Below are 144,179 nucleotides of genomic sequence, written 5' to 3' on the forward strand. Positions count from 1 at the left end.
AAGAAAATATGCCCTTTACCTTAAAGCCAGTGACATTGGCATGATCAAAATGTAGGAAATGTTGTGCTTAGTGACTATCCGGTTCTTTCTTCTTGATATTCCTTAAGTGCTCACCAATATGAATACGTAATTGACGCTAAGTTTTACCTATGTAAAATATATTGCATGGGCATTGAATATTGTAGATAACTTGAGTGGTAGGGCAACTGATCAGGCTTTTAATGGAGTAAACATGCAAAGTACTCGCATCAGTAAATACCCCAGTTCATTCAACAAATGTGCATATTTGGCAATGGCCACAGGGGACCATTCCCAAAGTCCTTGGAAATGAAGCTAACCATGTATCCGGAGTGTGCGTGTACTCTGACTGGATGAGCGTGTCTGATAAGTTTAGGGCCCGTCGTGCCACCATATAAGGAAATGCCCCTACTATTTTTGACAACGAGGGACATTGATGTAAATTGTGTCAATGTTGGGTTAAAACCTCTCTTGCTACTGTGCTCCGTACTGTGTAAAAGATCTTGTAGGTCCATGGATTTTTTCTTTTTGGAGGGCATGTAACGGGGCCTCTCCTAGTAAGGTGGACCTCTCTCTACCCGAGGTTTTACCTTTGGCTTTCTTTAAAACTTTATGAGTATAGCCTCCCTCCCTAAATCTATTGTACATTGACTGTGCTTCTTTGTCAGAATCAGTCTTTTGAGTACAGTTTCTTTGAATTCGAAGAAATTGACCAGTAGGGATGCCTTGAATCAGGGCTTTAGGGTGGAAGCTATCTGCCCTTAATAGGGTGTTTGCAATAGTGGGCTTCTGCTACGTTGACGTCACCAATTTATTGTCATCCTTGGTGATCAGGAGGACCAAGAAAGGAATTGCAACGAGATCAAAATTGTATGTAAGTTTAACCACTTTTGGACCGGAAGGATTTGCCCCCTTAATGACCAGGCCATTTTTTGCAAAATCTTACTTTTAAAAACGCTGTCTGGGCGCGGCCATCTTGGATGTGGGCATCTGAAGCCGCAGTGTAATCTGTTGTGTCCTTCTTCCTGATTCCAGGGAGTGTTCTGGGAGTTCTTCCTGATTCCAGCCTCCTGGGAGTGTTAACAAACAGCTCCCAGGATGCAATGCAAAGGCAGAAGTGATGTCGGTGGCCACAGAGGCGAGAGAAGGAGGAAGTACATCAAAAATGCCCTGAAAATAAGGTAAGGGACCCCCTTAAAAATTTAAAATGCCCAATTGTTGATCAGCATAGCGAGCACTCCAGGAATCACTAAAGTTGCAAAATAGGCCGGAACTCCGCTTTAATTTTAACATAAACCTCTTGACTGCTAAGTTGTCTTTTGACTTCCTTAACATAGTTTTCCTCTTGCATGATAACCACATTACCTCCCTTGTCACTCTTTTTTTTATAATGCCTCTAGCTTGTTTTATTTCATGCAGGCCTAATCTCTCAGCTCTAGAGAAGTTATCAGGCTTTTACCTTCCCAGTTGATTTTCCTGAGGTCGTATTGGACTTGCTCAAAGAACTAAAATATCCATATATTTTTTGAAAGTGGGATCATTTTTTTAGATTTAATGTTTAAGTCAACCTGTCTCAAGGCAAGAATGTCATCTTCGTCAGTAAATTCCTCATTTAGAGTCCCTTCATCTAATAGGGCCAAGAGGTCATTGAGTGCCCTCTGATCCTCCTCCAATAAAGGTTTTATCCATATTTCTCTGTTCATGTAAATGGCGAAAAAACACCTTACGTAGGAACAGGCTGACATCTTTAAATACTTCAAATTCTTCCATTTTGTTCTTAGGTGAAAAAGATAGGCCCTTATTGAGAATACAAATATGTCTTTCCTTCAAAGGGAACGAGGATAAATTTAAAACTTTATTGTCACCAGGGGCTGACTGGAAACTTTCGGCCCAGGGGGCAGGTACAAACTAGAGGCCCATGGTGCAGAGACTTGGCCCCCCTTCCACTCTCCCTCTTCCTGGCCTCCTCCTGACCCCCATTCCATGCTGAAGCTCCGCTTCAGGTACTCTCTACTCCCGACCTGGCCAGGTCCCCCAGGTTGGGGGGAGCTGGGAAAGCTTGGTTGGGGCTGACCGGGGAAGGAGAGTCTCCAGTGGGGCATGGAACCGGCCTCTGCTCAGACATAGTTTACACCATCCATGCTGGGGGGGGGGGGTTGGAGGCCTGCACTCTGTCCTTGTCTTCATCCCACACTCAGTAGGTCAGCGGCGGGGACTTTTTATTTCCCTTCACCAGGAATCCTTTAGACATGCCTGTGGCCTTTTTATGGGGCGTCAAAGCAGCCCCGGAGGGCAATTTCCCCCCTGCCCCCTGGCCCAGTCCTTCCCTGACTGTCACCTTGTAAGGGTAATGCAGTAGCAGTTAGGTCGTTTTCTTTTGATTCCTGGTCCTGTTTATGCGATCTGCCCCTGTTTTTTCTTCTAGATCTTTTGGAATTCCTCTTCCTGTTTTGAGTAACCCCCACTTTTCTTGAGATCTTCTCCAAGGGGAAGAAAGACTCTCCCTGTCTTGATCTAAAAAACCTACAGTGCGTGTAGTTCCACCATTATCTGTGTCACTGTGATTAATCTCAGATTGGGAAGTGGATCTAAATCTATGACCTCTAGAGCGAGTTCTCCCTCTTTGCGAAGAGAGATCAAAAATGTTTCCCTTTTCCCAGTCTAAAAGGTCCCTTTTAAATTTAGCTTGTTTTGTGAGTTTTAAATTCAGTGGCGGCCTGTCCATTGGGGGCGCTGGGGTGCCGCCCCCCCCCCCCCATCCATGCATCCGGCCCCCTAATCTACATGCAGGGCGCTGGATGCATAGATTCCAATAGGGATTTTTTTTTTGAAGCACCTGATTAGAGCCAGAGGCTCTAATAGGCTTCAAAAAAGGGTGGTCTAAGAATGTTGGCTTTCCGGCCGCCCCGCTGGAAATTATTCCCAAAAATGATCATGCACCACCAGCCACCACTATTTAAATTCCTTTGAACCTTCTCTATCTCCCGTTTTACAATGTCATTTTGTCTTGTGTCACATTGGTCTTCCTTGATTTGGATACAATAAGACTAAGCTATGTGTGGACTCCAGTCAAGCGCTTATGTCAGTGCCCGCTACATTTTGCTACAGTGGAATCAACTTACTTTTAGATCTTGCAACTATGCTTGCTACAGCCTTGTCAGCCCACCCATGTTAGGCTCATACAATTATTGGCCATTATCTATTTGGGATGTTCAAATCTACACATTGGACTGAGGCCCGTTTTGATTTTTATGTTAAGGTGACTGGTGTCCTACCAACCCTTCATCTTAAAGTGGAGTTCCACCCATTTTAGTGACTTTAAATGTATGTAATCCCCTCTAAAACGACTTTTACCAATGGAAAGTTTTTTTTTTTTTGCTAGTAAATACCTTATTTTCTGCTTTATTTATCCTCTTCTCACTTCCGGGTCCGGTCGGCGATTACGTCTTTCGGCGTTTCACAGTGTGTGCTGGGATGTATCTCAGGCCATGAAATCTCGCATTATTACACAAGAGATGAGCTGTACTGCGTGCTCTGCTCCGCCTCCGCCCGCCTTCTCTCAGTGAGCTGTACTGAATGTATTGTATTGAGGCCGTGCTCCTCCCCGCCTCCGCCCCACCTCCTCTCAGTGAGCGAGGACTGAAAGCATTATATCCTCACTGAGCTCACTGAGAGGAGGCGGGGCGGAGGCGGGCAAAGCACGCAGTACAGCTCATCTCCTGTGTAATAATGGGAGATTTCATGGCCTGAGATACATCCCAGCACACACTGCGAATCGCCGAATGACGTAATCGCCGACCGGACCCGGAAGTGAGAAGAGGATAAATAAAGCAGAAAATAAGGTATTTACTAGCATAAAAAAAACAAAAAACTTTAATTTGGTAAAAGTCGTTTTAAAGGGGATTACATACATCTATGTAATCCAATTTATTAAAAATGGGTGGAACTCCACTTTAAGTTTCATATTTGATGTTTTTTCTGTGGAGTCACCTCCCAATTAGCCTTGTTTATGCAATTTATGGGATGACTGTGTAGTGTGATTGATGTGTGTATGGCGCCTGGCGCACCGATTTCCACCGTTGGACAACGTTGTCTTTTTTATTGGTGATGGTGGATAGTTTTTGCTTTTTGTATTTATATTTTCTCTACTATTTGAATTTTTGTATCAATAAATTTGTATGTTTCATACATTTTTGTTTTTCTGTTACCATTCCCCGGTGGTTCATATAATGGTCCTTAGGGCCCTTTCACACACGGAGTCCGTCAGGCGTTTTTCTCAGAGGGGGATCGATCCGCCAATCCCCCGCTGAGCAAGAGGATGACAGCTGTGTCTCCGCACTGTGTGCGTCTCTATGGGGGAATCGGATGGGAACGGACCGTCTGTCCGTTCTCATCCGATCCGACCTGCTGGACGGATCGGATGTCAGCCGGACATGCCTCCGCTGACATCCGATGCCCCATAGAGATGCATGGGGGGATCGTTCAGAACCGCCAAAAAAACTGACAGGTGGATCTGAATGGTCCGCCTGTGTGAAAGGGGTCTTAGGGCTGTGCTTTCTCTGCCTACCTTTTTGTAATTATGCTTCACTGGCCATTGTGCCCCACCTAATTATTGAGTGTGTGGGAGGGTATACAGAAGTTCCCACCTTTTTGGTGAGGATACCTAATTAGATCATCAGTTCACCTACCCAATATTGTTTTCTGCTTCGTGCAAAACCAACAGAGGCTTTCAAAAGACTCTTAGACGTGCATCTCAAGGATCAGAACATTCAGGGGTATGTGAGATGATTACGGCCACACACACCTACACAGGTTGAACTGGATGGACTGTTGTCTTTGTTCAGCCTCACCTACTATGTAACTATGTAACTATGTAATATCACAAAGGAGGTAAGTATAAAATGTCTGGTATTTACCAATTCTGGACCGGAAGATTTTCCCCCTTAATGACCAGGCCATTTTTGCGATTCAGCACTGCGTTACTTTAATGGACAATTGCGTGGTCGTGCGATGTTGTACCCAAATAAAATCAATGTATTTTTTTCCCCACAAATAGAGCTTTCTTTTGGTGGTATTTGATCACCTGTGTGATTTTTATTTGTTGCGCTATAAACAAAAAAAATCAACATTTCTAAAAAAAATATATATATTTTTCACTTTCTGCTATATAACATTCCCAATAAAAAAAAATTAAAAATCTAATTTTTTCAACATTTTAGGCCAATTTTTTTTGCTACATATTTTTGGTTAAAAAAAAAAAACAAAAAGAAAAACAATAAGCGTATTTTGATTAGTTTGCGCAAAAGTTGTCGTGTCTAAAAACTTGGGAAAAGATTTATGTCATTTTTATTTATTTATTTATTTTTTGCTAGTAATGGCGACGATCAGCGATTTTTTGTGGGACTGCGACATTGGGGCGGACAGATCTTACCCCTAACTGACACTTTTGGGGGGACCAGTGACATTACTACAGTAATCAGTGCTAAAAATATGCACTGTTACTGTAATAATGACATTGGCGGGAAAGGGGTCAATCCAGGGGTGATCAAAGGGTTAAATATATGCCTAGGGGGTGTTTTCTAACCATGTGAGGGATGGGTTTGTGGAATCAGCACAGAGACCTGTGATCCTAAATAGGAGGAACACAGGAGCTCTGTATTGATTCCTGAGAGAACAGCGATCCGTAAATCAGCCTCCTTGCTGGTGGCCCCCAAGATCGCTTTATTGGATCGCCATACAGTAGGAGGGGGAATGTTCTGGTGTTCATGGTCAGTAAGGGGAGAAATGTTCTGGTGTTGGGGGTCAGTGAAAGGGGGGATGTTCTGGTGTTGGGGGTCATAGGGGGGAATGTTCTGGTGTTTGGGGCCAGGAAGAGGGGGGAATGTTCTGGTGTTGAGGGTCAGTAGGAGGGGGAATGTTCTGGTGTTGGGGTCAGATAGAGGGGGAATGTTGTAGTGTGGGGGGTCAGTGGGGGAGAGAATATTCTGGTGTTGGGGATCAGTTGGAGGTGGAATGTTCTGGCGTTGGGGGTCAGTAAGAGGGGGAATGTTCTGGTGATGGGGGTCAGTGGGAGGGGGAATGATGGTGTTGGGGGTCAGTAGTAGGGGGAATGTTCTGGTGTTCAGGGTCAGTAGGAGGGGGAATGTTCTGGTGATGGGGGTCAGTAGTAGGGGGAATGTTCTGGAGTTGGAGGTTAGTGGGAGGGGTAATGTTCTGGTGTCAAGAGTCAGTAAGGGGAGGAATGTTCTGGTGTTGGTAATCAGTGGGGCAGTGGGAATGCTCTGGTGTAGGGAATTAGTAGGAGGGGGAAATGTTATGGTGTTGGAGGTCAGTGGGGGGATGTTCTAGTGTTGGGGGACAGTGGGAGGGGGAATGTTCTGATTTTGGGGGTCAGTGGGAGAGGGACTGTTCTAGTGTTGGGGGTCAGGGGGAGGGGGGAGTGTTCTGGCGTGGGGGCAGTGAGAGGAGGGATGTTCTAGTGTTGGGGGTCATGGGGGGAATGTTCTGGTGTTGGCGGTCATAGGGGGGGAATGTTATGCTGTTGGGGGTCAGTTGGAAGGGGGTATGTTTTGGTGTCGGAGATCAGTAGGAGAGGGTATGTTCTGCTTTTGGGGGTCAGTGGTAGGGAGAATGTTCTGGTATTGGGGGTTAGTAGCGGGAGGAATGTTCTAGTGTTGGGGGTCAGTGGGGGGGGGAGTTCTGGTGTCGGGACCAGTAGGAGGGGGAATGTTCTGGGCTCATGGTGAGTGGGGGGGAGGAATGTTCTGGTGTTCAGGGTCAGTAGGAGGAGGAATGTTCTGGTGCTCAAGGTTAGTAAAGGGAGAAATGTTCTGGTATTGGGGGTCAGTAGGGGAAGAAAGGTTCTGGTGTTGGGGGTCAGTGAGAGGGGGGATGTTCTGGTGTTGGGGGTCATAGGGGGAATGTTCTGGTGTTTGGGGCCAGTAAGAGGGGGGAATGTTCTGCTGTTGGGGGTGAGTGGGAGGGGGAATGTTCTGGTGTTGGGGGTCAGTGGTAGGGGGAATGTTCTGGTGTTGGGGTGAGATAGAGGGGGAATGTTCTGGTGTGGGGGGTCAGTGGGAGGGGAAATTTTCTGGTGTTGGGGTCACTTGGAGGGGGAATGTTCTGGTGATGGGGGTCAGTTGGAGGGGGTGTTCTGGTGTTGGGGGTCAGTTGGAGGGGGAATGTTCTGGTGTTGGGGGTCAGTGGTGGGAATATTCTGGTGTTGGGGGTCAGTTGGAGGGGGAATGTTTGGGTTTTGGGGGTCAATAAGAAGGGGAATGTTCTGGTTTTGAGGGTCAGCTGGAGGGGAATTTTTCTGGTGTTGGGGGTCAGTTGGAGGGGGGTGTTCTTGTGTTGGGGAACAGTTGGAGGGGAATGTTCTGGTGTTTTAAGTTAGTGGGAGGGGAAATGTTCTGGTGTTCGGGGTCAGATGGAGGGGAAATGTTCTGGCCTCGGACACTTCACCCAGGGGAAGGGGTACCTGGAAACTAAATTCGGCTCTCCTGGAAGATGTAGAGGTAAGACAATTCTTTGAGGATTTTTTCAGGCACAGGTTTCTATTCTGGACTTTTGCAGCAGTAAGTCAGAGTGGTGGGAGCTTGTGAAACAAAGGGCGATTGGACTTTTCAAGGCCATAAGTAAGAAGAAGCAGCTTGGTATGTATATTGCCTACCAGCATTTGCGGAGGAAGCTTAATCGTCTTGTCTCATATGGAGGAGATCCAGGGGAGATCTCTGAGGTGAAGCTTCTTCTTAGGAAGTGTCAATACGACCAGCATGCCTCTTTGGTTCTGGAGAGAGATTACGGGCAATATCACTCGCCTGATCCTTACCGGAACTGTAAGCAAGCCATAGCAGTTAAGACGGTCATAGGTCTGAGGGATTGTATGGGTTCCCTGGTGAGGTCCAGATCAGGGATCCTGGAGATCTTCAGGTCATATTACGCAGACCTTCTGGGAAGAGAGGACCTTAGTCGGGACAGGATGGAAAGCTTTCTGTATTCTACTCCAGGATTGGGAAATGGTACATTGCCTTTAATAGATTTGACAGAACCAATTAAGGTAGTTTGTGCTATAGAGAAGCTGGCTACCAAAAAAATGTCTGGGCCAGATGGGTTGACAGTTGAATTTTACAAGTGTTTTAAGTCCATTCTGGCTCCCTTTTTAGCGGAGGTTTATAACAGCTGTTTAGAAGACGGTTCTCTCCCTCCCTCCATGACGCAATCCGCTGTGATTCTTCTGTCAAAAGGTAAAGACACCTCAATAATTGAGAACTGGCGCCCCATCAGTCTTCTCAATGTTGATAGAAAGATCTTGGCAAAGATTATATTTTGGCGCTTGTCGTCAGTAGCAGGCGATTTGTTGTCCAATCATCAGCACTGCTCGGCCCAAGGCAGAAGTACCTTTTCAGCAGTTTTAGCTGTCCGGGAGGCTTTGCAGCGATGCAGGGTTGCTGGATGGAGAAAGTACTTGCTGGCATTGGATCAGGCGATCATCATGAGTACCTGTATTTGCTACTTGGTAGATACGGGAGGGAGGTTTATAGATTGGCTGAAAACATTATATAAAGGGGCTGAGAGCTTCCCACTTGTTAATGGTTGGGTTGGATGGCCTTTTGAGGTTGGCTCTGGTGTGCTCAGGAGTGTCCTTTGAGCCCCCTGCTATATGTATTCGCAATCGACCCCTTCATAAGGAGGTTAGAGGGTGGATCGTTGTGTGGCGTGCCTTTGGGCATTGCTGGTGTGCCACCTTTGAAGGTCGTGGCCTATGCCGATGATGTGTCTGTTATTATCTCTGGGATGGAGGAGGCGCAGGAGGTGGTCTCTGTGATAGAGCAGTACATGGAGGATTCTAGGTCTAAAATCAATCATGAAAAGAGTGAAGTTTTCTGGATGGGTGAGGAGGGTAAAAGCTTCGAACTTCCAGGAGTCTTTCCAGAGCCCCAGCAGGAAATTAAAGTGTTGGGCATCAAATTTGGTCCTGGTAACTATGGTCATCGAAATTGGGAAAACAGGTTGTTGAATGCCAATACCAAAGTAGCAAGATGGAAGAAATGGAAACTTTCCTTGAGGAAGAGCGTTGACTTGATTAAAACTTACCTAATCCCAATCTTTTTATATGTCAGCTTTGTCTTTATCTTGCCGGAATCTCTCTATGCAAGGGTGTACAGCTGCTTTTTCCAACTGTTATGGGGAAATAGGCTGAACCTGATCAAACGCAATGTAACTTACCTGTCCAGGCGGGAGGGTGGTCTAGGAATGGTCAACCCTATAGTTTTCTTTTCTCTGCTCTTTTTAAAATACAATCTTGGTAATATGTTAGTGGAGACCCCGTCGGGATGGGTGGGTATTTTTCAACCTTGGTTTAGGTCTTTTCTGCGATGCTGGGAAGATGGCGGGCCAGTGAATGTTCTGGTGTTTGGGATCAGAAGGAGAGTAATGTTCTAATGTTGGGGTCAGTGAGAGGGGAAATGTTCTGCTATTGGGGTTTAGTTAGAGGGGGAATGTGGGAGGGGGAATGTTCTGGTGTTGGGGGTCAGATAGAGGGGGAATGTTCTGGTGTTTGGGTCAGATAGAGGGGGAATGTTCTGGTGTTGGGGATCAGCGGGAGGGGGAATGTATTGGTGTTGGGGGTCAGTAGGAGGGGAAATGTTCTGGTGTTAGGGTTCAGTTGGAGGGGGAATGTTCTGGTGTTGGGGGTCAGTTGGAGGGGGAATGTTCTGGTGTTGGGGGTTAGTTGGAGGGGGAATGTTCTGGTGTTGGGGGTCAGTGGGAGGAAGGATGTTCTGGTGTTGGGGTTCAGTTGGAGGGGGGATGTTCTGGTGTCGGGGGTCAGTTGGAGGGGGATGTTCTGGTGTTGGGGGTTAGTTGGAGGGGGAATGTTCTGGTGTCAGTGGGGGAATGTTCTGGTGTTGGGGGTCATTAGGGGGAGAAAGGTTCTGGTGTTGGTGGTCAGTGAGAGGGGGGATGTTCTGGTGTTGGGGGTCATAGGGGGAATGTTCTGGTGTTTGGGGCCAGTAAGAGGGGGGAATGTTCTGCTGTTGGGGGTGAGTGGGAGGGGGAATGTTCTGGTGTTGGGGGTCAGTGGTAGGGGGGATGTTCTGGTGTTGGGGTGAGATAGAGGGGGAATGTTCTGGTGTGGGGGGTCAGTGGGAGGGGAAATTTTCTGGTGTTGGGGTCACTTGGAGGGCGAATGTTCTGGTGATGGGGGTCAGTTGGAGGGGGTGTTCTGGTGTTGGGGGTCAGTTGGAGGGGGAATGTTCTGGTGTTGGGGGTCAGTGGTGGGAATATTCTGGTGTTGGGGGTCAGTTGGAGGGGGAATGTTTGAGTTTTGGGGGTCAATAAGAAGGGGAATGTTCTGGTTTTGAGGGTCAGCTGGAGGGGAATTTTTCTGGTGTTGGGGGTCAGTTGGAGGGGGGTGTTCTGGTGTTGGGGAACAGTTGGGGGGGAATGTTCTGGTGTTTTGGGTTAGTGGGAGGGGAAATGTTCTGGTGTTCGGGGTCAGATGGAGGGGAAATGTTCTGGCCTCGGACACTTCACCCAGGGGAAGGGGTACCTGGAAACTAAATTCGGCTCTCCTGGAAGATGTAGAGGTAAGACAATTCTTTGAGGATTTTTTCAGGCACAGGTTTCTATTCTGGACATTTGCAGCAGTAAGTCAGAGTGGTAGGAGCTTGTGAAACAAAGGGCGATTGGACTTTTCAAGGCCATAAGTAAGAAGAGGCAGCTTGGTATGTATATTGCCTACCAGCATTTGCGGAGGAAGCTTAATCGTCTTGTCTCATATGGAGGAGATCCAGGGGAGATCTCTGAGGTGAAGCTTCTTCTTAGGAAGTGTCAATACGACCAGCATGCCTCTTTGGTTCTGGAGAGAGATTACGGGCAATATCACTCGCCTGATCCTTACCGGAACTGTAAGCAAGCCATAGCAGTTAAGACGGTCATAGGTCTGAGGGATAGTACGGGTTCCCTGGTGAGGTCCAGATCAGGGATCCTGGAGATCTTCAGGTCATATTACGCAGACCTTCTGGGAAGAGAGGACCTTAGTCGGGACAGGATGGAAAGCTTTCTGTATTCTACTCCAGGATTGGGAAATGGTACATTGCCTTTAATAGATTTGACAGAACCAATTAAGGTAGTTTGTGCTATAGAGAAGCTGGCTACCAAAAAAACGTCTGAGCCAGATGGGTTGACAGTTGAATTTTACAAGTGTTTTAAGTCCATTCTGGCTCCCTTTTTAGCGGAGGTTTATAACAGCTGTTTAGAAGACGGTTCTCTCCCTCCCTCCATGACGCAATCCGCTGTGATTCTTCTGTCAAAAGGTAAAGACACCTCAATAATTGAGAACTGGCGCCCCATCAGTCTTCTCAATGTTGATAGAAAGATCTTGGCAAAGATTATATTTTGGCGCTTGTCGTCAGTAGCAGGCGATTTGTTGTCCAATCATCAGCACTGCTCGGCCCAAGGCAGAAGTACCTTTTCAGCAGTTTTAGCTGTCCGGGAGGCTTTGAAGCGATGCAGGGTTGCTGGATGGAGAAAGTACTTGCTGGCATTGGATCAGGCGATCATCATGAGTACCTGTATTTGCTACTTGGTAGATACGGGAGGGAGGTTTATAGATTGGCTGAAAACATTATATAAAGGGGCTGAGAGCTTCCCACTTGTTAATGGTTGGGTTGGATGGCCTTTTGAGGTTGGCTCTGGTGTGCTCAGGAGTGTCCTTTGAGCCCCCTGCTATATGTATTCGCAATCGACCCCTTCATAAGGAGGTTAGAGGGTGGATCGTTGTGTGGCGTGCCTTTGGGCATTGCTGGTGTGCCGCCTTTGAAGGTCGTGGCCTATGCCGATGATGTGTCTGTTATTATCTCTGGGATGGAGGAGGCGCAGGAGGTGGTGTCTGTGATAGAGCAGTGCACAGAGGCTTCTGGCTCTAAAATCAATCATGAAAAGAGTGAAGTTTTCTGGATGGGTGAGGAGGGTAAAAGCTTCGAACTTCCAGGAGTCTTTCCAGAGCCCCAGCAGGAAATTAAAGTGTTGGGCATCAAATTTGGTCCTGGTGACTATGGTCATTGAAATTGGGAAAGCAGGTTGTTGAATGCCAATACCAAAGTAGCAAGCTGGAAGAAATGGAAACTTTCCTTGAGGGAGAGGGTTGACTTGATTAAAACTTACCTGATCCCAATCTTTTTATATGTCAGCTTTGTCTTTATCTTGCCGGAATCTCTCTATGCAAGGGTGTACAGCTGCTTTTTCCAACTGTTATGGGGAAATAGGCTGAACCTGATCAAACGCAATGTAACTTACCTGTCCAGGCGGGAGGGTGGTCTAGGAATGATCAACCCTATAGTTTTCTTTTCTCTGCTCTTTTTAAAATACAATCTTGGTAATATGTTAGCGGAGACCCCGTCGGGATGGGTGGGTATTTTTCAACCTTGGTTTAGGTCTTTTCTGCGATGCTGGGAAGATGGCGGGCCAGTGAATGTTCTGGTGTTTGGGAACAGATGGAGGGTAATGTTCTAATGTTGGGGTCAGTGAGAGGGGAAATGTTCTGCTATTGGGGTTTAGTTAGAGGGGGAATGTGGGAGGGGGAATTTTCTGGTGTTGGGGGTCAGATAGAGGGGGAATGTTCTGGTGTTTGGGTCAGATAGAGGGGGAATGTTCTGGTATTGGGGGTCAGTTGGAGGGGGAATGTGGTGTTGGGGGGTCAGTTAGAGGGGGGTGTTCTGGTGTTGGGGGTTAGTTGGAGGGGGAATGTTCTGGTGTTGGGGGGTCAGTGGGAGAGGGAATGTTCTGGTGTTGTGGGTCAGTGGGAGAGGGAATGTTCTGGTGTTGTGGGTCAGTGGGAGGGGGGAATGTTCTGGTGTTGGGGGTGAGTGTGAGGGGGAATGTTCTGGTGTTCGGGATCAGTGGGAGGGGGAGTGTTTTGGTGTTGTGGGTCAGATAGAGGGGGAATGTTCTGGTGTTTGGGGTTAGTGGAAGAGGGAATGTTTTAGTGTTTGGGGTTAGTGGAAGAGGGAATGTTTTAGTGTTTGGGGTTAGTGGAAGAGGGAATGTTTTAGTGTTGGGGGTCAGTGGGAAGGGGAATGTTTTAGTGTTGGGGGTCAGTGGGAGGGGGAATGTTCTGGTGTTGGGGGTCAGTTGGAGGGGGAATGTTATGGTGTTGGGGGTCAGTGGTGGGAATATTCTGGTGTTGGGGGTCAGTTGGAGGGGGAATGTTTGAGTTTTGGGGGTCAATAAGAAGGGGAATGTTCTGGTTTTGAGGGTCAGCTGGAGGGGAATTTTTCTGGTGTTGGGGGTCAGTTGGAGGGGGGTGTTCTGGTGTTGGGGAACAGTTGGGGGGGAATGTTCTGGTGTTTTGGGTTAGTGGGAGGGGAAATGTTCTGGTGTTCGGGGTCAGATGGAGGGGAAATGTTCTGGCCTCGGACACTTCACCCAGGGGAAGGGGTACCTGGAAACTAAATTCGGCTCTCCTGGAAGATGTAGAGGTAAGACAATTCTTTGAGGATTTTTTCAGGCACAGGTTTCTATTCTGGACATTTGCAGCAGTAAGTCAGAGTGGTAGGAGCTTGTGAAACAAAGGGCGATTGGACTTTTCAAGGCCATAAGTAAGAAGAGGCAGCTTGGTATGTATATTGCCTACCAGCATTTGCGGAGGAAGCTTAATCGTCTTGTCTCATATGGAGGAGATCCAGGGGAGATCTCTGAGGTGAAGCTTCTTCTTAGGAAGTGTCAATACGACCAGCATGCCTCTTTGGTTCTGGAGAGAGATTACGGGCAATATCACTCGCCTGATCCTTACCGGAACTGTAAGCAAGCCATAGCAGTTAAGACGGTCATAGGTCTGAGGGATAGTACGGGTTCCCTGGTGAGGTCCAGATCAGGGATCCTGGAGATCTTCAGGTCATATTACGCAGACCTTCTGGGAAGAGAGGACCTTAGTCGGGACAGGATGGAAAGCTTTCTGTATTCTACTCCAGGATTGGGAAATGGTACATTGCCTTTAATAGATTTGACAGAACCAATTAAGGTAGTTTGTGCTATAGAGAAGCTGGCTACCAAAAAAACGTCTGAGCCAGATGGGTTGACAGTTGAATTTTACAAGTGTTTTAAGTCCATTCTGGCTCCCTTTTTAGCGGAGGTTTATAACAGCTGTTTAGAAGACGGTTCTCTCCCTCCCTCCATGACGCAATCCGCTGTGATTCTTCTGTCAAAAGGTAAAGACACCTCAATAATTGAGAACTGGCGCCCCATCAGTCTTCTCAATGTTGATAGAAAGATCTTGGCAAAGATTATATTTTGGCGCTTGTCGTCAGTAGCAGGCGATTTGTTGTCCAATCATCAGCACTGCTCGGCCCAAGGCAGAAGTACCTTTTCAGCAGTTTTAGCTGTCCGGGAGGCTTTGAAGCGATGCAGGGTTGCTGGATGGAGAAAGTACTTGCTGGCATTGGATCAGGCGATCATCATGAGTACCTGTATTTGCTACTTGGTAGATACGGGAGGGAGGTTTATAGATTGGCTGAAAACATTATATAAAGGGGCTGAGAGCTTCCCACTTGTTAATGGTTGGGTTGGATGGCCTTTTGAGGTTGGCTCTGGTGTGCTCAGGAGTGTCCTTTGAGCCCCCTGCTATATGTATTCGCAATCGACCCCTTCATAAGGAGGTTAGAGGGTGGATCGTTGTGTGGCGTGCCTTTGGGCATTGCTGGTGTGCCGCCTTTGAAGGTCGTGGCCTATGCCGATGATGTGTCTGTTATTATCTCTGGGATGGAGGAGGCGCAGGAGGTGGTGTCTGTGATAGAGCAGTGCACAGAGGCTTCTGGCTCTAAAATCAATCATGAAAAGAGTGAAGTTTTCTGGATGGGTGAGGAGGGTAAAAGCTTCGAACTTCCAGGAGTCTTTCCAGAGCCCCAGCAGGAAATTAAAGTGTTGGGCATCAAATTTGGTCCTGGTGACTATGGTCATTGAAATTGGGAAAGCAGGTTGTTGAATGCCAATACCAAAGTAGCAAGCTGGAAGAAATGGAAACTTTCCTTGAGGGAGAGGGTTGACTTGATTAAAACTTACCTGATCCCAATCTTTTTATATGTCAGCTTTGTCTTTATCTTGCCGGAATCTCTCTATGCAAGGGTGTACAGCTGCTTTTTCCAACTGTTATGGGGAAATAGGCTGAACCTGATCAAACGCAATGTAACTTACCTGTCCAGGCGGGAGGGTGGTCTAGGAATGATCAACCCTATAGTTTTCTTTTCTCTGCTCTTTTTAAAATACAATCTTGGTAATATGTTAGCGGAGACCCCGTCGGGATGGGTGGGTATTTTTCAACCTTGGTTTAGGTCTTTTCTGCGATGCTGGGAAGATGGCGGGCCAGTGAATGTTCTGGTGTTTGGGAACAGATGGAGGGTAATGTTCTAATGTTGGGGTCAGTGAGAGGGGAAATGTTCTGCTATTGGGGTTTAGTTAGAGGGGGAATGTGGGAGGGGGAATTTTCTGGTGTTGGGGGTCAGATAGAGGGGGAATGTTCTGGTGTTTGGGTCAGATAGAGGGGGAATGTTCTGGTATTGGGGGTCAGTTGGAGGGGGAATGTGGTGTTGGGGGGTCAGTTAGAGGGGGGTGTTCTGGTGTTGGGGGTTAGTTGGAGGGGGAATGTTCTGGTGTTGGGGGGTCAGTGGGAGAGGGAATGTTCTGGTGTTGTGGGTCAGTGGGAGAGGGAATGTTCTGGTGTTGTGGGTCAGTGGGAGGGGGGAATGTTCTGGTGTTGGGGGTGAGTGTGAGGGGGAATGTTCTGGTGTTCGGGATCAGTGGGAGGGGGAGTGTTTTGGTGTTGTGGGTCAGATAGAGGGGGAATGTTCTGGTGTTTGGGGTTAGTGGAAGAGGGAATGTTTTAGTGTTTGGGGTTAGTGGAAGAGGGAATGTTTTAGTGTTTGGGGTTAGTGGAAGAGGGAATGTTTTAGTGTTGGGGGTCAGTGGGAAGGGGAATGTTTTAGTGTTGGGGGTCAGTGGGAGGGGGAATGTTCTGGTGTTTGGGGTTAGTGGAAGAGGGAATGTTTCAGTGTTTGGGGTTAGTGGAAGAGGGAATGTTGTGGTGTTGGGGGTCAGTTGGAGAGGGATGTTCTGGTGTTGGGGGTCAGTGAGAGGGGGGAATGTTTTGGGGTCAGTGGGATTGGGAGTGTTCTGGCGTTGGAGGTAAGTAAGGGGGTTGATATTCTGGTGCTGGGGGTCAGTGAGAGAGTGAATGTTCTGGTTTTGGGGGTCAGTTGGAGGCGGAATGTTCTGGTGTGTTTTGGGTGGAATCTGGTGGTACTTTGGGTGGATTCAGGTGGTGGTATTTTGGGTGGACTCTGGTGGTGGCATTTTCGGTGGATTATGGATGGACTCTGGTTGGTGGTATTTTGGGTGGATTTTAGTGGTGGTATTTGGGGTGGAATGTGGTGGTGGTGGTACTTTGGGTGTATTCTGGTGGTGGTATTTTGGGTGGACTCTGGTGGTGGCATTTTTGGTGGATTATGGATGGACTCTGGTTGGTGGTATTTTGGGTGGATTTTAGTGGTGGTATTTTGGGTGGACTTTGGTTGTGGCATTTTCGGTGGATTATGGATGGACTCTGGTTGGTGGTATTTTGGCTGGGCCCTAGTTGGTGGTATTTTGGGTGGAATGTGGTGGTGGTGTTATTCTGGATGGACTCTGGTTGGTGTTATTCTGGATGGACTCTGATTGGTGGTATTCTGGCTGAACTCTGGTTGGCGGCGCCCCCTAGAGAGAGTTATCCTTCCTACAGATCTCTTGTAGGCACACTCCTCCCATTTCCGGAATATTACATAAAAGTGGATTGTCTGACTCCTCCTTCATATCCCCGCCCATTCCTCGGCCCTCGGAGGTAGTTGCCATGGTTACAGCGCTGTCAGGTGCCCAACCATCCTCTCATGTTTGGTTTACACGCAGCGCTGTCTCCGCTTTCACAGACTAGATGACCACGCCCCAGACGTAGACACCTCCTCTCAGTCTCAGCCCTCCTGGTCCCCTGTTTTCCCGCCCTCTCCAATGGACGCAATGTAGCTCCGCCCACACGCCCCGACGTTACGCTGAGCTGTCAGGAGTGAAGGCCGGTGGGCGTGTCGCGTCTATCACGTGGTCGGAGTAACCCGGAAGTGCAGAAAGCGAGTAACGGAGTTTACTGCAAGATCGGCTCTGCGACACCGTGTGAGAGAAGGGGGAACTAAGGGGGGTGGGGCCTTGGATAATCTGAGGGGTGTATGATGAGGGGGTGTGGGGTGAGATGAGGGGCGAACTTTAGTGGGGGAAGGGGTATTAGGGAGTGTATCGTGAGAGGATGTATATGGGGGGTGGAGGGAGGGTATGCCTAAAGAGGGGGGTGTATGAAAAAGGAGGGGTAGTGGAAATGGGGGTGTATGGGGGGGGGGTGTACGTGAAGGTAGGGGGCATGGGGGGTATACTAATAGGAGGGGCATGAAAGGGGGGAGTATGAGAAGAGAGGAGGCATAGGGGGGGGGGTGTGAATGCAAAGAGGGAGGCGGTGAGAGGGGGCCGTATACAAAGCAAGTGAGTGTGTTTCTCTGTAAGTGGGGGACATGAGGGGTTGTATGTGGAGGGAAAGGGCGGGGACATCCATGAGGGGGTGTTAGTAGAGGGGCAGAAAATGTGGGGGTGTATTTGGAAGGGGGGGTCTATGTGGGGGGAGGGGGAAACATGGGGGAGGGGGGTCTATGTGGGGGGACGTAAAGGGATGTATCTGGTAGGGGGAACTTGGGGTGTACGTGGAGGGAAAGGACAGGAGGTGGGGTTAGTAGAGGGGCGGAAAATGTGGGGGTGTATTTGGAAGGGGGGCATGGGGGGGTCTATGTGGGGGGGAGGAGGGACATGGAGGGGTCTATGTGGAGGAAAGTGGGGGGACAGAAGGGGATGTATCTGGTAGGGGCAACATAAGGGAGTGTATATGGGGGGAAAGGACATGAGGCGGTGTTAGAAGAGGGGCGGAAAATGTGGGGGTGTATTTGGAAGGGGGGCATGGGGGAGGTCTATGTGGAGGGACATGAGGGGGGGTTCTATGTGGAGGAAAGTGGGGGGACATGAGGGGTGGGGGGACATGAGGGGTGGAGGAAAGTGGGGGAACATGGGGGGTCTATGTGGAGGAAAATGGGGGGACATGAGGGGTGGAGGAAAGTGGGGGAACATGGGGGGTCTATGTGGAGGAAAGTGGGGGGGTCTATGTGGAGGAAAGTGGGGGGACAGGGGGGGTCTATGTGGCGGAAAGTGGGGGGCAGGGGGGTCTATGTGGGGGGGAGGGGAAACATGGGGGATCTATGTGGAGGAATGTGGGGGGACATGAGGGAGTGTATGTGGAGGGAAAGGACACGAGGCGGTGTTAGTAGAGGGGTGGAAAATGTGGGGGTGTATTTGGAAGGGGGGCATGGGGGGGTCTATGTGGGGGGAGGGGGGACATGGAGGGGTCTATGTGGAGGAAAGTGGGGGGACAGAAGTGGATGTATCTGGTAGGGGCAACATAAGGGAGTGTATGTGGGGGGAAAGGACATGAGGCGGTGTTAGAAGAGGGGCGGAAAATGTGGGGGTGTATTTGGAAGGGGGGGCATGGGGGAGGTCTATGTGGAGGGACATGAGGGGGGGTTCTATGTGGAGGAAAGTGGGGGGACATGAGGGGTGGGGGGACATGAGGGGTGGAGGAAAGTGGGGGAACATGGGGGGTCTATGTGGAGGAAAATGGGGGGACATGAGGGGTGGAGGAAAGTGGGGGAACATGGGGGGTCTATGTGGAGGAAAGTGGGGGGACATGGGGTGGTCTATGTGGAGGATAGTGGGGGGACAGGGGGGTCTATGTGGCGGAAAGTGGGGGGCAGGGGGGTCTATGTGGGGGGGGGAGGGGAAACATGGGGGATCTATGTGGAGGAATGTGGGGGGACATGAGGGAGTGTATGTGGAGGGAAAGGACACGAGGCGGTGTTAGTAGAGGGGTGGAAAATGGGGGGGTGTATTTGGAAGGGGGGGCATGGGGGAGGTCTATGTTGGGGGACATGAGGGGGGGTTCTATGTGGAGGAAAGTGGGGGGACATGGGGGGGTCTTTGTGGAGGAAAGTGGGGGGACATGGGGGGGTCTTTGTGGAGGAAAGTGGGGGGACATGGGGGGGGTCTATGTGGAGGAAAGTGGGGGGACATGGGGGGGTTTTGTGGGGGGACATGAAGGGGGGGTCTTTGTGGAGGAAAGTGGGGGGACACGGGGGTCTTTGTGGAGGAAAGTGGGGGGACATGGGGGGTCTTTGTCGAGGAAAGTGGGGGAAATGAGGGGATGTATATGGAGGTGGGGGGACATGAAGGGGGGGTCTTTGTGGAGCAAAGTGGGGGGACATGGGGGTCTATGTGGAGGAAAGTGGGGGGACATGAGGGGATGTATATGGAGGTGGGGGGACATGATTGGGTGTATGTGGAGGGAGGATATGAGGGGGTGTATTTTGAAGGGAGGGGGCTTGAGGGGTGTATATGGAGGTAGGGTTGATCGGGGTGCTGGGGAAGGAAGAGTGGGGGAGTAGTGGGAAGTGTTGGGGTGGCCGAGGATATATGAGATAATTATAGGGTTAGTTCACCTTTTTTATAAACACCTGTACAGGTAAGGGGCGTCTGTACTTTAAAAAGAACTGTGCAGCTGTGACCAGAGTTGAATAATATCCTTCCTATAGGTGTAGGCCTTTTATGTACAGTACTTCACGAAGCCTGCCTGAAAAACTCCCGGAGATGGCTTCATCCGGTCCTGCCTTGTTAACAGGACGTTGCTAAGTGACTCCCAGCTGTTACTGCTCCCGCCCACCATCACAGGAGTGAGCGCTTTCTCTGTTTCATACCCCCTCACATGTGATTCTCTCTCCAGTAGCTCGACATTTGAGAACTTGCTTCTGTAATGGGGGGGGGGGGGGTCAGTAACAGCCGGGGGGAGTGTCTTAGCAACATCCTAGCAACAAGGCAAGATGGGGATATGCAATCTTTGGGAGGTACATAAATGGCCTACGCCTATAATAAGGGCATTGTGTAACTTGGTATGAGAAGAAAGAATAAGGATAACAGTGGGAAGGGTAACCATAACAGTGGGAAGGGTAACCATAGAGTGGTGAGAAGGGGAAGTAGTGGCAACGAATGGAACCTAGATTGTGGTGGGAAGGGTAGAAAAAAGGGCTTTCACTGTGCTGGTAATGCTTACCAACCTCTGAAATCTATTCATAGTGGATCATTTTTCAGAGGGCAGAATAGCTGCAGCTGGCAGACATTTAAGAGGCACCTCTGCCACCTTCTGCCATCTGTTTATTTATTTATTTTTTCTTGTTTTCATGGCGAATGATGATTTTATATTGTGGGAACTTATTGCAACTACAAGCCATGCATTTGCCTTGTGGCTGCAGTGCTGCTCCATTGATCTCAGTGGGCGAGTTTGAGGTTCACCTGTGAAATTCTGCAGCCCGGGTTTAAATTGCTGTAGCTATGAAGCACGTCATGTGTACAGCCCTGTCAGGGTCTAGTGTTAGAATTCTGCTGGGTGGCCGGGGGAGGGTGGTAGAATTGCCGCTCAACCACCATGGCTGCCATTGTAAAAGAGCCCAAAGAAAAGATTGTGGTTGGAGAATCGGTAGGGAGTGGTGGTGTTAGGGAGGGTATGGAGTTGTGTTTGAAGACAGTTTAGGAATGACAGGTGGAAGAAGGGTAAAATGTAATAGAAAAGAATAGGGAGTGGCAGTTGCAGGAAGGGTTGTGTGTGTGGTAGAAAGAGTGAGTGGCCATTGGAAAAACAATAGAGCAGTGATGGAGAACCTTGGCACCCCAGATGTTTTGAAACTACATTTCCCATGATGCCCAACTACACTGCAGAGTGCATGAGCATCATGGGAAACATAGTTCCAAAACATCTGGGGTGCCAAGGTTCGCCACCACTGCACTAGAGTGTCATGGGAAGGGTAAGGATGGGGTGAAAAATTGAGGATGGGTAAGGAGTGGTGGTTGGAGGAAGAGCAGAGTGTGTTGGGAAGGGTATAAAGTTGTGTTTAAAGGCAGGTTAGGAATGGCAGTTGGAAGAAGGGTAGAATGTGATGGGAAGAATGAGGAGTGGTCATTGTAGGAAGGATGGCATGTGGTAAAACTGGTAAAGAGTGGTGGTTGTAGGAAGAGCAATGTTTATTGGGAAGGGTATGGATTTGTGTTGGAAGGAAGTTTAAAAATGACAGTTGGAAGAAGGGTAACGTAATAGAAAAGAATAGGGAGTGGCAGTTGCAGGAAGGGTGGTGTGGTAGAAAGGCTAGGGAGTGGCCATTGGAAGAACACTAGAGTGTCATGGGATGGGTAGGGAGTGGTGGTTGGAGGAAGAGCAATGTGTATTGTGAAGGGTAAGGTTTTGTGTTTGATGGAAGTTTAGGAATGACAATAGGAGGAAGAATAGAATGTGATGGGAAGGGTAGGGATTGGCAGTTGCAGGAAGGGTGGCCTTTGGTGAAAAGGGTTGTGAGTGGCCGTTGGAAGAATGCTAGAGTGTCATGAGAAGGCTGAGAAATGGAGGTTAGAGAATGGGTAAGGTGTGGTTGTAGGAGGTGCAGAGTGTGTTGGGAAGGGTATGGAGTTGTGTTCGAACGAAGTTTAGAAATTAAAGTTGAAAGAAGGGTAAAATGTAATACGAAAGATAAGGATGTGGTAGAAAGGGTAGGGAGTGGCAGTTGGAGGAACACTAGGGTGTCCTGGGTAAGGGAGTGGTTGTTGGAGGAAGAACAGAGTGTGTTGGGAAGGGTATGGAGTTGTGTTTTGAAAGAAGTTTAGGAATGAAAGTGGGAAGAAGGGTAAAATGTAATAGGAAGGATAGGGTGTGGAATGTGGTGGAAAGGGTAGGGAGTGGCAGTTGGAGGAACACTAGGGTGTCATGGGTAGGAAATGATGGTTGGAGGAAGAACAGTGTGTTGGAAAGGGTATGGAGTTGTGTTTGAAGGAAGGTTCGAAATGGTGGTTGGGGGAAGGGTAAAATGTGATGATAAAGATAGGTAGAGGCAGTTACAGGAAGCTTGGCGTGTGATGCAAAGGATAGGGAGTGGCCATTGGAAAAACACTAGAGTGCTATGGGAAGGGCAAAAAAAATGGAGAAGGGGTAGGGAGTGGTGGTTGGAGGAAGCGCAGAGTGTGTTGGGAAGGGTATGGAGTTGTTTGAAGGAAGTTTAGGAATGGCAGTTGGAAGAAGGGTAAAATGTAATAGGAAAGATGGGGAGTGGCAGTTGCATGAAGTGTGGTATAAAGGGTAAGGAGTGGCAGTTGGAAGGAATACTAGGGTGTTATAGGAAGGGTATGGAATAGAGGATGGGGTAGGATATGGCCGTTGTAGGAAGAGTACGAGTGTGTTGGATGGGAAAGGAGTTGTGTTTGAAGGAAGTATAGGAATGACAGTTGGAAGAAGGGCAAAATGTAATAGAAAGGATAAGGAGTGGCAGTTGCAGTAAAGGTAGCATCTTGTAGAAAGGTTAGGGAGTGGCAGTTGGAGGAACGCTAGAGTGTCATGGGAAGGGTAAGAAGTGGAGGTTAAGTAGAGTGTGGTGCGAAGGGAGTGTAAATTGGTGAACTAGCTGGGAGTGGCAGTTGCAGGAAGGGGGGTGGCATGTGGTAGAAAGGGTAGGTAGAGTCCGTTGGCGAAACACTATAGTGTCATGGGAAGGGTGGTTGGTTGGGGTATGGGTAGAGTGTGATGGAAAGGAAGTGGAAGGAGGAGGAAGGGTAAAATTTGGTGTGAGGGGAGTGAAGATGGGAGGAATGGTAGGGAGTGGCATGGGTAGGATGGAAAGGGTATGGCGTTTAAAAAAGGGTAAAGCGTTCTGGTAACGGTCGGGCGCTCGGAGGTATGGTAGAGTGTCATGGGTGCAGGCAGAAGGGAGGGGTTATAAAGTGAAGGACAGATGGACTGTAATGGTGGGGTGCACAAAAGTTTCTAATATGTACTACAATGTTCTTCTCTCAGGTTTCCGCCATGTTGGTGGGGGAGAGGAGGAATGGCAACCTCTTGGTACAGCTGGATCCGAAGCTTCAGGCCCAGCCGGTGGAGTTATTGCGGCAGAGGTTGAGCCCAGATGGACACACAGAGTATCTGATCCGATGGGCATTGCAAAATGTGGAGGAGGCTGCAGGAGGTGGTGGAACCACCTCACAGACAGAAAGCAAGTCCCCAAATATCCTGATGTGGTTGTCAGCAGAGGAAGTTTACACCAACTGCCCCACTCTGCTGGGGAAGCGCAAATCTGAAGGTCCGGGCATTGCAGAAGAAAAGACCTCTGGTTCCCCTGATGAGGGCGCTCTGCAGGAGATGACCGACGATGTCCGGATGCTGGTTCAGAGAGCCGCCAGACAGATGTCCCAGAGCTCTGGTCCTGATTCCTCCATCCTCAACACCATTCATGTGCTAAGTGCCTACGCCAGCATCGGCTCTTTGGCCGGAGTCTTTAAGGAGACCGGAGCTCTGGACCTGCTCATGAAGATGCTTTGTAATTCAGAGAAGCAGATACGCAAGAACGCTGGCAAGATGTTACGTGCCCTGGCGTCGCATGATGCAGGTGGGACTTGTTTATCTTATCCTTCTATTTCAATGTAAAAAAAAAAGAGAAAAGCATTTTCTATTTTCTGTCAGAAAAAGTGGAGGCTCCCTCTGCCCATAATGCTTTACACATCTGTGAGCGCCATCGCCCTCTGTGCCCTCCTCCATACCCGCTACCCCTCCTAGCTCTTTGTAGAAGGGCTGATCCTGCATTGTGTCAGCAGTACTGGAGGCTTCCTGTACTCATTCAATTTTACAACTTTATTGCTCATCATACATCACCTCCCTCCTTCTGCACTCCACTCCCAGCCACCCCTCCCTAGTGCCTTCTCCTCCCGTGTGTCTGCTGCTCTACTCCTTTGTCATCCTGTACTCTCACTGGAGTACACAGACTTTGGAGTGACTGTACACAGGTAGTAAAGGCTGAGGGTCCCCTCCACTTACATCACTCAGCTAATGGTGTACACACACAGTCAGAATGGACACGGACTACATGCACAGGTACAACACACAGTCAGAATGGACACGGACTACATGCACAGGTACAACACACAGTCAGAATGGACACGGACTACATGCACAGGTACACACACAGTCAGAATGGACACGGACTACATGCACAGGTACACACACAGTCAGAATGGACACGGACTACATGCACAGGTACAACACACAGTCAGAATGGACACGGACTACATGCACAGGTACAACACACAGTGAGAATGGACACGGACTACATGCACAGGTACAACACACAGTGAGAATGGACACGGACTACATGCACAGGTACACACACAGTCAGAATGGACACGGACTACATGCACAGGTACAACACACAGTCAGAGTGGACATCCACAAAGCACAGTGGCAGAGCACACTCACAGGAGCACATACAAATACTGCACACAGTTGGAGTAGATATACACGTAGCACCAGGGCTGCTGGTAGAAATCACGGGGCCCCATACAACCTACCTGACAGGGCCCCCCCCCAATATATCAAGACAATATTTTCACAAAAAATTCACTAAAATCATTATTAGAGGACACATTCGTAACAGAGAACCTGTGCAAATTAGCCCTTTTTATTTGTTTTTTACATTTAAAAAAAATATATATATTTTTTTAAATGTTTACAACTATTTTATTTTACAATTTTTAAAAATGATTTATAACCATGTTTAACCACTTGCCGACCGCCGCAAGTAAATATACTGCGGCGGTCAGCCCCTCACAGGCAAAGTGACGTTTATAAACGTCACTAGCCTGCGAGGCTCTGGGTAGCGAGCGCGCGCCGCCGGAGGCGCGCTCCTGCGCGGTCACGGACCCCCCCCGCACGTGTGACCGTCGGACCCGATGTCCGCCGGTCACTCGGCGATCGTTGGGGGAGAGGGAGAAAGTCAGGCGGCTAGTGAGTGTAAACAAGCCGCCTGTCATTCTCCCCTGTGTAGAAACACTGATCATACGGTTCTACTATGTAGGACCGTTGATCACTGTTTCTACAGCTCAAACCACAGCCAATCACAGTTAGAATCACGCCCCTAGGGACACACACAGCCCCTCCCTCTCAAAGTTAACCCCTTCACTGCCAGTGTAATTTTACAGTAACAGTGCATATGTATAGCACTGATTACTGCAGTATTGTCACTGGTAACCCCAAAAGTGTCAAAAATGTCAGTCAAGGGTCCGATCTGTCCGCCGCAATGTCGCAGTACCACAAAAAAAATCGCAGATTGCCGCCATTACACGTTAAAAAAAAAAAAGACAAAAATCTTTCCCTTTGTTAGTAAACGCGATAACTTTTGCGCAAACCAATCAAAATGCGCTTTTTGCAATTTTTTTTTTTTTTTTTTTTTTTACCAAACCTATGTAGCATAAAACAAATTGGCTGAAAATTTTAAAAAATTTAGATTTTTACATTTTTTTGGGGGGGAATTTCATATAAAAAAATGTGAAAAATATTGTTATTTTTGCAAAATTGACGCGCTTTTTTTGTTTATAGCGCATGATCAAAAAATCACACAGGTGATCAAATACCACCAAAAGAAAGCTCTGTTTGTGGGAAAAAAGGACGTCAAATTAATTTAGGTACAGCGTCGCACAACCGCACAATTGTCCGTTAAAGTCACGCAGTGCCGAATCGCAAAATACCCCCTGGTCGGGAAGGGGGTAAAATCTTCTGTAGCTTAAGTGGTTAATTATCATTTTTTTTTTTTTTTTACAATTTTTTTTTTTTTATACGAAATAGAGAAGCCTGCAGCGCTGCAGGAGGGGAAAGGGGTGTGTGCCCAGTGAAAGGGGGGCACACGGGGGAGGGATCAGAAGCAGGCAGAACAGAGAGGGGGATCGGTGTTGGAGAAGCAGTTACAGGAATGATGGATGCTCTGTGTCTGTGTCTCTCCCGGCAGCAGCTGAAAGCTGACAGGAGTGGGAGAAACTGGCTTTCAGCTGGTGAAGAGAGCCACACAGGGCTTCCTTCTGTAATTCCCCCTCTGCCCAACCACACCGATTCCCCATACTTTTCGGACCCCCTACAGGAAGACTGGTGGTCCCCCCCTATCAGTGGCCCTGTGTAGCACAGTCACAATAGAGAGTACATACAAGAACAGCACACAGTCAGAGCAGATGCTCACAGAACACACACAAGTCGCATACAAGCACAGCACACAGTCAGTGGACACACACAGCACATTCAGTTGCAGAACACAGAGCAGACTCGCACAGTCGCAGAATGCAGACAGTCGCAGAGCACACTTGCAGTCACAAACACAGCACACAGTCAGAACAGACTCTCTCAGCGCACATTAACAGTCGCAGAATTCAGACACAACTCTGTCCCAGAGCACATACAAGCACAGCACACAGAGCAGACGCTTAAGCCCTGTACACACGTAGCGAATGTCGGCCGAACGATCGGCCGTCTTTTGTCCAGTGCGGTCCTGTCGGCTGAAGACTGCACATGAATTTTGTCGGCCAACAACAGCCGACTGCAGAAGGGATGTCATGTGATGGCTTACTTTCCGTGTGTTTTTTCTTTTCTGAGCATGCCCAGTCTTGCTAATCTGCTGTTTGTCGGCCGAATTCTGTACTGACCCTCGATCCCTCCATAAAGTGTACCTGTCACTACATATTGGTGTCACAAGGGATGTTTACATTGCTTGTGACAGCAATAAAAGTGATCAGATTTTTTTTTTTTTTAAACTTTAATAAAGTTAAAAAAATAAATAAAGTAAATGGGAAAAAAATAAATAAAAATTTAGCGGCCCCCGTCACCGTAGGCTCGCGCACAAAAAAAAAACAATTACCGAAGTCGAGCCGCAAATGAAATCGCTGTTCAAACCACACATGTGAGGTATCGCCGCGATCGCCAGAGCGTGGGCAATAATTTAAAAAAAAGAGCTACACTCTAACTCAAAACTGGTAACCGTTAAATAAATTGAAAGCGTCGCAGATTGAGATCTCTATTGACCGTAGTTTGTCGCCATCCCACGGGGGGGGGGGGGGGTGCAATTTTAAACCGTAACATGTTGGGTATCTATTTACTCGGCGTGACATCATCTTTCACAATATACAAAAAAAAAATGGGCTAACTTTACTGTTAAGTATTTTTTAAATGCAGTGAAATGGGAGCTTTCAAAATTTTTCCCAAAAAAATGGCGCTTTAAAGACCGCTGCGCAAATACCGCGTGACAAAAAATGTTGCAATGACCGACATTTTATTCTCCAGAGTCTTTGCTAAAAAAATATATATAATGTTTGGGGGTTCTGAGTAGTTTTCTAGGAAAAAATACTGGTTTTAACGCGTGAACAAAAAGTGTCCGAAATAGGGCTGGGGCTTAAGTGGTTAATGTGATCCTTTTGCAATAAAAAGTTTCTTCGGATTGCTATGCTGACGAATATGTATGTATCAGATATGCAGCGCAGTCACAAATACTTTATACTACCACTTTCCCAATGTTGTGGTAGCGGTTGCTAAGCGTGTGCTGGCCGCATGGTGGAATTTCTTTCTGCTCCTATGACATTCTTCCTATTGTAATGCATTGACTTCCACATGTTACGGATTTCCCTGCTGTAGTATTTGATTGAGTAAATAATGGTGTCTTGTTTGTGCACTCAGTTTGACACAGTTTTCACAGTGCACAGAATGATATGGAGGTGTACAACCCTCTGACAAAACTGCAGCATTAATCCTTCAAATATATGGGCCTTAAAACCTCAGGTTTCTGTACCTTTAAATAATTCCCTTCCTGGAACAAAACCAAGTCTGGTTTAGTATTGCTCACCATTCACAGGAAACCTATTTCCTCAATGAATACAGGGCTTTCTGTGATTGGCTGAGGTGTAGAAGCAGGTGGATGGCGTCACAATCTCCACATCAGATAACTATAGAGGTAGTCTTATCTTCGTTGATGAAATACAATTCTTGCCTGACCCGGTTTTGTTCCGGGGGTGGACAGAATGTCGCTGTCCCACTGTCAGAGCACAGCACTGTATGAGGCTGAAGTTACACACCGATAACCACTTAAGCACCAGAGGATTTGGCTGCTCAAAGACCAGGCCCTTTTTTTCGATTCGGCACTGCGTGACTTTAACGGACAATTGCGCGGTCGTGCGACGCTGTACCCAAATGAAATTGACGTCCTTTTTTTCCCACACACAGAGCTTTCTTTTGGTGGTACTTGATCACCTGTTCGATTTTTAATTTTTTTTTTTTTTTTATAAACAAAAAAAGAGCGACAATTTTGAAAAAATAACATATTTTTCAAATTTTTTTATATGAAATTCTCAAAAAAAAAAAAAAGTAAAAATAAAAATGTTCTAACATTTTAGACCAATTTGTTTTCGGCTACATATTTTTGGTAAAAAGAAAATCGCAAAAAGCGGATTTGGATTGGTTTGCGCAAAAGTTATTGCGTTTACTATGAGAAAGATTTGTCATTTTTATTTTTTTATTTTTAACTAATAATGGCAGCGATCTGCAATTTTTATTTATTTTTTTTTCTATTGCGGCGGACAGATCGGACCCTTGACTGACATTTTTGACACTTTTGGGGGTACCAGTGACATTACTACAGTAATCAGTGCTATATATATATGCACTGTTACTGTAAAAATGACACTGGCAGGGAAGGGGTCAACTTTATTTGAGAGGGAGGGGTTAAGTGTGTCCCTAGGGGCGTGCTTCTAACTGTGATTGGATGTGGCTTGAGGTGTAAGAACAGTGATCAACGGTCCTACATAGCAGAACCGTCTGATCACCATTCTTACACAGAGAAGAATGACAGGCGGCTTTGTTTACATTAGTGGCCTGCTTTTCTCCCGCTGTAACGGACAATCGCGAGTGACCGACGGACATCGGGTCCGCCGGGCACACACACACACACACGCGCGCGGGGGGGGGATCTGTGAGCGAGCCTCCAGTGGCGGGCGCTCGCTCCTTAGGGCCTCACAGGTTAGCGACGTAGTCCTACGTCGCTTTGCCTGTGAGGGGCTGACCGCCGCCGTAAATAGTCGTGCGGCGGTCGGCAAGTGGTTAATGTGTACCGTTTTCGTACATGAAAAATCAAAAACAAGAGATCAGAAACCATAAACGACAAAAAAAAGTTATTTGTGGTACGAGAATTTACATACGAATTTAAATTTTCTTTCATCGGTTCCGATTTGCTGTGAAACAACGAGGAAATTAGGAGGCTCCTTCGCTTGATTTTTCTATAGTGTGTACCCTACTTTAGAGTGACATGGAGGCAGCCATTGCAATTTCTCATTGAGCAAATGCTAGTTTCTTGGCTCTCATGTTTACTCACTTTGTTACATTGTGTCCCTTACATCCTAGAACAGGAATCCATATAGGCGTTTTTTCCTCTCCTGAACGTGCCTTTGGTCTTGTGTTCTTCTTTTTTTTTTTTTTTTTTTCTTTCTCCAGACTGTAAACTCCTCTGTGTGTATGGAAACATACTGTAGGCTTAGGTCCCATTCACATACTGGTGTATCGGATCGCGGGTAGAATCGCTGCATTTCTGATACGCCAATATGTGAACAGAGCCTTACATAGAGGTGCTTTTACAGGGGAAAAAAAACCCAGCCAAACTTAAAAGGTGCTGTCACGGACGCTGGCTGCAGGGACCTTTTCTGCCCACATTCACTCTGTTATTTGTTATTGCTATATTTCTTTTTTTTTGTATTACATATTTGAGGGACTGTTTTCTTGTATTTTTGTAACCTTTTGGCTCCGTTCACATGTAGGTGTTTTTGGGGAGTTTTCCTGCTCTAGGATCAGCTCTCAAAACGCCCAACAAGACAAATCCTATTCATTTCAATGGCCCCTGTTCACATCTGAGCGTTTTGACGCTGTAAGCAAAACGCCCAACGCTCAACAAAGTACATGAGCTTCTTTTTGGGCAGATTACAGGCGTTTTCCATTGGTTTCTACTCAATATAAAAACGCCTGCACAAAAAACGCCTGTAAATCGCGGTAAAATCGCGGTAGAAAAACGCTCAGGTGTGAATGTAGCGTCCGGCTTCTCTGGGCCACATTGAGTGTAGAGAAATTTTCTCGGGCCGCATATAAAATATATACTATAGTAAAGGTATATAAGTAAAAAAAATGCCGCTGCGCCGCCACGCCCCCCCACACTAATTTAACACAACTAGAGGATGATGAAATGAAATGGAATCAGTATACAGAGGTTTACTTCTTCTGAGCGATAATAAAGGAACACTCTAACCACCATGACCACTTCCGTGATTTAAAGTGGTCATGATGGTAGGAGTCAGAAACACTGCACATGCTCCCCTCCCTCCCTCCCCCCCCCCTCCCCTCCGAGGCAGCCTCTGCATACCATTAGTTGGCAGCTGCTGTGGCCGCACCCCCGACCTGACTTCCTTCCTCCCCAGCAAAAAAAAAATTGTCGGGGCAGTGGGCCGCATTGCCTGAGGTTCCGGGCCGCAGGTTGGACATGCCTGCTCTAAAGACTGTTCCTGGCCTGTTTGATTCTGAATATGTTCATTGAAAGAGCTAATCACATTGACCTCTGTTTCATGTCCTTCAATGTAAGAGATGGACAGTCTGTTACTGGTGGTCTTTTGCTATTGTCTGTGTATTAAGGTGTGATGTGTTTTCTGTTAAGCTTGTCTGTCCCATTTTTAATTGGTAATGAACTCGCCTATTGTTTCTGTCCAGATGGCTAGATAATTAGTTCAGGTTAATTCTATTTCTGTACAGTTTCTTCTGCATATGATAATGTAATCAGGCACCTGACCTGGTAGGTTAATCTGATCACTAGGGGGATGTTGTCCTGTGTGGTGAATATTGTGTGTGTCTGTTAAATAAATGTTCCAGATATATACAAGCTAAAAAAAAAAAAAAAAAAAAAAAAAAAAGTGGTGAATGTGGGCAGAAAAGGTCCCTGCAGCCAGTGTCTGTGACGTGTGTGTTTTTTTTTTTTCATGCCCAGTGTGCATGAGGCCAAAATGTTTCCACTAATTTCAACCTCTAATGTTGAAATTTTGATCTTCCTTTCATTACTGCGCATAGACACCGGCTGCGAACTGTATCCAAATATAGAATGTATATGGAGTATAACCAAGAACTTGTACTCAGGAAGTATATTAATATTGAAGGAGTGTCCAAAAGAGTGGCCTAGTCATGTATAAGGCTTGGTTCACATCTATGCGTGTCGGGAATGTGTGCAAAACGGCGCTCTTTTCCAACACGCACAGAACCGCACTGCAGATAGGCAGAGGTTTAGCAGCGTAGAGGTTGAGGCTTTGGATAGCGCTTGCATGTGTGTAGGGCACCCCATTAGGAAAATACATTTACTGACCGTTTTCCAAAATCGTGCGGTGGCACCTTTGGGGTTTGGCATGCGTTTTTTTTTTTTTTTTTTTTTTTTAGCAGATGCTTGGGATGCCGGTGATGGGACCACCGTGCATCTATTTAAAAGGAGCTTCACTCTCTCAATCAACATTGACAATTTTGAATCCTTATGCTGCTAGCACTGGTAAATAGATAGGAAAGTAGATCATATTTACTTGCCTTCCTTTTTTTTTTTTTTTTTTACATTTCTTCAGTTACTTCCTAAATTTATGGTCTAGGCCAATGATGTCATACATACCAGGAGTCTTCAGGAGGGGGGGGAGGAGTTTTATCAGCTAAGCATATATTATAAAAAGATATATTTTTATATATAATTGTATTATATTTGACTTCTTAAATATATCATGAATTTAAATTTTCTGTATTTTCTGGCGTATAAGACTACTTTTGAACCTCAAAAAAAATCCCCCAAAAATGGGGGCTGTCTTATACGCCGAGTATAATATCTCCAAGGTAACCTAAGTATAAGTATTACCGGTAGATGTAATCTCTCAAGACGCTGGCTGTGTGGGAATCCTGTACCGGTATGCCGTAGGTACCGTAGCTTCGGCTACATACAGTGTACCACGCTGAGCCAATCGCAGTGAGCGATGTATTCTATTATTGAATGCAAAGCCTGCTCGGATTGGCGGAGTAACATCAGCCCGCCTCTCTGACTCTGCCAATCCGAGCAGGCTTTGCATTCAATAATAGAATACATCGCTCACTGTGATTGGCTCAGCGTGGTATACTGTATGTAGCCGAAGCTACGGTATACCGGTACAGGATTCCCGCACAGCCAGCGTCTTGAGATTACATCTACTGGTAATACTTAGGGTACCTTGTAGATATTATGAGAGATTACATGTATTACAGTACTAGGGTACCTTGGAGATCTATGAGAAATCTGACGTTTTTCAATGGTGTTGCTTTGCTTCAGAAGGGGGGGTAGTCTTATACGGTGAGTATAGCCCAAAACCTATGTTTTAACTTGAAAATTAGGGGGGTCGTCTTATACGCCGGAAAATACGGTAATATGAATTGATTGTTGACCATTATTGGTATTTTTTGAAGCATGTTAAAAAAACCCTGCTTGCTGCATTTTTGGTGCATATTTGGTCACTTAAACTCCCCCCCCCCCCCCCTTATTGAAAACACAGCAAGAACACATCAAAAATGCACCTGTGTTGTGATTTAATTTTTAAGCCACATGACCTGTGAAAAACATACCATAAGCAAGGTAAAATTCCAGGTTTTCTGCAGCTATTAATATTTTTTCAGCACAAAGCTGAAAACCCTATTTTCAGCCAATGATTTTCGGTGGCTGAGTTTTACTGCGGCAGGCAGCCCCTCCTGCACAAACCAACATAGGTATACGTCGGTCACCCGCCTGCAGCTAGAGGGCGAGCGCGTGCCGCTGGTAGCGCGCTCCTGCCCCCACTCGGCAGCAGGGACTCCGATGCACGGGGCAGTCGGCTCTAATTGCCTCCTGACACCCACGAACGTTCCCCACTGAGAGAGAAGAATGGTCAGCTGTTGTAAACACATCTGACCGTTGTTCTCCCTGGAATGAACACAGAGCACCTGTGATCCTTCTATATAGGATCACAGGTCTCTATGATCATTTCAAAAGTCCCGCCCCTATTCAGTTAGAAACACGCCCCTAGGCTTACATTTAACCCCTTGATCTCCCACTGTTACCCCTTCCCTGCCAGTGTCATTATTACAGTAACAGTGCATATTTTTTGCACTGATTACTGTAGTAATGTCACTGTTACCCCTAAAAGTGTTAATGTCAGTTAAGGGTCTGATCTGTCCGTCGCAATGTCGCAGTCTAAAAATCGCAGATCACCACCATTACTAGTAAAAAAAAACAAAAACGTCAAATCTTTCCCGTACTTAGTAGACGCAATTAACTTTTGCACAAACCCAAACAAAATACGCTTATTGCAAATTTTTTTCTTTTTTAACAAAAATATGTAGCAGAAAACAAATTGGCCCAAAATGTTAAATTTAGATTTTTACATTTTTTTTTTTTTTTTTTTGGGAATGTTGTATAGCAGAATGTGAAAAGTATTTTTTTTTTTTTTCAGAATTGTTTGTTTATAGTGCAAAAAATAAAAGTCGCACAGGTGATCAAATACCACCACAAGAAAGCTCTGTTTGTGGGAAAAAAAGGACATCAATTTTATTTAGATACAGTGTTGCACAACTGCGCAATTTCCCGGTAAAATAACGCAGTGCCGAATCGCAAAAAAAATGGCCTGGTCATTAAGGGGGCAAATCCTTCCAGTCCAGAACTGGTTAAAAAAATGTTTTTTTTTTCTTTCCCGCAGAAAATAATAATCCCAGTGGTTATCAAATACCACGTGTGGGGGAAAAAAAGAATTATTTAATTTGGGTACAGTGTTGCATTACCGCACAATTGTCAGGTAAAGTAACGCAGTGGTAAAATTAAGACCCCAAAAAGATTTAGCGCTTGCTTGGAATAAAACTATTGGGTTTCAAATAATGCTGGGTGCTATTAACCACTCGCCGACCGCCGCAAGTACATATACTGCGGCGGTCAGCCCCTCACAGGCAGAGTGACGTAGGGGTACGTCACTAGCCTGTGAGGCTCTGGGGAGCGAGCAAGCGTGCGCCCCTGCGTGGTCATGGACCCCCCCCCCCCCGTGCGTGTGACCGGCGGACCCGATGTCCGCCGGTCACTCGGCGATCGTCGGGGGAGAGGGAGAAAGTCAGGCGGCTAATGTAAACAAGCCGCCTGTCATTCTCCCCTGTGTAGAAACAGTGATCATATGGTTCTACTATGTAGGACCGTTGATCACTGTTTCTACAGCTCAAGCCACAGCCAATCACAGTTAGAAGCACGCCCCTAGGGACACACACAACCCCTCCCTCTCAAATATTATCAAAGTACATAAAATATACAACAAATTACATCAATGGGTGCCTCAAGTGCCAATGTGCAGATAAAAAAGTCCACATAAAAGTTTATAAGTGACTCAAGTGAAGATGCAGGTTTATCTTCAGTGCCAATAAAGAAAAAAAGAAAAAGTGCAGGTGCTCAGTGTTGAATCCTCCAATGATCCAAATGCTGGTTCTTGTGGTGTCACCGTGGGGGATAATAGGAGAATACACTCACCAGATGTTGCGGGTCCTATTTACCATACGGTATTAAGACCTATACTCGCTTTATGGCCACCAGGGCCAGAGAGGACACTGCTGGGCTTTGTATTTCCGCAATGATCCGGAATCCACTTCCTGGATAGCCTTGATCCGCAGGAATCCGGTCAGGGTATGCAGGGTAAAAAAGCTCCAGATAGTGTATTACCATTTAAAAATAGTCTTTAACCACTTTACCACCGGAGGATTTTGCTGTCTTATTTCCAGGCCACTTTTTGCGATTCGGCACTGTGCGACTTTAACTGACAATTGCGCGGTCGTGTGACACCGTACCCAAACAAAATTTGTGTCCTTTTTTTCCCACAAACAGAGCTTTCTTTTGGTGGTATTTGATCACCTGTGCTATTTTTACTTTTTGCGCTATAAACAAAAAAAGAGCGTTTATTTTGAAAAAATAACAATATTTTTAACATTTTTTTATATGAAATTCCCCACAGAAAAAATGTAAAAATCAAAATTTTTTTAAATTTTTGGCCAATTTGTTTTCTGCTACCTATGTTTAGTAAAAAAAAATCACAATAAGCGTATTTTGATTGGTTTGTGCAAAAGTTATTTCGTTTACTAACTAAGGGAAAGATTTATGTCATTTTTGGTGTTTTTTTTTTTTTTTTTTTTACGAGTAATGGCGGCGATCTGCGATTTTTTTTTTTTTTTTGCGGGACTGCGACATTGCGGCGGACAGATCGGACCCTTGACTGACATTCTTGACACTTTTGGGGGTACCAGTGACATTACTACAGTAATCAGTGTTATAAATATGCACTGTTACTGTAAAAATGACACTGGCAGGGAAGGGGTTAATTTTATTGGAGAGGGAGGGGTTAATGTATGCCTGGTGTTTACTGACGTGTGTGGGGGGAGGTGACTGAGTGACACAGGGACAGATCGCATGTTCAGCTATGCTGAACCCTGCAATCTGTCACTGTTTGTCACTTAGGACATCCGCCCGCTTTGTTTACACAAGCAGGCAGATCTCCAAACTCGATTCCCCGACGATCGGGGAAGAGCAGCAGCGATCGCCGCCGCTCCTCCCCTGGCCCGACTCCCGCTGTGACTGAAAACAGTGGGAGCGCTGCCTACAGTGGGAGGAGTCCAGCGACGTAAGTCTACGTCGCTGGACGGAATTGAGCCAGTTTGCCGCAGTACAGTCAACGTGACTGGTCGGCAAGTGGTTAATAGGGTAAGTTGGTATACAGTACATAAAAAAACTGAATTTCGCCAGCCAAAATGGTGGAGTGGAGAGCGGTGAATACCGCCTTGCGTTCCACTCAGGCACCCGTGATGTAAGCAGCGTGCGTTCCACCTTACGCGCGTTTCGTCAGTACGTATGACGTCTTCAGAGGTCAAAAAGAAAAAAATGGCCTGGTCGGGAATGGGGGTAAATCTTCTTAGAGGTCAAGTGGTTAGAAAGAGCTGTGTCTTGTAGGGCACACGCAGTTGTGGCAGCTTGGGTGCCATGAGTTTCATAGAGCCAGGCCTTGACTTGTATGACAAGGCCTTGGTTTTATTGGTGCCATGTTTTATAGGGAGTCAAGCCTTTGCTTGCAGTACATGATGAGTATTGATGGTGTTTTTCAGGAAGTCGGGCCCATGTTCTGCTCTCGCTCAGTCAGCAGGATGGGATAGAACAACACATGGATTTTGAGTCACGGTACACCTTGTTGCAGCTCTTTGCTGAGACCACCAGTTCAGAAGAACATTGTATTTCCTTTGAAGGGATACACCTCCCACAGGTAAGTGCTAAAAAGAAATCCAACTACTTTGGAGGAGCTCTCATTTGATGTTGTGTTTGTGTATTCATTTTTTTTTTTTTTTTTTTTTGGTGGCAGATTCCAGGGAAGCAACTATTCTCACTTGTGAAACGTTACTTGTGTGTCACATCCCTACTGGACCAGCTGAGCAGCGACCGGCCAGACCGCAGCGAGATGTCCCGGCTACAGCGCCAGTTTGATTTCAGCATGGCCATGGGCAGCCTGATCTGTGAGCTGGTGCGAGTTATGGGTTGGGTGAATGAAGACTCTTCAGAAAAAGGAAGCATCTCAGACAACGAACAACTTTCCAGAGTCATCCGTTCCATTTTCCAGCCCAAAGTTCCGGCCTGCACCAACTTCCAGGTGGTCTCTGGCTCTCCCATACATGTCACCGCTTCCAAGAGGAAAGCGGCAAAGATGTTCTTGGAGCCGTCAGACTTTGCAGCGCGAAACGCTTATGTTGATTATGTCCAGGAAGCCTTAAAACCAGGCATGTCTGTGCGGATGTTGGAAGACTATGATGAGATCAGTACTGGAGATGAGGGTGTCTTCCGCCAGAGCAATAATGGAATGCCGCCTGTTCAGGTGAGATGCAGCATGGGAGGGTGGTCACACTGTGTAACGGATAGGTGGGACTTCTGGCGGAGGTCTTAGAGGACCTCATTCGGGTGGTTACGCTATGTAACTAATGGGTGGGACTTCCAGTGGAGGTGAAACGTGACCTCACATTGTGTAATGGACGGGTTGGACTCTCTGATGGAAGAGGAAAAAGACCTCCCTTGGGTGCTCACACTGTTCAATGGATGGGGGGGACTTCTGGTGGAGGAGGAAAAAGACCTCACTTGGGTGGTCACACTGTGTAATGGACGGGTTGGACGTCTGATGGATTAGGAAAAATACCTCACTTGGGTGGTCACACTGTGTAATGAGATGGATAAGACTGCTGGTGGAGGATGAAAAAGATCTCACTAGTGTGGTCACACTGTGTAATAGATTGGGGGGGGGGGGGGGGGGTGTGGACTTCTGGTGAATGATGAAGACCTTTAGGGCCGAAATAACCGATTATAAAAATAGTTGCAAACTGAAATCAATTCGTTGGCCAGCCGATTAGTTGGCCTGTATACAAAATGCATTATTTCCATATCTGGAAATACAGTGAAGCACACATTAAAGAAGATGCAGTGCAGCGAACATACAGCTCAGTACACAGCCCATACATGTCAGAAGACAGTGCAGCACACATACAGCTCAGTACACAGCCCATACATGTCAGAAGACAGTGCAGCACACATACAGCTCAGTACACCGCCCATACATGTCAGAAGACAGTGCAGCACACATACAGCTCAGTACACCGTCCATACATGTCAGAAGACACAGTGCAGCACACATACAGCTCAGTACACCGCCCATACATGTCAGAAGACAGTGCAGCACACATACAGCTCAGTACACCGTCCATACATGTCAGAAGACACAGTGCAGCACACATACAGCTCAGTACACCGTCCATACATGTCAGAAGACACAGTGCAGCACACATACAGCTCAGTACACCATCCATACATGTCAGAAGATGGTGCAGCACACATACAGCTCAGTACACCATCCATACATGTCAGAAGATAGTGCAGCACACATACAGCTCAGTACACCATCCATACATGTCAGAAGATAGTGCAGCACACATACAGCTCCATACACCATCCATACATGTCAGAAGATAGTGCAGCACACATACAGCTCCATACACCATCCATACATGTCAGAAGATAGTGCAGCACACATACAGCTCAGTACACCATCCATACATGTCAGAAGATAGTGCAGCACACATACAGCTCCGTACACCATCCATACATGTCAGAAGACACAGTGCAGCACACATACAGCTCAGTACACCATCCATACATGTCAGAAGACAGTGCAGCACACATACAGCTCAGTACACCATCCATACATGTCAGAAGATAGTGCAGCACACATACAGCTCAGTACACCATCCATACATGTCAGAAGATAGTGCAGCACACATACAGCTCAGTACACCGCCCATACATGTCAGAAGACAGTGCAGCACACATACAGCTCAGTACACCATCCATACATGTCAGTAAGTACCTGAGAACTTGTGAATGTGAGTAGCAATGCCTCATGGGACATGTAGTCCTGGGCAGAAAGTGAATAATTCTAAAGGCAGAAGTTTTTTTTACCTTGCTATAGGGGCACTCTATACTATACTTTGCAGCTTGCTATAGGGGCACTCTAAAAGCAGAAGGAGCCAGAAGTGTATAAGGGGGACCCCAGAAGAGGAGGATCGGGGCTGCTCTGTGCAAAACCATTACACAGAGCAGGTAAGTTTTTAACATGTTTGTTTTAAAAAAAAAAAAAAAAAAAATAGACTGGAGGTAATATAACGCTTTACAATTACATTTAAAGTAAACTTTTACCAGTATTGCTGCACACAGAAGGCTTTTTATCTTAATGCAAAGAATGCATTAAGATAAAAAAAACCTTCCTGACTTTACAACTCCTTTTTACTCAGGGGGCAGAATGACAGCTGAGTTGGGGATCCATTATTCTGACTAGGCGTCGTATGATGTCCAGCAGGATAAGCCGCTCGTGCGGTGATCGGTAGTGCACGGTGTTACTCTGACATAGGTATACAGTAAACCCCCCTCCATCGCGGGGGTTACGTTCCAGACCCACTTACGATTACTGAAAATCCGTGAAATAGAAATACCCTATTTAAATGCGGTGTGGTGGTCCACCGCAGCCTCTCACTGATTCACAGCTCCTGATTGGGCCCCCCCCCCATTGGTGTCATCTCTCTGCTGCTGGACAGTCGGAAGACGGGACGAGCCGCGAGACCAGGAAGAGAGTCCCCGAGCCGTGAGGACACGTCATCTTCAGTGTAAGTCTGCTTATTGTGTGTGAATAAAGTGTTATCTGCTGCACTCAGAAAACAACGTGATATACCGGGACCGCAAACACTGAACCGCGATATAAAGGGGGTTTGCTGTATATCATATAGGCTCTTTACCATGTGATCAGATGTGCCCAATCATCAAATAACCAGGAAATGCCGGTAATTGGCTTTCCTCTATTCGCTCTGATAAGGCATGAGTAGAGGAGAGCCGACCTGCAGCTCTCCTGATGGGGGTCTGGGTTGATAATCAGCACATTATCAGCGGTGCCCATCAATGCTGCCCATCATTACGCATTAGGTTCACTCATTACTCATCAGTGCCCATCAGCGAAGGAGAAAACTTAACTTATTTATAAAATTTTATAACCAAAACCAAAGACATTTTTTTTTTTCTTTAGGAAAAAATAAAAAACCCAGTCCAAAAAATAAAAAACCCAGATCAAATACCACCAAATGAAAGCTCCATTTGTGGGGGGAAAAAATAAAAATCTACCACTTGACAACTGCCCGCTGCAGATTTACTCTGGCAGGCAGTCTCTCCTGGGCAAACCAACGTAGCACTACGTCTCTCGCTCTCAGGAGGCCAGGGGGCGAGCGCGCGCCAGCGCCCACCTGCCCCCACTGGGGAACAGGGAAGCCAATGCACAGGGCAGGTGGTTTCGATTGACACCCGCAATCGTTCCCCCGCTTAGAGAGAAGAACGATCAGCTGTTGTAAACACAGCTGACGGTTCTTCTCCCTGGAATTATTACAGAACCCCTGTGATCCTTCTATATAGAATCACAGGTCTCTATGATCATTTCACAAGCCCCGCCCTCCCAGTTAGAATCACTCCCCTAGGCTCACATTTAACCCCTTAATCACCCCCATTATTAAACCCTTCCCTCCCAGTGTCATTTTTACAGTAACAGAGTAACAGTGCATATTTATAGCACTGATTATTGTAGTAATTTCACTGGTCCCCCAAAAGTGTCAAATGTTCATTAGGGGTCCGATCTGTCCGCCGCAATGTCACAGTCCCACAAAATATCGCAGATCGCCGCCATTACTAGTAAAAAAAAAAAAAAACAATAAAAATGACATAAATGTTTCCCGTAGTTGGTAGACGCAATACACCGCTTATTGCGATTATTTTTTTATTTTACCAAAAATATGTAGCAGAAACCAAATTGGCCTAAAATGTTAAAAAAATTTTGATTTTTAAATTTATTTATTTATTTATTTTTTTGAGAATGTTATATAGCAGAATGTGAAAATTTTTTTTTTTTTTTTCAAAATTTTTGCTCTTTCTTTGTTTATAGCACAAAAAATAAAAATGGCACAGGTGATCAAATACCACCAAAAGAAAGCTCCAATTGTGGGGAAAAAAAGGACGTCAATTTTATTTGGGTACAGCGTCCACAACCGCGCAATGGTCAGTTAAAATAACGCAGTGCCGAATCGCAAAATAGGGCCTGGTCATTAACCACTTTACGTCTGCTCACAGTAATATTACTGCGGCAGAGTGGCTCGTTATCGTCTGACGACGTAGTACTACGTCGTCAGACACTCCCCCTTCTGGGCGGCGCTTGCGCGCCACCGGAGGCTCGCTCCCGCTGTTTTCATTCACAGCGGGAGTCGGGCCAGGGGAGGAGCAGCGGCGATCGCCGCTGCTCTTACCCGATCGTCGGGGATCTCCATAGTGACAGGGAGTGACAGATCAGACTGTTCAGCATAGCTGGACATCCGATCTGTCCATGACTCACTCAGTCACCTCCCCCCCTACACGTCAGTAAGCACCAGGCATACATTAACCCCTCCCTCTCCAATAAAATTAACCCCTTCCCTGCCAGTGTCATTTTTACAGTAACAGTGCATATATATATAGCACTGATTACTGCAGTAATGTCACTGGTACCCCCAAAAGTGTCAAAAATGTCAGTCAAGGGTCCGATCTGTCCGCCGCAATGTCGCAGTCCCGCAAAAAAAAATCGCAGATCGCCGCCATTACGCGTTAAAAAAAAAAACACCAAAAATGACAAATCTTTCCCTTTGTTAGTAAACGCAATAACTTTTGCGCAAACCAATCAAAATACGCTTATTGCGATTTTTTTTTTTTACCAAACATATGTAGCATAAAACAAATTGGCCAAAAATTTTTAAAAAAATTGGTTTTTACATTTTTTTTGGGGGGGAATTTCATATAAAAAAATTTTAAAAATATTGTTATTTTTTCAAAATAAACACTATTTTTTTGTTTATAGCGCAAAAAGTAAAAATCGCACAGGTGATCAAATACCACCAAAAGAAAGCTCTGTTTGTGGGGAAAAAAAGGACGTAAATTTAGTTTGGGTACGGCGTCGCACGACCGCGCAATTGTCAGCACAGCGCCGAATCGCAAAAAGTGGCCTGGACGGAAGACAGCAAAATCCTCCGGTGGTAAAGTGGTTAAGCAGCAAAATCTACCGGTCTTAAAGCGGGATAGCGCTGAAAGCTGAAAATTGGCCTGGGCAGGAAAGGGGGGGGGGGGGAGAGTGCCCTATTGAAGTGGTTAAAGATTAATCAATACAGTGATAAAATAGAAAAAACAGTCTAATTTAGTGATTGATTTTCATATAATAGTGTCTGTTACAGAATAGAATCAGCGTGTCCGGTGATATCCGTTGTGTGTGCTAGCAGCTCACCTCATTCCCTAGTCTAGTAAAGCATTTAGGCCCCTTTCACAGGATCCTACCGATCAGGTCCGCCTGTCCCTTCTTCAGGTACACCTGATCAGGACAACCTTTCTAAACTATGGTGAGGCGGATATCCGCAGACTTGGTGACACCCATCTGTCATCCGATCCGACCAGATCTGCTGAAAACAGACAGATGGTGAGACGTGAGTCTGTCAGTTTTCATCCGATCTCCCCTTAGAGGAGAGCAGGGCTTTGATGGGTCCGTCTCTGCACAGTGAGCGGAGACAAACCTGTCATCTGCCTGCTCAGCGGGGATCAATGGAGTGATCCCCGCTGAGCTAGCGGAGTCTGTGAAATCGGATTGGCCCCTGTAAAAGGGGCCTAAGGGTGTAAGCAATTCCTCTCCATGGGTGGCTGTATCATATCCTTTCTTCCAATCAGCAATGGTGATGCTTTATGGGTCTGTGCACCCTCTCTCCCACAATCCACTCTCCTCTCCTCCAGTGGATGATGTGGGTATACAAGAAAGCAAATCCTTAGGGCTCTTTCACACGGGCGGTCCGATCAGATCCGCCTGTCAGTTTTTTAGGCGGATCTGATCGGATCCTCCATGCAGCTCTATGGGGCAGCGGATGTCAGCGGAGACACCTCCGCTGACACCCGCTGCCATCCGTATCTGATCCTGTCCGTGAAATCTGGACGGATGGAAACCCTATTTCTCTAGCGCTCATCGACAGACGTAGTCCTCGGTGATACACCACCTTCGGGTTATGTTACCTCCGCAGGAGCAGGACTAGACAGGAAATTAAAAAGCTCTGGCCACACCCTAGGGGCAGTCCCAGAGGGTATATCCTCTCTCTCTCTGCCTCAGCAAATCAGTTATTTTCTGTCTAGTTAGGAGTAAGGACCTAGATACCTTGCTGGGATCTTAGGTCCTGGCAAGAAATTTTTTTTTTCTAAAAGGATTTTTGGACAGCTTTTTTTCTCCAGTGTTCCTGTGAGATCTTCAAGCAAGAAAGCTGAACTGGGCGACGGGCTGGATGTTGAGATCCGGTGGTCACCCCAGTTCAGCCTACGAGCGCGTGCAGGCCATAGCTCCGCGCTGAGTCGGCCGCGACAAAGTCCCATTAAAGGACTGAACCCGCGAGTTAAACGTCTCGCTGAAACGCCAAAGACCATGAGTCACGGCGTCTGTATCGGTCGACAGCCCTCCCGCCCCGGTGGAGAGGGGTACTGTCAGGAGTTGGTGCCCGCCTGGTTCCGGTATGGTGAGTAGTATGTTCCCCCTGTTTTCCCTGACGGGTTTTGTGGTGAACGCGGGCCCCTCTCTGTATGGTAAGAAAGAGTTTCTTTCTATCCTATAACATGTCACAAATCCTCCTACTTTGAGTGTGATTTTATGTGTGCAAAAGCCAGGAGGCTTGGTTTGGGAGCTAACAATCTATTGTATACATGTTTTAAAGATGTAATCTGTGGCATTCTGGGAATCTTACGGTGATAAGAATAAGCTACCTACCAGTCAGAAGCCATGGACATGTAGACTGCCTTCCAAGTCAGATCTCCAGCTAATAGCAGGCCTCCCGAACGGCCATGCGGTCCGCCAGGGCCGGTACCGCCAAACACGCCATATCCCCATGCAGAGAGAGTGTTGTGTGCCTGCAGCACACCGCTAGTCAGCACAGGCCGCCGCCAATTTTTTTTGCTGGATCGCACGAGCCGCCATTTTGGCGTAGCCTCGTGTCTCCAGCATGGGGGCGGCCATGTTTTAGGTGATTCTACACCTCGTGGAGCTTGGGGGAGGCGCCGGAAGGCGTACAGAGGGGCGGAGCCGCCTCCTTTCTTCCTGGGCAGCCAGCCAAAAGACTTCCTGTTTGTCTAAGACAGCGCTGTAAGCTGTTGCAGTTCAACTCTGAACATCAAGTGGTGAGCCTGGGGGTCTATCTCTCTCTCTCTCGATCGATAGGGATCCCTAGCAGGTAACACTAAGGGGTTTTTTGTGGCGCTGAGGGTCAAAAAAAAAAAAAAAAAAAAGTTTTTTCTTTACTTTGAATTATATCATCCAGGAAGTAACTGGAGTTATTATGGACCTACCCCTATACTATCTGACACCTCTAACTCTGATTCAGAGATGGTCACTGCAGTTGCAGGTTCCTCTGCAAGGGCTGCTATCCCAGGTAAAGCCCCCTCAGACAGTGAGGAGGACGCTTCTTCTCCTGCTATTATTCAGGAAGAAGCATTGGTGGACGCACTAGTTGTGGCAGTGCAAGAAACCTTAAAACTTGAGGCTTTACCGGCAGAGGCAACTGAAACAGAGAGGCCTTTTGGGACTAATAAGCCCATCAAGACGGCGAAGGCTTTTCCTGTACCTAAATGTTTTGGAAATCAGATTAAAGGAGAATGGGAACATTCTAAACGTACCTTTACTATTTCCAAGCGTATTGCTAGACGCTATCCGTTTGAGGAATCCATCATTAAGAAATGGACGGTACCACCAGTCGTGGATCCGCCTATTTCCAGGCTGAATAAAGCCACGGTTATTCCAGTGGAGGACACTTCGTCCTTTAAGGATCCGGTGGATCGAAAGATAGAAGCGGAGTCCCGCACTATCTTTTCTCTGATAGGGTCAGCATTTAGACCAGTAATTGTTATTGGTCTAGTTTCCCAGACACTTACAGAATGGGCGAAGATGGTACGCCAAGATCTTAGGGGAAAAGATATTCCCCAGGAGACATCTGATTTGATGGAACAGATCATACAAGGGCTACGGTTTATCTGTGACGCAGCCTTGGACACTACTCCCTTGTTAGGGCATGCATCTAAGTTAGCAGTGATCCTCAGACGTGTGCTGTGGTTAAAATGCTGGTCAGCTGACCTAGGTTCCAAAAAGACTTTGACCAATCTCCCTTTCCAGGGGAATCGTCTATTTGGAGCCAACCTAGATGAAATCATTAAGGATGCCACCGGGGGCAAGAGTACTTTTTTGCCACAGGCTGCAAAAGCTAAGGAACCTCGCAACAAGCGAGGACCTTTCTTTACCGCCCATAAAGGACGCCCGGCTGGTACTTCCGGGAAAGGCAAGACTCCTCCAGGAGGGTTCAAGAAGGGCTGGTCGGACAAGCAGAGGACCAACCCAGCCAAACCCGAAGTAAAGGAGTACACAGCCTGAAGGTGCGCCCCCACCCAATTTCAGGGTGGGGGGACGTTTTCACCGGTATTCAGGACATTAGATCGAGCATCAACCACTACTACCGGTGCGATTCTTCCCTTCCAACATTTAAGTACAGGAAGCGGTAGTTACCGTTCCCTGTATAGATCTTTTCCTTTACCTTTTCCTAAGATTAGTCCCGATACCTCACAGGAATCGGATCTGATTGACCAGATAGGCCAAGTAGCCTCTAGTCGGGTGACTTCGGTCCCTGAGGTTCAACCAGAAAAGATCACCTTGCCTGATAACTATCAGGTATCTGATAAATGTGTGGGAACAGAAAACGACCAGACTTTCTCGGATGGTCGGGGCCAGATACCTCTAGGGACGCCTGGTTCAGATCCAATCAGCGCCAGTGGTCCTAGAAATTCTAGGCTGGCCTCTTCAAGCCGGCCTGGCCGACTTGGACAGGTTAGTCGCAGACGTTCCGTGGGAACTTCGTCTCAGGGAGTGTCTGTAGTCTCAAGGACCTATTTACCTTCGTGCTTTACAGTCGCTGGTTTTAATGGCCTGGCCATTGAGACCCAAGTACTGAAGGACAGAGGTTTGTCTACTTCTGTCATTCCTACCCTTATTAAAGCAAGGAAAGCGACTTCCAGCAAAGTCTATTATCACACATGGAAGACTTATATTGCGTGGTGCGAATCTTTAGGATTTCCTCCACGTACCTATTCGGTGTCTCGAATATTGGCCTTTTTGCAACAAGGGGTTGAGCAGAAGCTAGCCTTGAGCACCATCAAGGGTCAAGTTTCAGCATTAGCAATCTTCTTTCAGAAACCTTTAGCTACCAAATCCTTGGTGCGGAATTTCATCCAGGGGGTGCGGCACCTGGCTCCTCCAGTCCGCGCGCCCTTACCGCCCTGGGATCTTAATTTGGTTTTGTCGGTTCTACAGAAACCTCCCTTTGAAAACATCAGGGAGATTCCCTTGCTTACTTTATCCCAGAAGGTGGTCTTCTTGGTGGCTATTACTTCTGCTCGCAGGGTGTCAGAACTGGCTGCATTATCATGCCAGTCCCCATACCTAGTGATTCATAGGGATAAGGTAGTACTTCATCCTAAGCCATCTTTTCTTCCTAAGGTGGTTTCAGATTTTCATCTGAATGAAGATATTGTACTACCTTCCTTGTGTCCTCAGCCCAAGCATCATCGGGAACATGCGTTGCATTCCTTGGATGTGGTTCGGGCAATCAGGGTATACCTGAAAGCTACGGAATCATTCCGTAAGACGGATTCACTTTTTGTGATCACGGATGGCCCCAGAAAGGGTTTGCCTGCATCTGCCGCGACCATTGCCAAATGGATTAGACAAACGGTGGTACAGGCTTATTCTATTAAGGGTCAGAGTCCTCCGTTCCCTGTTAGGGCGCACTCCACTCGAGCGCTCAGTACTTCCTGGGCCTTTCGCCATCAGGCGTCAGTGGTCCAGGTATGTAAGGCGGCCACTTGGTCGTCGGTACATACCTTTACAAAATTCTATAAAATTGATGTGACGGCATCGGCGGATGCCTCATTTGGCCGCAAGGTTTTGCAGGCCGCAATTTGAGGAGACCGGTGGTCTACCTCGAGGGTTTTTTTCTGTTTGAAAATTTTTTTGTTGAGTCTCATCATTAAGGATGAGCATTGTAAACTTCTAGTTGGCACCGGTTGGGCCTTCTAGATTGGGATTTGATTTCCATTTTCCCACCCCTCAGTTGTGATACTGCTCTGGGACGTCCCGAAGGTGGTGTATCACCGAGGACTACGTCTGTCGATGAGCGCTAGAGAAAAATGGATTTTTGTAAAATCTTACCGTAAAATCCTTTTCTCTTAGCTCATCGACAGACGTAGTCCCCGCCCCTCTGTTTTGGAGTTGGGTTGGGTTAAATTCTCTAAGCACTGCTTTTTCACATAACTGATTTGCTGAGGCAGAGAGAGAGAGGATATACCCTCTGGGACTGCCCCTAGGGTGTGGCCAGAGCTTTTTAATTTCCTGTCTAGTCCTGCTCCTGCGGAGGTAACATAACCCGAAGGTGGTGTATCACCGAGGACTACGTCTGTCGATGAGCTAAGAGAAAAGGATTTTACGGTAAGATTTTACAAAAATCCATTTTTTTCCATCCGTTCAGTGATCGGATCGGATGAGAGCGGACAGGCGATCCGCTCTCATCCGATCCCCCATAGAGGGCAGCGGGGGCTGAGACACCTCCCTCTCCGCTCTGCAAGCGGAGACGGAGCTGTCATCCGCCGGCTCAGCGGGGATCGGCGGATCGATCCCCGCTGAGCAACACAGATCCGCCTACGGAGGCGGAGCGTGTGAAAGAGGCCTTATTGTGTAGTATTCAAATTAAAATGTATTCTATAAAAATGGAGTAACTCGCATTTAAAATAGATTTAAACAGCATCAGAAACCATGAATTGAACCATGATTGTCCGAAAACCGGAAGGGACTCCTTCCAGACTAGTTGCGTCATAGCAGGTGGGTACACTCTCTCCCACTATTCAGGAGAGTGGATATGGACAGACCCATAAACCATCATGCTGATTGGAAGAAAGGAAATCATACAGCCACCCATGGAGAGGAATTGCATACACCCTAAATGCTTTTGGACCTCCTAGTCTAGGGAATGAGGTGAGCTGCTGGCACACACAGTGTGGATTGAGGTGCAAGGAAGAGTGATCCCATCACTGAGGAATTTCATGACCTTTGCACAACGAATATCACCAGACACACTGATTTTGTTCTGTAATGGACACTATTATATGAAAAGTCACTAAATTGGATTGTTTTTCCACTTTATCACTGTATTGATTATTGTTTAATCTATTTTTGCTTATTTTCATATTTTTGCTCAATTTTGCATTATTTGCAGCGCTGGTGTTTTTGGCTACAATACCCAGTAGGGATATCAATTTAATGTTGGATTTTGAAAACATCCAAGAATATTATTTTTAGTTGAGTGTTATTTTGCACACCTTGATGAGAAGTTTGTTGCAGCACTGGCACTTTGAGTACACACTCAGTAGATAATCTATTTATGATTCACATTATTCAATATCTACCTTGAGAGATCAGACACATGTATTATTACTGTTTGCAATTCTTTATGTAGTTTTTATTATTCTTTTATTTTGAAGCATAGCGTCACTTCAAATTTGTAAACTATTGAATTTTAGATGTGGGGACACATTGTTGTGAGCAGTTGCTTTCTATTTCTTATATTAACCACTTAAGGACCTCGCGGCAGGCAGCCTCTCCTGTGCGAACCGACGTAGCTCTACGGCGGTCACGCGCTTTTAGCTAGGTGGCAAGTGTGTGCCGCCATCGGCACGCTCCCGCCCCCACTTGGCATCAGGGACTCTGATGCATGGGGCCGGCGGCTCCGATTGCCTCCAGGCACCCGCAATCGTTCCCTGCTGAGAGAGGACGACGATCTGCTGTTGTAAACACAGCCCACCGTTCTTCTCTCTGGAATGATCACAGAGCGCCTGTGATCCTTCTATATAGGATCACGGGTCCCTGTGATTATTTCGGGCGGCACAGTGGTGTAGTGGTTAGCACTTTCACCTAGAAGCAAGAGGGTCACTGGTTCTAATCCCAACCACGACACTACACTACCTGCCTGGAGTTTGCATGTTCTCCCTGTGCCTGCGTGGGTTTCCTCCGGGTACTCCGGTTTCCTCCCACACTCCAAAGACATGCTGGTAGGTTAATTGGATCCTGTATAAAATTGGCCCTGCTATGTGTATGTATGGATGTGAGTTGGAGACCTTAGATTGTAAGCTCCTTGAGGGCAGGGACTGATGTGAATATACAATGTATATGTAAAGAGCTGCGTAAATTGACAGCGCTATGTAAGTACCTGAAATAAAATAAAATTTCAAAAGCCCAACCCCCATACAGTTAGAAACACTCTCTCTTAGGCTTACATTTACCCATTGATCACCCACTGGTAGTGTCATTATTACAGTAACAGTGCATATTTTTAGCACTGATTACTGTAGTAATGTCACTGGTCCCCCCAAAAGTGTGTCAGTCCCCGTTCACACTAAGGCGACCTGTGAGGCGACCTGGTCGCCTCACAGGTCCCCGTAGGTCGCCTTCCATAGGGAAGCTGCGGACCCGTTCTAATAGGAGCGACACAAGTCGCTCCGACTTAGAAAAAGGGTCCGGAGCTTCTTTGGGGCGACCCGGAGGCGACCGCCATAGACTTCAATGTTATGAAGTCCGTGGCGGCCGCTCCGAGGTCGCGGCGCGCTGCTCGCACCGCGACCTCGGAGGTCGCCTGGGGAAGTTGAATCGCGGCAATGTGAACGGGGCCTGAAGGGTCCGATCTGTCCGCTGCAATGTTGCAGTCCGCTAAAATTCGCAGATCGCCGCCATTACTAGTAAAAAAAGAAAAGACAGTAAAAATCACAAATCTTTTCCGTAGTTAGTAGACGCGATAACTTTTGCGCAAACCAACCAAATTCCCCCTATTGCGATATTTTTGGTTAAAAAAAAAAATGTAGCAGAAAACAAATTGGCCTAAAATGTTAAATTTTGATTTTTACATTTTTTTTTTTTTTTGGGAATGTTATGTAGCAGAATGAGAAAAATGTTTTTTTTTTTTTTTTTTCACGGTTTGTCGCTCTTTTTTTTGTTTATAGCGGAAAAAAAAAATTGCAGAGGTGATCAAATACCACCAATAGAAAGCTCTATTTGTGAGAAAAAAAGGACATCAATTTTATTGGGGTACAGCGTCGCATGACCGCGCAATTGTCCATTAAAGTAACGTAGTGCCGAATCGCAAAAAAATGGCCTGGTCATTAAGGGGGGCAAATCCTTCTAGTCCAGAAGTGGTTAAGTGGGAGCGCATAGGATTCCTTACTTACAATGTCAGAGTGATAATTCAGTGTACAGGTTTTTTTTTGGGTCTCAGGCTAAACTAGGGTTGGATGTAGACCTTAGCGGATGGACAGGTGTTCATGCATAATCCAACTGTTAAGAGATGTTCTTGTCTGTGTACATGACTGTATGTCAGGCTGGGCTATGGTTGGACATAGACCTGTAGAGGATGGATGCTAGTTCAGGCATAATCCAACTGTCGAGGGATGTTCCTGCCTGTATACAGGACTGTTTCAGGTGTTTGCTAGTTGTGACTTAGGCAGAAGTGTGGTTGGACTTAGACCTTAGACCAGGGGTGCCCAACCATTTGAAGAGCGAGGGCCACTTAAACGACTTGGTAACCAGGCCACAATGAGTGGAGCAGGCAGATGACAGGTCCGTGTCCACTTTGCATATGCACAGCCTTCTCTACTCTATGGGCCATCCAATCCACCCAGACGGAAGAGGACGGATTGCCTTCTGTTTATTTTTTAGCAGGTCGGATTGGAGGTAGGCGGGTGTAAACGAACACAAGTCCACCCTAAAGGTGAATGGACAGTCCAATTGGGTCCGCCTGAAAAATGGCCAGGTGGACCCTATCGGGACTGATCATTTGAAAGGAGCCTAAGGCTGCTTTCACACTGTGCTGGGGTTTACCTACACCACAGGTGCAGCACAGTACACCTCTGGCTTTCCTGCGGGTTAGCTGCACTTTGACATAGAATTCTATTGTATCCTGCATTCATGAGTTTTTTTGGTGACCTTCCAGAATGCGGACCAAATCCGCAAGTAATAACAGAAGTCTATGGTTCAGTGCAAGTAACCTGCAGGTGCACTGTGCTGCACCTGCGGATCAGTTTGAAAGCAGCCCAGAGTAACCAGTGCAGAATTAGAACAGGTATTCCCAATGCTATGTGATTTTAATTGAAAAAAATAATAAAACTGAACTTTTTAAACCATTTTTACTTCAGGAATCACCCTGAAGGTATCGCCGGCTTTTGCTGTTCCAGGCATGTGCATGTAGTATGTGTCAGAAGCCGACGCTAATAACCGCCGGCTCCATTCTCAACACTAATGCTCTGAGATGGGGGGATTGGGAACCCACGATCTGTGCTGGCTGACCTGCCATCCCAGAGCAGGAGGTTGCGGCCACATCAGGGGGTTCCCCTGCCTTAGATGGAGGTTCAGGCATAATCCAACTGTTGAAGGGTATTCCTGGATGTGTACACGACTGTATGTCTGGTAGTTTTTGGCTGGGTCTCAGGCTGAAGTATAGTTGGACATGGACCTTGGATTATGACTGAATCTCCATCCATCCTCTAAAGGCCATGTCCAGCCATACCTGAAACACAGCCAACAATCACATGATATACAGTCCTGTACACATGCAGGTACATCCTTCAACATTTTGATTATGCCTGAACCCCTGTCTATCTCCAGCCTGAGTCCCAACCATACCTCAGCCTGAGTCCCAACCATACCTCAGCCTGAGTCCCAACCATACCTCAGCCTGAGTCCCAACCATACCTCAGCCTGAGTCCCAACCATACCTCAGCCTGAGTCCCAACCATACCTCAGCCTGAGTCCCAACCATACCTCAGCCTGAGTCCCAACCATACCTCAGCCTGAGTCCCAACCATACCTCAGCCTGAGTCCCAACCATACCTCAGCCTGAGTCCCAACCATACCTCAGCCTGAGTCCCAACCATACCTCAGCCTGAGTCCCAACCATACCTCAGCCTGAGTCCCAACCATACCTCAGCCTGAGTCCCAACCATACCTCAGCCTGAGTCCCAACCATACCTCAGCCTGAGTCCCAACCATACCTCAGCCTGAGTCCCAACCATACCTCAGCCTGAGTCCCAACCATACCTCAGCCTGAGTCCCAACCATACCTCAGCCTGAGTCCCAACCATACCTCAGCCTGAGTCCCAACCATACCTCAGCCTGAGTCCCAACCATACCTCAGCCTGAGTCCCAACCATACCTCAGCCTGAGTCCCAACCATACCTCAGCCTGAGTCCCAACCATACCTCAGCCTGAGTCCCAACCATACCTCAGCCTGAGTCCCAACCATACCTCAGCCTGAGTCCCAACCATACCTCAGCCTGAGTCCCAACCATACCTCAGCCTGAGTCCCAACCATACCTCAGCCTGAGTCCCAACCATACCTCAGCCTGAGTCCCAACCATACCTCAGCCTGAGTCCCAACCATACCTCAGCCTGAGTCCCAACCATACCTCAGCCTGAGTCCCAACCATACCTCAGCCTGAGTCCCAACCATACCTCAGCCTGAGTCCCAACCATACCTCAGCCTGAGTCCCAACCATACCTCAGCCTGAGTCCCAACCATACCTCAGCCTGAGTCCCAACCATACCTCAGCCTGAGTCCCAACCATACCTCAGCCTGAGTCCCAACCATACCTCAGCCTGAGTCCCAACCATACCTCAGCCTGAGTCCCAACCATACCTCAGCCTGAGTCCCAACCATACCTCAGCCTGAGTCCCAACCATACCTCAGCCTGAGTCCCAACCATACCTCAGCCTGAGTCCCAACCATACCTCAGCCTGAGTCCCAACCATACCTCAGCCTGAGTCCCAACCATACCTCAGCCTGAGTCCCAACCATACCTCAGCCTGAGTCCCAACCATACCTCAGCCTGAGTCCCAACCATACCTCAGCCTGAGTCCCAACCATACCTCAGCCTGAGTCCCAACCATACCTCAGCCTGAGTCCCAACCATACCTCAGCCTGAGTCCCAACCATACCTCAGCCTGAGTCCCAACCATACCTCAGCCTGAGTCCCAACCATACCTCAGCCTGAGTCCCAACCATACCTCAGCCTGAGTCCCAACCATACCTCAGCCTGAGTCCCAACCATACCTCAGCCTGAGTCCCAACCATACCTCAGCCTGAGTCCCAACCATACCTCAGCCTGAGTCCCAACCATACCTCAGCCTGAGTCCCAACCATACCTCAGCCTGAGTCCCAACCATACCTCAGCCTGAGTCCCAACCATACCTCAGCCTGAGTCCCAACCATACCTCAGCCTGAGTCCCAACCATACCTCAGCCTGAGTCCCAACCATACCTCAGCCTGAGTCCCAACCATACCTCAGCCTGAGTCCCAACCATACCTCAGCCTGAGTCCCAACCATACCTCAGCCTGAGTCCCAACCATACCTCAGCCTGAGTCCCAACCATACCTCAGCCTGAGTCCCAACCATACCTCAGCCTGAGTCCCAACCATACCTCAGCCTGAGTCCCAACCATACCTCAGCCTGAGTCCCAACCATACCTCAGCCTGAGTCCCAACCATACCTCAGCCTGAGTCCCAACCATACCTCAGCCTGAGTCCCAACCATACCTCAGCCTGAGTCCCAACCATACCTCAGCCTGAGTCCCAACCATACCTCAGCCTGAGTCCCAACCATACCTCAGCCTGAGTCCCAACCATACCTCAGCCTGAGTCCCAACCATACCTCAGCCTGAGTCCCAACCATACCTCAGCCTGAGTCCCAACCATACCTCAGCCTGAGTCCCAACCATACCTCAGCCTGAGTCCCAACCATACCTCAGCCTGAGTCCCAACCATACCTCAGCCTGAGTCCCAACCATACCTCAGCCTGAGTCCCAACCATACCTCAGCCTGAGTCCCAACCATACCTCAGCCTGAGTCCCAACCATACCTCAGCCTGAGTCCCAACCATACCTCAGCCTGAGTCCCAACCATACCTCAGCCTGAGTCCCAACCATACCTCAGCCTGAGTCCCAACCATACCTCAGCCTGAGTCCCAACCATACCTCAGCCTGAGATACACAGGCAAGAACATCCTTCAACAGTTAGAGGATAGATGAAGGTTCAGTCATAATCTAACTGATGAAGGGTGTTCTTGCCATTTGTTAAAGAGGTTGTAAACCGAGAATTTTTTTTTTTTCTTTACATCCTGAAAGAGAGACATAATGAGCTAGTATGCGACGCATACTAGCTCATTATGAAATACTTACCTTAGAACGAGCCCCCGCCGCGCCGCCCGCTTACCTCTATGATGGGCGACATGTCCAGTCGCCCGTCTTCCGGGATCGCGGCATCCGGCCATCTGATTGGCCGGAGCCGCGGTGACGTCACTCCCGCGCACGTGCGCGGGAGCCGACAGTCACGGCACGGGGCTCTGAAGGAACGGCACGATCAGCCGTTCCTCCAGAGCGCATGCGCCAGTGAGGTCACTGGCTGCATGTAAGGTAAATATCTCCTAAACTGTACATGTTTAGGAGATATTTACAGTACCTATAGGTAAGCCTTATCATAGGCTTACCTATAGGTAAAAGTGTCAGAGGAGGGTTTACTTCCTCTTTAAGGACTGTATGTCAGGTGGTGGTTGACTGTGTTTTAGGTTGAGGTATGGCTGAATGTGGACCTTTGAACTTCAATGCATCTTCTTAGTCCAACTGTTGAAGGATGTTCTTGCCTGTTTACAGGATTTTATGTCAGGTGGTTGCTCGTAGTCTCCCAAAACTGAGGTATAGCTGAACTTTAGAGCAGCCTTTCTCAATATTTTCAACACCGAGGAACCTATTAAAAATAACTTTCCAGGCTCAGGGAACCAATGCAAATAATTACTATATCAAAAGTTTACAGAAGATTAGTGTATGGGTCACTTAAAAGAATGCGGCTTTTTACATTTGTGGTCATAGTGACCACTCATTTGAGAGGCAGAAGTTGCTCACTGCTCAAACCCCTAGCAACTGAAGGAACCCTAGGATTCCATGGAACCCTGGTTAAGAGAGGCTGCTTTAAAGGATTAATTAAATTTCAGGCATAATGTGACTGTTGAGGGATGTTTCTGCCAGTCCACAGGACTTTTTCTGGTATTTGTTGGTTGCGTCTCAGGCATGGTTGGGCATAGGCCTTAGATGGATGGAGGTTTAGGCATAATCCATGTCCAACCATGCCTCAGCCTGAAAAACAACCAACAACCACCTGACATAAGGTCCTGTACACAGGAGGGAACATCCCTCAACAGTTGAATTATGCATGAACCTCTCCCCATCAAAGGTCTAACAGTTGAGGGCTGTTCTTGCCTGTGTACAGGACCTTATGCCAGGTGTTGGGTTGTGACTCAGGCTGAGGTGTGTGTTGGACATAGACCAGTGTTTCTCAACTCCAGTCCTCAGGGCACACTAACAGGCCAGATTTTAGCTATTACCTTGGGGAGATGCAGACTAGAATACTGCAATCACTGAGCAGCAAATTATATCACCTGTGATGTATTTCAGTTTTCTTGCAAACCTGGCCTGTTAGTGTGCCCTGAGGACCTGAGTTGAGAAACACTGACATAGACCTTAGGCTTAGATGGACAAAGGTTCAGGCATAATGTAACTGTTGAAGAGTGTTTTTTGGTAAACTTGTGCTTTTAAGTTGACTGAGCTCATGTCTTTGTATAAGGAGCAAGAAGAAACCAGGGCAAGCGTACAATTGTATCCGCTCATCCAACAGGAAAGAAAGGTCTCCAATAATTGAATCTTCCCCCTGGCCATCCGGCAGGGTCTACCCACAGATCTGAAATGTGCAGCCATAAGTGGATGAAATTGGTTGCCTTTTACCAGCTTTAGAAATGTCGACCGATACGTCCAGGGCAGAGTTTGTATTAACATGTGAATAAACACTTACAGGTGCTCTGGAGGTCCACTGGTCGTACTTACTGGGTCCACTGGCACATGGTTCAGATTATTGGAGAGCAGGCTGAAGACGACGGTACAGAGAAAGCTTCAACTGTGGCTGAAAGTGTGAAGGTGTCACCAGGTGAGCGGGGAGGATGCATTGGATCTGGTGGAATGGAGCAGCAGGCAGGAAGTGGGTATCCAGTATTGATTGTTATCTTTGCTGTGTCTTTGAAGTTGTATGAGTCATTTAACACCAAGCAGGGAGCGGTTCCTCTACTGAATGGTGCACTGTTCTGTCATGTCCATCAATTCATTTTGCATCTTGCTGTTTCTTTACAGTGCCCCAGTCTTTGCCATGTAAGCCATGTGGCACCGTGTACACCCTTCCATATCTCGGTGCAGCAGCCATCGAGGAAAGAGGAATCCTGAGGCAGGATGAGTGGTGGGAGGTCCTCTTCTTTATTCGGAGGCTGGAGATTCAGGAGCAGAATGAGGTCTACACAATGATAAAACACAACTTGGAGGAGGTGAGTGAGGAGCATTGTGCAGGAAATATTCTAAGTATACTAACCAACGTAATGAGGGATGGCACAGAGTGAAAAAATCAGCCTCTTTGTAAGAAGGTTTTATACATTATATATATATATATATATATATATATATATATATATATATATATATATATATATATATATATATATATATATATATATGGCTCGACAAACCCCAGGCGCCAGGTCGCATTTGCGACTAGAATTAGCAACCTGGCGCCTGGGGTGCCCTGCAGGAGGTGTCCTGTCCCTTTTGCGCCCCCACTTTCTCCCCGAGTGCACAGACTTCCGCGACCTCCGATAATTGAGGCCCTGGCTTTTCGGGCCTTCTGTGAGATGAGAGGCTGTGGGAACTGGCGCCCTCTTGTGGTGGCCGGGAGTAATGCCTGTTCTCAATGCCTTCCCATCTCCTTCCAAAGAGGAGATGAGAGGGAAGTTTTTGCAGGCTTCATCTCTCTGTCCAGTTACCTTTGCTTAGTGCCGGTTCACACTTCTGCGTGTGCGGGGTTCGCATGTAATGTCGGAGCGCATTGCTCCGACATTACATGCGATCGGCTGTGCGGTGCGAGTTTAGCCATACATTTTGTATGGCTAAATTCGCATCGCACCCGCAGCAAACACGCACAGGAGGCATTTTTGCAGCCGCATCAGGATCGGATCGCACAGCGGTTCACACTTGTGCGATCCGATCCTGTGCGAACTGCAAGATCGCACTGCGATATGCGATCAAACTGGGGGTGTCGTTAAAATTACATTGACACCCCCAGCGTATCGCATATGGCAGTGTGAACTGCCTGGGGTGCGTGTGCGATGCGGGAACAGGCTGAGAATTCGCAGCCTTCCCGCATCGCATAAGTGTGAACCGGCACTTAAAGGTAAGTGGACAGGGAGTGTGGTTATTATTATTATTATTATTATTATTATTATTATTATTATTATTATTATTAATTATTTTTTAAATTAAAAAAAAAAAATAATAATAATTTTTTCTTTTTTTTAATTACTAAAAAAAAGTTTTCTTTTTTTTTTTTTTTTTTTTAAATCTTATTATTAAAAGAAAAAATTATATATCTCTATATCTTTTTTTTTTTTTTTTTCTTTTTCCTCATCGCTGTGCCACAGCCGAAGGCCCCTTTCACACGGGCTGTCTGATCAGGTCCTCCTGTCAGTTTTTCACGCAGACCTGATCGGACCCTTCATTCTCCTCTATGGAGCGGTAATCTGCCGCCATCTGATCCTGTCCGCCAAAAACAGACGGATGGTGGTTCTATTTTCTATCCATCCCGTGGATCGGATCAGATGGCATCGGATGGAAAGAGACAGACAGTCAGACAGTCTGTTTCCATCCAATTGTGCTATAGAGGAGAGTGGGGTTCTAGTCGTATTTATGTGTAAATTTAGTATCCGTTTTATTAAATAAAGCTTGGTTGTTAGTTTAAAAAAAAAAAATGGCTCCTAACTTTTTTTAGCTGGCTCCTAGAATTTAGGCAAATTTTTCAAGCCCGGTGTATGTATGTATGTGTGTGTGTGTATATGTGTGTGTGTGTATATATGTATGTGTATATATATATATATATATATATATATATATATATATATATATATATATATATATATTTACACACGCACACCCTGCTTGGTCCTGTATGATGTATACATTTTGGCTGTATCCAATAAAACATACGTAGAATAAAGCACTAATGGATACAGAAACTTGTTTGTACTCTGCTGATGAAAACCATCTCATGGAAAACACAGCCTCACATCTTACTAAATTCACTTATTTTTGTAGTCCTATTCGGGTTTAGTTACTAAAGCTGGAGAGTGCAAACGCAGGTTTACTTCCACAGAGAAACCAATCCGCTTCTAACCTCAGCTTGTTCAATTAGGCTTTTACAATAAAACCTGGAAGCTGATTGGTTTCTATGCAGAAGTGAGGCTGATTTTTCACTCTCCACCTTTAGTAAATAAACCCCCTTGTGTTTGTATTATGTAGGGTTCCCTACAAAAAGCCATATTGAGTGGGGTACACACTAGTAGAAAATCTGCCGAAAATTCCCGTCCGACGTAAAATCGTACGATTTTTGGCTAGTGTGTACACAACTTTAAGCAGCCGATGCCGACAATTTCAATGAAAAAAAACGGAGGGACAAACACCAAAATTTTTATCGTCCATCCCCAGACAACCAATTTTCGTTTAATGTGTATGCAGTACATCTGTGAAAAATCAGATATGAAAGACCGCGCATGATCTGAAGTTGCTGACAACCCGGAAGTCTAGGAACAAATGTCCCAAAAAAAAAAAAAAATCGGACAAGAAATTTAGTGAACATTTATGCACTGTCAACTAAAAACGGTAATGACCACTGAGCAAGAGAGAGAAAAATCGGAGGATATTTCGTCCGATTTCCGTCAAGTGTGTACAGGCCTTAAGACAGTTGATACCTCCCAGAGCTTTTGCAGCATGAGGGAACACACCTGAACTTAGCCACTTCAACCCCGGAAGATTTTCCCCCTTAATGACCAGGTAATTTTTTGTGATGCGGTACTGCGTTAGTTAAAGTAACAATTGCGCGGTTGTGTAATGCTGGACCCAAATAAAATTGTCCGTTTTTTTTCCCCCACAAATAGCTTTCTTTTGGTGGTATTTGATCACCTTTGCGGTGTTTATTTTTTTTGCTATAAACAAAAAAAGAGCAACAATTTTGAAAAAAAAAAAAATATAAAAAATGTATTTACTTTCAGCTATAAAACATATCCAAAAAAAAAAAAATGTAAAAAATCGAATTTCGTCATTAATTTTGGTCAATATGTATTCTGCTACATTATTTTTGGTAAAAAAAATCCCAATAACCGTATATTGATTGGCTTGCACAAAATGTATCGCTTCTACAAATGATGGGATATTTGTATTGCATTTTTATTTATTTTTTACTAGTAATGGCGGCGATGAGCTATTTTTAGCGGGACCAGCGACTTTATTACAGTGATCAGTGCTAAAAATATGTACTGTTACTGTACTAATGACACTGGCTGGGAAGGGGTTAACATCGGGGGCGATCAAAGGGTTCAATGTGTCCCTAGGGGTTACTTGCTAACCGTGTGTGGGGTTGCTTTGACAGGGTTAAGACAGGGATCCGTGTTCCCTGGGGGGGGTTCCAGTGTATATTCTTTTTATTGATTTTTTTCTATAAATGTCAACTTACTCTTTAACCACTTGCCGACCGCCGCAAGTACATATACTGCGGCGGTCAGCCCCTCACAGGCAGAGTGACGTATCGGTACGTCACTAGCCTGTGAGGCTCTGGGGAGCGAGCACGTGGTCACGGACCCCCCCCCCCCCCCCCGCGCGTGTGCCTGGCGGACCCGATGTCCGCCGGTCACTCAGCGATCGTCGGGGGAGAGGGAGCAAAGCAGACGGCTAATGTAAACAAGCTGCCTGTCATTCTCCCCTGTGTAGAAACAATGATCATACGGTTCTACTATGTAGGACCGTTTATCACTGTTCCTACAGCTCAAGCCACATCCAATCACATTTAGAATCACGCCCCTAGGGACACACACAACCCCTCCCTCTCAAATAAAGTTAACCCCTTCACTGCCAGTGTAATTTTACAGTAACAGTGCATATGTATAGCACTGATTACTGTAGAAATGTCACTGGTACCCCCAAAAGTGTCAAATGTCAGTCAGGGGTCCGATCTGTCCGCCGCAATGTCGCAGTCCCGCAAAAAAAATTGCATATCGCCGCCATTACTCGTTAAAAAAAAAAAAAAAATTACAATCTTTCTCTTAGTAAACGCAATAACTTTTGCGCAAACCAATCAAAATACGCTTATTGTGATTTTTTTTTTTTTACCAAACATATGTAGCAGAAAACAAATTGGCCAAAAATTTAAAAAAAATTTTGATTTTTACTTTTTTTTTTTTGGGAATTTCATATAAAAAAAATGTGAAAAATATTGTTATTTTTGCAAAATTGTCGCTCTTTTTTTGTTTATAGCGCATGATCAAAAAATCGCACAGGTGATCAAATACCACCAAAAGAAAGCTCTGTTTGTGGGAAAAAAAGGACGTCAAATTCGTTTAGGTACAGCGTCGCATGACCGCGCAAATTGTCCGTTAAAGTCACGCAGTGCCGAAACGCAAAATAGGAACTGGTCAGAAAGGGGGTAAAATCTTCCGGGGCTTAAGTGGTTAATAAACTTCAACAGAGAAGCATGTAGTGTGTTTTTTTTACCGTGATTTGTTTTATTAAATCTGCCCAACAACAAATCCCCCTCCCCCCCCCCCAAAAAAATAAGCATAAAAACTACAAATCGCGGTAAAAAAAAACTTGGAAAGCACAACATAAACGCTGAAAAGCAACATGCATAGGTGTGACTCGAGCCTAAGGCATGGTCTCTTCAGTGGAGGTTTACTAAAACTGCCACACAGATTAGTAACCAGTCAGCTTCAATGTTTTATTAACGCTTAAGGCCCCTTTCACACTTGTGCGACTTATCGTGCGATTTTGGACTGCAAAATCGCATTACAAGTTGTTCTCCATTATTTCCAATGAGCCCCATTCATATCTGTGCGACTTGAAGTCGCACCAACTTCAAAGTAGTCCCTGCACTACTTTGGCATGATTTTAATGCAATTTGAGGAAAAGACATTTATAAGCCCAGTCAAAATCGTGGCAAAAAGTCACGTCACAATTGCGGTAAAAATGTGCGACTTTGAAGTCACACAAGTGTGAAAGGGGCCTAATTGAATACACTGATGTTAGGAGCTGTTGGTTACTATGCAGTGATGCACCAAATTCTGTGTGCTCCAGTTTTAGTAAAGCTCTCTCTTCTTCTTCTCCTTCTTCTCCTTCTTCTTCTTCTTTTATTGGGAACTACAAAGTTCCATTTTACAAGGAAAGATAAACCATTGCAATCTATTCCAATCACAAAACCTTTCCGAGTGAAATAAACGACATTCCAGTACAATAGTCTATCAACAGTTATTGTATTGTAGATGAATCATAAAGTACAGAGATTGCAAAATACAGACAACCATGACCAGATGTTTGCCTAATGGCCTATATTACAAGTACATAGAAAACCTCAAAGTATAACTAAAAGGCAACATTTTTTAAATTTAGTTTTGGATAGAGTGTAGAGGGATTAGAACGCTTGACAGTTTTTATTGCTGTCTGTGCCCCCGTTATTTCCTATCTCTCTGTGTCCGTTTTACCATTAATATTGAAAGTAAAAGAAAATCCCAAATTTTGTGTTATCCTCAGAAAAGTATTAAAGGTGAAATCTTCCAATGGGGACACTAGATCTGGTGACCTGGGGTCCCAAAGGAAGCTGACAGGGGTTATAACCCTCCCTTACTCTATCCAAAATGGGGGAAAAATAACGTTTTGCCTATAGTTCCACTTGAAACACTAGTGGGATAAATGAGACAAAGGGTAGTGCAGTCCTTAAGCCTCGTACACACAATGAGAATATTGGGCGGATGATCGTCCATTTTTTTTTTTCTTTGCATGCTAGTGTCATATTAAAAACCATTAGGTTACTAAATTTAAAAGCCAGCAGCTACAAATACTGTAGCTGCTGATTTTTAATATTAGTGGACTTGCCTGTCCAGGCATCCAGTGGTGTCCTTATTCGAACCGATTTTTTTAATCGGCTATCAGGTGCAGACGCAGCCATCTTGATTAAGGGACAGCCGGTTTCCTACTGTTAATGTGTGAAGCCCACTGTGCCTTGTGAATAGGCTGGCTGCGGGGGGCGGAGGAGGCGGGGCTGCAGTGAAGTGAACCCCCCCCCCCCCCAAAAAAAAAGAAAAAAAGGTGCCAAATATGGCAGTGGAAGGGGGGGGGGTACAAGATGATATACGACCCTTCAGTTGCTAACCCTCCCGGATAGTGAATTTTCCCTCTTCCATGCAAGGACACAGCGCATCGAAGCAAGGTGTAGACACATCTAATTTTATTTCAAGTTTAGCTCATATTTAAGGCAAGTTTGAGCGGGAAAAAACTGCTTTAAACTGGTTTACAATTTACCGGTTCAATTTGACAATCGAACATGTCTCACAGAAACAGTACATGAAAGGCTTTTGTTTCCTATACACCTGTGTATGTGTGGGGTGTCGTGTGTTGGAGATTGTGTTTGTGGGGCAGCCGCTCTGTCTGTGTTCAGCTGTCATGTGTTAGGCTCGGTTTCCACTAGTGCGGCTACGAAGTCGTGCTACTTCTAGCACGACTTCGTAGCTAAAGTTGTTTGCGGCTTTCAGTGAGACTTGTCCCTCATTATAGAGGGAAGTCGCACTGAAGACGGCTCAAAGTAGTGCACAAACTACTTTTGAAGTCGCCGCAACTCAAGTCGCGGCAGTGGAAACGGGCCAGATAGAAATCAATGGCTTTTGACTTGCTGTGCGACTTGACATGTGTCAAGTTGCACAGCAAGTCGCACTAGTGGAAACCGAGCCTTAATGTAAGTAAGTGTCAATGAGTTCAGGTGTTGTCTGTCATCTATATGCAAAATATCCAACTGTCAAGTGTTTGAATGAATGAATGGAAAGGTGTTTAACATGTCGTCTAAATGCAAAATACAGCTGTCTGATGTCCAGGGTTGTATGAATGAGTGTTAGTCTGACTCGTTACTATGTAATTGCAAGGGACCACATTCCATTGATAAGTGGGCATAAGCTGAAATATATGTGAAATATAATAAGGCATGTTAATACAATCTTTCAATCGGCTCTCGAAAAATGCGTACGAACGATCAGATTATCGGAAGATCTCTTTGAAAGCGGTATTTTTTTGTCTGATTGTGTGGACTAGGCATAAGTTTGGAAATAAGGCAGGGGTGCAGTCTGCAGTATAATGACACAGGTGGGTAGATTTACTAAAAATTGTGCACTCAGAATCTGGTGCAGCTGTGCATGGCAGCCAATCAGCTTCTAACTTCAGCTTGTTCAATTAAAGAGGAAGTAAACCCTCCTCTGTAACTTGTACCTATAGGTAAGCCTATGATAAGGCCTATAGGTACTGTAAATATCTCCTAAACATGTACCGTTTAGGAGATATTTACCTTACATGCAGCCAGTGACGTCACTGGCGCATGCGCTCTGAAGGAACGGCCGCTCGTGCCGTGACTGTCGGCTCCCGCGCGCGGGAGTGACGTCACCGCGGCTCCGGCCAATCAGATGGCCGGAATGCCGCAATCCCGGAAGACGGGCGACTGGACATGTCGCCCGTCATACAGGTAAGCGGACGGCACGGAGGTGGCTCGTTCTAAGGTATTTCATAATGAGCTAGTATGCGATGCATACTAGCTCATTATGTGTTTCTCTTGCAGGTTTCAAAAAGAAAAAAAATTTTTTTGGGGGGTTTACAACCTCTTTAAGCTTTGACAATAAAACCTGGAAGCTGATTGGTTCCTATGCAGAGTTCCACCAGATTTTGCACTCTCCAGTTTCGGTAAATAACCCTATGGCCTCTTTTGTGTCTTCCTCTTGGTCAGTCCCAGGTATTCTAGTCCATAGGTTAGTAATAACGCATATCTTCTTTGTGTCCTCACGCTGTCTTTGGTAGCGCAGTCTGTAGATTGGTAATAAAGCAGGGCCTCTTTATGGTCCCCTTCCTTTCCTTTCTGACCATCTTGGGTGGAGCAGTCTGTAGATTGGTAATGCAGGGCCTCTTTGTGTTCCTTTCTTTTTGTCCTCCTTGGGTGGAGCAGTCTGTAGAGTGGTATTAAAGCAGGGCCTCCTCTCCGTCAGTTTCTGGTTTTGCTCTCTGTAGATTGGGGTCTAGCATAAGACTCTCTGACTCCTCGCTCTTCTCTTCCCCCAGCTGCGTGGCGCAGATGAAGCATCCTTTATAAAGGTCTCAATTTCGGTGGATGTTGCACAGAAGATTCTGGAATTTCTCCGTGAACATTGCCGTGGCTCTATCCTAAATGACTTGCAGAGTTCACACGTCTATGTAAAATATGTATTCCGTGCCAGCACAGCAACCAAGATGACGTCCAATGCCAGTTCCTCCGTACAGGATAACTCCCTGCCTGGTTTCACCGCTTCCAAAAAAACAAAGAGCGAAGAAACTAGAAAAGCTGACAAGGGTGGAGCTGGTCCTTCGGAGCCCTCAGACCTTCAGGTCCTCCGCAGACTTCTCACTCAGGAAGGAGTTCAGGTCACCGCACCAACTGAGGAAAAGAGCAAAGGTGAGGAGAAAGGTACGAGAGGTCATTCTAACCGAGTGGGGGCGGGGGGGGGGGGGGGGGGTTGGGTGGTAAGGAAATCCAGGACAGGAAGAGGTGGGTAATGTGACTGTTTAGTGTGCATATGATTTCTGCCAAAACTGCTTGAGTCTTTACTATCAATAATCCTCTATAAGGAGGAAGGGATGCTGTTTAACAAAGTTCATGTGTCTGCTTTAAGATCAATAATGTTTTTGTTTGACCTACTGTGCATATCTGCCCTTGTTAAAGTGAAATTTTGTGATAAGCTCAAAACCCAGTAACTTAAAAAAATGTTAATCAGCCCCCCCTCCGCACTGCCCACAGCTTATAAATGATATTTTTACATTTAAAATACTACAGCTATATACCTTGTTAGCTGATCTGTATACCACGGGCACGTGATACACTGCAGGGTCTGCCCGAGTCCAGAGTGTTCATGTAGGAGGAGATTTTACTGCCTCTTGAAATCCACTATAGCCTGTGTCCTCATGCTTTTGTGGGAGGCGGATCATCCATCAATCAAGATGTGACATCCCACCCACTGAGTTACTGGGCATGGAGGAAGAGGGAGGGACTGGGCTGTCATTTAGGATCTGTATACACGCCCAATTGTGTGATGTTAATACAATGTGACCTGAATAGTTCAGCTAAAACCAGGAAGCATTCTATCCAGCAATGGAAACCAAACTGAGCATGTGCAGCTGAACTACACTTACTGTGGCTTATATGGACTTTCCTAGAGTTAAAGAGGTTGTAAACCTGAAAAAAAAAAATTTCTTCTTTTTGCAACCTGTAAGAGAAACGCATAATGAGCTAGTATGCACCTCATACTAGCTCATTACGAAATACTTACCTTAGAACGAGCCCCCGCCGTGCCATCCGCTTACCTGTATGACGGGCGACATGTCCAGTCGCCCGTCTTCCGGGATCGCGGCATCCGGCCATCTGATTGGCCGGAGCCGCGGTGACGTCACTCCCGCGCACGCGCTTGGGAGCCGACGGTCACGGCACGGGTCTCTGAAGGAACGGCACCAACGGCCGTTCCTTCAGAGCGCATGCGCCAGTGACGTCACTGGCTGCATGTCAGGTAAATATCTCCTAAACGGTACAAGTTTAGGAGATATTTACAGTACCTATAGGTAAGCCTTATCATAGGCTTATCTATAGGTAAAAGTGTCAGAGGAGGGTTTACTTCCTCTTTAAATCTGCAGGAGGGGGAGAATCTGTGCATGCAGGATCACATAGCCTTTTTTTACACAATGCAGAAGATTAATCATTTAAGTTACAAAGTGAGTATAACAAGCATGCTATTCTGCATCTATAGACAGATTTTACCGTTGTGGTTTTAGTAACACTTTAAAGCGGGTCTTCACTGCATCTGAGCACCACAAACCGAAAAATGCTATTTCTCTATCGTTCAAAGACAGACGCAGCTCTGCTTAATCATAGACTATAGGGTTATGCTCCTCCCACTAGGGATAGGCACTAGGCGGAGAAAAGGCTTGTCAACGCCTATAGGGGCTGTCCCAGCCGGCATAACCCCTCAGGCTCTGCTATACTCAGTTTGTTGTGCCTACTGACGGGGACAAAGCACTGAACCGCTTTGTGCGGGTACAGAGGTTTTGGACGGATTCCATCCGTACGGTAGTGGACCTCTCTATCTACGCTGGACACTAGTGGTTTCTTCTTTTTGCCGTAGTGGAGCAGCATTATCAATTTATGGCATAACCCTTTGGTCTCGCCTCCGCTCCCACGGTGTTTACCAAGGTTCTACGATGTTAGCATTGCTGCGCCAGAGGGGGATTGCGGTACTGGGATACCTGGATGATCTCTTGTTGAGAGCGGTCTCTCATTCGGTATCCCCGTTAAAGCAATGGGAATCTCAATTTGGTGCTGTCTGTTCTTCATAAGACTCCTTTTTTTGAGGAAATTCTTGAGATTTTGCTGCTTGCTTTGTCTTGGGTTACCTTCTTGGTGGCGATCACTTCTGCCCGCAGAGTATCTGAATTGGCGCCGTCGTCTTGCCGCTCACTTTATTTGGTGGTTTGCAGAGCTAAGGTGGTATTTCGACCTAATCAGTCGTTCCTTCCTAAGGTGGTTTCTGATTTTCATTTAAATGAAGAGATTGTACTGCCTTCCCTTTGCCCTAAACCTCAGCATTTTAAGGAGTATGCTTTACATTCTTTGGATGTGGCCCGGGCTATCAGGGTTTACTTAAGAGACCACTCCGTCCTTCAGAAAATCGGACACTCTTTTTGTCCTTATGGATGGACCTCGTAAGGGACTGACTGCGTCTGCTGCAGCCATTTCCAGATGTATCAGACAGACGGTGGTACAAGCCTATTCACTGAAGTGTCGGATTCCTCCCTTCCCGGTGAAGGCGCATTCTACTAGAGCGCTGAGCGCCTCCTGGGCTTTTCGCCATCAGGCGTCGGTGCTTCAAGTTTGCAAGGCAGCAACTTGGTAGTTTGTGCATACCTTTACAAAATTCTACAAGGTAGATGTGCTGGCATCTGCGGATGCTTCTTTTGGCCGCAAGGTTTTGCAGACTGCAGTTTGAGAGAGAAACCCCCTTTTTTGGTTTCTCTTTGAGGGTTTGTTCCGGGGGAGCTCCTGTTTCTGGTTGAGCTCTGTTTTACCTGGTTGGCTATGTTGGCCATTGAGGCATTAAGGTTTTTTGTTCCTGTCTTGTTTCCACCCCTCATGTTTTTACTGCTTTGGGACATCACTATAGTCTATGATTAAGCAGAGCTGCGTCTGTCGAACGATAGAGAAAACTGGATTTTTGTAAGAACTTACCGTAAAATCCTTTTCTCTGAAGTTCATCGACAGACGCAGCACCTGCCCCTCTACTTTTGAGTTATGGGGTCTTTTTTCTGTCACTGCTTGCAACACAACTGTTTTGAGTATAGCAGAGCCTGAGGGGTTATGCCGGCTGGGACAGCCCCTATAGGCGTGGACAAGCCTTTTCTCCGCCTAGTGCCTATCCCTAGTGGGAGGAGCATAACCCTATAGTCTGATTAAGCAGAGCTGCGCCTGTCAATGAACTTCAGAGAAAGGATTTTACTGTTTAATATTACAAAAATCCAGTTTTTATTCAATTTTTATATATAAAATCCATCCATGTCTCTATGCTTTAGTTTGTTGAAAAATCACTTTGAAAAACAACCCCCTAGCATTTCTGGCCGTGGCCATCTTGAGTAAGGGCAAATGATTCATGTAACATTTACTTGCAGGAATTAGCTCAAGCATGCATGCAGGAGAGCATGCTTAGATGAGAAAGCCCCTCCTCCCCTTCCTAAGACTCCTGGGATGTGTGACATCCTTTGCCTAGCCAAGAAACCAGTAGTAACTGAAGAAATGTAAAAAAAAAAATAACAAGATTAAAACCTATAAATATGATATGCTTTCCTATCTATTTACTAATGCTAGCAGTATGAGGATTAAAATAAATCAATGTTGATTGGGAGAGTGAAGTTCCACTTTAACTTCTCTTAAAACTGTCTCCTCCGCCCTCCTAATACCTATGCTTACTAACCTGTGTAAGAAAGCTGTATGCTCACCGGCCACTTTATTAGGTACACTTTGCTAGTAACCGGTTGGACCCACTTTAACCTCCAGAACTGCCTTCATTCTTCGTGGCATAGATTCAACAAGGTGTTGGAAACATTCCTCAGAAATTTTGATCTGTATTGACATGATAAAATCACGCAGTTGCTGCAGATTTGTCGGCTGCACATCCATGATGCGAATCTCCCATTCCACCACATACCAAAGGTGCTCTGTTGGATGAGATGTGGTGAGTGTGGAGGGCAGTGACCTCATTGTCATGGTGAAGAAACCAGTGGTGAGATGATTGGAGCTTTGTGACATGGTGCATTATCCTGCTGGAAGGAGCCATCAGAAGATGGGTACACTGTAGTCATAAAGGGATGGACATGGTCAGCAACAATACTCAGGTAGACTGTGGCATTTAAACCATGCTCCAATTGGTACTAAGGGGCCCAAGAAAATATCCCCCACACCATTACACCACCACCACCATCCTGAACCGGTGATACAAGGCAGGATGGATCCATGCTTTCATGTTTACACCAAATTCTGACCCTACCATCTGAATGTCGCAGCTGAAATCGAGATTCATCAGACCAGGCAACGTTTTTTTCCAATCTTCTATTGTCCAATTTTGGTGAGCCTGTGAGAATTGTAGCCTCAGTTTCCTGTTTTAGCTGACGGGAGAGGCACCCGGTGTGGTCTTCTGCTGCTGTAGATTCAAGGTTCTATGTGTTGTGCATTCAGAGATGCATACCTTGATTGTAACGAGTGGTTATTTGAGTTAACTGTTGCCTTTCTATCATCTGGAACCGGTCTGCTCATTCTTCTCTGACCTCTGACACAAACAAGGCTTGCTCACCCCCACAGCTGCCGCTCACTGGATATTTTCTCATTTTCGAACCATTCTCTGTAAACCCGAGAGATGGTTGTGTGTGAAAATACCAGTAGATCAGCAGTTTTTGAAATACTCAGACCAGCCCGTCTGGCCCCAACAACCATGCTAAATTCACTTAAATCCCATTTCTTCCCCATTCTGATGCTCGTTTTGAACTTCAGCAAGTTTTCTTCACCACGTCTATATGCCTAAATGCATTGAGTTGCTGCCATGTGATGTGGTTACATGCTACCAAGCAATTGAACAGGTGTACCTAATAAAATGGCCGGTGAGTGCATATACTTAGCAATTCTCAGACCACTTAATTCTGGTCATGTGATCCCCTCTGTTTCAGCCAGTGGTGGCTGCTGGGGAGAGGAGCGAGCGAGCGCCCGGCAACGGCTGGTAGCCTGGGGCAGCAACATCACCCATAGGCTTCACTGGCCTATCCGTCGTCAGTTCTCCCTTCTCCCCTACAGCAGTGCTGGCTGACACTGAGGAGCCAAATCTCGTGACTGGACCAGAGCAGCCTGAAAATAGGTAAGCATCCCTCAAATTTCCAACTGGCCTGCTTGCATTTTGCGAGTGGAAAATGATTTCGGCTGAGTGTGGGGCTGCGTTGGGAGCCTTTCTCCCAGCCATCACCCAGGAGAAGAGAGAGGAGAGGAAAGCCAGGCGGATCATCGCAGAGCGGGGTTCACCCAGCTGCAACAGCTTTCATTTGAATTGCCAGGAATCGCTTTCGTGGGCTGTGTAAGAACAGAGCCTTCTCTCCATTGGTCCCTGTAGTTGCGATTTGGCACCCATTTTATTTTATTTTTTTTTTGCGCTTCTTGTAGCTTGGAATCCAGTTCTTCTTGTTGGTGCTCTTATCGCCTTCTGAGGAAAAAATGTATTCATGTTCTGCTTTAAAGGAATGTCAAGCAATTAGGTCTTGCCTTGTAGGTGAGATCAGGACTGTCTTCTATGGCTACCTGCCACTCCTTTCCTTGGGAACTGAACCCTCTTCTGTTTCTTCACAGGATGGGACCCCTACGATTACTTCCTCCTCCATTACTTGGCTGGCTTTTTCTAGTGCTTAAGCCCTTTAAAGAACGGGTCCTTCCTTCCCTACCTGAATCCGTTCTCGCAGAGATGTCAGGGCTCTTAAGCCTCGTACACAGGCACCGATTGTTGGCCGTGAATTTTCAGCCAACGTCCGATCGGCCGATTGTAGGCTTGTTAGTATGATGCTTCCAACAACTGACTGCGACTTTTCGGGCCGAACAAAATCTGGTGTGCAGGCTATAAAATTTTTGTTGGCCGTCAACAGAACGGCCGATTGTTCGTCCGTCAGTACAGATTTCGGCAGACAAAAATCAGATGAGCAAGACTGGGCATGCTCAGAGAAGAAAAAACACACGGAAAGTAAACCATCACATGACATCACTTCTGAAGTTGGTTGTTGTTGGCCGTCAAAATTAGTGTGCAGTCTAGAGCACATTTCAACCAAAATAACACTGGACAAAAGACGGCCGATCGGTCGGCCAACAATCGGTGCGTGTGTACGAGGCTTTAGGTTTTTTACAGCATCTAGCATCTGTTTTTCCCAGAAGTTTCAGGGCCACCACCTAATCCTCTGTTCATGTTTTCAAAAACGTTTTTTCCGCTGTTTTTGTTGTTTTCTGCTGATCTATGCTCCAGCTGCAAGATGCCATGTCCATTGACCCTTCTTGTTTTTTCTTTGGGCCTGTTTTATTGCCAACCCCTTAAATTATTACTTGAGGACATCCTATGGTCTAAGAATTAATTGCTGTGACCTGTACTGTATGATTAAGATAATGGAAGTTTTCATGTATCCCTAAATTCCTTATTGAGTACGGTAGAGGACACGGGCCCATTCTTTTCTTTCTCCCTTTTCCCCTTAAATGCTTGCTAAGAAACTGGAGCCTCCACGGCTCTGGAGTCCTGTTGGCCTCTAATCTTGGAGCCTTTTCTGTCACCAGAGTCTTCTTTGATGACCCAAACTAACCAGCTGAGGCCACATGCACACGTCTGTGCCCTACTCCTGCAGATTCTATATTTGATTTGCCAGCTGGGGTCTTGGTAGCTTGCATGTGATTTGGCTGCAGGAGTCTGGACTATAGTCTTCTTTCTAAGAAACTTTCCTTCATGTTTTTCTGCCCCTTTCCATCTCCTTGTCAAGACCCTCCAAGCTTGACTCCCCATCCACCTAAAAGACCCGGCACTCAGTCTACCAAATGCTGAGACAATCCTTCCTCTGCAAGAAGGTGCGCCTCCATTTTCCCTAGTGGGGGGGACGTTTGTTAACTCTTGCTGATGCTTTAACAGCTTGCAGATGTTGGTAGCTTCAGGGCTACAAACTGGAGTGTTGCTCACCTCCAACCTTGTGTCACTGCAAAGGTTAGCAGATCTTTACCAAACCTTCTCCGGTCTTCTGGATCAAGCTGGCATTGCCCAAAATCCTGGGGCTCAGCAGTTCCTGGGGTTTGACTACAATCTTATCACTGCAATTTTCCTTTTTTTTTTTTTTTCTTGCTTTTTTGTACTCGTAATCTCGTAATTTCTTCTTCTTTTTTTTTTTTTTTTATTTATTTATTCTTTTTTTTATACTGGCATTTTTTTCTCTTAATTAAATTTTTAATGGGAAAGCCCGCTGAAAGCTGATGAGTCATCGGTTGTTAAGGACGCGGCGACCGGCTACCTGGCCCACTCCTTAATAACCAGCATAGAATTTGAATCAGTTGATCAATTTTTGACTGCTTCGAATTAGGATTGTTCTCAAAATTTGGAGTTCCTTAGAAAATCAGAAAACCGAATGAAACTAAATTTCTTTCTGTTCCACACACAATCACATTGGTCAAAGACCTATCAAAGTCCTACTCATGTAAAGTTGCATCAAGTCGCAGTGGAAATTGCATGCTTTTTAAGTGGCACAAATGTGAATTGACTCTTATTGCTTTGCTACAAATCAGAGCCATGCTGGTAACAGGGGCTAGCTTGTTTTTTTTTTTTTTTTTCCTTTGCCAGGGCCCAGTTCTTCTTCTTTAGTTGACGGTATAACCCAAAGGTTAAAGAATTCCTGTGTCCCTCAATGGACTCAAAAAAAAAAAAATTAAATAATGCTTTAGGGCAGGCATGTCCAACCTGCGGCCCAGGGGCCTCATGCGGCCCGGAACTGCAGGCAATGCGGCCCACTGCTTCCTGACAAATTTTTATTTTTTTTTTGCTGGGGAAGAAGGAAGTCGGGTCGGGGGCACGGCCACAGCGGCTTCCAACTAAAGGTAGGCAGAGAAAAGAATCATCCTCTAGTCGTGTTAAATTAGTGCTGGGGGAGGGGGGTTGCGGCAACACGGGAAGGGCGTGGCGGCGTTTTATTACTTATATACCTTAACTATAGTATATATTTTATTTGCGGCCCGAGAAAATTTCTCTACACTCAATGTGGCCCAGAGAAGCCAAAAGGTTGGACACCCATGCTTTAGGCAGTACAAAAATGCTGTTTTTTCTGGGGTAAGCCGATGAGGGCGCAAAAGCCATAGCAGATAAACTGCCAATTATTGTGGTTCATTCTATCTATGCTGCTGCTGCAGAGTGATGTTTGCAGACCTTGCTCACATATTCTTCATCCTCTTCTAGGAATTGGGACTTTCTGGGGCTCTTCACCCAGAGTTTGTTTGGAGTTGTTGGCAGAGATGCTGGACAAGGTAAAACGGAATGTTTGTGGGGCTGGGGCCCTGGGCTTCATTGTTCAGATCATGGAGCAACAGCTTGGTGAAGAAGCTCATGGTATCAAGGCGGAGGGACGTACATCATGCAGGTACTTATTACAATACCTCAGTGTCTGACATGTCAAACTTATTTCAGTTTTTCCCTAATGCACAAGAATGAAAGGCAAAAGCTAATAACACTTTTTATGCAGTTATCGAGTAATACATATTGTGATATTTAGGGATAAGATTGTAAAGCTTCTGGTGGAACTTCTGACATCGCAGTCGAAGGACAAGCTGTTGGTGGTGATGTGCTTGCAGTTGACGTACCTGGTCATGTTGAAGTATGACTGGCGTGTACTCTTTGCCACAGAGGGAGGGGTGAGAGCTGTGCTGGGGTGTATGCAGGAACATAATTCCTCTGCTGCCATCCAGCATATAGGACTTGCGGTAAGCGGAGCTCTAATAGTCCAACCTACACGCATCCTAAGTGTCTGTCTCCCTCATCTGATAACAATGTTACTCTTGGCAGGTCCTGAAGGTGCTGACTGGGGTGGATGGTTCTGATCCTCAGGGATCTTCCAGACGTAACATCCTGAATCCAGGGGATGCTCAGGTTATAAAAGAGATCTTCTCCAGTATTGGATCTGCAGCCAGTGGCAGCTCCAGCAGTCTCCTGAGGGCCATCCCTGGTGCCATTGCCAAGATGACTAGTGTGGAGGGGTGAGAATTATTAATCTTGTTTTGTTATTTGTGTGTAATAAGATCGGTGTGACGAACTAGGAGCACAGAGAGTACATGAGGGCAGATCACACAAAACCCAACATGTGGGCATTTATTGGAACCTCGGGGTACAGACAGTAGGAGAACTAGTCCCCAGAACAACAGAAGGCACAGCAATGACAACTGATTCTCAGGATGGCAATATGGGACAGCAAAGGGGAGGTAGTCCACGGGGCAAACGGGACAGAGCAGATTTGGCACAGCAGGGCGGTAAGTCTTCAGCACAGGCATGAAAGGGGGAATAAGTCTTTGGTACACAGAGTGGGGTTGGTACAGTAGGGTAGTAAATCTTAAGAACAGGCAGGGCATAGGGGGTAAGTCCTTGGCAGACAGAGTGGGGTTGGCAGAGTTGGGCGATAGGTTCCCATCACAGGCAGGTGCACAGCAAAGGTTAAGGACTTGCCAGACAGCCCCTTCAGGCAGGGGAATCCCAGAACTGCTAGGTTAGACTAGCCAGGCAGGGTTCTTCTGTTGTGTGGGGGGGGTCTGTGGGGACCACACACAGCCTATCAGCAGGGGGGAGAGAGCCGGTAACCGAGGCAGGCCAGGCAGGAGTCTTCCACGGGGTCCTAGATAAGGGGGGCTGTGGGGTCTGGCCGCAGCACAGATCTCGCACAGCAGCAGGCAGGGGAAGATTAATCTTAAAGAAGAGTGGTGCCTGGGCCCCTCTCTGGATTGGGGCACTTTCTCTTTGTCCAGGTAATTTGAGACTTGGCGTCGGGTTACCCTGGCAACAGGCCCCGCCTGCACAGCAAGCGGGATCAAGCTGTACCCGCCGAGACAGGGGAGAGGGGGGCGCGTGGCGACAGGAGTGCTGCCTGCATGTGGTGAATCCACATGCAGGCACAGTGGGCAGGCTGACTGCCTGGCGCTCAGCCGGAGGGAAAGGAGACGCAGCCTCAGCAGAGGGGCAGCAGTCGGGGGAAGTTGGGGGTCATGGCAAGCAGGGAGGGGGGACTGTGTGACAACCTGTATATGTGGGCTGATTGCCTTCATACAGTACAACTCTTCCTTTGTCCTGTGTATAGCATCTGTGTCAGTAGGACCCTTTCTCTGTTCTGTGTACTGAACCTTTTGTCAGTCTTGTGTACTTCACCTGTGGCAGTAACACCCTTTCCTTGTTGTTTGTACAACTCCTGTTTCAGAATGACCCTTTAATACAGATCATAATGACCTCCCCTCTGTCTATTGTCTGGCAGGTGTTTCTCCTCTGTGCTCAATGGTATCCTGGTCATTCGGATGCTTATGGAGAACCATAAGGGTTTGTCTGAACAGTTGTCCAGTTTGGAGTTGTCCACATTCCTCCAGATCTTCTCTGAGGACTCCAGCAATTCCATGTATGCGAGGCTGGATGACTTAATGCAGAAACAGCTGAGTGATCTCCTAAAGAACAGTAAAGAGAAAGTTAGTGCTGATAGCAAAGGTGAGAACTTTGTGTGATCTCATTTGTTGATGTACAATGCTTTGTAGAGAGAGATGGAAGTTTGCAATGATAGAAATTTCTCAGCTGTGAAATCTTTTCTCAGCTGTGTCCCGTCTCTAGGGGATATTGCTCATCTGTGCCTCTTTTCTAGCAGTAGGCGCTCAGTGGTGTCTCCTCTCTAGCTGAGGGCGCTCAGCAGCGTCCCAGTCTCTAGTCAAAGGTGCTCAGCGGTTTGTACATTTTTTCTCTTTCAGAGTCTGCTCCAGGGCTGGCTGTCCAGGAAATGGATCTCTCATCTTTGCTGAGTGGTCTGAAAGACATTCGGATGTGTCGGGAAATTCTCCCCTCTCTGGAACGATGTGTTTGTGAAGATGTTTCCTCCCTACGTTGTGATGTTCCACAACTTCTAACCGACCACAATTTCTTCCTGCAGCTCCTCTCCTGTCTGGAGCAGCTGAGGGGTGAGAAACGGCTGCAGCTCTGTGTGTACAGGTAAGAGCAATGCACATACACGTAAGAGCTTTGTGTTTATCCAATTCAGCTCCGGATGATTGCTGCTGGAGGGGTTGTGGGCATCGGGGCACGTTCCTCCACATATGGTGGTCTTACTCTAAGATCAAACCATTTTGGGAGGAGATCACCCCATGGATTAAACGAATGACACTGAGACCCATAGAATTCTCACCAATGCATTTTCTTTTTCATGGGGGTCCCCTGCTCCATCAAACTATAAAAAAAAAAAAAAAAAAAGCGTAATTCCTCATCTACTGAATGCGGCCAAATCCCTAATACCCAGATTTTTTAAACAATCCAAGTGTCCTACCCTGCTGGATTGGAAACAGGAGGTTGCTTATGGCGGCTGAACAATGGGTTCACATGGTCAAAGGTTAACAAGACAAGTTTTTATGGACATATGGTCCGGTTTGCATGTATTATTCACCAGAAATCTCTACAGATTAAACACCTTCACCGTACAGTGCCCAGGTATTGTTCGAATAATTGTACAATCGAGTATGATCGATTTGATCAATATGTAAAACAAAGTACTGTACATAGTGTGTATTGTACTAAAAGAATGCTTTAATGTATCACACATATGTTAAAATTATCAGATATGGCACTGTGCCCAGTGCGCGGTATACAGCTCAACAGTAGAATCGTACTCCGAGGTGGATAGCGGGTGGCGTCCTCGATGACTCCTTCCTCCGTACACGTCCCGGGGGACGTAACCAGTGTTCCCTTTAAGTTGCGCGCGTGCGCGGACGCGCAGTGGAAATTACGTCCCGCGCAAGCACCTAGTTAGACGGCGCAGCCGCAGACGGAGCGGCCAGGGAGCAGAGCGTGCACCCCGAGAGCACGCCCATCGTGTGACAATAGCGAATGAAAATTCGCTATTGTCATACGGATCCTCCTCCTGGCCAATCAGGGAGCGGGTCCTCCCGCTTCCTGATTGGCCGAAAGGCCAACTTCATGCCATTGGCCGAGGAGGAGGCGCCGGGACTCGGGAGGATGGAGACGCGGGAAGCTGGAAGCCGGGGACTGAAGACAGAGTGCCGTGACCGTCCGTGAGGTAAGTGCATGGGGTCGCGGGGGGGCATTGCTGTGGCACTCTGCAATTTATTGGGGGCATTGCTGTGGCACTCTGCAGTTTATTGGGGGCATTGCTGTGGCACTCTGCATTTTATTGGGGGCATTGCTGTGGCACTCTGCATTTTATTGGGGGCATTGCTGTGGCACTCTGCATTTTATTGGGGGCATTGCTGTGGCACTCTGCATTTTATTGGGGGCAATGCTGTGGCACTCTGCAGTTTATTGGGGGCATTGCTGTGGCACTCTGCATTTTATTGGGGGCATTGCTGTGGCACTCTGCATTTTATTGGGGGCATTGCTGTGGCACTCTGCATTTTATTGGGGGCAATGCTGTGGCACTCTGCAGTTTATTGGGGGCATTGCTGTGGCACTCTGCATTTTATTGGGGGCATTGCTGTGGCACTCTGCATTTTATTGGGGGCAATGCTGTGGCACTCTGCAGTTTATTGGGGGCAATGCTGTGGCACTCTGCAGTTTATTGGGGGCAATGCTGTGGCACTCTGCAATTTATTGGGGGCATTGCTGTGGCACTCTGCAGTTTATTGGGGGCAATGCTGTGGCACTCTGCAGTTTATTGGGGGCATTGCTGTGGCACTCTGCAATTTATTGGGGGCAATGCTGTGGCACTCTGCATTTTATTGGGGGCAATGCTGTGGCACTCTGCATTTTATTGGGGGCATTGCTGTGGCACTCTGCATTTTATTGGGGGCAATGCTGTGGCACTCTGCAGTTTATTGGGGGCAATGCTGTGGCACTCTGCATTTTATTGGGGGCATTGCTGTGGCACTCTGCATTTTATTGGGGGCATTGCTGTGGCACTCTGCATTTTATTGGGGGCAATGCTGTGGCACTCTGCAGTTTATTGGGGGCAATGCTGTGGCACTCTGCATTTTATTGGGGGCATTGCTGTGGCACTCTGCATTTTATTGGGGGCATTGCTGTGGCACTCTGCATTTTATTGGGGGCATTGCTGTGGCACTCTGCAATGTATTGGGGGCATTGCTGTGGCACTCTGCAGTTTATTGGGGGCATTGCTGTGGCACTCTGCAGTTTATTGGGGGCATTGCTGTGGCACTCTGCAATGTATTGGGGGCATTGCTGTGGCACTCTGCAGTTTATTGGGGGCAATGCTGTGGCACTCTGCAGTTTATTGGGGGCAATGCTGTGGCACTCTGCAGTTTATTGGGGGCATTGCTGTGGCACTCTGCAGTTTATTGGGGGCATTGCTGTGGCACTCTGCAATTTATTGGGGGCAATGCTGTGGCACTCTGCAGTTTATTGGGGGCAATGCTGTGGCACTCTGCATTTTATTGGGGGCAATGCTGTGGCACTCTGCATTTTATTGGGGGCATTGCTGTGGCACTCTGCAATTTATTGGGGGCAATGCTGTGGCACTCTGCAGTTTATTGGGGGCAATGCTGTGGCACTCTGCAGTTTATTGGGGGCAATGCTGTGGCACTCTGCATTTTATTGGGGGCATTGCTGTGGCACTCTGCATTTTATTGGGGGCAATGCTGTGCCACTCTGCATTTTATTGGGGGCATTGCTGTGGCACTCTGCAATTTATTGGGGGCAATGCTGTGGCACTCTGCATTTTATTGGGGGCAATGCTGTGCCACTCTGCATTTTATTGGGGGCATTGCTGTGGCACTCTGCAATTTATTGGGGGCAATGCTGTGGCACTCTGCAGTTTATTGGGGGCATTGCTGTGGCACTCTGCAGTTTATTGGGGGCAATGCTGTGGCACTCTGCATTTTATTGGGGGCAATGCTGTGGCACTCTGCAGTTTATTGGGGGCAATGCTGTGGCACTCTGCATTTTATTGGGGGCATTGCTGTGGCACTCTGCAGTTTATTGGGGGCAATGCTGTGGCACTCTGCAATGTATTGGGGGCATTGCTGTGGCACTCTGCAGTTTATTGGGGGCATTGCTGTGGCACTCTGCAATGTATTGGGGGCATTGCTGTGGCACTCTGCAATGTATTGGGGGCATTGCTGTGGCACTCTGCAGTTTATTGGGGGCATTGCTGTGACACTCTGCAATTTATTGGGGGCATTGCTGTGGCACTCTGCAGTTTATTGGGGGCATTGCTGTGGCACTCTGCAGTTTATTGGGGGCATTGCTGTGGCACTCTGCAGTTGATTGGGGCAAGCTGGTCACTCTGCATTGACGTCCCCCCCCCCCCCCCCCATTGCTCAATCTAAAGGTTTGCGCTCAGAAATTTTTTTATTTGCTCAGCACAGTAAAAAATTAGAGGGAACATTGGACGTAACACGTGCGGAGGGAGGAGTCGTCGAACAAAAGATTGACCATTTTATTTATATATATATATATATATATATATATATATATATATATATAATGTGTGTGTGTGTGTTTTTTTTATTTTTTTATGCTAGTAATGGCGGCGATCAGCGACTTGTAGCGAGACTGCGATATTGCAGCAAACTGACACTTTTGACACTTTATGGGAACCAGTGACACTACAGTAATCAGTGCTAATATAAAAATATGCACGGTCACTGTACTAATGACACTGGCTGGGAAGGGGTTAAACATCAAGGGTGATCAGATGTGTGCCTAACCAGTGTTTTTGTATGTGCTGCTTTTACTAATGATGTGATAGAACTCTGTCCAGCCTGTCTACTCGCCAATCAATGGGTGCTTGTAGACATCCATTGGCCAGCACCCGCTGATCAGCTTCCAGGGGGGTTGTGAAGTGGTTAAAGTCCCGTTTCCTATTTGGCGATCCCCCTGTCTTGGGCAGGGTGTGGAGCCCCCAAAAGCTTTGTGTTGAGAAGCCATTTGGCTTGCAGGATTTTCATAGAATTGTCTCTTTCAGAATTCTAAACAAGTCCCTGGATTTCTATCAGGAGGATACACTTCCTTGGCACAAGAGTATTGAGCCTTGTCTGACCTCCCTGGGGAGTACCAGCAGTGATCAGGAGGTAAGGATTGGAACGGGCACAGGCCGTATTCTCAGTGACCGGGTGACAGGCTGGTCTTGCTTTATTGGAGAGTCGTTCTACTGTTAATCCATCATACCATACATCTTTCTTTATTTGTTTGGTTTAGGTTCTTCAGGAAGTGGTCAGCTTTCTGCACCGTCTGGCCTCTACTAACAAGGACTGTGCAGTTGTTATGTGCCGGCTGGGTGCCAAAGACACGCTGAGCAAAGTGCTGGAGAAGCACAGCACAGGCATTATTCAGGCACCGGAGCTGAGAGACCTCCTAAGTGACTGTGAGAAATACTCCAGCCTTTACCAGAAGATGGCCACCAGCATTCTGGCCGGCTGCATCCAGGTGAGCCTACGATCTGCTTACTGTGCTGCTCTTTGCTTCACTATATGGTGATGGATTGTGTAATGGAACCGCAACCCACACTGTGTTTGTGGGCTTCTGTCAGTATACGGCTTCCTTCAGTCTTGAACATGGATATCAGTTTTTCCAGCCACCCCCATACAAAGCTAGCCGACAACTTAGCTTGTATATGTTTTGGAACCGTCTCCTTTATTGAACAACGTACACAGTTTATATACAGCATGGACATCCACCTCCTGATCAGATTACCACATACAGGTCAGGGGTGGCCTGATTACATTATCATATGCAAATGAAATTTTATAGAGAAAAATAATTAACCTGAACTAATTAACTAGCCATCTGGACAGAAACTATGTGCGTTCATTAACAATGTGACAGACAGGCTTCACAGCATACAAATCACACCTCAATACACGGACAATAGGGAGAGCCTGTCTCTGACATTGAGGTTCAATACACATTATCATAAGTTTAAGCACAGAACCCATTTGAAGCAATCCAAACCATTAAGTATCTGTCTTTCACTCCCAGTGACGGTGAGTACCGTCAGATTGCTTTTTCCGGCCAGTGCATGGTGTGTTGTATAAAGGAGGGTGTGTGCACCAAGAATTTTGAATCTGTGCTGCCACCTATCTAATGGCTGTATCTCTGCTAAGTGATTAAGAAAGTGTCTTTCCATTGTTTATAGTGTAAACTCTTTTATCTTGTCCCCCTCAGATGGTTCTGACACAGATCGAAGAGCACAGACGCAGCCAGCAACAGGTCAACATCCCATTCTTTGATGTTTTTCTGAGAAACCTTTGTCAAGGTGAGTGTGTTTAGTATCTTAAGTCTTCCATGTTCAACCCAAACTCTAATAACATGCAAGGCCATGCATCTGTCCTTTTGGAATTTAAAGTGGGTGTTTAACCTTTCATATACCCATTGAAGCGACTGGCTTCAGGTGATAAACAGAGAAGAAACAAATCCTCCTACATACGTTGTACCTGTTTATCTGCAGTCTTCTATTCTGATCAAAGTGCAGAATTTCTAAAGCTTGTCTGAGCGTTCAGATAAAAGGAGGTGGAGTGCTGAAGTAACACGGCAGAGCTCAATGATGAGTATGCTTGGAGCTGATTGGAGGGAAGAGAGACACACCTCCACTCACACAGCTCACAGGAGCTTCACAGAGCTGAGGCTGTGAACCAGCTGGAGCTCCCTCCACTGTCAGCTTTTTTTTCTCTTTGTTTCAGGAAAGCTTCCCAGAAGTGACTCTTGCTGGTAGTTATGAAGCAGCAGACAGAAATGACACTTCTGCTCTTAAATTAGACAAGTAATTATTTTTTTTTTTTTCTTCAACCCAGCAGGGCTGAATGAAAAAAGTGAACAGCTCAGGAGGAGCTGCTGTACACACAAACTGACGTTAGTACAGCAATCTCCCCCACTGTTCTATTGCGTTCTGACAGGCGGATTGTCCACTCCCCGTTGGCTGAGAGTGCTGATGGAGAGCCAATCGGCAGACCTTGTTTGGTCATGCCCCTTCTACAGAAGCCGGCCAAACGGGCCAACTCCAGAGCGCACGGGCCAAATGTGGGGGCAGAGAAATTTGAAGTGGGGCAGAAGACATTACTGTGACACACTATGTGGTCACGCATTGCCTACCCCTGCTGTAGACCATCTGAGTATCTGGAATGTTCCAGTACTTATTGTGGTGCATTGATGGTTTATATTCTTTGAGGTCTATATTGCATTATGTAAGTGTACTGATTGTGAATACACTGTTCAAGCAGGCATGTACATGCCACAATAAAATGGCTTATGATAAATTGTTTGGTATCATTCATTGAAAATTCCACCCCATCCCATCATGGGTTGCGTTTTACTAAAGGTGGCAAGTACAAGCAGAGTAGAGGATGCTATTACTGCTAAATCCGTTTAATGGCTCATAGTGACTTGTCCTGTCTGTGTGTAGGATCTAGTGTGGAAGTCAAGGAGGACAAGTGTTGGGAGAAGATGGAAGTCTCTTCCAATCCTCATCGGGCCAACAAACTGACAGATGGAAACCCAAAATCTTACTGGGAGTCGAGCGGAAGCACTGGATCCCATTATATCAACATTTACATGCACCGCGGGGTGGTTATCCGGTGAGTGTGAATGGGGAAGGTATTTTCTGTGTGTAGGACATTTTTTCATCCCAGAATGCTGAATGTTTTTGTGCCCTCTGCAGGCAGCTAACGATTGTTGTAGCCAGTGAGGACTCTAGTTATATGCCAGCCCGAGTGGTGGTTATGGGAGGAGAGAACCCAGCGAACATTAACACAGAGCTGAATGCGGTAAGTGACACATTCTATGCCATCTTAAGGGCAAGGAACAAAACCCTTAGGCTGGGTTCACATCTAGGACCTGCACAAATTCTCCCAGCTGCACCCACCCGCACATTGAAATGCGGGGCTATTAATCCTAATGACAAGCTACCCGCACTGGGAACCGTACTGTGCTCGCAGTTCCCATGCATGCTGCGATTTCCAAAGTAGTGCAGGAACTTCTTTTCTGCATTTCACGGGGCACAGCAGCCCATTCAAATGTATAAGCTGTCGTGCCCAAGCAAACACGGCTGCAAGGCCCACACAAGTGCGAACCTGGCCTTAGAAAAGTTTCCAGATGTAGTCGAGGCTCAGAGGATCTCTCTGGCAAGAGAGCAGAAGGTTCCCTGTGTACAGGTCTACACAAGGGACCAGCAATAATTGGATATTTTAGGGTGTTGGAAAATTTGTATGGGAGTGGCGTCTGTCGGAGTATATCTTCTTATTTTAGCCACCTCTTTCCTCCATCCATAATTCAGATATACTGCTGGTAATACTGAAGTCCCTCCAACTTAGAAACCAAACATCTGATCTCATAGGTTTGGTTTTAACTTTAGATGGTGGAGTAGGCGGTAATGTGGTAATTCTGGCTGTGTTATATTTGTAACCAGGTGAACATCGCTAGCACGGCCGGACGTGTACTTCTCCTGGAAAATGTCACTCGTTTCTGGCCCATCATTCAGGTCAAGATAAAGCGATGTCAGCAGGTAAAGCATGTGCAGAATGTGATCTGTGGCAATGAGGGGAGTGTGCCACTGAGAGTACAAGTTCTAATGTCTTGCTTTTCTTTACATGAGCAGGGTGGTATTGACACGCGTGTGCGTGGCCTTGAAATACTAGGGCCCAAGCCAACTTTCTGGCCAGTGTTTAAGGAGCAACTTTGTAGAAGAACCTTCTTATTCTACACCAGCAGAGCACATAGCTGGGGTCAGGAGATCCGTGACAAGAAAGAGAACCTGCTGCAGCTCTTCAGCCGGTAAGCCATGCCCCCTTTTATCCTACATAACCACCAACCGGAAATAAACTTTCAAATCTGCAACCATGAGTTCCAGGAAAGTAATTTGCAAGATTCCCCTATTAACACCGATAATACACAGAGAATCCCTTCTGCCAAGCAATTGTCTTCTGCTGACGGAGAAGACCGTGATTATTACTAGGGGCTATAGCAGTTTCTAGCGATAATTGGAAGCAAATCCGGCAGGCTGTTTGCACCCAAGTTGATCGAACGATCAACTTGGTACATTCAGCCTGCCCATTAATGGCTCGAATCTTGGCCGGCTCCTAATGAACCGGCCGAGATTCGAACCAGGAATGGCTGGCCTTGTACTAAAGGCCCCAACCCCCAGATCTATGGTTAGTAATACTAGCGACCCCCCACCTTGTATGATAGGATTTTTAAACTCCTCCATGAAATCCTTTTCTTGGAGTCTATTGTGGGCTGCAAGGGAGTCTCTTGTTGGGTTATAGTGCAGTTTACAGGAGAATTGGACATTGGTAAAGAAAAAAAATAAATATATACACACACACTGCGCTAACTATAACTTAAAAGCTTCCCGCACTACAATTGACATAAAATTGTCCACAAATCACATATAAAAAAGTGCAGCGCTAAATAAAAAATGAATGCATAAAACTGTGATTGTGAAAATCCAAAAAAGTGCAACTAGATCACAAAAAGTGAGTCCATAGTTCATATGACATAGTGAAAAAATGCTGTTAACTGCAAACTGAATCTGAAGTGTTCTGATATCCAAACTCCTCAGTGAAAAAAGAACACAGCACCAACGTGAATGGCAGAAGCTCTCACCAGAAGATATGGACCCAGGTACCTTACAGTGAATGGGTCAAACAGGCCAGATAATCCCCACAAGGGAAAGTGGCTCGATCGTGGATGGTGGTCAATCAAATAAATCCATATACTCCTGGGTTGGTGTCTTGGTCTCCCGGTAGCACACTGATATAGAAAGTAAGCCAAGAGTACACATACATAGTGTAAAACCGCTTAAATAACATTTATTTCAATGGTAAAAAAAGCACTTGCAAACATCTGCAGATAACCAGCGCATAAAAGCCGGAGCGATTAATGACTGGAATTAAGGGCCGTTATTTCCTGTCATCGCTCTGGCTTTTATGCGCTGGTTATCTGCAGATGTTTGTAAGTGCTTTTTTACCATTGAAATACATTTTATTTAAGCGGTTTTACACTATGTATGTGTACTCTTGGGTTACTTTCTATATCAGTGTGCTACCGGGAGACCAAGACACCATAAACCAGGAGTATTTGGATTTATTTGATTGACCACCATCCACGATCAAGCCACTTTCCCTTGTGAGGATTATCTGGCCTGTTTAACCCATTTACTGTAAGGTACCTGGGTCCATATCTTCTGGTGAGAGCATCTGCCTTTCACGTGGATCCTGTTTTTTTTTTTTTCACAATGAGTTTGGATATCAGAACACTTCAGCTTCACTTTGTGGTCTCCAGCATCTTTTCACTAAGTCATATGAACTATGGACTCACTTTTTGTGATCTAGTTGCACTTTTTTTGATTTTCAATATCAGTTATATATGTATTCATTTTTTATTTAGCGCTGCACTTTTTTGAAAGAAAAAAATATATAGGCCAGCCCAGGATAGCGCCACCTTTTCATTGCAAGCTTCAGTTTTGTAGCAAGCAATACCAAGTGCAAGGCCATAAACAGAGGACTGGGACCCTGCTCCCCTAAATGGACTTTAAGAAAAGGATTTTATGGTAAGTAAAACTTTTTTTTTTTTCTTCCAGGACTTGCCTACCCTAGGGTTAACCTAGTTCAGTAGACAGCAATGTTCCCTCTAATTTTTTACTGTGCTGAGCAAATAAAAAAAATTTCTGAGCGCAAACCTTTAGATTGAGCAATGGGGGGGGGGGGGGGGGACGTCAATGCAGAGTGACCAGCTTGCCCCAATCAACTGCAGAGTGCCACAGCAATGCCCCCAATAAACTGCAGAGTGCCACAGCAATGCCCCCAATAAATTGCAGAGTGTCACAGCAATGCCCCCAATAAACTGCAGAGTGCCACAGCAATGCCCCCAATACATTGCAGAGTGCCACAGCAATGCCCCCAATACATTGCAGAGTGCCACAGCAATGCCCCCAATACATTGCAGAGTGCCACAGCATTGCCCCCAATAAACTGCAGAGTGCCACAGCAATGCCCCCAATAAATTGCAGAGTGTCACAGCAATGCCCCCAATAAACTGCAGAGTGCCACAGCATTGCCCCCAATAAACTGCAGAGTGCCACAGCATTGCCCCCAATAAATTGCAGAGTGCCACAGCAATGCCCCCAATAAAATGCAGAGTGCCACAGCATTGCCCCCAATAAAATGCAGAGTGCCACAGCAATGCCCCCAATAAAATGCAGAGTGCCACAGCATTGCCCCCAATAAAATGCAGAGTGCCACAGCATTGCCCCCAATAAAATGCAGAGTGCCACAGCATTGCCCCCAATAAACTGCAGAGTGCCACAGCATTGCCCCCAATAAACTGCAGAGTGCCACAGCATTGCCCCCAATAAATTGCAGAGTGCCACAGCAATGCCCCCAATAAACTGCAGAGTGCCACAGCAATGCCCCCAATAAACTGCAGAGTGCCACAGCAATGCCCCCAATACATTGCAGAGTGCCACAGCAATGCCCCCAATACATTGCAGAGTGCCACAGCAATGCCCCCAATACATTGCAGAGTGCCACAGCAATGCCCCCAATACATTGCAGAGTGCCACAGCAATGCCCCCAATAAACTGCAGAGTGCCACAGCAATGCCACCAATAAAATGCAGAGTGCCACAGCAATGCCCCCAATAAAATGCAGAGTGCCACAGCAATGCCCCCAATAAAATGCAGAGTGCCACAGCAATGCCCCCAATAAACTGCAGAGTGCCACAGCAATGCCACCAATAAACTGCAGAGTGCCACAGCAATGCCACCAATAAACTGCAGAGTGCCACAGCAATGCCCCCAATAAATTGCAGAGTGCCACAGCAATGCCCCCCCGCGACCCCGTGCACTTACCTCACGGACGGTCACGGCACTCTGTCTTCAGTCCCCGGCTTCCAGCTTCCCGCGTCTCCATCCTCCCGAGTCCCGGCGCCTCCTCCTCGGCCAATGGCATGAAGTTGGCCTTTCGGCCAATCAGGAAGCGGGAGGACCCGCTCCCTGATTGGCCAGGAGGAGGATCCGTATGACAATAGCGAATTTTCATTCGCTATTGTCACACGATGGGCGTGCTCTCGGGGGGTGCACGCTCTGCTCCCTGGCCGCTCTGTCTGCGGCTGCGCCGTCTAACTAGGTGCTTGCGCGGGACGTAATTTCCACTGCGCGTCCGCGCACGCGCGCACCTTAAAGGGAACACTGGTAGACAGGCTGTAGGAAAGAACCAGAGACTGGAGTTTCACGTAGTTTTTGTAAACCAGGCACAGAAGTGGTGAGATGCTTCCTGGTCTCTGAATGGAAAAGAGCACGTGGAGTGTGACACTCCATTCAGGTGATGACCTCAGCGTTCCCTCCCTTAGTGTTTACCATTTCCACGGTAAACTGGTGGAAAATACAAAGGAGTCGAGCCTTCTCACAGAGCGAGTCTTCAGAGACCGGGCAAACGCAGAGGAAAAGCCAACCGTTTTATACCTGAAAAGTGTTACCAGACCAAGCTGGAAAGCACCTAATGCCTGGAACCCAGCGCCCCAACTTCACTTCCAGACATGCCCTGTAACATCCTGTCCAGCTGGGTTTGGGTGCGACACTTGAAAGCTAAGCTGAGGAAAGGTTAATCTGGATAGTTGCCTTGTAGCAGGGGTCTTCAAACTATGGCCCTCCAGTTGTTCAGGAACTACAATTCCCATCATGCCTAGTCATGTCTGGGCATGTCAGAGTTTTACAATGCCTTATGGGATGTGTAGTCCAGCAACAGCTGGAGGGCCGTAGTTTGAGGATGCCTGCCTTGTAGAGACCAGCTCAACAGCACTGAAGGAAGGAATCTTGATTTGATGAAAAAACCTTAAAGGAGAAATTCACCTGTTGACAAAAAATAAGAAATGCACATTTTTTTGCAGGTAAAAAAATGTGCATTTATTTTTTGTTGCAGGCCCTGTAAAGCATCGCACCATGCCATGCAGGTCTCCTGCAGACCTGTCAGTGTATGCTCCTACCTCGTGCAGACAAGTTGATACACTGACAGGATGAATCAATGTACTACCACAGAGCTCACAGCACCGTGGTAGTTCCTTGAGAACTACAAGCCTGCAGCCACTAAGGCTGTCGGGACTTGTAGTTTTCCATTAACAGAACACTGTAAATGAGTGACATGGGCAGGAGGGAAGATCCACCCCCGCTAGCTGTCAAAGTGGGGGAGGATCCTTTCATTGGATTTTACATGTTACACCCTAAATATGGGTGTAGCATGGTATGAAAGGTGAACTTATCCTTTAAGAATCTAAGACAAATGCTAGGGAAAATAATGGCTACAGTTTTCCCAAAAGAGCTAAAGAAAATACTTCCATACCCCGAGGACACTAGCAAAAAAAAAAGGCATGCTGGGAAAAGAAAGGGTTAACCTTGGCTGACCTACAGACTTTTTTTTTTTTTTTTTTTTTTTTTTTTGCCTGTGTCCAGCCCACCTGTGGTTAACAGTATACCCGACAGCATATGTCCCTCTTTTACATTAAGGCTCAGTTCACATTATGAACAGCATGTGAATAGCACAGGAACCGCACTAATTTCCTTTGCATTTCAAGTGCATGCACCTTTTTTGGAGCCGCCCTGAACCGGATCACTTGATTGTTTTGTACCATGTGATCCGGTACAAGCAAACGCACGGCGTTTGGGACCTGCCTTTGGGATGTTAACTTTGTATTGACACCATTAGCAGATCACAAGGGCTGTGCGATTGCCGTGCGGTAAGCATGGATTGCTGCGTTTCCTGCACCGCATAAGTGTGATCCTAGCCTAAAGGATGAGAAAGAAATGCGGTCTGTAATACTAGAGACCCCAAACCCCTGCAAATGCTTTTCGTAATACCAGAGACCTCTAACCACCTGATAGTTACAATTTGTAATACTAGAGATCCCCCACTCCTGGATATACTGCCTTCAGTACTAGAGACACCTTACCCCCATATACACAGTATATTGTCACTAATACCAGGGACCCTTCACCCCCATATATTACATCAGTGATACCAGAGACCGCCCAGGAAAAATCTGTCTGTATTACTAGAAACCCTTCACATCCCCCCTGAAAGTATGCAGTTTTAATACCAAAGATTCCCCCACCCCCGAATATACGATCTTTAATACTAGAGACCCCATCACAGCTCAAATATATTGTATGTAATACTGGGAACCCCCCACCCCTGGATTTGTCAGCTGTGTGTTGTATGGATATATGTGACTGGAGTTTGGTTCCCCCTGTACTCTTCCAATGTATCTGTACAGTCTGGCCTTCTCCATACATAATCCTCACATAAGATATACTGGACCCTGGTGTGGGTGGAGTGGACTTTTTTCCAGCTTATAGTTTGTTGTCATTGTATTGTTGCAGTGATGACTTATTTCATATAGTGTGTTTTGACTGCTGTGTTGTGATATTACAATATGGTCTCTGTGTTAGGATTGTTGTGGTTTTGTACTCATGTTGGTATTTGTGTTGTAGGCTGAACCGGGCATTGTCACATGAGCAGGAGTTTGCAGACCGTTTTCTTCCAGATGACGAGGCAGCTCAGGCCCTGGGCCGAACGTGCTGGGAGGCGCTGATCTCTCCCCTGGTGCAGAGCATTACTACCCCAGGTACAGGGAATACTGGGAAGAATCATCCTGTTTGAGGTCTCCTTGACTGGTAATGACATGGCATATTTTTCTCTTTTCCAGATTCTGGAGGGGTGAGTCCCCTTGGGTGGCTCCTCACACGTTACCTGGAGTTCAGTCGGGGATCTCGGCAACCCAAGTCACGATTGTCGGTCTTCAATTCTCGAGTGCGGAGATTAACCCATCTCCTGGTCCATGTTGACACCAGCCCACCTGACAACTCTGCACTGAAGCCAGCCAGTAAAACTAGTGAGTTTACTGCACATAGTGTACTCCCTGATGTATACTCTTGAGACCCAGCCAGACTCCATGTCTTCCTGACAGCTGCCATCTGTAGGATTCTGGGCATTTGGTTCCCATGTCAGTACTGATATGATTTAATATGGAGTCTGGTGGGGTGGACAGGTTCTCCATGGTAAAGAAGAGAAGTTGACACAGCAGACTTGTACCTGCTAACCTTGTCATCTCCTACAGATGGGAAGAACCGCAGCTCCACCAGTGCGCCAGTTAGCGCCTCCAGCTGTGGGATGGAAAGTATGGCCGAGATGGCTCAGTGCTGGCAGGGGGTGGTTCAGCAGCAGGTAAGTGACTCTCAGTAGGTGCAGTGCTTTTGGGAAAGGGTGGGGGGCAGGGATCTGTGGGGGTCCAGGTGTAACTTTGCTTGTGTACTAGGTGCAACGGTTTCTGGAGATGTCGTGGAATGATGCGGATCTGGTTCCTCGCTTCTGTTCCATATACATGGCTCTGAGACGAGCCATGGAGGAGATGTTTGGTCAGCAGACACGATTTTTACTCGCTTTACAGCAAGGATTCTGCCAAGGCCTCTTACAGCTTTCATTCTTGACTGCATTACATGTGAGTATCCCACAGTCCCCCCCCCCCCCCTCCTGTGTTTGTATACAGCTCCCCCCAGTGGTTGTATTTTAGAACCGTTCCCTCTCTGTCTGCATATGGTACAGCTTCCCCCCCCCTCTGTCTGCATGTGGTACAGCTCCCCCCCCCCCTCTGTCTACATGTGGTACAGCTCCCCCCCCCCTCCTCTGTCTACATGTGGTACAGCTTCCCCCCCTCTGTCTGCATGTGGTACAGCTTCTCCCCCCCCCCCCCCGTCTGCGTGTGGTACAGCTTCCCCCCCCCCCCCCCCTGTCTGCGTGTGGTACAGCTTCCCCCCCCCCCCCCCTGTCTGCGTGTGGTACAGCTTCCCCCCCCCCCCCCCTGTCTGCGTGTGGTACAGCTTGCCCCCTCTGTCTGCGTGTGGTACAGCTTGCCCCCTCTGTCTGCGTGTGGTACAGCTTGCCCCCTCTGTCTGCGTGTGGTACAGCTTGCCCCCCTCTGTCTGCGTGTGGTACAGCTTGCCCCCCCTCTGTCTGCGTGTGGTACAGCTTGCACCCCCTCTGTCTGCGTGTGGTACAGCTTGCACCCCCTCTGTCTGCGTGTGGTACAACTTGCACCCCCTCTGTCTGCGTGTGGTACAACTTGCACCCCCTCTGTCTGCGTGTGGTACAGCTTGCACCCCCTCTGTCTGCGTGTGGTACAGCTTGCACCCCCTCTGTCTGCGTGTGGTACAGCTTGCACCCCCTCTGTCTGCGTGTAAATGGAACTCCTTCTCCCATGTCTGTAAATAGTATGTGTCTACATATGGTACGCTCCTCCCTGTGTCTGTATAAAGTACAGCTACACCTCTATGGGATTGATTTACTAAAGGCAAATAGTCTGTGCACTTCAAGTGCAGTCGCTCTAGATATGAGGGGAAAATAAGAAAATGCATTTGTGCTTGAACATGATTTGCATGATAAAAAGCAGCAGAGCTTCCTCTCATTTCAGAGCTCAGATCTACAGCAACTGCAGTGCACTTCCAAGGGCACAGTATATTTGCCTTTAGTAAATTAACCTCACATTGTTTATATTGTACATCTACTCCCCGTGCCTGTATAAGGTACAGCTCCCTTTCTGTATGTATATATGATAGCACTCCCTCTCTGCATATGGAACAGCTAGCTGTGTGTGTGTGTGTGTATCTGGCGCAGCTCCCCCTCTGTGTATCTGGCGCAGCTCCCCCTCTGTGTATCTGGCGCAGCTCCCCCTCTGTGTATCTGGCGCAGCTCCCCCTCTGTGTATCTGGCGCAGCTCCCCCTCTGTGTATCTGGCGCAGCTCCCCCTCTGTGTATCTGGCGCAGCTCCCCCTCTGTGTATCTGGCGCAGCTCCCCCTCTGTGTATCTGGCGCAGCTCCCCCTCTGTGTGTGAATATGATAGCGCTTCAAATTTCAAAGTGTAGATGTGGTAGAGTTACTCCTCCATATCTTAGTATGCATGGATGGTGTATGTGTGTGTGTGTATATGGTGCATTTCTCCCTGTGTGTGTATATGGTGCATTCCTTCCTGTGTGTGTATATGGTGCATTCTTTCCTGTGTGTGTCTATGGTACAGCACCGCTTGCCTCTGTATACAGTTAGTTACACTTTGATGTATTTGTCATCAGGTGACAGAACAGTTCGCTCGGTACATTGATCAGCGGATAATTGCTATCCGTTCGGATTCCTCAGATTTGCAGTCAATGGAGCAGCTGCAACAGTTCTTGGAATTTGTTCTTTTCCTGTCAGATCTTGAACTGTCAAATTCCTTTGAGCATTTTTACAGGTCAGTCAAATCATGACGTACCTCAAATATTATAGCGAGAATGTATAATCGATATGTACAGAGAAGGTTCGATCGGTATGTATAGAGGAGGTATGATCAGAATGTATGGCAGAAGTTTGATGAAAAGGTTTAGAGAAGGCAAGATTGGGGTGTACAGAGGGGGGGGCCTAGGTTGGGGTGTACAGAGGGGGGGGCCTAGGTTGGGGTGTACAGAGGGGGGGGCCTAGGTTGGGGTGTACAGAGGGGGGGGCCTAGGTTGGGGTGTACAGAGGGGGGGGCCTAGGTTGGGGTGTACAGAGGGGGGGGCCTAGGTTGGGGTGTACAGAGGGGGGCCTAGGTTGGGGTGTACAGAGGGGGGGGCCTAGGTTGGGGTGTACAGAGGGGGGGGCCTAGGTTGGGGTGTACAGAGGGGGGGGCCTAGGTTGGGGGTTTGTATAGGGAGTTGGTTTAAGTTAGAGGCTATACAGATGAAAATTTGCTGGCTTTATAGCTTTGGACTTCTGTTTCCCATTGTGCATTGCAGGCATTATCTGGCTGACCGTCTGCTCACACTTGGACCATGTTGGTTTGAGAATTCTGTGGTGGATCACATTGGCATTTGTTTCCCAAACCGGTATCCTCAACAAATGTTGAAAAACCTGCAGGAGGCAAAAGATCTTCAGAGAGAAGAACATCTATACCGGCTGCAGCAGCTGGACAGTGGAGTCCTATCGGAGGAGGAGGGGGAAGATGGGATGGTAAGAGGGGAATGGGGGGAAGTGGGAGTGTTTTCTGGTGGATAGTGAGATGGGAATGAATGGGGGAGAAGTGTATTCTGGAGGAGGAGAGATACCTTTCTGGAGACAATGGGGTTTATTTACTAAAGCTGGATAGGGCAAAATGAAGCTCACTTCTGCATAGAAACCAATCAGCTTCCAGGTTTTATTGCCAAAGCTAAATTGAACAAGCTGAGGTTATAAGCTGATCGGTTTCTATGCAGAAGTGAGCCTGCTTTTGCACTCTCCAGCTCCAGTAAATTTACCCCAATGAGTCTAATTTATGAGGAAAATATTGCAAAGAAAGGAGTATTTTGGGAGGGGAGGGGAGGTCAGCGCTGGCAGCATTCATAATTTCTTTCAGATGTTTAACCACTTGCCCGACCAACCCATACTAAAAATACGCCATTACTTTGCCAATAAATTCTGGTGTTATGGCAGTAGCTAGCTACCATAGCCCCGGTCTTGTTTTTCACTATGGCCGATTCTCTGTCAGATTAAAGCGGTAAAGCCCTGGAGCGATCCGATTCGGCCGTTAGCTTGGCATTGAGGCCAAGATGGCTGCCACTCGTCGAGGACCGGAGCAAAGTCTGACATCCCTTCTCGGGCCATAGTAAATTTTAACATTAAAAAAAAATTGAAATGCCCCATCCCTCCGTGCTCGCGCACAGTAGCAAACGCATACATAAGTCACACAAGCATATGTAAAGAGTGTTCAAACCACACATGTGAGGTATCGCCGTGATCGTTAGAGCAAGAATTCTCACGTTAGACCTCCTCTGTAGCTAGAAACAGATAATCTGTAAAAAATGTTTAAAATGTCACCTATGGAGATTTTTAAGTACTGTAGTTTGCTGCCATTCCACGAGCGGCTCAGTTTTAAAGCATGACATTTTGGGTATCTATTATCTTTCACATTATTTAAAAAAATTGGGATAGATGTTTTTTGTGTTTTTTTTTTTTTTTTTTAACTCATTAAAGTGTTTTGTTCCCAAAAAAAAAAAACTGCATTTAAAAGACCGCTGCATGAATACAGTGTGACATAAAATATTGCAACGGTCGCCATTTTTTTCTGTAGTATCTCTGTTAAAAAAAAAAAAAAAAAATATATATATATATATATATATATATATATATATATATATATATATATATATATATATATATAATGTGTAAGTAGTTTTCTAGCAAAAAATACAGAAAAGGCCTGGACTTCAAGTGGTTAATATTATAAAGGTGGTAGATTGTCTTGTTGGTAGAGGTAAGTTGTGCAGTACTCTGATGTCTATCGTACCTTCCTATGGAGCACTTTCCGCACCTCGCACTAATGATCTGGTTTGTGTTCTCAGGAGATGGAAGAAATCTTGGAGCCACAGGGTCATGCTGGAGAAAGCGAAGAGGTGCAGATCTCGGTCCTCTCTCCTCGTTGTTGGCCTATATCTTCTCTCTGTTACATGATGGATCCCTCCAGAAATTTCCCGCAATCCCTCAGCAATCCTCTGCTTCAGTTTACTGACTTCTACATAAAGAGTAAGACTCCAGATATCACTCTCAGCTTCTATCATTGTTCATGATGGACCCTGATTTCCCAACTTTATTTTTTAGCAATGCTGGAACCTCTCTTCTTTCACATGACCTGCCTCTCCCTTATTTGTTCAGTATTGTTATGTGTCCATAGAATTCACCACCAGGACATAACTAACGTCATCTGATAATAGGATTATCACCTTCTAGCTTTTTGTGACATCAGTTGTGGTTTCCTGTATGTTACCATAGAGTAGAATACATTATTGCAAGGGTAGGTCTGGCTGTTTCCAGCCTCTTTGCAATGTTTAACCATTTTCCACCCACGCTATAGCCGAAAGACAGCTACAGCGCCGGCTTACTTTGCCTGGAGGCCATCATATGACGTCCTCCGATGATCACGCTGCCCACTTGCCCCCTGCGGCCACGCCTTGTAATCGAGTCCTTCGGACTCAGCTGATCACAGATCGTGGTAAAGGGCCAATCACAGTGGCCCTTTACCACGTGATCAGCTGTGTCCAATGACAGCTGATCATGGATGTGAACACAAGCTGGTTATCTGCTCTTCTTTCCTCATGCCAACAGCATGAGGAGAGGAAGAAGATAGCCAATAACTGGCTTGTGTGAAAGCGACTGATTGTTTAGGGTACTGATTATCAGTGTCCTGATTAACAGTGCAGTCCCGACACTGACCACCAGTGCCGCCAATCAGTGCCGCCCATCAATGAAGCAGAAAAATTACCTGTTTGCAAAATTTTCTACCAAACTATGAAAACGTTTCGGTCTTTTATTGGTTTAGTAAAAAACTAAAAAAATCCCAGTGATGATTAAATACCACAAACAGCTCTATTTAAAAAAATAAAATAAAATAATTAAACTTTCATATGGATACAGTGTTGCATGACCGCGCATATGTCATTCAAAGTGTGACCGTGCTGAACGCTGAAAATTAGCCTGTTGCAGGAAGGTGATGAAAGTGCCCAGTAGGCAATGGTTAAGGAGGGCTAAATGTAATTACACGTGATTCTTTAATATTCAGACTGAATTTTTCTGTATCTTAGTAGAAGGTTGAACACTTGTTACAGACAGTGGCAGCTTGTGTCTCCAACTCGTAATACTCCTCGTCTATGCCTCTTTCCCACCATACGCACATCGTTAAAGCTTCACTTCAGGATCAAAAAAATAAAACACCCTTGCAGTCGGGTCACCTCCCACATTGCAAGGGTTTAATGCTTATTTCTAGGGGTATTGGAAGAGGCTGTATCACTTAAGCTGGCCATACATTGATCGAAAGTTGGCCTGTCCAACTAGGACTGGCCAAGATTCGATTAATCTATGGGCAGTCTGATTGTTCCCAAGTTGATTCATTGATCGACTTGGGTACAGCCAGTTTGTGGGATTCTTTACATGAGATTACATACGCCAGCAGTAATCCTGGTGCTCTGCCAGCCAGAAAGGCTCCCCTGCAGGCAGAACACAATAGAGCTGTGGATGGCATTCCCCCATCAATGCTGACTGCTGTGCTGATAGGGAAATTGAGTGATTTTTCTTTCCTTCCACCCGTGTTTACCACTGTCTTGCTCTCCCCAGCGCTCTAAGCTGTGAGCAGTCTCAGAGTTATCATACTCTGCAGGGTTAATGTGTACAGTCAGGGGAAAAAAGTATTTGATCCCCTGCTGATTTTGTACATTTGCCCACTGACAAAGAAATCATCAGTCTATCATTTTAATGGTAGGTTTATTTTACCAGTGAGAGACAGAATAACCATTCAAAAAAAAAAAAAAAAAAAAAAATCATATAGCAAAAAATGCATTTTAAAACAGATGTAAATTTAATTGCATTTTAATGATTAAAAAAAGTATTTGATTGCTTATCGATCAGCAAGATTTCTGACTCCCAGGTGTCTTCTATGCAGGTAATGAGCTGAGATTAGGAGCACTCTCAAAGGGAGTGCTCCTAATCTCAGCTTGTTACCTGTATAAAAGACATCTGTCCATGAGAAATCAGATTCCAATCTCTCCACCATGGCCAATACCAAAGAGCTGTCCAAGGATGTCAAGGACAAGATTGTAGACCTACACAAGGCTGGAATGGGCTATAAGACCATTGCCAAGCTGCTTGGTGAGAGGGTGACAACAGTTGGTGCGATTATTTTCAAATGGAATAAGCCCAAAATACTTTCTCCTTCTGTCTGGGGCTCCATCCAAAATCTCACCTCATGGAGTTTTAATGATCATGAGAACGGTGAGGAATCAGCCCAGAACTACATGGGAGAATCTTGTAAATCCTCTCAAAGCAGCTGGGACCATAGTCACCAAGAAAACAATTGGTAACACACTACACTGTGTAGGTCTGAAATCCCGCAGTGCCAGCAAGGTCCCCCCGCTCAAGAAAGCACATGTACAGGCCCGTCTGAAATTACCTAATGAACATCTGAATGATTCAGAGGAGAACTTGGTGAAAGTGTTGTGGTCAGATGAGGCCAAAATCAAGTGCTTTAAAGTGGAACTTTAGTTAGAAATGGAAGAGCTGCTAGATGACTTCAGGCTGGTCCCTTTTGCAGGCATAGCATAAATGTTCTTTCCGAAGGACAGCATCCATTCAAGCCAGATCACATCCTCCAAAGATGCCATCCCTCCCCACACTTCTGCAACCCTCCCAGCTAGATCAAAGGCACCTCCCGGAATAATCCCCAAATTTTCAATTTCATTCTGCACCCAACTGCTACCTCCATGCACTCAACTAAGTTCCCATTCACACATACGGACCATTCATCCGTTTTTCCTCTATCTGTTGACGGATGAAAAACAGACCTCAATACATTCCAATGAAAAAATGGATGTAAGTGGATGATCATCCAGTTACATCTTTTCTTTTTTTTTTCATCCGCTTCCGTCAACATTCGTTTTTTTGAACGGATGAAAGCCCTATGTTTCATCCATTAAAAAAACGAATCGGATGAAAAACGGATGACAACAGATGACAAACTGAGATGAACGGAAATGAAAATGAATGCATGTGTAACGGATGTTGATGACAAAAAAATTTGACTGAACTGATAAAAATGAACGGTCAGTATGTGTGAAAGGGGCGGTCCATATGTGTGGCCCCCCTCCCCGGCTACCTTACAACACTCACTGACAGATATCCCCCTTTCATCTGAAACCTCTTCCTCTAGGCCACCACACACTTCTTCCAGCTGTCAGACATCCAGATTTATTCACCCCCCTCCCCTCCCCATTGACAGACTTGCCCCCCTGCTGATAGACATTTCCCCCAGGCTGCCTCATCCTCACATATATCTCCTCCCAGCTGCCACACACCCCATTTACCCTAGAAGACTAACCCCTTCTCACCCCACTAATATCTCTCACTGGCCCCCCCTGTCGACACCTTTTTCACTGCCCACTGTTATACACTCCGCACTCCTCCTGCACTTGCCATTGTCATACCCAGCACATTCCTCCACACTCTCCTTAACATATTGCATGCCGTAGTACCCTCTGCACTCCTCTACAGATATTGCCCCCCCCCCCCCCCCTCTGTCATACCCACTGCTCTCCTCTCATGCATGTAATACCCACTATGATATCCTCTGCACTCCTCTTCCTGCACATAATGACCATTGTCATATGGAGTACCATAATAACCTCTGCATACACTGGCTTCTATGATATTCTCCACACTCCTCTCCTGCACCCTACTGCCCTCTATCATACCCTCCGCACTCATCTCTTGCACATACTCTCATACACCCTGCTCCTCTTCTACACGTTTTACCCACTAAAACAGTTCTTTATCATTTTTAATATCAACTTCCCGTTCTGGAATTGGCACATTTTTTTGTTAGTATAAATTATATTTATTTTTAACAGATTGTTCTGATCTTTTCCAGGTCAGTATGTCCCAGGCTTCTCTCAAATTGTTCAGTCACGGCGGCTGCAGTGGACGTGGTTGGGAAATGCTGAGGTGCAATATGGAAATCTGATCCTCCGGGTCTCCACCCTGCAGATGTTCATATTGTTGCAGTTTAACCAGCAGGAGGTGAGATGCACTGAAGGGCTATACCATGTTTCCCCGAAAATAAGCCTGGGTCTTATATTAATTTTGGCACCAAAAGACACAGTAGGGCTTATTTTCGGGGTAGGTCTTATAATGTTCTGTCCTGTCCCTTTCTGCCCTCCCTGTGTGCCAATCCAGTGTGAACCTAGTTTAGTGTATATAAAATCCTAGGATGCATTTTATTAGTGTTTTTATATATGTCCAGTGTGTGTTTTTGTAATACAATAGTGTAAAATACCTTCATTACATCACTGCTGTGTCTCCCACTGTCTCCTGTCTCTCATACTGTCTCTCATCCTCTCCTCTCATACCTTGGCTGTCAGAGGGGGATATCAGCCTCTCCCCTCTGCAGTTTACACAGAAGCGCAGGTTAGATTAGATTACAATAGTGTGAAATACCTTCTTCATCGCCGCTCCGGGCTCAGCTGATCTGCCGCTTTCTTCTCCCCCGCTGACAGCTGGGGGTCACGGAAGGGCCGATGTATCGAAGGTGTTTCCCACAATTCTAATCGAATACCGGAGCTTCTGTGTTACACTGCAGAGGGGAGGGGCTGAGATCCCCCTCTGACAGCTACCAGTATGGGAGGAGAAAGACAGAGCAGGAAATCAGCTGAGAGCAGAGCGGCGATGTAAGGAATGTATTTCACAGTATTATGTTACAAAAACACACATTGGACATTATTTAAAACACTAATAAAGTGCATCCTAGGATTTTTCATACACTAAATTAGGGCTTATTTTCAGGGTAGGGCTTATATTGCAGCCCTCCCCAAAAATAACACAAGGTCTTACTTTCAGGGTAGGTCTTATTTTCGGGGAAACACGGTGTTTGGGTGGAAAGTAATATACTGTGCTTTTGTATTAGAAGCTGGTGAATTGTGGTGTTTGGGGGGGGGGGGGGGGGGTTAGTGTGTTGCAGACTAATGTATGATGAAGACCGAGATGGAGCGTGTTAACATTTTATAGTGTTCATTGGCGGCGGGGGGATAGAAATTAGCTGTATTCTTGTGTGTGGGAAGTTAGGATTAGGCGTGTAACTGTTTTTCGTTTCTAGGAAGTTTTGGAGGAGTCCATTATTAAGACAACAGGGCTGCCGGAGGCCTTAGTGAGCCACGCTCTGGCCCCACTCACTGCTAAAGGTAGCATCTTGGTGCACAAGGAAAAGGGTGAGTACAGTCCAAGGCATTCACTATATGTTAATCTTTCTCCTTTCTATCTGCTATCTCCTACCTGCGCTCACCTCTGTGTCTTCTGCCTGCACTCACCTCTACATCTTTCTCCCTTCCTGCACCCACCTCTGCCTCTGGCTCCCTTCTGCCCATGCTCGCCTCTGGCTCCCTTCTGCCCATGCTCGCCTCTGGCTCCCTTCTGCCCATGCTCGCCTCTGGCTCCCTTCTGCCCACGCTCGCCTCTGGCTCCCTTCTGCCCACGCTAACCTCTGGCTCCCTTCTGCCCCTACACTGACCCCTGCCTCTCTTCTGTCCCTACACTGATCCCTGCCTCTCTTCTGTCCCTACACTGACCCCTGCCTCTCTTCTGTCCCTACACTGACCCCTGCCTCTCTTCTGTCCCTACACTGACCTCTGCCTCTCTTCTGTCCCTACACTGACCTCTGCCTCTCTTCTGTCCCTACACTGACCTCTGCCTCTCTTCTGTCCCTACACTGACCTCTGCCTCTCTTCTGTCCCTACACTGACCTCTGCCTCTCTTCTGTCCCTACACTGACCTCTGCCTCTCTTCTGTCCCTACACTGACCTCTGCCTCTCTTCTGTCCCTACACTGACCTCTGCCTCTCTTCTGTCCCTACACTGACCTCTGCCTCTCTTTGTCCCTACACTGACCTCTGCCTCTCTTTGTCCCTACACTGACCCCTGCCTCTCTTTGTCCCTACACTGACCCCTGCCTCTCTTTGTCCCTACACTGACCCCTGCCTCTCTTTGTCCCTACACTGACCCCTGCCTCTCTTTGTCCCTACACTGACCCCTGCCTCCTATTCCCCACTGTTTTTTTCCTCTCCTTTCCCTGGGCTTTTCTTTGCCTCTGCTCCCCCTGCTTTCTTCTTTGCCTTTCCTGCTTTGTGTTTCCATTCCCTGTGATCTTCTCTGCATGCTTTCCCCATACTCCCCTCTTCTCTGTCGTCCTTGCAATAACTTTACATTGTTTTTAGGGCTTTTGTGTCTGAATGAAGAGAAGTTGATTGAGCCAGTTTCTGGTAAGATTCTACAACTTCTCCCAAGGCAGACATACTTGAATGTAGAAGAAGATGAAGGACGCACACTGGAGAAGAAAAGGAACATTATCCTCTGTCTGATCACACAGATCATGAAGGAAGAGAAGGAGCTTCATATTGACAATCTAGTGTTCCGGGTAAGATTGGGGTCTTCTGATTTTGGCCTTCAGGGAGTCTTCCTTTGTAGCTGTTGCCTTTTTTGGAGGTAACATTGAGGATAGTTAAAGACATGGATTATTAAAAAATGGTATGATTCAAATTGCTGTGTGGAGTACACCACATTAATGTGATGAGATTTTACAGTTGCAAATTAAAGTGCCCTTGTATAAAGCAATACAGTCTCTCCTCTTCATATACCACTGGAAACCCTGTGCAGCGTGGAGTGTCTGATGTCCTGCTGTGTGCCCTCTGCATAAAAGAAAAAAATGCAGACAGAAGAATATTGCTGTCGTATGGTGTTTTCTCCCACTCCTGGCACACTTTTTTCCTTTCGTTCGAATCCTGCGGCAAGTAAACCCAAACCTACATTTTATAGCACACCGAGCACTTCCCTCCCCAATTGCTTACACTGCTGAGTTTCTCTCCACTGAAGGGACATCCTCCTTTTGAAATCTGCTGGCAAACGGACATTTCCAGGAGTGTTGATTCCCCCCCCCCCCCCGACTCTTGCATCAGTACTGTGTTCAGTACTAATACAGAGATTGGAGAATGAAGGAGTTGAACTCCCAAAAATATACATTTCTCAGCGTGCACAGGGCAGCATTAGTGACATGGGCAGGTCAAGAGGCAAGTGCCGTCTCCTTCTGCAGGGAAAACTGTGTGGCCAATTTACCTGACAGGGTCACTTCAGGATGGAATACGTCTCCGAAACAATTTTCTGAATAACTGATCAGTGTTTGTATCTAACTTTAGAATATAATTGGCATTCATACGCATATTAATGAGTTTACTTAACAGTACTTTGGCATGTGCCTTGCTTCTCAGGTCATTGACTCCTGCCAGAAATTGGAGGTAGGGAAGAGCCTCAAGTTCCTGAGCTTCAGCTGCAGCCACACGGACGTCCTTTCCTGTATTATGTACCTCGTCAACCAGGGCTATGCGCGGCGCAGTGAGGATAGCCCTCATATAGTTGAGTACCTTTCAAAAGACCCATCCACACCACACAAGAGCAAAGCCCACATCAGCTTCCAAACTGCCAGCAAGAAACAAGATCTTGGCGGCAAGGCTCTCGGGTACGACAGTTTTATCTGAATGTCTGTGAACTTGTGTTTATGTTTTCCGTTGGCGTTCCCACTTCCCAAGGATTCATTGCCTGTCCTGGGGAACATTTTCAGTTTTCAGAAAAAACGGCACATAGGATGTACGATGTGTGTGTATTGTGCGTGACAACTGTGCGCCTCAGACTGTGGGTTGTGGACAGAACTTAGATGTGTTCTATTGTGTGAGTGGATTCTCCTATGTTGTAAAAAATGTTTTCATCCAACCATTGTCCGTGACCATTATACTTGTTTTGTTTCAGCACCGGAGGGGCGGTGGAGCAGACGGTCCTGGAATCTGTTCTCCTGCCCATGGGTCGCACTCTGGGCCAGGAGGAAGTATGGTCATTGATGGGTCATATGGTTAATCAGGTATCAGACACACTGAGTGTGACCCAGGACATCGCCCAACACCTTCTCATCCACTGCAAGTGGAACATGGATTTACTGCTGCAGAAGTACACTGACGACTCTGAGGTTCTTCTCATTGCCTCAGGGTTGCAAGTTCCCGAGCCTCGCCACTCTGAGACCCCGCAGCCCATATGCCCTGTTTGTATGACCCCCTTAAGCCCAGCAGACAACCCTCCATCACTGTGCTGTGGACACAGCTGCTGCAAGGTGAGTTTTATGTTCTGTTTTCATATCTGGCAATTTTTCTGCCCAGGTCTGGATTTAAGTGGAAGCAATGAGAATGTCTCTTTATGAAATCTACAGAACTGCTGGAATGAATATCTCACCACGAGAATAGAGCAGAATCTGGTACTGAACTGCACCTGTCCTACCACAGACTGCCTGGCACAGCCCACCTCAGATTTCATCCACAAGATCATCTCCTCCAAAGAGGTGGTGCAAAAGGTACACTGAAACCCAAGAAAAGAGAGCGTATTTTATTCTTTTGTTGTACTAGCAGTTTCTCCCACAATGATAAAGGAAGAAGTCATGTATGAGTGTAAAACTGCATGATCCGGCATTTGACTTTAGAGACGCACTGCTCATATAGTTTGTATCTTTCCTGTATGGAGCAAAGCTCTCCACTAATTTTTACTTTTCTTTCCCATAGTATGAAAAGGCTTTGCTTCGTGGATTTGTGGAAAGCTGCTCCAATCTGACTTGGTGCACAAACCCTCAAGGCTGTGACCGCATTCTTTGTAAGGAAGGACTGGGGACCGGAGCAACCTGCACTAAGTGCTCCTGGGTTTCCTGCTTTAACTGCAGCTTTCCTGAGGTAGGCTTCTATTCAGGATAGGGCTGAACGATATTCGATGTAATATCGTGCTGCGGGCGTGGGCGATAGTCACATCGCCGGATCAGCCGATATTGGGGACTCACAGTGAAGGAAGGTAGAAGAATAAAGCCCGACCGTCCCGCATGTTGAGTCCGTCCTGCAGCTCTCCTGACTGAGCGGTGAGCAGCGGCACAGGGAACCAATCAGGAGTGCCTGCACACCTGATTGGTTCGCTGTGCCGCTACTCACGACGTGATTGGTTCGCTGTGCCGCGCTCACCGCTCGGTCAGGAGAGCTGCAGGACGGACTTAACATGCGGGACGGTCGGGCTGTAGTCTTCTACCTTCTAATTTAGGACTAGGCTGGTTTAGAATTACCTAGTGCATGCTCATTCTGTCCTTCTGTTCTGGACACCTATTGTACCTCAAAAGTCACTCTCTGCCCTGCCTCTGTTAAAGTGTTATCATTTGTGCTAACAATGTACATGTAGGACCTCAAGAATCGCTCTGTCCATATCTGTGACCGAGTTCTATTCTGTACTCACATTTACATCTAGGACCTCCATGAGTCACTCTGTATCCATCTCTGTGATCGAGTTATATTCTAAACACACATTGGGGTTTATTTACTAAAACAAAGGGGTGCAAAATCAGGTGCAGTGTGCATGGCAGCCAATCGGCTTCTATTTTCTTCATTTTGTTAACCACTTCCTGCCTGCCGTATAGTAAAAATGACGGCAGGCGGGATGCACTCTCGTTCTGGGAGGACGTCCTATAACAGCACCTCAGTCAAAACCTCTGCTTTTGCGCCCCCCTGGGGGCACGCAACGCGGCAATCGCAGCTGCGCCATTTCTAGGACATGGCGCTACCCCAATCTCGGTAAAGAGCCGATGAGGCCGCTCATTTCCCATGTGATTGGCTGTGTCCAATCACAGCTAGTCAGATGTAAACAAGGAAGTGCCGTTTATCGGCTCTCCTCGCTTACGCTGACAGAATATGTGACGAGGAGAGCCGATCAGCGGAATCTCTTCGCAGGGGAGACCTGTACAGGTAATCGGGGCACTGATTATCAGTGCCCTGATTGCAGTACAGCCCCATCATTGCCCATTAGTGCTGCCTTTCCATGCCTTCTATCAGTGCCGCCTATCATTGCCTACCAATGCCGCCTCATCAGCCCACATCAGTGAAGGAGAAAAATTGCTTATTTACAAAATTTACTGACAAATTAAAACTTTTTTTTTTTTTCAAATTTTCTTTTCAAAATTTTCTATATCCCCCCCCCCCCCCCCCAAAAAAAAAACAAAACAAAACAGTGATTAAATACCACCAAAAGAAAGCTCTATTTGTATGAACAAAAAATTATAAAAATGTCATATGGGTACAGTGTTGCATGACCACGCAATTGTCTTTCAAAGTATGACAGCGCTAAAAGCTGAAAATTGGCCTGGGCAGGAGGGGGGGGGGGGTAAAAGGGCCCAGTAGGCAAGTGGTTAAATTAAGCTAAAAAAAAACAAACTGAAAGCTGATTGGTTTCTATGCAGAGCTGCAACAGATTTTGCACACTCCAGTTTTAGTAAATCAACCCTTTTGTGTCTGTAGGACCTTGCGAGTCACTCTTTGACCATCTCTGTGACAATGTTATATTCTGTATACATATTCTACATGTAGGACCTCACAAGTCACTCCCTTCCCCTTTCTCTGATATTTATATGAAATGTGCCCCTTCCATTCTTTGCAAAGGCTCATTACCCGGCCAGTTGCAGTCACATGTCTCAGTGGATGGACGATGGAGGGTTTTACGAGGGGATGACTGTGGAAGCCCAAAGCAAGCACTTGACCAAGCTCATCTCCAAACATTGTCCCAGCTGTCAGGCTCCGATTGAGAAAAATGAGGGTTGTCTGCAGTAAGTAGTGATGTGTACTATGAGAACCATCACCAAACCATCATATCGACATGATCTGTGACCAAATTTCTTTCCTCCTACAGCATGACGTGTGCCAAATGTAACCACGGCTTCTGCTGGCGCTGCCTCAAACCATGGAAGCCGACTCATAAAGACTACTACAACTGCACGGCTATGGTAAGTGTGATCGGCTCCTCCCAGAACTGTAAATGATAAACTTCTGCTATTAGGCTACCATTGGTGCACCCCATCCGTGCCTCATAGCCAATTAGGCTACCATTGGTGCACCCCATCCGTGCCTCATAGCCAATTAGGCTACCATTGGTGCACCCCATCCATGCCTCATAGCCAATTAGGCTACCATTGGTGCACCCCATCTGTGCCTCATAGCCAATTAGGCTACTGTTGGTGCACCCCATCCGTGCCTCATAGCCAATTAGGCTACCATTGGTGCACCCCATCCGTGCCTCATAGCCAATTAGGCTACCATAGGTGCACCCCATCCGTGCCTCATAGCCAATTAGGCTACTATTGGTGCACCCGCTATGGCCAGGAGGCCATGTGAATGCATGTGCTGCCAGGTTGGCGTGTTCCATGTAAAATTAGCTGTGTGGATGGTGTACTGCCTGTCTATCTCATGTGTAATTTGCTGTTTGGACAGAGGACAGTGTGCCACATGTATAATGGGTGCCCAATTTATAATGTGCTGTATGCCTTGCACTGTTCAGGCGGTGTGCCCCATGTATAATGCGCTGTATGCCGTGCACTACTTGGACGGTGTCCCTGAAGTATAATGTGCTGTGTGGACGGTGTGCCCCATGTATATTGTGCTGTGTGGACGGTGTGCCCCATGTATATTGTGCTGTGTGGACGGTGTGCCCCATGTATATTGTGCTGTGTGGACGGTGTGCCCCATGTATATTGTGCTGTGTGGACGGTGTGCCCCATGTATATTGTGCTGTGTGGACGGTGTGCCCCATGTATATTGTGCTGTGTGGACGGTGTGCCCCATGTATATTGTGCTGTGTGGACGGTGTGCCCCATGTATATTGTGCTGTGTGGACGGTGTGCCCCATGTATATTGTGCTGTGTGGACGGTGTGCCCCATGTATATTGTGCTGTGTGGACGGTGTGCCCCATGTATATTGTGCTGTGTGGACGGTGTGCCCCATGTATATTGTGCTGTGTGGACGGTGTGCCCCATTGATATTGTGCTGTGTGGACCGTGTGCCCCATGTATAATGTGCTTTGTTTTTGCCACTCAGGTCAGTAAAGCTGCTCGTCAGGAGAAACGGTTTCAAGATTACAACGAAAGATGCACCTTCCAGCACCAGGCCAAGGTGAGGCTCTTTCTTTGTGAGTAGTGGGGGGTGGGGAGAGCAGTTGGGTGGCTAGTTCTGGGAAATGTCTGTAGGATGTGATGACAAGGTTCCTTATACACCTGATTCTCTCTCTGTAGGAATTTGCCATTTCTCTGAAGAATCGGCTATGTGTTCTTAGTGAAGAACCACCACTACGTACTCTGACCTTCCTGATTTCCACATGTAAGGTTTTAGAGATGAGCCGTAAGGTGAGAATTTTCTATCTGCTGTGTCATTGCTTCAAGTTGGATCTTCTCTCTGCCTCTCACTGACAGTGTGTTTTTCTGTACATTTGAACTTTAAAGTGATTGTAAATGCTCATGTCATACCTAAATGCACTGTGCAATGGTTTTGCACAGAGAAGCCCACGATTCTCCTTTTTTGGGGTCTCCTACCCACGCTTCAGGCTCCTCCTCTTCTCTGTGCTCCCCATAGTAAGCAGTTTGCTGTGCGAGCATGCCTGTAGGCGCAGTGTGTGTGTGTGTGTCTGTCTTTAGACACACACGGTGCTGTTCGGCCCCAACCCACACTCTCTGCTCACAGTATTTGACTGACAGCAGCAGGAGCCAATGGCTTGAGTCCCTGTGAGAAGAGTAAGTGAGGAGTAAGAAGACTGTAGCCGGGCACAGAGCTGGATCGCTGACAGGCTCAGGTAAGTGTTTAGAGAGGAGGGAAATATTAGGCCTATTTTTTTTTTACCCTAATTCAGAGAGTGAACCAAGCTAAAAAAAAAACAAGGCTTTAGAACCACTTTAAGCCAGAAATGGAAAGTTATGGGTGGAACCTCAGCGCAACATATTATGTTCAAATCCATGAAAGCAGCTCAGTGGGGCTTCTAAAATCATCTTTCATTAATTTATCTAAACCCATAAACAAAAATTGTAATTCAATTCACGTTCACAGAAATTCAGGCTGTTGTACTGCCACCTAAAGGCCTACAGGAGGTCCTGGACACTGGCATACAAAGTTGTGGCCAGCCCAGTATAACATTTCCTACTCCCAGCATGCTTCACTTTTTTGCTGGTGTACAGGAGGATATATGTATTTTCTCTGCCGGGAGAAGTCTAACCTTAATTTTTTCTTAAATCAAGATGACCTCTTTTTCAAGATTCCTTCACAGTGGATGTCTATACCCTGCTCTCTGGAACGATGTTTCCTCTGCAATATTTTTTACAGGCTGTACCTGGACCCTGCTGCACTTGGACAATTGTGGAGTTAGCCTGACATGTGACCTTCAGTTTTTGGGCAGCTCTGCATTGTGGCGCTTTCCAGAACTGAGTGTACTGTTTTAGCCATGGAGCACATTCCTGTCCACAGCTGTGTGTCTCTAAAGAGGCTGCAGGTCAAGTGCTGGAAGCTATCTCGTTATTAGGACCATTGGGCGCCATTAAAATCCCAAATTTCCTTTGTTTACCACACAAGAAGCTAAAGCTGAGGGACTGAGTGTTGGCTTCATCCACTGAGTGTCATGTGCTCTGCCCCCACTTTCCTGACCACAGCTGTGGCACAACCCCGGATATGTCCCTAAAGAGGCTGCAGGTGGAGTGCTGGAAGCTATCTCATTATTAGGACCATTGGGCGCCATTAAAATTCCCACTTTTTGTTGGTTTACCACATAAGAGGCTAAAGCTGAGGGATTGAGTGCTGACTTCATCCACTGAGTATCATGTGTTCTGCCCCTACTTTCCTGCCATTCAGCATTGGGAAAGCACCTTTCCGCTGCTAATCTTTATGGCAAATGAAATGTTGATCCATCCTTGGTTTGTCTCTGTTGCCTGCCTACAGCGACCTGGTTACCTCTGGCTGCCTAATCCTCTTCTATTACCAGGACCAGTCTGTGAGTATTCAAGGCCCTTGGCTTGTACCCTGAGTTGCATTGCCTTTGCCTTATGGTGCTGTATGTGGAACCTTAAACACAGGGGGGATAGTCCTGCTGTACTGGGTGCCCCCATCCCATGATTCTCGAGTAGTTCTGGTGCTGCCTGCAGTGCACCTGCCAAAGGGAGCGACACTGACTGGCTGGAATTTTGTCTTCTGCTTTAGTGTATGCCATTCTCATAGTCTTTCCCAGCTCAGTTGGACACGGTCCTCTATAGTTTTAGCTTGGGTGGATTTTATTGCAGTTATGCAGAATATTATGGGCAAAATTGCAACTTTGATTGCTGACACTGACCACAGAGGTCATAAGCGTTCTTCCGCAGCCTCACATGAGAATCATTAGCTGCTCTGTATGCAGCATTATTGCCCTCTAAGCTTGCAGGTGGTAAAACCCAGTTCTGTTATGTCCTTTACAGCCACTACACCTAAGGAGTTGCAGGCTGCTGCCAGTTATTCCCAACTATGTGACCATCTTTGGCTCTACTAATTGCAATACACAACACTTTAAAACGGGAATCATTCGCTACAAGTACTGTCTCCAGCCTTGGCTCCTTTAAGGGTTTTAAGTCCACGAAGACCTTTCTGGTGAATTTTCTGTTTTTTTTAGTTGTAAGGAGACTGGAAGAACCCTAAAAGCTGTTAACTCCTCTCAAACGTCTTCATGTCCTGGACTCATTTGAGGAGGCCTATACCTGTATTTTAAGGACCCCATGGGCAAGTGATTCGATGCCCTATCAAAAACCTTGTTCTTGTTTGCAGGCCCTACTTTGCAACTTGATGAAGGGACCACCGTTTTTTTGAAAGTGAGGGAGGTCTATTGGCCTTTGAGGACATTTGGTCAGCCAGTATCTTAGATGCTTGGGTATAGGAGGTGATTTTCAGGGGATACGAGCTATGATTTCACTCTTCTGTTTGTTATGACTCCAAAGACCAGGTTGTCCCTGGCCGGGTGACATTTAGGAATCCTGCTCTGGATTTGGGTATGTTGTGAAATTGTGACCTCATAGCAGAGGCAATCAACCAGCCGCCACAGGAAGTTGCAAACCATTAGTAGGGAGGTCAACCACTGCTGGGAAGAGTGGATCGGCCCTACTGCTACTAAATTAAAAGCATAAGAGTGAAGTCATATACTGTCAGGTTGTACTCTTACCTACAGGAGGATTAGACAAATAAAATTGTAAGCCAGCCCAGGGTAATGCCTTTAACTGCCAGCATGCCATGTTTTTTTTTTTTTTTTGGTGTCCTAGGAGGAAGGGTGTCTTTTCGGCTCTGCTGAAGAAAGGCTAAATTTTTTTTTTCCTGTCTTTTTTCCTTTAATTTATACATTGCTGCTGAACTGGTCTCTATATGCAGCTATCCAGACTGGTCTTGGCTCAGCTTGACTTTGGATTGCTGTACCCAGGCTCCGTTGGACTGGACATTGCTAGGCTAACCCAAAATGTGACTTTTAGGGACTAAACTTTGCATTGTGCTGCTTTCCAGACCAGAGTGCACTGGTTAAGTCTGGACCTGGTCCCTGAAGACTCATTTTGTGAGTAGGCCATGCAAGCTAAGCATCGCGAGCTACCTCAATTACTGGCATTTCTGGGCACTAAAATTCCTGCTAGTAGTCTTACCATGAATCAGGTAAGCGTTGAGGAATTGAGTGCTGACATCATCCATTGGGTTTGATTCACACTCTTTGCTCTTTTTTTTTTCTCCATTTGTTGTTGAGGTAGCCCCTTTTTATTGGTGCTTTTGACTGCAAGAGACACAAGGAACTCTCCTCATCCCTGCTGCCAGCCTATAGTGACTTGGTCACCTTCTGGTTCCTGACACCTGCTACCCAAACAGCGGGGTTACTGAGTTTTGAAGGCATAGCTTTGTTATCCTGAGAACCTTGCCCTTGCAGTGTAACAATATCTGATTCAGAATTTTGGGATGACCAATTCTTACTGTACCAGGTGGCCCCAGTTCACACCTAAGCAATAGTTCCATTGCCAAGTTCCAAATTAGGTGCTGAATGCAGAAAGCTTACAGAAGCAGAACTCAAAATGGCAGCCTGCATACCTCTCTGTTAACGTTTCGCACCTTCCTAAACAGGTGGAATTTTTTATACATATTAAAGTGGAACTGCACTGCTTCTGATCGCCACAAACCAAAAATGCTATTTAATAATTTGTATTATTCAAAGCAATCTCTCCCATCCATCCATCCATGTCCCCGTGCTTTATTTTGCTGAGAAATCATTTAGAAAAACACCCCCTAGCATTTCCGGTCATGGTCAAGGGCGGATGATTCATGTATCACTTACTGTACTCTATCTGCCCTTAGCTCAGGCATAGGTTGAGCTGAAAACCCTCCCTCCTCTCCTGAAGACTGCTGGGATGTATGACATAATTTGCCTAGGCATGGAATCCAGGAAGTAACTAAAGAAATGTAAAAAAAAAAAAAAGTTTAACTCGGGTAGATATGATATACTTTCCTATCTATTTACTAATGCTAGCAGCATGAGGTTTAAAAATATTCCATGTTGATCGAGAGAGTGACTTTCTCGCATGCTGGGTGCAGTTTGGTGGCGGTTTCACTGCAGTCATGCAAGACTTTATGGGTAAATAGCACTACTGATGGCCTTCTTCTGCAGAGTCTCCTCCTTCCCGCAGGCACCCCCCTCATCTGCCCCCCCCCCCACACACACACACACACATATATGCTGGGGATGTATTTTCTTGGGTGCTCTGGCCATTTTCCTGGGGTGGGGGCAGGGTGCTGATGGGGGCCTGGGGAGGGTGTGCCGCCAACGACCGGATGATTGAGCAGGGGATTGTACCTGGTGGGGGCTCCTGCCAGGGCCCCCTGTCCTGCCTGGATCTGTCCTGAGGCCTGGTCCCCACATTCTGGGTCCCTGTATGCCTCGTGGTGCCGCTATTTTGTTGTAGCCTATGTGTTTCTATACACAGCGGCCATGTTTGTGTAGTCCGGTGGCCATTTTCCTTGCGATTTACTAATGCAAATAGCGGCGGCCATGATAGTGGAGCCCTATGGGCAGCGTTTTCGGCGATGGGGGCCCCTCCTCATCTCCCGGTGCTGACTCCTGGATCATTTAGGTCCAGGAGTCGGCACCCTGTCCACAAGGTTTAGGAGTGTGTCTATGGGAAGGTTTCACCATTCTTCCAGGAGTGCATTTGTGAGGTCAGGATCTGATGTTTGGATGAGAAGGCCTGGCTTGCAGTATCCGCTCTAATTCATCCCAAAGGTGTTCTATCGGGTTGAGGTCAGGACTCTGTGCAGGCCAGTCAAGTTCCTCCACCCTTCCTTCCTTCCTTCCTTCCCATAGACACACTCCTAAACCTTGTGGACAGCATTCCCAGAAGAGTTGAAGCTGTTATAGCTGCAAAGGGTGAGCCAACTCAATATTGAACCCTACGGACTAAGACGCCATTTAAAGTTCATGTGTGTAAAGGCAGGCGTCCCAATACTTTTGGTAATATAGTGTAGCTTATGCAGGGACAGCATCCCTTTTCTGTATAATAGAGCTGTAGTATGGTGGGTTCCCCTCTGTGTTATACGGCTATTTTATTCTTGTCTCCTCTCTGTATATCACAATTATAGTGTGGTCAGTTGCTTTCTGTATAATACAGCTGTAGCTTATTGGGTAAATCACTGTATAATGCAGAGTATTTGGCATGGTGTCTTGCAGGTTCTCGGTTACGCTTGTGTCTACAGTTACTATAATCAGGATTCAGAGCGCCTCGATGTTCTGGAATCTCAGACGGAGAATTTGGAGTCCCATGTCAACGCGCTGCAGATTCTCCTTGGTAAGGAGGTTCTTGCCGCACTGCACATTACACTGACTGAGTGGTAGTAGGGGTTTGTCTGTAATCACCTTAATCTGAATGGCCAGTTGTGTAATGTGGATCTTTTGGTTGTTGTGCAGAGAACAGCCTACTTCAGAGTGAGGACCTGGCCTGTTCTGTGCGCCTGCTGAACTCTGAGCACTATAACAGTGCTTTGGAACTGGTGAGAAGAGTGCAGGAGAGACTGAGCGGCATCCTACAGCACTCCACCCAGGTAAGATGGTGGCTCCTGGGATTTGGGGGGCGAGGCTTCTTTTATTTTAATCTCAGCTATTTAAAGTCATTACTTAGTCTGCCTGGTGTTCTGTAAACCACGGGAGCAAACCCAATCTGTCTCACATAGGACTTCCGAGTCGGATTCCTCACCCAGCCAGATGACAACCCAACAAAGGCCTCCAATGTGCCAGAAATAGCTGCTCCTGGAGCCTCAGAGTAAGAGACTGCAAACCTTACCATGTACCGCCTCTATGCTCTTTACTCCATCCTGGTCTCTAGCCATCCAGCCTGTCCATCCTCTGTGCTCCTTACTCCTTCCTGGTCCCAAATCTCTTATCCTGTCCATACTTTTACTCCATTATGGCTTCAACCCTCTTGCCCTGCACACCCTCTGTGCTCTTTCCACCTTTTTGCCCTCTAGCCTCCCATCCTGTCCATCCTTTGTGCTCTTTACTCCACCATGGCCTCCAGCCTCCCATCCTGTACATCCTCTATGCACTTTCTACCTTCTTAGCCTCCCATCCTGTCCATATATGCTCCTTCCTAGCCCCAAATCTCTTATCCTGTCCATCCTCCATGCTCTTTACTCCATTATGGCCTCCTGCCCTGAACACCCTCTGTGCTCTTTCCACCGTTTTGGCCTCTAGCCTCCCATCCTGTCCATCCTCTGTGCTCTTTACTCCACCATAGCCTCCAGCCTCCCATCCTGTACATCCTTTGTGCGCTTTCTAAATTTTTAGCCTCCCATCCTGTCCATCATCTGTGCTCTTTTCTGGCCCCAAATCTCTTATCCTATCCATCCTCTCTGATCTCTACTCCATCATGCCCTCCAGCCCCCCATCCTGTACATCCTCTTTACTCCTTCCTGACATTTAGCCGGCTATTATTTGTGCTCATTACCTCATTCTAGAATCTAGCAACCCATCTTGTATATCCTTTGTGCTTCTCACTGCGCTCTAGCCTCCCATCCTGTCCATCCTCTGTGCTCTTTACTCCTCCTGGCCCTTAATCACATATCCTGTCCATCTACTAGGCTATTTACACCTTTTTGGCCTCTGCTGTTCACTGTGCTCCTTATTCCTTCTTGGACTCTATTGTATTCTGTTAACTTCTGTGGTGATTTCTTGTTCCTGGCCTCAACCCTCTCATCTTGTCTTTTCTCTGCTTTTCTTTCTTCATCATGGCCTCTAGCCTCCAATCCTGTCTATCCTTTGTGCTATTTACTGCTATTTACTCCTTTCTGACCTCCAGCCTCCCGTTCTGTGTGCTCCTTACTATATACTGGCATGTAATCTCTTTCATCCTCTGTGTTCTTTACTCTAAGTCTTTTTGTTTACTATCCTCTGTCGTCACTCTCTTCTCACTAGCCTATTGCCTCCTATTGTGGTAATTATTCGTGTTATTTACGCCTTTTCTTGCCTCTAGCCATCCATCCTTACCCATGCTTTGTTATCCTTGCTCTATCCTAGCATCTTTGTTATCCTTGCTCTCTCCTGCCATTAAAGTCCCGCCCCCAGGGGAATCTTTTCTTTCTATCCTAGCATCTAGTCTATTATGCTATCCATTCTCTTTTCTCCATTCTGGCCTCTAGCCTCCCATCCCGTTTTCCTTACTCAACATGCTTCTTTCTGCATCCTTGCCCACCAATCCTGCCCATCCTCAATGCTCCTTACTCCATGATTCTAGTTTTCTTTCCAGGTGTATTTCGACCTCCCACTTTCCTGTCATTTACTATAGTAAGATTATAATCAGTTTGCTTTCTTTTCCCTCTTTCATCACCTTTTTATGATTTTCTGGTCTCTCCTGACCTATGTGGCCTTATTTTATATTTTAGGATTGTTGTATTGTCTTTCTCTTAGTACCTTCTTGTAAATAGTAAATGTTTTATTGTCCTTATTGCCTCTCGGCGGGTGGGCCCTGGCGCCGAGCAGCCACATTTGCGTACCACACTGCAGAAATAGCTGTGCTGAGAGCGCGCTCCCGAACAGTTACTGGTGGCGAACGGAAAGCTCCTGGTTTCTACTTGAAATCGGGAGCTTTCCAATAACGTGACCGCCGTGACAGCCAATCACATGATCATAAACCCAGCCCCGCCTCCCGGCATCCGAAACCACGTAAAGGGCCGGGAGGCACCAACTCAAAGGGTTTAATCGACAGCAGTAATTCAAGTAAAGGTATTGATATCTGCAAAGTGAATTAATGCTAATTACAGTGATAAAACGAAAAATTACTTAAAGGGTAAGTCCACCCTAATACTAAAATCAGTACATCTACAGGCATCCACGATCTAACACTAACCTATCTAGCACTGTAAAGAAGAAATCAGTATACATACATTTTGCCAAAGCCGCTTCTGTCCGGCAGCTCTGCAGAGGAGACGGCCAACAACGGCTTTGAAATTAATGGGAAGTGACGTCACCCATAGACTTAGTATGGGGCTTCCGTTGTCGGCTGCCTCCTCTGCACCCGCCTACACAGCGAAGCCGCTGCTGACAGCTCAGCGTGGGACTGGAGCGGCTTCAGAAAAGGTGAATTTCTTCTTTAGAGGACAAGATAGGTTATTCTTAGGTTGTAGATGCCTGAACGTGTAGCAATTTTATTGTAAGGTTGTCTTTCCCGTTGAAGGGGGTGTATACTTATGCTTTAAGTCTGTGTTTAGTAGCTGCACCTTTGGTAGTAAATCCATCCTGGAGTGTAGAGTTCTCTGTCAGCATTAAACATATGGACATGGCAACCATACCCCATTACTGTATGCAAACCTCTAGCCCTGTCAGGTTGCCTGGGAATGTTGAGTAACATACTCGGGGCAGAAAAACTTCACAATTTCACTGGGAAACCAAAGATGATATGCAATTTTTAGTTAGTTTTAGTTAACAGGTATTTTATACATAGTTTCTTCAATCTCACTAGTCCTGTAATTCCTTCAGGATGGTCGTATGTCTCTTGGTGGCCTCCCTCCATGGTATCTTTCCTTACTACCGTCCTTTTGGTGACCTCCCTCACTAGTTGTCTTCCTGTTGGCCAGCCTTCCTAGTTTCCTTGGTGACCTCCTTCATTAGTCTTCCCCTTAATTGCCTTCCCAACTAGTCATTACATTGGTGGCCTAACTTACTAGTTTTTTTGGTGCCCACCCTCACAAATTTTCTTGTATGGTGGACTCCTTCACTAGTTGTCTACGTAGTGGCCTCCCTCACTAGTCTCCCATTTTACATGGATACTCTCATTTTGTGAATGGCCTAATGTGGGCAGGTTTACAGCTATGCCATACTTTTTCCCAATCCCTAATTATTAATTTAGCTGTACCTTTTCACAAAGTTTTTCTGGAGTGTTATTTTCTGTTCATGGCGCAGGTTATGCCACAATACTGACTCACCAGAAGTCAGACCTCCAGACACGTATTGTGACATGACAATCACATGACACCCCCTGACTATACACAGGTGATCTCCATTTCACTATTTTTTTACTTTCAAAAATTATTGGGCTATTTTTCACTGTAATTAATTTGAATCACTTTGCAGAGATCCAGATATAATTCACTGTTATTTAATGTTTTGACAATAAAGTTCCCAAGGAACAAGGTTATAGGAACTATACGGTCCTTCTCAAAAAATTAGCATATTGTAATAAAGTTCATTATTTTCTGTAATGTACTGATAAACATTAGACTTTCATATATTTTAGATGATTCATTACACACAACTGAAGTAGTGCAAGCCTTTTATTGTTTTAATATTGATGATTTTGGCATACAGCTCATGAAAACCCCAAATTCCTATCTCAAAAAATTAGCATATCATGAAAAGGTTCTCTAAACGAGATATTGACCTAATCATCTGAATCCACTTATTAACTCTAAACACCTGCAAAAGATTCCTGAGGCTTTTAAAAACTCCCAGCCTGGTTCATTACTCAAAACCGCAATCATGGGTAAGACTGCCGACCTGACTGCTGTCCAGAAGGCCATCATTGACACCCTCAAGCAAGAGGGTAAGACACAGAAAGAAATTTCTGAACGAATAGGCTGTTCCCAGAGTGCTGTATCAAGGCACCTCAGTGGGAAGTCTGTGGGAAGGAAAAAGTGTGGCAGAAAACGCTGCACAACGAGAAGAGGTGACCGGACCCTGAGGAAGATTGTGGAGAAGGACCGATTCCAGACCTTGGGTGACCTGCGGAAGCAGTGGACTGAGTCTGGAGTAGAAACATCTAGAGCCACCGTGTACACAATCTTCCTCAGGGTCCGGTCACCTCTTCTCGTTGTGCAGTGTTTTCTGCCACACTTTTTCCTTCCCACAGACTTCCCACTGAGGTGCCTTGATACAGCACTCTGGGAACAGCCTATTCGTTCAGAAATTTCTTTCTGTGTCTTACCCTCTTGCTTGAGGGTGTCAATGATGGCCTTCTGGACAGCAGTCAGGTCGGCAGTCTTACCCATGATTGCGGTTTTGAGTAATGAACCAGGCTGGGAGTTTTTAAAAGCCTCAGGAATCTTTTGCAGGTGTTTAGAGTTAATAAGTTGATTCAGATGATTAGGTTAATAGCTCGTTTAGAGAACCTTTTCATGATATGCTAATTTTTTGAGATAGGAATTTTGGATTTTTATGAGCTGTATGCCAAAATCATCAATATTAAAACAATAAAAGGCTTGCACTACTTCAGTTGTGTGTAATGAATCTAAAATATATGAAAGTCTAATGTTTATCAGTACATTACAGAAAATAATGAACTTTATCACAATATGCTAATTTTTTGAGAAGGACCTGTATATCCGGGCCTTAACGCATTGCTTCATTCATCTACCGATTTGCTCTCTCCCTTTTTCTAGTAGCTCATCTCTTCTCTCTCTCTCCTTTCTACTTGATCATCCCTTTCCTCTTTCCCTGTGTTTATTCACCTGTCCCCATCTTCATTCCCTTCATAAACTCAATCATCCTTCTTGTTCCATTTTTCTACTCGCTCATCATCCTCACTTCCTTCATCTATTCACTCATTTCTTTCCTCACTCCATTCTTCTTCTCACTTATCTCTCTCTTCTACTGTGTTCGTCCCTCTGTCTCCCTTCCTCTGCTTTGCACCCTACTTCTACCCATTACCTAATTCTTCTTCTTGCTCTCTTCTTCACATTTATTCTTCTCCTCCCTTTTTTACTTGCTCATCCGTTTCCTCATTCCATTCTACTACTCATTCTCCTCACTCCATTCTTCTCACACATACCTCTAACTTCTCTCTCCCTCCCTTCTACTAATTTCTTCACCCTTCTCTCTCTACTTGCACCCTTCTTCTGCTTGCCTAATTTTTTTTTTTTTTTCACGCTCTCCCATTCCTCTTCTTGCTCTCTTCTACACACTTATTCTTCTCCTCGCTCCCTTTTACTTGCTCATTGCCTTCCTCTTTCCGTCCGTCCTACTCTCTCTCATTCCGTCCGTCCTACTCTCTCTCATTCCGTCCGTCCTACTCTCTCTCATTCCGTCCGTCCTACTCTCTCTCATTCCGTCCGTCCTACTCTCTCTCATTCCGTCCGTCCTACTCTCTCATTGCTTTCTTCTTCTGCTCCTTCTTCCTTTTATTGCCTTCATTCCTTTCTTTACTGCTACTCGCTCATGCTTTTCCTTGCTCCCTTATTCTACATGCTAATCCCTCTCATCACTCCTTCTACTCACTCATCTCTATCCTTACTCCCTTCATCTTATTTATTCTTCTAACTTATTACTATTTTCTCTCCCTCCTCAACTTGCTAAATATTCTCTCCTTATTTTTGCTTACTTATCCTTATGCTCTTCTTCCACTCACCCAGTTTTCTTGCTGCATTCTTCTACTCGCTCATGTCTCTGCTCACTTCCTTTTACTCTCTGGTAGATTTTCACTTAAGCTTCTTAATAATTCCAGCTGGACTCAAATGGTTGCATTTTTCATTTAGTTTCTTGTGTTTTGGGTATAAGGGAATGTGATTGGTGGATGTCGGACTGTTGTGGGAATAGGATAGGGTAATTATTCTGCCGGTCTGTAGTAGATAAGCTGCTTCTAATGTAACATCAGCTGGTGTTACCGCAGATGAAGATTTTACTTCTACCACCTGCGGGGAAGACCCATCACGTATCCCATATTGCCCTTTTAGCACTATGGATGGAGCCTCGGATTCTGGAGATACTGCAGGTGAACAGGAAGATGAGGATGACGATGAGTATGTTCCAGAATGGCATGAAGACTACGATGACGAGCTAGATGATGAATTTTCGTATGATGAAGATGATGAATCTGAGAACCTGGAACCCGATTCCTTTATATTTGAGGATTACGATGGAGATGCATACGAGTAAACCACACACCCGCTCCTCCCGATTTTATTTGTCTGGAGTTGTCATTCATGTCCAGCAGGGTGCCACGCTCTGCCCATTTCCCCTTCATGTGCCTCAGTTATTTCCTTGGGAATGCCGTTAATTACCAGTAATTCACTGATAGACTACAGGCCCAGCCATCGTAACGGGACTGCAATTATATATATGTTTATATTTATAATTAAGAGTTATTTTTTATTATGGTTAATCCTGTTAATTTCCAATCTCATTGTGACCCCTCTCCAGCATAATCTATAGGCTGGGAGTTGGCGCCTCTGGCGGGTGAAATGAGGCAATGCAGCTGGGAGTTACTGCAGCTCGTTTATTAAAGTTACAGCTAAGCTGCTGTCCCTGCTTGTGTCTGGTTTTATTTTCTTTCAAAATTTATTTTGACCCTTTTTTGTTTTCAACTTTTTTCACAACAGAGGTCATGGAAACTGAGGTGCTCAGGTCAAATACAGCAGCTACCTGACAACCGCTGACTAATTTGCATTCCTGAAACATTTTTATATTTTCATTGGGGACACAAATGTCTTTTATTTGGTATACTGTTTAACAGATTTTTTTTTTTTTTATAGACTGAAAAATGTACAAAATGTTAATGTGTATCTGTGGTCAAAATTTAAAGTCATGTATTCGTTTCTGCATTGAATTTCAATTATTTCTAGCCTACTCCTATTACTCTTAAGGCAGAGGTGCCAAACTTCATCAGGATTTATGGTTTCTCTCACAGGGCCGGTTGCATCTGTAAGACTAGATGTCCAGAGCACCCCACTCCCCCCATACATAAAGTGTCAAGAGCCCCCCCCCACCATCCCTTGCGTCACAGTGCACCCCCCCTTATCTTGTGCTGCTGGAGGTAGAACTGGGAAGCAGAATGTGCAGGGTCTGGAGGAGGGTGGGAGTCAGCTGCTGGGACCAGGGGAGACGGAGGCGAGGAGGTTCTGTGGCTGCATAGAGAGCTGCAGGATCTGGTGGAGGAGTTGTGATTCTCTCTGCTGCCGACTGCTGAGACCAGGTAGGGGGCAAAGGCAAGGGGGGGTATTGCAGGAATGCTCAGAGGGTCATATGAAATGACCTGGCGGGCCAGATTTGCCCCTCGACCTTACGTTTGACTCGTGCTTGAGGGCAGACATCTGTGGACCGGTGCCTGTTCAGGGCCGGACTGTGTGGCACGAGGTCTTTATTGATGACCACTTGGATTGCCGCATTGGGCTCTGCCTCTTGTGGGTGGTGGGGATCCACTGTGGGCTGTGTGTAAGGGGGAATCTGACTCCTTCTGTGGGGTCTAGTGTACTGCCACCCTCCCACCACCAGAGGGTGCATGCTCCCCTTCTCCCTCTCACTGGTTCTCTGGTCATGTCACTCATATAATTATTATTATTTTTTTTTAATTATTACAGGAACTGGTATAGCGCCGTCAATTTACGCAGCGCTATCTATATATATATATATATATATATATATATATATATATATATATATATATATATATATATATATATATATATATATTCACATTAGTCCCTGCCCTCAAGGAGCAATAGATATATATTTATTTTATTAATCTTTTTTCTTGTATTTTTCTTCAGGAGCTCAATCTTATTATTCTAGATAGAAAATATTAAATTGAAAAAAATATTTTTTAATCTTGATTTGGATCGGTTTGGCTGAATTCATGACTCCATTTAATACTACTAAATAGGGCTCATGTGATCAGCCAAACAAATAGAAAGATTGAGAGCCGGTTCACACTGGGGCGACTTGTCAGGCGACCTGGTCGCCTGACAGGTCGCCTGCCATAGATTAGCACAGGACCTGTTCTAATAGGAGCGACACAAGTCGCTCCGACTTAGAAAAAGGGTCCTGAGCTTCTTTGGGGCGACCTGGAGCGACCTGCATTGACTTCAATGATATGAACTCCATGCAGGTCTCTCTGAGGTCGCGGTGCGCGCTGTGCACCGCGACCTCACAGGTCGCCCCAGCAAGTCGGGTCGCTGCTATGTGAACCGGCTCTTAAAAAACAAATCTTTTGTTTCAGTAATCATTTCTCATAATAAATACCTATAAAGATGTGAGTGGCAGTTGAGGTGAACCGCTACAAAACACGGGTCTGCAGAGGGGTTGTTTTTTGGTCCCTGGTGCTGGGATTGTTGGGGGCTGCTGCTTTAGGGGTGTGTTCACACTATGAAGAACTTTTATGTTACTTATTTCTGTGCCAACAAAAAAACATGACATCAAGGTTATGGAGTGAACAGAGCACATAGAATACAATTGTTTTCTTGTCCTTGTCATCATTAGAACTTCTCTGCATGTGCTGTCTACAAACCTACAATCCAATATTCCATGCAAGTCAAACGTGAGCATTTTTTCCATCAGTGTTTATGCATATATGGTATGAATGAGGCCTAAATGACCTTGATATTTGAAAACAGGTTTTTGAAGAATTCCCTACAATAACTTCCTTGAATTATCACATGTAGTCACTATTGCCTGTGAGTAGCACTGCTGTGTCATACATTTCACAGAGCCTGCCTTCTGAACTACAGAGGGGCCGAGAGGAGGAGTTTCAGTAAAACAGTCAGCACAGAAATCACTGCTTGGTACTATGGGATATGTAGTCCTTAGAAACCAAAAGTGAAGCTAGGAATGAGCAGAGGAGAAGTCTCAAGGCATGCAGGGAATCGAGGATTGTGTGGAAGGAGGCAGCCAGCAGGTCCCAACATGAAAGGAGATTTTACAAAAAAAAGCTTTTATTGGATTGTCAAAAATGCCTATTGCCAAGCAAGAGGCTGAAGCCGGGGGGGAAATGATGGCACCCAGCAAGGGATGCCACTGTTGCATCACTGGAAGGTAGAGTTAGTTTGTGGGGTTCAGTTCTGCTTTAATTACTCCACAATGTTTTTGGCTACAGAGCTGAATAAAGGCTTATTTTAAAGTGCTATTACTGCTTGTTTAGAATATGTTTAGTAAAAACTTTTTAATGTGCGTAATCTGGGCACAGGTTCACTTTAATCACTGAAGGACACGAAGGTTTTACCCCCCTAATGACCAGGTCGTATTTTATTTTGATTCGGCACTGCGTTATTTTAACGGACTATTGCGTGGTCGTGCGATGCTGTACCCAAAAAATAAATTGATGTCCTCCCCCCCCCCCCCCCCCCCCCATGAATAGAGCTTTCTTTTGGTAGTATTTGATCACCCCTGCAAATATTTTTTGCACTATAAACAAAAAAGTTCAATTCTGAAAAAATAAAATAAATAATAATAATTTTTTTACTTTCTGGTATAAAACATTCCCAATAAAAAAAAATTTAATTTTTTTTTATCATTTTAGGTCATTATGTATTCTGCTACATATTTTTGGTAAAAAAAAATAAAAATAAATCCCAATAAGTGTATATTGATTGGGCTGCACAAAAGTTATTGCGTCTACAAACTAGGGAATACTATACTAGTAATGGTGGCAATCAGCGAATATTTGCGGGACTGCGACATTGTGGGGGACAGATTGGACACTTAACTGACACTTTGGGGGGGGGGGGGGGGACCAGTGACATTACTACAGTAATCAGTGCTAAAAATATGCACTGTTACTGTACTAATGACACTGGCAGGAAGGGGTTAACACCAAGGGCTATCAAAGGGTTGAGTGTGCCCCCAGGGGGTGTCTTCTAGCTGTGTGGGGGATGGGCTTGCTGCATGAACACAGAGATCCGTGTTCCTTAATAGGGGGAACACAGGATCCCTGTGTTCATCACTGACAGAATAGCGGTCTGCTGTGTTTACATCGGAAAACCGCCTTTCCGTCTCCATTGGGAGCCCTTGCGGGTGTCGGCGGGACCCGCTAAATTTTCCTCTGTGGCCAATCGGCGCGGGCCCCCAATAGCTCTCTCACGAAGTGACATACAGTCAGTGGCTGGCATTGCTGTGGGTACTGCTGGCTCAGGCTGGTACTGCTGGCTGCTACTGTGCTGTAGGTACTGCTGGCTGGTACTGTTGTAGGTGCTGCTGACTCTGGCTGGTACTGTTGGTTCTGCTGTATGTACTGCTGGTTCTGGCTGGTACCGCTGTGTGTACTGCTGGTACTGCTGTAAGTACTGCTGGCTCTGGCTGGAAGAGGTGATGTTTCCTGTATTGGTCACAGGCGGAGTGCATTTGATATCACTCCGCCTGTGACTCACTCAGACTGTCATAACGGAGCAGGAACTATACAGGAAGCATCGCTCCATTCTGACAGATCAGCTGAGAGACACAGACTCAGCTGCATGGGGGGCCGGACCAGATGACTTTGGGGGCCGCATACGGCCCCCAAACCGTAGGTTCCCCACCCCTGCTCTACAGGATGGGCCAGTAAGGCCAGAGGGTAACAAAGGGAAAACGTGCAAGTTCTATCCCCCCCCCCCAGACTTCCAGGGCAAGCTTGAGGACCTACACTTTACTAGGCCGTGAGAGTAAAATGCTCTGTGCATTCACAAAAAATACATGTGTTTTGATGCCAAAGTGGGAGACCTTCCAGCCAATCTAACAATTCCTCCAGTCTGAGCCAAAAGGCCGACCCCAGAAGGCACATGTGGAAAAAAATTGCATGCAAGAGTGCTGTGCCCAGTGCCATACTGAAAACATAGTAAGCCTCTCTCCACCCCCACAATGAATTTCTTCTTGCAACCACGGACTGCCAGGTCAGGGGCACAAGCCTCAGACTTTTTCCCATCCTGACCCCTGGTCACAAGGGCAGCCCTATCCGTATCAGAAGGCTTTAGCATCAGGGAAGTTCCTGCCTTCAACTAGGGAGAAGCCTGGTGCACCAGGCAAGAAGTGAGAAAAGCATTCCCTCCCACCACCTCCCAATTACTCCAGGGAATACTAATCCATCCCCCTCTCACAAGAAAAGACAGGACAGGCTTTCTTCCCTGGAAACCGGTAAGAACAGATACTACACCACATCTTGATTATGCCATACAGTTCTGGTCACTAGTCAACAGAGTCCAGAGAAGGGTAACAAAGCAGGTAAGGGGACTGTAGAACCTCAGTTATGAGGAGCGGCTGTAAACTTTAACCTCCCTGGCGGTATTCCCGAGTGTGGCTCGGGGTTAATTTTCAGTACCAAAAGCGGTAACCCTGAGCCACACTCGGTATTACCTCAGCATGATACTCACCTTCCCTGCGAACCCCCGCCTTCCTCCAGCCATCCTCCCGCTCTGTGCTCGGCCGATGCAGGCACTTGCCTTCCGGTTCCCTTCCCTGGGAGCTGATTACACTGTATCATGCCATTTCACCACAGGATTTCACCTGGTGACTTTTCCAGTGCCCTGCCTGTGCTTTTCCAGTTCTTTGTGCCTGGAAAATAGAGAATGACCATGGCGTCCAAAAAGCGTTCTTTTTGCGCAAAAGGGCTTTTAGACGAACTGGAAAACAGCGATAGTGAAACGGAGTTACTTGAAGAACAGCGATAGCGATTGGTAGGAAAATTTGTCATCGGGTACGGAAAGTGACAACAGCGACGATTCTGATGTCTCTTTCTGGCACATAGTTGTGGAATTTGGGAAGTATATCAAATGATTCTTCAGCATTTCCAATGGAGCGATGTGCCATAAAGAGACATCAGAATCGTTACTGTAGTCACTTTCTGTACCTGATGACGAATTTTCCCACAAATCGCTATCGCTGTTCTTCAAGTAACTCAGTTTCGCTGTTGCTGTTTTCCTGTTCGTCTAAAGGCGGTTTTGTGCAAAAAGAACATTTTATGGACGCCATGGTCGTTCTAAATGTTCGAGGCCCAAAGCACTGGAAAAGCACAGGCAGGGCACTGGAAAAGTCACCAGGTGAAATGCTGTGGTGAAATGGGATGATACAGTGTAATCCGTTAGGATCACAGCTTTGTGTCATCTCATTTGGTGTATTAAGATTTTTGAAATTGCCGCCGGTTGCAACGCTCGCAGGCAGGGAACCGGAAGGCAAGTGCCAGCAATCGGCTGAGCACACAGGGGAGTCACAGGGGAAGGTGAGTTTTAAAATATAAAACAGATTTTCTTGCAAAACAATGTACCTGACATAATCAGACCGCCAGGGAGGTTATAGATGAGCTCTAAGCTCCTTCACTAAAAAATAAATAAAAAACTCTAGCCTTTCTAAAAAGTCAGCGCTATCTTCACGCCATACGATTTTTCCGTTGGGTGCTGCTGCATCTGTCTCCGCTAAAGGAAACCGGCAGTGAAGCCTTGTGGCTTAACAGCCAGTCCCCTACTGCGCTGTTCTTTGTGAATGGCATGGTGGCGGGGGACTGAACTTTTGGGTGATCTCGCCACAGTGAGATTAGCTGGAAGTGGGAGCTGGTACCCGTCTAAACTGGGTACCTTTTCTCCCCCTAAAATGTGCCAGAGGGGGGGGGGGGGGGCAAGCAGAGCTTCCCTTTTAAAAGCTCTGCTTTAAAATTATTCTCCCTGGAGAGGTGCTTAACCTCCCTGGCGGTGTGATTAAGTCAGGAATTTTGTACCAAAATCGGTACAATTTTTTGCATGGAAATTTGGTGTTATGCATTGTAGGCCTACAATTCTTAGTAATTACTTATTTAAACCTGACCAAACAAGGCTCTAGTAGACATCCCAGATGTGATAAAGTTTGAAACAAAAAATCATAAATTATAATAAATAACTATAAATAAGTTAAAGTACGTGTATGTATATGTATGTGTATATATATATATATATATATATATTTGGTAACACTCTCTCTCTCTCCACTGGGGGGGGGCAAACAAAGGTCAATTTATTTTATTTAGTAATGTAATCCAATAGGATTACAATATATCAGTGTGTTTTACTTTTAGAATTTGCCGCCGGTTCCACCCCCCTACGATGCTCGCAGGGAACAGAAGGCGAGGTACACAGCATCAGGCGAAAGATCCGTCCGCCGTACACTGCCGGAATACATTGCGGGATCCCGGGGCAAGGTAAGTAAACTCTTCTAGGATCCAGCGACTTCTCCCTGGCAGTACCCCGAGTTTGGTTTGGGGTTACCACTAATGGCACTGAAATTCCACCCTGAGCCACACTCGGGAATACCGCCAGGGAGGTTAATCTTCTTGGAGAAGAGATGCTTTAGTCAGGGCTCAAAATTTCAAGTCCTGAGCTACTAGCCAGGCCTTAAGAGTTACTCGCCACTTGTTGCCCCACCCAAACCCTACCCTGCTCCGCCCCTAAACACGCCCTCTATAGAGGACTGCAAATCCCAACACTACATAATACAGCAGTGAAAAATACCATCAGCTATAGAGACGTACAAATCCCAGTAACCCATAAAGAATATTGACTTACAGTGCGCAGTTCATCTGATTCACGTGCTCCCTTCCTCTCCTGGTGGTTGTAGTGGTGGTGCAACAACAATGTTCTTACATCAGTGTCCTCTGTCCCCCCTGCATATCACATTGCCCCCTTTCAATGCCAGAGTGCCCACAGCGTGCCCCCTTTCAATGCCAGAGTGCCCACAGCGTGCCCCCTTTCAATGCCAGAGTGCCCACAGCGTGCCCTCTTTCAATGCCAGAGTGACCACAGTGTGCCCCCTTTCAATGCCAGAGTGACCACCCTTACAATGCAGAGTTAGCACAGCGTGCAGAGAGACCAGCGTGCACTTACCTGATGCAGCGGAGGCTTCTCAATCTTCCGCGTCTCCCGAGTCGTCCTCCTCCTCCTCCTCCTCCTCGGCCAATGGCAATTGTTTGCCTTTCGGCCAATCAGGAAACGGGTTTCGGACCTGCTTCCTGATTGGCCAGGAGGAGGATCCGTGTGTCAGTAGCGAATATTCATTCGCTATTGTCACACAATGGGTGGGCTCAGGGCGCACTGCTCTGCGCCCCGGGTCCACCCTTTTCTGAAGAAGGTCAATGCAGGCTGCGCTGTGAACGGCGGGGGCAGGCACAGGCACTAATACATTCCCTATCCCCATACAGCACAGCCCTTAATCGCCATCCTCATAATTCCACTCGCAAAATGCGAGCAGGCGAGTGGAATTTTTGAGGGTTGCTTTAGTGATTCTAGCATTGGGAGGAAACGATTCACCGCTTAAGAAATTGTGGGCACTCAATGAAGTTGGACGAGAAGCTGTTTAACCTTAAACTGTGGAAGGACTTCTTTACTGTTTGAGTGGTAAGGATGCGAAACTCCCTTCCACAGTTAGTGATGTCAGCAGGGAGTGTAAAAAAGTTAAAAAAACATTTAGATGTGCTTCTTAGCAAACACAATGTACAGGGATATGGGAAACCGTAATGACATACACGTTGGACTGATGTCTTTATTCAACCTTCCCAACTACACTCACCGGCCACTTTATTAGGTACACCTTGCTAGTACCAGGTTCGACCCCCCCCCCCCCCTTTTGCCTTCATTCTTCATGTCATGTGTTGGAAACATTCCTCAGAGATTTTGGTCCATAGTGACATGATAACATCACGCAGTTGTTGCAGATTTGTCGGCTGTACATCCATGATGAGAATCTCCCGTTCCACCACATCCCAAAGATGCTCTATTGGATGAGATGTGGTGAGTGTGGAGGCCATTAAAGGGCAGTGACCTCATTGTCATGGTGAAGAATGGTGGGATGATTGGAGTTTTGTGACATGGTGCATTATCCTGCTGGAAGGAGCCATCAGACGATGGGGACACTGTAGTCATAAAGGGATGGACATGGTCAGCAACAATACTCAGGTAGGCCGTGGCATTTAAACCATGCTCAATGAGTACTAAGGGGCCCAAAGCGTACTAAGAAAATATCCCCCACACCATTACACCACCAGCCTGAACCGGTGATACAAGGCAGGATGGATCCATGCTTTCATGTTATTTACACCAAATTCTGATCCTACCAACTGAATGTTGCAGCTGAAATTGAAACTTATGAGACCAGGCAACGTTTTTCCAATCTTCTATTGTCCAATTTTGGTGAGCCAATTGTAGCCTCAGTTTCCTGTTTTAAGCTGACAGGAGTGGCCGCCGGTGTGGTCAGCTGCTGCTGAAGCCCATCTGCTTCAAGGTTCGCTGTGTTGTGAGATGGTATTCTGCATACCTTGGTTGTAACGAGTGGTTATTTGAGTTACTGTTGCCTTTCTATCATCTGGAACCATTCTGCCAATTCTCCTCTGACATCAACAAGGCATTTTCCTCCACACAACTCCACTCATTGGCTTTTTTCTCTTTTTTTCCCCACCATTCTCTGTTAACCCGAGAGATGGTTGTGTGTGAAAATCCCAGTAGATCAGCAGTTTTTGAAACACTCAGATCAGCCCGTCTGGCACCAACAACCATGCCACGTTCAAGTCACTTAAATCCCCTTTCTTCCCCATTCTGATACTTAGTTTGAACTTCAGCAAGTCGTCTTCACCACATCTAGATGCCTAAATGCATTGAGTTGCTGCCATGTGCTTGACTGATTAGCAATTTGTGTTACCAAGCAATTGAACAGTTGTCCCTATTAAAGTGGCTGGTGAACGTATGTACTCTATGATGCTTGATTGCAGTTGTTGCCGCTGCCAAGGGTGGCACAACCAATTAGGGTAAGAGTACAATTACTATCAGTGGCGGCCCGTGCATAGGGGGCGCCAGAGCGCCGCCCCCCCCCCCCCCTACTCCCTAAAAAAAAGAAAAAAAAATTACAAAAAGTACAAATAAAGTTTTGAAAAAAAAAAATTGTGTTCGCAGGCCTATGCGCTGGGCCTGGTGGCTAGGGGTGGGGGTGGGGTTTACGACCCAAAAGAGGCGCCGATTGGCTGCCTTCTGGGGGCGTAACCTGGGCGCAGGAAAAAGCGCTGAGCCACCCCCACCTTCGTGATATCCTGGCTGTGATTGGTCCAGGCTCCAGCCTGGACCAATCATCATCCAGGACATCGCTGACTCGCAATGGGGCGGTGCCGGTGCGTGCGTCAGTCACACACCGTCACCGCCCGAGCTCCTTCCCGCTGCCCGGACCAGAAGACTGAAGAGGAGGACGTCCACGGTGCTGCTCGTCTCCCGCCATCCCGCCGCCGTCAGAAGGTAAGTGATTGAAGCCGACCTGTGCCATGCCTGTGCCATCACCTGTGCCATGCCTATGCCATCACCTGTGCCATGCCTGTGCCATCACCTGTACCATGCCTATGCCATCACCTGTACCATCACCTGTACCATGCCTGTGCCATCACCTGTACCATGCCTGTGCCATCACCTGTGCCATGCCTGTGCCATCACCTGTGCCATGCCTGTACCATCACCTGTGCCATGCCTGTACCATCACATGAGCCATGCCTGTACCATCACCTGTGCCATGCCTGTACCATGACCTCAAAGTCATGCAATTTTTTTACCGCGTTTTTTGCCGCAAAGCAATACCTATTACATTTTTCTTTTTGCGCCCCCCCCAAAAATTTTGAGCACCAGCCGCCACTGATTACTATACATTTGAGCTTTGCCAAAAGGCTATGAAAGGGGTCTCTGCTGAACTCTAGGTACAAAATTCTCTATGAACACAGGTACAGGTAGAGTAAAGCCCCATACACACGTGCAGATTATCTGCAGACTTTTGTCTGCAGACTTACCAAAACCATATAATATGAGGTCAAACCTAAACACTTTCAATTTGTATGCAATCCGGCAGGCCCTTGCACTACATAGAAAAGGTAAGTCTGCAGACAAAAGTCTGCAGATAATCTGCATGTGTGTATGGGGCATTAGACTTTGAGTTTACTCTAGAGTGGGCAAGGAGAAACGTATGGTTCTAGGGTCTCAGTAAGATATTAAAGCTGTGTGGACATATAGTTCTGCACCCGTGTGTGCTATGATAGGCTATTCACTGCAAGCGGCTTCCTGGTCACCAAACCTGCCCCTTTTCCCTCGCTGTAGAACCCTTTTTTGTTGTCTGACCTGTGTGGACTCGAGGCTGCAGCCCAACTGTAGAGTACTCCCCCCTACCTTCACTCTACACCAGCGAGCTCCAAACTGTGTCCAGCATACTGGATGTGGGCTTTAGCTTGCCTTTATCTGGCCCTTTGGCCACTGTTCCTCCCACTGACACCAATGGTAGGGCTCTATTTCTTCCAGTGTTGCCAAGGATGGGGCGTTATTCCTGCCACTGACTCCAAGAGGCTTTTTTTTTTTTTTTTTTTTTTTTTTATTCCCATTGACACTGGGTGTTTTCTACTTCTACTGGCCACAGTCTGGCCCCCTTAAAGTCTGAAGGACAGTAAACTGGCCCTTTGTTTAGGCCAGGGGTCTCCAAACTTTCTAAACAAGGGGACACTTTACTGTCCTTCAGACTTTAGGGGAGCTGGACTTTGGCCAGTGGGAGAAAACAATGCCAAATCTTTACTGGGAGGAATAGTGCCCCATCATTGGTGTCAGTAGGAGGAAACAGTGCACCAAGGGCTGGATAAAGACAAGCAAAGGGCCACAGTTTGGAGACCACTGCTCTAGACCAAGGCAACACTGTCTGTGGCCCTGTGCTCTCTTTTTTTTTGTGCCCTGTACAGACCCTGAGTTGGGCCCACAGGAACCCCCCCCCCCCCCCCCCCCTACATGATCTTAAGAGATTCTGCCTGCACTCCCCTCAGGGCCAGCCCTACCATGGGTCCCACTAGGTGGACCCATTGGAACTTGGAGAGGGGCAGAAAATTGACTGCAAAGATTTTTTTGTTTGCTTTGTGTGTCATCAATTTGCGGCGTGTTACAGGTGCCATTTCCCCATTTCATACTGCCAACAATAGTGCAAACAGATGAGTATGTGGAGGCAGCGCATCTCCTCCGGGAATGTCCCTCACGTGATTGTGGTATGCGCAATGACGTCGGACATCTGTGCACTCCATCTCATGCAGGGCAGGTTGGATCTTCTAGGGCAGTAGCCGTGGCAGGCATAGGAGTGACAGGAAGACTGAGGACAGACAGTGGTTGTTTGGTGGACCGATCCGGTGGTGCGTTATGGAAGAAGATAACCGTATAGCATAGGGCAGTGTCAGTAGGGCAGAGGACGGTGTCAGGTGAGGGGGGGTAGCAGGGTGTCAGGTGAGGGGGGGGTGGGGGTGGGTAGCAGGGTCTCAGGTAACATATAAGGCACAGCAGCACACACAGGTCTCCATGCACTAATCTTACCTCCCCCAACCCCCCCCCCCCCAGCAGTCACAGCACCGCTTCCTTACGGCTTAGCATCCTGTTCTCTGGTCTCTGGGGCAGCCAGATCCCACTGTCAGCACTTCCCTCCCTGCCGCTGTTCTGTCAGAATACCATACCCTATCACAGTGGTTCTCAATTCCGGTCCTCGGGACCCACTAACAGGCCAGATTTTAAGTATTACCTTGGGGGATGCAGACTAGAATACTGCAATCACTGAGCAGCAAATGAGATCACCTGTGATGTAATTTAGTTATCTTGCAAACCTGGCCTGTTGGTGGGTCCCGAGGACCGGAGTTGAGAACCACTGCCCTATCAGAAATCCATACCTCCATCATTTCCGGTTGCGGATCAGCTGTGGATTCGTCATGCATCAGTTGTAGCCGCGTCACAAGTCCTACTGCGCATGCGCGTAATAGGTAGGCAATTTTGATAACATTGCAACGAATCAGACAATGGTCCTAGTTCGCATGCGCACCAAGGGGTTGGGCCGTGGCATCTCTTATAACAAACATGCATACGATCTCCATCCCCCACACTGCAGCGCCTCGCCACTGCACCGACCCGACAATGGGCCAATCCTATTCCCTACCCCCACGCACACACCCACTGTCCATTTGATAGCTTTGTGCGATTGTCGGGTCGGTGCAGTGTGGGGCATTGAGATCGGATTGTCGGGTCGGTGCAGTGTGGGGCATTGAGATCGGATTGTCGGGTCGGTGCAGTGTGGGGCATTGAGATCGGATTGTCGGGTCGGTGCAGTGTGGGGCATGGAGATCGGGTGGATGTCTGCTATAAGAGATGCCGCTGCCCGACCCATTGGGTGCACATGCGCCCTAGGACTTTTGCATGATCCGTCACAATGGAATCTAAATAACCTACCTATTACTCTAATATACAGAGACAGTATATAGAGAGAGGTGTGTTCTGCAGAGCTGACACTCTAATATACAGAGAGGATACAGAGACGGTATATAGAGTGCTAGCTTTGCAGGACACACCTCTCTCTCTATATACAGTAACCTCTCTCTGTATATTAGAGTGTCAGCTCTGTGGGTTAGTTCTATGTATATGGTATACAGGGGTTGCTGTATGAAGTAACGGAAGAATTGATTCATTTCAATGATTCACCTAAAACAATGGAACTTCCCATCACTTGTTGGAGTTCTCTATCGATGTTCGCGCATGCGCAGTGAGCAGCAACTTGCCGACATCTCCGACCGGAAGTGACATGTTTTGGGATCTCAGCAAGTCGGAAGTTTCGGCAAAATACCTGATTTGGAGTCACTTCGCTCAGTGACGTGTTTTCGGTGGTGAAGCGACCCGCCCTGAACGTCATTTTCAGCCGCACTCTAGAACATCTCTTGCCCACAAAAAATATGGCGCCGTCTGTTCAAACTATGATTAGTGATGACAGCTCTGCCTCTCAGATTCCAATTGGCTGAGGAGTAAGGCCCCTCCCTGGGTGTCGTTTTGGTTCCACACAGGAATGACCTGGCGTGATCAGTGAATGGGATGGGCGTGATCAGTGAATGGGGTGGGCGTGATCAGGGCGTGGGGTGGGCGTGACCAGCGCATACAGTGGGAGAATCAGCCGAGCGGCGAAGAAGGAACATCTTCCCATGCGGTCACGTGGCCTCGTGCTGCCTGACGTGTGCAACACGTGACTCCTTCGGAGAATGACGTCAGGCTGACGGTTAGTATTAGTGGCCAGTGGAGCGATGGGCGTGGTCAGTGGAGCGGTGGGCGTGGCCTGAGCATTATAAATAGACGAGCGGAAGCGCGGCGCGTCAGTGTGAGCAGAGACCAGCGGGAGGGCAGGTCGTATGATACACAGCGCAGCGCTCCGAGCCGGGTACAGCTAATGTCCGGAGGGACTACAACTCCCTGCAATCTACCTGTAAGTAGGACTACAACTCCCAGCATACATTGTAAAAATGGTGTCCCAATCTGGAATAATATATATATATATATATATATAGCTGAACTACAGATCCTAGCATGGGATTTTATAGAGATGTTCTACACACGGCGGTATATATATGTGTGTGTGTGTGTGTGTATATATATATATATATATATATATATATATATATATATATATATGTATATGTGTGTGTGTGTGTGTGTATGTACATATATATATATATAATGTGTGTGTGTGTATATATATATATATATATATATATATATATATATATATATATATATATATATATATATATATATATATATATATATATATATATATATGTGTGTGTATATGTATGTATGTGTGTGTGTGTGTGTGTATATATATATATATATATATATATATATATATGTGTGTGTGTGTGTATATGTGTGTGTATATATATATATATATATATATATATATATATATATATATATATATATATAAATGTGTGTATGTATGTATGTATATATAATGTGTATGTATATATGTTTCTCTTACGTCCTCCGACAGTCGCCGCCCATTCACACAGTCTTCACTTATGGGTATTGACTTCATCTCCACAGGAGTTTCTAGGGATAAGACTTGTAAAAGAACAACAAATCTACATAGTCACACCCATGCGGGCTGTCCTTCTAGTCCAATACCCCCCCTGCAATAGCCATCCCAACTCAGTTTGTCTTCTGCCTAGCTTCAGGAGTGGATAGGCTTCCCTGTGCTGAGGCTACAGTCTCAGCCTTTCTTCTTTTTCTTTTATGATTTATTTTCAAAAGCTGTCATTTTTCCTCCGACAGTCGCCGCCCCTCATAAGTCATCACTATTGGGTATTGACTTCCACTCCGCATGAGGACAGCGGCTTTCCATTCATGGAGGCACCCCACGCCATCCGGTACAGGTAACTTCTTTCTGTGTGGGGCCTCTGTTTGGGGTGGCAGTCCTGTGTTGCTGTGTGTTCCCCATGTCTGTGCCTTTGTGGGGCTCTCTGATGCAATCCCTGCGGGGGTCTCTTTTATTACACTGCGGGCGCTGTGTGGGTTTGGGGCCCCCCCCTCCCCTGTGTCACTTCGGTGTTTTGGGGGTGCAGACTGTGTGTACGGCGGCCGCAGCGGGTGTACACCATGCAGTCCGCCATTTTAGGTGTGGGCAAGCATGTCTGGCTTCACCATAGGCTTGTAACAGCTTGCTGTTCGTTCCGAGCACATTTCGGCGGCCATCTTGCCGAAGCCTCACATTCATTTCTATGAGCAGCCATTTTCCCTTGGCCCTGCAGCTTATAGTTCAGCCTCTGATGACCTCACTTCCTTTTCCTCTGGAGCAGCGATCAGTGTGGTAACACTCTGTGGGGCGCTGCAGACTGTCTCTTCCATAACTCTGTTTTGTCCTTCCTGGCTCAGTTTTGTCCCTTTTGGGGGGGGGGGGGTCTGTGTTCACTGTGTATAAAGCGGTGGGCTGCGAACTCCGCAGCGATTTTAAAGGGCCAGTACTTTTTGTTGTGCAATTGTGCAATGGAATCTCAGGACAGCAAATTCCCTCCAGCCTTGGTGGGGGACTCCAGTTCTGCTGAAGCCCCTGTTATACCTGATTTGGCCACTGTAGTGGTGTCTTTAGTGTCTAAAATGGAGGTGCTGATGGCTGAACGGGCTGCTAGGAAAAGGCCTAGACTGTCTTTCTCCTCTGATTCAGATGGTGATGTGGCTGGTGTGCCCTTTTCAGGGTCTCACTCGTCCCTGGACCCAGTTGGGTCTGAGGGGGAAGTGGAGGGGGTGGATGATTCTCCCCCGGGGTCGCCTGAAGAACGCGCGACTATGGATGCGTTGATTTCTTCTGTGAAAGAAACACTACATTTGGAGGATGAGCCCCATCCTCTGGGCATTGTGTCCTCGTTTGGTACACATAGGACCCGCCAATCGGCGCAGGTTCTTCCCTGCCCCGCTGAGTTTCATCACACTGTGAATGAACTGTCGCAATTTAAAACGTCCTTTCACGGTGCCTAGTCGGTTTAAATTACTTTACCCCTTTGCGCCTTCTACGGATTTGCGCTGGTGTGTGCCTCCCCAGGTGGACCACACTGTGGCCGTGTTTAACAAGGCTACCTTGGTTCCCACTGAGGAAACCCCGGTGTTCCCGGGATCCCACGGACAGGAGGTTGGAGTCTCTTGCCTGACATTTCTACATGGTGGCGGGTTCCTTACTCAAACCTATTTTCGTCTGTCATGGTGGCTCAAGCGGTGGCGGATTGGACTAAGGTGCTTCGGCGCACCCTCGCGTCTGATTCTGCCCCACCTGCCACACTGGCTATGGTGGACCAAATTCATCAAGGGGTCATGTATTTGTGCGATGCGGCCTTGAATGAGGCCCCTTTGGCTGCATGCCTGTCTAGTGTCGCAGTGCTTAACCGTCGACTGATCTGGCTGAAGAGCTGGTCGGCTAACCAGACGTCATGGAAAACGTGGCTGATTTACCCTATGCAGGGTCTCGCCTTTTTGGCGAGGCTTTAGATACCTTGGTGAAAGGAGTCACTGGGGGCAAGAGCACTTTGCTGCCCCAGAATCTGAAGAACAAGTCTTTTCGTGGCAAGCGGGGCCCCCGCCTTTCGGCCCAATCAGGGGTCCTTTCGTGCCTTTAAGCCACTAAACAAGGGCAAACCCTTCAAGGGCCAAGGTGGCCAGAAGAAGCCCTGGGCGCGGGCAAGCAGAAGTCCGGCAATGCTGGTGCGACGGGTCAATCTGCCTCTGCCCGAAGGGGTGCCCTCACCCATTTCAGGGGTGGGGGGACGTTTGCACGGTTTCTTCCATCCTTGGCTGCTCCAAATTCCGGACAGGTGGGTTCAGGGAATCATTCGGTCAGGGTACAAGATCGAATTCCTTTCCCAGCCGGCGGACAGATTTTTTCCCTCAAATCTTCATCTGACCCCGGGGCGTCTACGGGAACTGCATAAGGCGGTGCAGGACCTGCTTGCCCAGGGGGTGATTGTCCCGGTGCCTCATCGGGACAGGTTTTGGGGGTTTTATTCGAATCTGTTCACTGTGCCCAGAAAGGAGGGCAAGGTGCGTCCTATCCTGGACCTGAAAGCTCTGAACCGCTTTGTGCGCGTTCGAAAGTTCCGTATGGAATCCCTCTGCTCGGTGGTGGCCTCCCTGAGTCCAGGGGAATTCCTGGCCTCTATAGACCTGAAGGATTCGTACCTGCACATCCCCATTTTCGAGGGTCATCAGAGGTACCTTCGGTTTGCCATAGCGGAGGACCACTATCAATTCGTGGCGTTACCTTTCGGTCTCGCTTCGGCTCCAAGGGTCTTTACCAAGGTGCTGGCACCTGTTCTGGGCCTGCTGAGGGCACAGGGCATTGCGGTCTTGGGTTATCTGGATGATCTCCTGTTAAGATCGAGTGCCAGTCAGAGCCTGTTGTGCGATCTGTCCACTACGGTACAGACGCTCCAGGAGTTCGGATGGACCATCAATGTACATAAGTCGACTTTGTCTCCTTCAGTTCGTCTTCCCTATCTGGGTATGGTTCTGGACTCTGCTCGAGCGAAAGTGTTTCTGCTGGAGGTCAAGCTCCGGACCCTACAGGATGAGATCAGGTCCCTCAGGGACAATCCATCCTCGTCGCTCAGGACCTGCATGCGGTCCCTGGGGTTGATGGTGTCGGCCTTCGATGTGATACCCTTTGCTCAGTTTCACACGCGGTCTCTTCAAGCAGAGATCCTCACCAGGTGGGACAGACTACCTCAGTCCTTGGATCTGAGTGTCTCATTGAGTCGCCGGACCAGAATGGATCTTTTGTGGTGACTTCAGTCCCCGGCGGTGTCGGAAGGAAAATCCTTCCGTCCGTTACTGTGGACAGTGATTACCACGGATGCCAGCCTGTCAGGCTGGGGTGGCGTTCTGGGCAACCTGTCTGCCCAGGGCACTTGGTCGGAGGAGGAATCCTCCCTTCCGATCAACATCTTGGAATTGAGAGCGATCAAACTGTCTCTTCCAGTGGTCGGATTGACTTCAGGGCCGTCCTGTACGAGTGCAGACGGACAATGCTACCGCGGTGGCTTATATGAACCACCAAGGGGGCACCAGGAGGGCCCGGGCGGCCCGGGAGGTGACTGACATTCTGTCTTGGGCCGAGACTCATGTCCCGGCGATTTCGGCAGTTCACATTCCGGTTGTAGAGAATTGGCAGGCCGATTATCTGAGCCGCCAGATCCTGGATCAGGGGGAATGGTCCCTACACCCAAAGTTCTTTTAACTGCTGTGTGCGAAGTGGGGACCCCCGGACGTGGATCTGTTCGCATCTCGGCTAAATCACAAGGTGGAAAGGTTCGTGGCAAGAACGTGCGACCCTCTGGCAGACGTCTCGGATGCGCTGGTTGTGCCTTGACATCAGTATCGTCTGATGTATGCCTTTCCTTCAATTCAGTTGTCCAGGTTCCTGCGCAGGTTGGCCTCGGAACCGAACATGGTGATACTGGTGGCACTGGACTGGCCACGCCGGTCCTGGTACGCGGACATCGTTCACCTGGCAGTCTCGCCTCCTTGGCGGCTGCCCCTGCGAGAAGATCTGCTGTCTCAAAGACCGATCTTCCATCCTGCTTTAGTCGCTGGCTTTTAACGGCATGGCTGTTGAAAGCCAGGCCCTGAGAGACAGGGGTCTCTCTCCAGAGGTCATTCCCACCTTGATCAAGGCTAAGAAGGCCTCGTCTGGTAAAATTTATTACCATACCTGGAAAGCATATTTTGCCTGGTGAGTCCAGGGGTTATTCCCCTCGCTCATACTCGGTGTCGAGAGTGTTGGCTTTCCTCCAGACTGGTGTGGACCAGCGCCTGGCGCTGGCCACGATCAAGGGCCAGGAATCTGCACTGACTGTTCTTTTTCAGCGCCCTGTGGCGTCTCATTCCTTGATTCGCACCTTCATTCAAGGTGTGCGTCATTTGGCCCCTCCCCGGAGGGAGCCTTTACCTCCATGGGACTTGAACTTGGTTCTGTCCTCGTTACAGCGTTCTCCCTTTGAAAACATCCGGGAGATATTGTTGCCTCTGCTTTCTAAGAAGGTTGCCTTTTTAGTGGCGATTACTTCGGCTCGCAGGGTGTCGGAGTTGGCGGCTTTGTCTTGCCGTTCTCCCTACCTGGTGGTTCACAAGGATAAGGTGGTCTTGCGACCCAACTCGTCGTTTCTCCCTAAGGTGGTGTCTGACTTTCACCTTAATGAGGACATTGTTTTGCCTTCGCTCTGTGCGAAGCCTAGGCATCCTAAGGAAGTTGCGTTGCCTTCCTTGGATGTTGTCAGGACGATCAGGGTTTACCTGTCCTCCACGGAATCCTTTAGGAAATCTGATTCTTTGTCCTTCCTGAGGGACCTCGGAAGGGCATGGCCGCGTCTGCGGCGACCATCGCCAAATGGCTCAGACAGACGATTGTCCAGGCTTATGCTTTGAAGGAACGGGTTCCGCCCTTCCCTGTTGAGGCGCACTCTACCAGATCTATGAGTACGTCTTGGGCCTACCGGCATCAGGCTTCGTTGGCCCAGGTGTGCAAGGCTGCGACCCCTGGGCCAACGAAGCTTGATGCCGGTAGGCCCAAGACGTACTCATAGATCTGGTAGAGTGCGCCTCAACAGGGAAGGGCGGAACCCAAATTCTATAAGATTGATGTTCTGGCGTCAGCTGATGCCTCCTTTGGCCGCAAAGTTTTCAGTGCGGCAGTGCCATAGGGGACCCTTGTTTTTCTGTTGGGGTTGTTTATCCCCTGGGTTATTTGCTTTCCTGGGTTGTTGCTCCTGTTGAGCTTTTTTCCATTGCCCAGCCGGTTCTCTTACTGTGTGTAAGGTTCCTTTCTCTGATGTGGGTACTGCGTTGCCTTTTGTGTGGTTGCGTCTCCCACCCCTCATGTTTATACTGCTTTTGGACATCCCAACAGTGATGACTTATGAGGGGCGGCGACTGTCAGAGGACGTAAGAGAAAATTGAATTTTTGTAAAATCTTACCGTAAAATTCCTTTCTCTGAGTCCTCCGACAGTCGCCGCCCCCGCCCCTCTTTTGGGTTTTTTTTCTTGTACACCTACTGCTACGCTACCAAACTGAGTTGGGATGGATTACTGCAGGGGGGTATTGACCAGTGGGACAGCCCCCATGGGTGTGTCTATGCTAAATGCTTTTGTTTTTTTAACTAAGTCTTATGCCTAGCTACTCCTGCGGAGCAGAAGTCAATACCCAATAGTGATGACTTATGAGGGGCGGCGACTGTCGGATGACTCAGAGAAAGGAATTTTACGGTAAGATTTTTACAAAAATTCAGTTCTCTTTACATTGCTAGCTGTTTATTTTATCAGCATTAGTTAGTGGATCTTCGGATGAAGACGGCGTCTGCGGAGCCAGGAGTCGGACTGACCGTCCTGGTTCTCCAGGACAGAAGGTCAGATGGAATCCCTGCCCGCCATCGAGCGTTTCGCAGGCTATGTGTTCGTCCTGGCCTCACAAACGACCCAAGCCTGTCCATCTGGGATGCAGCCCTGTGAGGTGGCTACCTCACTGGACACAGCATAGTTTCCTCTGTGCACTTCTAGTGTCCTGCGTTTTGGCTGGCGGCACTCCCCTGCCATCTGAGGGTGGATGGTTTCCCGCTTGATATGAGGCACCCCATGCCATCGGGTACAGGTAAGTACATTCTGTGTGGGGCCTATGTCTGGGGTCGGCAGTCCATGTGTGTCTGTGGTGTCCCCTGTGTCTGTGCGTTTTGGGCTCCCTGGTCCCTGCGGGGGCATTTATTCTCACAGCAGCGCTGTGGGGGGTTTTGGGGGTCCCTCTCCTAATTGTCACTTTAGGGTGCTTGGGGATGCAGACACATGTGGCAACCGCTGCGGGGTTAAAAACCGCCGGTCCGCCATTTTTAGTGTGGGCAGCATGTCTGGCTTCACTGTGGGCGCTCATACAGCATGCTATTTAGTGTATTTTCACGCCTTCCGGCGCCATCTTGTGTATGGCAACAATCGTTCTGAGCACATGTCGGCGGCCATCTTGCCAAAGCCTCCCATTAGTTTGCATAGGCATCCATTTTCCCTTGGCCTGCAGCCTGGTTCAGCCGCCAGCGGTGACATCACTTCCTCCTTTTTCACAGGAGCGATTGAAGGAGGTGGTAATACTTTGTGGGGTTCTGTCCTGTCTTTTTCCTGTCCTGCCTTGTGCAATCTTCCTGGTCAGTTTTGCCCCTGCGGGGGCTCTGTGTATCAGTCTTATAGCCGTGTGCTGGGGAGGGGTCCGCAGCGCACTTCAAGGGCCAGTTAAAAAAAAACGTTTCTTTCTCTTACGTCCTCCGACAGTCGCCGCCACCTCTAAGTCATCACTAGTGGGTATTGACTTCCGCTCCGTAGGAGTAGCTAGGCATAAGACTTAGTCAAAAGAACAAAGACATTTGCTTTTACACACCCATGGGGGCTGTCCCACTGGTCAATACCCCCCTGCAGTGAACACTCCCAACTCAGTTTGTTTCTGCCTAGCGTCAGGAGTAGTAAGGCTTTCCCTGTGCTGGGGCTCCGGTCTTAGCCTTCTGATCTTTTTTTATTTGATTTTATTTCAAATGTCAGTTTTTTCTTTGATATACTAGCTGTTTCTTTGTCAGCTTTAGTTTTTAGTCGACTCTTCAGATGAAGATGGATTCATGCGGAGCTGGGAATCGGACTGACCGCCCTGGTTCTCCAGGGCAGAGGGTCAGAGGGACCCCCAGCCCGCCATCGAGCGTTCGGCCATGGTTCGTCCTGGCATTATGAACGACCCATCCCTGCTCGCAGCAGGGATGTAGCCGTGAGGTGGCTACCTCACTGGGCACATCTGCGATATTGCAGTGTAATGTCCTTGGCAAACGGCATTCCCTGTCAGATGAGGACAGTGGCTTTCCGTTCTGAGAGGAACCCCACGCCATCTGGTACAGTTAAGTACTTCTGTGTGGGGCCTGGGATGGCAGTCCTGTGCTGCTGTGTGTTCCCCATGTCTGTGCCTGTGTGGGGTTCCCAGTGGCGATCCCGGCGAGGGTCTTTTTTGGTACATGCGGTGCTGTGTAATATTGGGGGCCCCTTCCCCTGTGTCACTTTGGTGTTCTTTTACTGGGGGTGCAGTGGGGTGGCCGCAGTGGGGTAAAACCGCGCGGTCCGCCATCTTTAATATGGGCAGGCATGTCTGGCTTCACTGTGGGCTACATTACATGCTGTTTTGGCGCCATCTTGCGTGTGGCAGAAGGATCGTTCTGAGCACATGTTCTGCTGCCATTTTCCCTAAGTCTCCCATTCAGTCCTATGGGCAGCCATTTTCCCTGGGTCATTTGCAGCTTATAGTTCAGCCTCTCATGACATCACTTTCTTTTCCTCTGAAGCAGCGATCTATGTGGTAACACCCTGTGGGGTTCCGCAGACTGTCTCTTCCATAACCTTCTGTTTTGTCATTTATGGCTGTTTTCTTCTCCTTTTGGGGTCGATTGTCACTTTACATGAAGCGGTGGGCTGCGCACTCCGCAGCGGTTTTAAAGGGACAGTACCGTTTTATTGCACTGTTATTTTTACTTTGGGCAATGGAATCTCAGGACAGCAAATTCCCTGCAGATCTGGTGGGGGTCCCCAGTCCTGCTGTGGCCCCTGTTATACCTGATTTGGCCACTGTAGTGGCATATTTAGTGTCCAAAATGGAGGTGCTGATGGCTGAACGTGCTGCTAGAAAGAGGCCCAGATTATCTATCTCCTTTGATTCAGATGGTGATATGGCTGCTGCGGCGGGCGTGCCCTTTTCAGGGTCTCGCTCATCCTTTGACCCTCTGGGGTCTTGGGGGGGAGGTGGAGGGGGTTGATGATTCTCCCCCGGGGTCACCTGTAAATGAACTGTGGCGCACTTTAAAACGTCCATTTATGGTGCCTAGTCGGTTTAAGTTACTTTATCCCTTTGCACCGGCTATGGAATCGCGATGGTGTGTGCCTCCACAGGTGGATCACACTGGCCATGTTGAACAAGGCTACCTTGATTCCTACTGAGGAGACCCCGGTTTTTCGGGATCCCACGGACAGGAGGTTGGAGTCTCTGGCCCGCCATTCCTACACGGTGGCGGGTTCCTTGCTCAAACCTGTTTTCGCGTCCGTTCTGGTGGCTCAGGCGGTGGCTGATTGGACTAAGGTGCTTAGGCACAACCTCGTGTCTGATTCTGCCCCACCTGCCACGCTGGCTATGGTGGATCAAATTCACCAAGGTGTCATGTACTTGTGCGATGCTGCCTTGAATGAGGCCCCTTTGGTAGCACGCCTTTCTAGTGTTGCAGTGCTTAACCGTCGCCTGATCTGGTTGAAGAGCTGGTCGGCTGACCAGACATCACAAAAAATAGTTGCTGATTTTCCCTATGCAGGTTCTCGCCTTTTTGGCGAGGCGTTGGATACCTTGGTTAAAGGCGTCACGGGGGTAAGAGCACTATGCTACCCCAGAACCCGAAGAACAAGTCCTTTCGTGGCAAATGGGTTTCCGCCCCTCGACCCACTCAGGGGTCCTTTCGTGCCTTTCGAAATCAAACCAAGGGCAAGCCCTTCAAGGGCCAAGGTAGCCAGAAGAAGCCCTAGGCGGGCAAGCAGAAGTCCGGCAACGCCGGTTCGGCGGGTCAGTCTGGCTCTGCCTGAAGGGGCGCCCTCACCTGTTTCAGGGGTGGGGGGACATTTGCGCGGTTTCCTCCAACCTTGGCTGCTCCGAATTCCGGACAGGTGGGTGCAGGAAATCATTCGATCAGGGTACAAGATCAAATTCCTTTCCCGGCCAGCGGACAGATTCTTTCCTTCAAATCTTCAGTTGACTCCAGGGCGCCTGCAGGACCTGCATCAAGCGGTGCAGGACCTCCTTGCCCAGGGGGTGATTGTCCCGGTGCCTCATCGGGAAAGGTTTCGGGGATTTTATTCCAATCTGTTCACTGTGCCCAGAAAGGAGGGCAAGGTGCGTCCTATTCTGGACCTGAAAGTTCTGAACCGCTTTGTGCGTGTTCGAAAGTTCCATATGGAATCTCTCAGTTCGGTGGTGGCCTCCCTGAGTCTGGGGGAATTCCTTTTTCTACGGTTGCGTCTCCCACCCCTCATGTCTATACTGCTTTGGGACATCCCAACAGTGATGACTTAGAGGCGGCGGCGACTGACGGAGGACGTAAGAGAAAACGGAATTTTTGTAAAATCTTACCTGTAAAATTCCTTTGAGTCCTCCGACAGTCGCTGCCCCCGCCCCTCTTTTGGGGTTCTTATTACCTACTGCTATGCTACCAAACTGACTTGGGAGTGGTCACTGCAGGGGGGTATTGACCAGATGGGACAACCCCCATGGGTGTGTATATGCAAATGCCTTTGTTCTTTTGACTAAGTCTTTATGCCTAGCTACTCCTGCGGAGCGGAAGTCAATACCCAACAGTGGTGACTTAGAGAGGCGGAAGTCAATACCCAACAGTGATGACTTAGAGAAGGCGGCGACTGTCGGAGGACTCAGAGAGAGGAATTTTACAGGTAAGATTTTACAAAAAATCAGTTTTTTGGAAACAATACAAACAAAAATCTATTGTTAGAAACAAAACGAACAACAAAAATCTATTTTAGAAACAAAACAGACAACAAAAATATATATTTAGAAACAAAACAAACAAAGGATCTATTTTTATAAACAAAACAAACCTATTTTTGGAAACAAAACAAACAAAAATCTATTTTTAGAAACAAAACAAACAAAAAAAGGTCGGAGGTCAGTTTTTTTTATTTTAGGTGTGTGTCGGACCCTCTATTTGGAGATTTAAGGTTTGTACTTAGGCCGTTTTGGACTGGCTATAGGGGAGGCTGGAGGCCAGTATTTTTTATTTTTACAAAACAAAAATCTTTGTATAAACAGAACAAACAAAAATCTATTTTTAGATACAATACAAACAACAAATATCTATTTTAGAAATAAAAAAACCCCAAATCTATTTTTTAGAAACAAAACAAAGAAAAAAGGATCTATTTTTGGAAACAAAACAAACAACAAAAATCGATTATTAGAAACAAACAAAAAAAGGTCGGAGGTCAGTTTTTTATTGTAGGTGTGTTTTGGACCCTCTATTTGGAGATTTAAGGTTTGTACTTAGGCGTGTGTTGGACTGGCTATAGGGGAGGCTGGAGGCCGGTATTTTTTATTTTTACAAAACAAATGTATTCTTAGAAACAAAACAAACAAAAATCTATTTTTAGAATAAAAACAAACAACAAAAATATATTTCTAGATAGAAAACAAAAATCGAAAATCTATTGTTAGAAACAAACAAAAAATCTATTTTTAGAAACAAAACGAACAAAACCTATTTTAGAAACAAAACAAACAACAAAAAAATATTTTTAGAAACCAAAAACAAAAATCTGTTTCTAAAACAAACAACAAAAATCTATTTTTAGAAAAAAATGATCTATTTTTAGAAACAAAACCAACAACCAAAATCCATTTTAGAAACAAAACAAACAAAAAAAGGTCGGAGGTCAGTTTTTTTTATTTTAGGTGTGTTGGACCCTCTATTTGGAGATTTAAGGTTTGTACTTAGGTGTGTGTTGGACTGGCTATAGGGGAGGCTGGAGGCCGGTATTTTTTTTTACAAAACAAAAATGTATTCTTAGAAACAAAACAAACAAAAATCTATTTTTAGAATCAAAACAAACAACAAAAATATATTTCTAGATACAAAACAAAAATCGAAAATCTATTGTTAGAAACAAACAAAAAATCTATTTTTAGAAACCAAACGAACAACAAAAAAATATTTTTAGAAACCAAAAACAAACAACAATCTATTTTTAGAAGCAACAAATAGGATCTATTTTTAGAAACAAAACAAACAAAAAAGGATCTATTTTTTGAATCAAAACAAACAAAAATATATTTCTAGAAAAAAACAAAAAACAAAAATATATTTTTTTAGAAACAAAACAAATCTATTTTTAGATACAAAACAAACAAATCTCTATTTTTGGAAAGAAAACACACAAC

The 144,179-nt window shown here is 46.9% G+C and overlaps 1 protein-coding gene across 3 annotated transcripts; it reads left to right on the plus strand.

Annotated features, from left to right (window-relative positions):
- Window positions 1-17,106: 17,106 nt before the first annotated feature.
- CUL9 (cullin 9) lies at window positions 17,107-118,454 on the plus strand. 3 transcript variants are annotated; one of them, XM_082250175.1, is made up of 41 exons: window positions 17,107-17,211; window positions 23,012-23,600; window positions 36,200-36,354; window positions 36,451-36,957; window positions 55,681-55,861; window positions 56,011-56,198; window positions 64,054-64,423; window positions 72,510-72,690; window positions 72,823-73,030; window positions 73,113-73,303; window positions 74,563-74,786; window positions 75,041-75,278; window positions 79,219-79,324; window positions 79,452-79,679; window positions 80,418-80,508; window positions 81,652-81,823; window positions 81,907-82,012; window positions 82,654-82,749; window positions 82,843-83,018; window positions 88,729-88,862; window positions 88,944-89,129; window positions 89,355-89,461; window positions 89,553-89,735; window positions 91,361-91,518; window positions 92,042-92,255; window positions 93,623-93,803; window positions 97,693-97,841; window positions 98,914-99,025; window positions 100,027-100,226; window positions 101,074-101,321; window positions 101,609-101,963; window positions 102,060-102,200; window positions 102,406-102,570; window positions 104,311-104,474; window positions 104,558-104,651; window positions 105,740-105,814; window positions 105,934-106,044; window positions 111,393-111,510; window positions 111,630-111,763; window positions 111,893-111,981; window positions 117,881-118,454. In XM_082250175.1, the coding sequence occupies exons 2-41, from the start codon at window positions 23,021-23,023 to the stop codon at window positions 118,080-118,082; spliced, it is 7,518 nt and encodes a 2,505-aa protein (XP_082106301.1). In that variant the 5' UTR covers window positions 17,107-17,211; window positions 23,012-23,020; the 3' UTR covers window positions 118,083-118,454. The 3 variants fall into 3 exon arrangements, with proteins under 3 accessions (XP_082106301.1, XP_082106302.1, XP_082106303.1); XM_082250176.1 differs by having other exon boundaries at window positions 55,681-55,810; XM_082250177.1 differs by having other exon boundaries at window positions 117,817-117,946.
- Window positions 118,455-144,179: the final 25,725 nt, after the last annotated feature.

The sequence above is a fragment of the Pelophylax lessonae genome, assembly GCF_965119305.1.
Source record: "Pelophylax lessonae genome assembly, chromosome: 3".
NCBI classification, from domain to species: Eukaryota; Metazoa; Chordata; class Amphibia; order Anura; family Ranidae; genus Pelophylax; species Pelophylax lessonae.

Bases quoted from the DNA above. Each gene is read 5' to 3' on its own strand.
- CUL9 (XM_082250175.1), top strand. From the start codon at position 23,021: ATGTTGGTGGGGGAGAGGAGGAATGGCAACCTCTTGGTACAGCTGGAT. The intron at 91,519-92,041 runs GTCAGTCAAATC...TGTGCATTGCAG, and splicing joins TCCTTTGAGCATTTTTACAG to GCATTATCTGGCTGACCGTC. The intron at 111,511-111,629 runs GTAAGGAGGTTC...GTTGTTGTGCAG, and splicing joins CGCGCTGCAGATTCTCCTTG to AGAACAGCCTACTTCAGAGT.